Genomic DNA, 106871 nt, shown 5'->3' with positions numbered 1-106871 from the left:
CACAAAGTTTTTTCAGAATAGTGGCTGTTTTTCTGGAAGAACTTTGCTGTGTAAACACACCCTGGCCATGTCTACATTAGGGAGCTGTTTCGAAATCTTAATCGCAGGGAGAGCCCCTTTTGGAGGATCCCACAGAACATTCACCCACACAAAGCGCTCTTTCAAAAATAATTTCAAAAGATCGCAACGCGCCTTTCGAAATTGCTCGTCCCTTCCCATGTCAGGAAGAGCCCCTCCTTTTGATACCCTCTTTCAAAAGAGGGCAAGTGTAGATGACCTGCAGGCCCCTCTTTCGAAAGAGCGGTCCTCAACGGCGCCAGTCAGCTGGCATGCGGAGATGCTTCTGCCAGCACATGAGGAGCTCTGTGGCCAGCACATCCAGCTATGTTTAAAGATGCAGCGGCCCAGAAGCCCCAGGCAGGAAGCTGAGAGTGTGCTGGCTGGAGCAACTGCAGGAGTCTCCAGCAGCACGCCTTCCCGGTGACAACAGAGGCCAGCGAGGCACCCTACCAGCCCCATGGACAGCTCCCAAGACCCTCATGACCCACAGGCATACAAGGCACTTGAGCCAGCTACTGGGGCTGCGGGCTGCCGCCAAGCCACAGACTATTTTCAACATGGTGGTGTCGGAGGCAGAGGCCCAAATCGTGCTGGACAAGCAGGTGGGACCCTCAGGCAAAGCCCATGGCCAGGAGCAGGACTAGTCTTTAGACAGGGAGGGGACCTTGGTTATTGAAATCCCCTCCAGCTTCTCCAGCAGGGTCTCCTCCACCTGGTCATCTCGAAGTCCTCGAGGGACCATCAGGTAGGTGACTGGTGAATTGGACACCCTGGGCTGGGTGTGGGGGTCCACCCGGCACTGCTGGCAGGAGGCCGGCCACTTGGCTGCCAGCCCTGTCATGACACAATCTGGCCAGCTGCAGCCCACAAGCCACGGAATGACCTGTGCATGGCACTCAGCACCCCCAGCCGTGGACAGCACCACAACCCACAAGCCTGGGGAGGGGGCCCAGGAGGGGAATGGAGCCTGCCCAGTATGCAGCCCACCAATGCAGGGATCCCTGAGTGCCCAGGATCCCCCCAGGGCCCACTGGCAGCCAGAGGGGTGGCTGGCCACAGGAGGTGGGGGGCATGGCCCCCAGGGCTGGAGCACAGGGCTGATGGGTTGCCCCCTCCCCTTTTGTCTGCACAGCACCACTGTCTGAGGGCCAGGGAACCCTCCCCCCAAGTGCTGAGGAGGCCAGGCTGTCAGGCCACCCACCACCTGTACCGGCCCATGCCCACAGATTGCACCACCACCACCACTGGGAGGACGAGGAGGAATCTGCCGCCCAGATGGTGGCCATCCAGGAGCAGACCATCATGCTCCGGTAGTGGCTTGAACTTGAGGAGGAGGAGGACGTGGGATGACAGCATGCGGCCTGAGGCGAGATCACCGGGTCCCAATGGGCCCTCACCCGAGCTGTCACCTGGTGCCCACCCCTGCCACCCGCTTCCTCCCGTGCCACCTCCCCCGCTGCCTCCTGTGCTAGCGCCCTCCTCCCACCCAATGTCCCCCCACCTGTGCTGCTGGAGCTGACACAGCTGCCCCTGGCCAGGGTGGGCCATGTCATGCCAGCCCCCTTACCCCTCCTGCCCCCACTGCCCAGGCTGCAGCTGCTGCACCCCCACCACTCCCCTACCTCCCCGTGGTCCCACCCCCATCCCAGCCCCACCAGGGCCCCCAGACCCAGGGCAGTAGGGCGCCCAGTGGTCATTGTGGGTCACAGCCCCCTACCCCTGTGGAGGGCTAAGACCCACCCCCTCCAGGTTTTGATGCCCCCACCCTCTCAGACTTTCTGTACGTAGATCCTTCCATTCACCCTTTGTATAGCCCCCGCTTGTATTATTGTTTAAAGAGAGAGTGGTTTCAGTGTTAACAAGTGTATTAGCAAAACCCCTGTGTCCCATGTGATAAGTGGGTGAGAGGGGATGTGTGCATGTGGGGGCCAGTGGTGAGGGGCGCAGGTATGGGGGGCAGTGGTGGGGCATCTGTGGGGGGCTGTGGTGGAGGCTGCCTTGGGGGAAGGTCATTGGGGCCCCTCGGCAAAGGCCACTCTGAGGGCTTCCCTCAACCGCACCCTGTCCCGTTTTGCCTGATGGCATGGGGAGGCTGCTCATATGTGAGCACTGCCTCGGTGGCCCACCCCTGAGCAGAGCACTTCTGCTTTCTCTCCACATTATTGTGGAGAGTGCAGCAGTCACCCACCATTGGGGGCACGTTCTGCAGGCTGACTTCCAACCTTGCCAGGGTGCAGCAGAAACACCCCTTCAGCCAGCTGAAGGCCCTTTCCACTATGCCCCAGGCCTGGTTCAGATGCTTATTGAAGCACTCCTGGGTGGGGTCAGTTTGTCCCATGTAGGGACGCATGAGCCATGGGTGGAGGGGGTAAGCGGTATTGGCCAGTATGCATGGGCGCGTGGTGGTGTCCCCAGCGGGGAGATCCTGTGGGGTCACATAACTCCCCTCCTGCAGTCTGTGGCCCAGCCAGGAGTTATGGAAGATTTGGGCATCGTGGGCCCGCCTGGACCATCCGATACGGATGTCTAGGAAGCAGCCCTGGGCACCCTCAAGGGCCTGGAGGACCACTGAGTGGTACCCCTTTCTATTGATGTAGCACCTGCACTGGGGTCTGCAGCCCAGATGGGGATATGGGTCCCATCCAGGGTCCTGTATCAGTTGGGAAAGCCCAGCCTGGTGAAGCCCTCTATGGTGGCGTCGAGGTCCCCGATGTGGATGACCCTCCACAGGAAGACAGCATTGATTGGTCAGACAACCTGCATGGGGTGTGCACACTGTGAGTGCGTGTCAGGGTGTCCCAGGGCCCCTAGTTTGCTGTCCTGTCCCCAGGCTCCTCCCTGGGCCCCCTGTCCCCTCCCCAAACTCCTCCCCAGGGCTTTCCCCATCTCTGATGGTCTCCCTTGCCCAGGAGACCCTGCACCCTCCCCCCAGATGGGTTTGTGACCCCAGCATCACTCACCTCAAGTAGGATGGCCCAGACGGTGGCCTGGCCCACCCCAAACTGGTGGCCAACCAAGCCATGTCCGGGATGGCCAGCTTCCAGATTGCAATCACCACATATTTCTCCAGTGGGAGCACGAGCCTCATCTGCATGTCCTGGTGCTGAAGGAAGGGGGCCAGCAAGTGGCATAGCTTGAAGAAGGTCTCCTTCCCCATGTGGAGGTTCTGGAGCCATTGTGCATCGTCCCACTCCTTCATGACCACACGGTCCCACCACTCAGCGCTGGTGGGGTGGCGCCACAAGCACTGGATGGCACGAGGAGGGGGCGTGGGTGGTGCCCTGTGGCGAGGACCTGCAGGACCACAGCAGGGGGGTCGACCTCTGGAGGAGGTGGAGGGCTGCGAGGGCGATCATGGCCAGCAGCCTGATCCCATCACTGATGGTGTCCCCGTTGGGGAGCTGGCTGGGATCCATGGGTGCCCATGGGATCCTGATGTAGCTCTGGGCACAGAGTCTGTGCTGCTGTGCCTGTCAAAGTGACCCTCAGCATGTGCAGGCCAGGGCTGTTGCGGAGGGGCCCTTTAAGGGACCAGCTGCCTGCAGGGCCAGGAAGGGCTTGTCCACCCTGCGACCCCGTCTGCAGCATCTCCTGGCTTGTTCTTTGAAAGGGCTTCCAGGGCTGCATGGATGCTCCCTTTTGAAAGAACGGCTCGGTGGAGCAATCTGCTTTTGGGTGTGTCTGCGCTCTTTTGAAACCGGGTCTTTCCAAAGGTGCCTTCCAGAAGCTTTCCTTTGAAAGTGCCCTGTAGTGTAGACATGGCCCCTGTTGTTGTTGGGGTTCGTTTTTGTTTTGTGGGTTGTTTGTTTGTTTGTTTTGCTTCTTAGTTGTGTGTCACCTTCAATTGATTATTCTGTGGTCTGGGGTCCCCAACCCCAAAAGAGGTTCTCCACTCATGAGCTACGTCTACACGTGTATGCTATATTGAAATGCAGCGACATCGAAATAAGCTATTTCGATGAATAGCGTCTACACGTCCTCCAGGGCTGGTGCCGTCGATGTTCAACGTTGACGTTGGGCAGCACCATATCAAAGTAGGTGCTGCAGGGGAGCGTCTACGCGCCAAAGTGGCCCACATCGAAATAAGGGTGCCAGGAACAGCTGCAGACAGGGTCACAGGGAGGATTAGCACTTCCGGGGCAACAGCTAGCCGCTCCCTTAAAGGGCCCCTCCCAGATGCACTCAGCCTGCACAGCACGCGGTCTGCAGAGCCACAGGCACGCACACCTGTCGAAGCCGTATGGACCCCCAGCAGCAGCAGCAGCAGCCAGAGGTCCACACAGCTGCCCCTGCAGGAGCAGTGCTTGCCCTTTTAGTCACAGAAGAAGAGAAGCTGCCCCCAGGGGAGGAGGAAGCAGCCCCAGACCCTGCTGTCCCGCCCCCCCGCCGCACAAGCCGCCGGCTGTGGAGCTACCCCATGAGCACCAACTGGTGGGAGCAACTGGTGCTCGGCGAGTGGGACAACAAGCGCTGGCTCCAGAACTTTCGCATGAGCTGGCAGACATTCCTGGAGCTCTGCCAGTGGCTCACCCCCACACTGAGGCACCAGGACACCACCATGCGATGCGCCCTCAGTGTGGAGAAACGGGTCGGCATCGCTGTCTGGAAGCTGGCCACTCCAGACAGCTACCGATCCATGGGGCAGCAGTTTGGCGTCAGCAAGGCCACCATCGGGGCTGTCCTCATGGAGGTGAGAGGACCCACGGGGAGGGAGAGGGAGCCCTGGGGGGGTAGGGCAGCCCTGTGGGGGGAGGGCCAGACACACCCTGCACACCCCTCACTGGTGCTCTCCCATGTCCTTCCCCTGCAGGTCGTCTGCGCCATCAACGCCCTGCTCCTCCATAGGCTCGTGCGGCTTGGGGACCCGGATGCCGCCATCGCGGGGTTTGCCAGCCTGGGCTTCCCAAATTGCTTTGGGGCTCTGGATGGGACCCATATCCCCATCCGAGCTCCGGAGCACAGCGGAGGATGCTTCCTGAACAGGAAGGGCTACCATTCGGTGGTCCTCCAGGCCTTGGTGGACAGCCGGGGCCGCTTCCTGGACATTTATGTGGGCTGGCCTGGCAGCACCCAGGACGCCCGGGTGTTCAGGAATTCGGGCCTGTGCCGCCGGCTGGAGGCGGGGACCTACATCCCCCAGCGGGAGATCCCTGTGGGGGACACCACCATGCCCCTCTGCGTTGTCGCAGACGTGGCGTACCCCCTCCGGCCCTGGCTCATGCACCCTTACACGGGCCATCTGTCAGCCAGCCAGGAGCGCTTCAACCAGCACCTGAACCATGCGCGCCAGGTGGTTGAGCGCACTTTTGGCCGCCTCAAAGGGCGCTGGAGGTGTCTTCTCACCCGATTGGATGCAGGCCCCACCAACATCCCCCAGATTGTGGGCATGTGCATTGCCCTCCACAACCTGGTCGAGAGCAAGGGGGTGGCATTCTTTCAGGGCTGGGCTGTGGAGGCTGGCAGGGCTGACATGCAGCCACCCGCTGCCCCCAGTCGCCAGGTGGACCCTGAGGGGATCCGGGTCTGGGAGGCCCTGCGGGCCCATTTCGACCAGGCCGCGGGGTGAACACTGGCAGGCCCCCCACTGTACCCCCCTATCCTCCACAACACTCCCTGCCCCCATGCCCACATCACAAAGCACCCAAGAGCACACCCCCCGCCACTTTTCTTGCAAATAAAAATAGACCTATTGTTTTTGAAACCAAAACAAAACAGTGCATTCTCTTATATTAAAATACTAACTATATATATATATATAGTAAGAACAAAAGGGGGGAACTGTTTACATGGTGGGGGTCAGGTACCATAAAAGAACAGGGGTCTAACACAAACTATATACACAAATATTATATGATGGGGGATATGTACAAAGGGGTAGGGGTGGTGGGGGGCCATGTCCTGGGCCCTGCACCCCCTACTGTCCGGCGCCCGGGGTTGGCGGGCGCGACCCTCGCCTCGGCCTCAGCCCTGGCTGAGGCTGGCTGGGGGCCGGGCGAAGCGGCAGGTATGGCCGGCGGATGTCAGCAGACTCCAGGTCCCCCTCGGCAGGAGGCCCCGGGGTGGTGGATGGTGGTGGGACGGCGGTCGGAGCAGTGGGTGGAGCAGCGGGTGGAGCGGCGGGCAGGGCGGGCAGAGCGGTGGGCGGCACGGCAATGGGGGGGCCAGGTAGTTCTCTATGCACTCAAAATTGAGCATAAAGGCCCCCCATGCCTCCTGGCACCAGGCTAGCGCCCGCTTCTGCAATTCCAGCCACCGCTCGTCCACCCACAGGGACCGCTCCGACACCTCCAGCTGCCGCCGGAGGGTTGCGAGCAGCTGGGGGTCCGTCGCCATCCGAGGATGGTGGTGGCTCTGCCGTCGGCCCCGCTCTGGGGCTGGTTGGTGCTCCGCCGAGGGGCTGGCCTGCTGGGATGGCCCTGGTGGGCTCTCTGGGACCATGGACACCTTGCCGGCGCTCTCCGGGCCCTCCGATGGAGCAGCTGCGCAACACAGGGGGGGAACAAGAGTGGAGACAGCCGTTAGTGTGGCCACCAAGCCGTGGCCCTTTTCCCCCCACCCCTCTGCTGCCGGTTCCCCAACCCCGTCCCCGGGAGATGCTGCTGCTGCTGATGGGTGTCCCACCCCCTCCCCCCCAGGGGACCCTAGGTTCCGCTCCCCCCATCCCCAGGGATGGGGCATGGCACTGTCATGCTGCGGGGGCAGGGGCTGATGCACTCCTCTGAGGGACATGCCACTGCGGTCCTTGGGGCCATGGTCATCTGGGCATGTGGAGGGCCCTGGTCATGTCTTTTGTCCCCGCCCCTCAACCCCGGGGGGTGTGCACCGGGGGGGTACATACCTGACGGTCTGCTCCTATGGTTGGGGGACACCTTCTGGGCAGACGCCCTGCTGGAGCTCCGGGACGGCAGGATTATGTGGAGCCCCCCGTCGCTGGAGGAGGATTCCCCCTCCTCCTCCTCCGGTGTCCCAGGGGTGGGCTCCTGGGGGGGCCCCTGGGGTGAAGGGCTTGCCTCCAGGGCGGACTCCGCCTCCGGGGCCTGCTGGGGCTCATCGGCCAAGGTGTCAAGAGTGGCCGGAGGGGAGGAGGTGTGCCGGGGGCCCAGGATTTCCCTGAGCTTCCTGTAAAAGGGGCAAGTGGTGGGGACAGCCCCAGATCGGCTGGCCGCATCCCGGGCCCGGGCGTAACCCTGACGCAGCTCCTTAACCTTACTCCTGACGTGGTCAGGAGTGCGGGCAGGGTGACCCCGGGCGGCCAGGCCCTCGGCCAGCCAAGCGAACGCATCCGCGTTCCGCCTCTTGCTCCCCATTACCTGGAGCACCTCCTCCCCGCTCCGGAGTCCCAGCAGGTCCCGGATCTCGGCCTCCATCCAGAAGGGGCTCCGCTGCCTTTTCCCAGGCTGGCTGCCATGCTGGGAGCCCTGGCTCCCCTTGGGGGGAGTGCCCTGGGGGGTGCTTGGGGGGCTGGCGGGCGGCCATCGCAGCGGGGGGGCGTGTCTTGGGGCTGCAGGGAGGCGTGCAGGCTAGCTGAGTGTTAGTGCTGCTGCCTGCACACGCTCTCAGTTTCCTGCACAGGAAGGCAGGGGGCGGGGAGCTTTAAGGGGCTGCTGCACACGGTGACCATAGAGCTCAGGGGCTGGAGAGAGCGTCTCTCAACCCCTCAGCTGATGGCTGCCATGGCAGACCCTGCTCTTTCGATGTTGCGGGACGCGGATCGGCTACACGTGCCCTACTTCGACGTTCAAAGTCGAAGTAGGGCACTATTCCCATCCCCTGATGGGGACAGCGACTTCGACGTCTCACCGCCTTACGTAGATGTCAACTTCGAAATAGCACTCGCCCCGTGTAGACGTGGCAAGTGCTATTTCGAAGTTGGCGCGGCTACTTCGAAGTAGCCGGCACGTGTAGACGTGGCTATGGTGTAAGATCTCATGTGAGTTAAATGAAAGCAAAAATAGTTTTTTCCCCCCTTTTTCTAGAACGTTTCTTGTAAGTGTACTTTTATATTCACATACTTCAGATAGATGATGAACTTTGGATATCAACAAATTTACTGTAGCAAAACTTGGATGCATTATTATAGTTCCCTGTCATTAATCCTTAAGCAATTACACAATAATAGCTTTTAGAGTCAACTGTGAGGTTTTTAACTAACAGTCCAGTGCAAAGTGAAGTGGTGTTTGTAATCTAACAAACTCATTTTCCTAGAGGTAATGTCAGATTTACATGAGGGGATCACTGACACAAATATTCATCAGTGATTTATATAACCAATAGTGTATTTTTAGTGGTTAATAATCAGTCTATTTAACAAGAGCAAAATATCCATTCTATTAAATTAAAAGAGTAAGCCGTATAATATACCTGATGAATTATAATACAATATGTATGTATATTTCCCAGGTTAGTAAATGATTTTTGGCACAGACCCAAAAATGTCATTTCAACAGGCCTCCTAAAGTCAGAAACATATATTGGTCTGCTTCTTTATGTTCATGTCAGCTTTATGGAGAGTGCATGTGGGCAAAAGGATTATAAATGAAACAGGGTATTTATCCTGAATGCAGGCTCAATCCTAAAAAGAATAGTGCATGTTCTGAATTTTACATACCGTAATTTGACTGAAGCCACTGGGAGAACTTGAAGTGCAGAACAATGAAGTGTGTAAATAATTGTTTCTGGTATCTGGGCCTATATTTGTGGAACTCTAGGTTTTTCTTGATTGTTTTGTTTTATTTTTGGTCTCTCATGGGTAAATAATTAAAATTCCATTCAAGAGTGGATAATCAAGACTGTTTTCCACTTAATTTTTGAAATTATTAATACTATTTGATTTATTTAGATTTAAAATAATAAGATGGACACTTGTCTTAGGTTCTTAGGTGCCCTGTCACATTAATCAGGTATACACTACAGTGAAATACCAGCAACATTAAAATAATAATTCCAGGATCTCAGCCACCCATAAGCCTACAGAAGCTCTTTCCCACCCTTTCATCTGTTTGGGAAGTATACTCTCAGGTCTCTCCAGAAACCCTCTCCAACAAATGTATTATGCAACAGGCCAGGCTTCAGCCTCTCGTGCAGCATTGCCAAATTCAGGCTATTTCTGATCCAGGGGGCAGAACACCACCTTGCCAGCCATCCTCTCTCTTTTGTAGTGAGGGGATCCAGCTCAGGCACCCTTGCTGACTGCAGCTTTGGCAGTCCCTTAGGTAGGCCAGTTCCAGATTTTCTAGAGAGCCGGGGTGTCCAACAAGTGGTGTCCATTTGGCCAGTTGAGTGTGGCTAGTTGGCTTGAACAATAAAGATGTTTTCAGAATAATATGGCTGGTTTGCTAGGTGGCTACTGGTTCAGAACTGGTTGGACACCATGTGGTTGGAGCTTCATAGAGCCTAACACCTTAAACTCTACCCTGGGGGGCAGCTGGTGCAGATTCCAGAGCACTGGGATTACGTGCTCCCAGAAGATGTCCTGTTCACTGGGGTGGATTATCCAATCGGCTGGCTGGACAGATGCACAGGGACCCTACTCGGTGGGGTTGGGGCAGAAAAATGGGAGCCCCTCCCTCAGACACCTGACACGGGGAAGCAGAATATAGCTGTCAAGCATCCAGTTTTTTACCAGAACACACGGCTGAAAACGGACCCAGGCAGCTGCAGTCAGCACTGCTGAGCAAGCTGCTACAAGTCCAGCTGGTGGCACGGCAGGGCTAAGGCAGGCTGCCTGCCTGCCTTGGCTTCACACTGCTCCCAGAAGTGGCTGGCATGTCCAACTCCTAGGGGTGGGGGCAGCTCCTTTACAGAGCCTGCACCCCCAACGGCTGCCCAGCTCTGATCCCCACCATACCCAGACTCCCTCCCAGAGCCCACCCCTTCAAGCACCCCCGTTGGTCCAGCCCTGAGCCCTCTCCCATACTCCAAACCCCTTGGCTCCCAGCCTGGAGCCCCCTCCTACTTCGCAAACCCCTCATCCCCTGCCTCACCCCAAAGCCCACATCTGTACTCAGAAGCCTCACCCCCTCCTGCACCCTAACCCTCTACCTCAGCCTAGAGCCCCTCCCACACCTTAAACCACCCCTTGCTGGCCCCTCCCCAGAGCCTGCACCCCCATCCAGAGCCCTGACTCCCTCCCACACACCAACTCCTATGAATGAGGGTGAAGAAGCGGGGATAGCGTGAGTAGGGCTGGGGCCCTGCTGAAGCTGCAGAGCAAGGGTGTTCAGTTTGGGGCATATTAGAAAGCTGTCAGTGCTATGAGGCCCTGACCCCAGTGTCCAACAGATGCACGGGGTAGGGCAGGGGAAGCCCCTGTGAATCAAGCCCAGGCCCTGTAAGAAGGGCTGGGTGGTGTTCCGCACCAGCCTCAGACTCGGGAAGGGTGTAAGGCAGTGCTTCCCAAACTTACAACATTTGAGTGCCCCTTTTGGGACTTGGGCCTTATCCGTGTACCCCCTTCTCCCTGTGCTTCTCTCCTGATTTTCAGTAGCTTATTTTCTGCTGCATACCCTTGGAAATTCTTCTGCGTGCCTCCAGTGGTACGTGTGCCGCACTTGGGGAAACAGCAGTGTAGGGCCTAGCCCCACACAGAGCACACTGCAACGCTCTAATCCTGAGAGAGCAAAAGCCCGGAGCGTAGTGGCAAGGTCCACAGAGGAAGGTCTGCAGCTACCTAGCTAGATGCAAATGGTAAAAAGCTGACAGGGTCAAGGTAATATGGTTGTTGAACAGCATCTGGGAATCTACAATCACCTGTGAGTCATGAATCCAAGTAAGAAATGGTGGACGTACTCCCTCGATGAAAGGGACTGATGTGACCTCCACCAGCTCCTCTGCTTCCTTCCCCGATCTCACCATCACCAGTCTTGTCTTAACTAGACATTGGCTCAGGCGCTGAACTGTGGTGCGTGAGCTGAACAAGATGGAAACAGGGCAGTTGGCTGTCATCAACCTACCCAAAAACTGCACTACCCACCTCCTTACTAATCCTTATGACAACCCCATATGCACATTAAACAGGCAGGGTATAGAATGGCTGCGACTTCATTTGCGGTATAGAATTAGGGTTAAGCAATAAAAAACAAAACAAAAAAAAAGATGTTTCTGTCTATAAAGTCCACTGCTGTAGGCTGGAGATATGGGTAGATAATGTCTCCCCCCATAAATTAAGTAGAAAGTTTTAATGACATGTAGTATAGGAAGGTTGAAGGAGGGATAGCACAGTAGTTTGTGCCTTGGTGCCCTAGACCCAGGGTTGTGAGCTCAGTCCTTGTGGTGGGTCTAGAGCAAATAAATTTAAAAACAAAAGGAAACCTGTCAGAGACGATACTTGGTCCTGCCGCAAGGGTAGGGGACTGGACTTGATAACCTCTGCAGGTCCTTTCTAGCTCCATGAGCTAAATATAGCCCCACATATTCAGATAAGTATCTGTGGCATGAACATACATAGTAATTATTAATCACAGCCACTGACTTTTGGTTTTGCCTGTGTGTGTTCCTCTCTGCCCCAGTGCGTGGGGGCTTGGTGGGAAGAGGCTGAGAGGAATGGGGCCTTGGAGTGGAGCATCAAGCAGGGCCTGCAGAAGCATGGGAGGGGAGAGGCCAGGCAGGGGCAGGGCCTTGAGGCAAAGTGTGAGTGGAGTGGTGGGGAGGGACACAGTCCTGGCCCCAGGACCTGCAAAAGATTAATCCAGCCCTCTGGCTAATGAGGAATCCCTGGAGTTTTTTGTATTTTGTTTTTTCAGTGGTGCTTGAGCCCATGGAGTTGACACCTATGTTATGAATGATACTGAGCTGTTATATGATATAAAGGATGACTTGTTCTAGGTTTCATGAAATTGCGGCAGAAACCAAGAACGGAACCCATATCCTGTGCCAGATCTTCGGACTCAAGGGCCAGAATACAGAGTCACGCAGAAAAAACTATTGCAAACATACGTGCTTAAACTGTCTTGTAATGTGGCGTTATTTGTCTTTGCTCACTGACCTTTCTCAAATTCTTTTAGACCTATAGCTAAAATGATGTGGCAATGCTGAGTATTACTAATAGGCCCATTTTACAAAGTGGGAACCAGATGGAGAGGCTGTATATGCATTAGAGGTTTAAATCACTTGTAAGTGCACCAGTACAGTGCTTCCACGGCAATCAGCCTGTTTTAGTTATAGTTCTTCCCTGCATTCAGTCACAACAATGTAGTCCACCTTACCAGGGACAGCTCCGTGAAGCTATGGCTTGTGGGAAACGTCTGTATGAGTTCTATCAGGCACAGTTAGAAAGTTTAATGAAAAAATTTGCAATTTTTTAAAGAAACGTTCATGAAAATAATTCTTCTTTTTCAGTCAATGAATGGTTGAAATAGTTTGAAAATTAAAAATTTACATTACAATATGCATTTTTGCTATAGTTATTTGCATATTTCTCCCAGTTATTCATGCATCTATCCCAACTAGGGATAGAGGCGGGCCTCGGGGGGGCAGGGGCACATGGCATTTGTTAAACATGGCCAGCCATTAGATCTGCTCCTAACCTTCAAGTGGAAGACAAGTGTCAAAAATGTGTTCCTAATAACTCACAGATTCCAGGACCGAAAGTGACTACAGTGATCATCCAGTTAAGCCTCCAATAGCTCACAGGTCATAGAACTCCCCCAAAACAATTCCTAGAGCAGCACTTTTAGAACCATGGTGTCCAGCCAGTTCTGAAGCACTATTTATTGTTCAAGCCAACTAGCTACACTCAACCGGCCAAATAGCCACATGTGGCTAGCATGTTGGACACCACGGTTGTAGAAAAAACACCCCATCTTGATTTAAAAATGGCCAGTGTTTGAGAATCCCCCATGACTGTTGGTAAAGTGTTCCAAGAGTTAAATAGGGAAATGAGTCCAGAGATTCTAAGTCATTAAAACAAGGGGGTTAAAATGCAAGAACTTATATCATCTTAACCATTGGTGGCTGCTATTGCTCCAGCCTAAAATAAAACTTGATGACCGATCTTAATTTTCTGAGTCAGCAGATACTTTAATTCACTGACATTTCAGTACAGAAAATTACTGCAACTGAGTGAGGAAAGCCTAAAAATAAAACAAACCATAAAAACTTACTTATAATAATGATTATACAAATTAATAATATAATTAAACTACTGTGTGTTTTACATAAAGTGATTGCTAAATAACTCTTTTGTAACGCCATTCATAACTGTGATAAAACTGGCTGAAACAGGTGTGAATTAGCAGAATGAGAAAAAGAACTAGTAAACTCTTATGACCCAACATTTTCGTCCAGGTGAACTGATCAAAAAAATCCTGCAGATTATAGAGAAATTTCAGCTGTGCCTGTTCACCAACATTACAAACAGAAAGTACGTGCCCAGTCATGCAGTCCTTACTTGGGCAAGCCTCCCATTGTAGGGCTTCAAGAGTCACCCCTGTATGAATAAAACAAAAAAGCAGCCCTGTAGCACTTTCAAGACAAGCAAAATAAATTATTAAGTGATGAGCTTTTGTGGGGCAGACCCACTTCTTCAGATCTGGAGATTCCAGCACAGTAATATTTCCAGATCTGAAAAATTATTAATAAATTATTAATAAATCAATAAATTATTTTGTTAGCCTCCAAAGTGCCACATGACTGCTGCTTTGTTTTGTTAAGATACAGACTAACACAGCTACCTCTCTGTTATTATCCTGTTTGAATGACTTTGAAAATTTCAGTAAAATATATAACCAGTAGATGGCAGCACATAATTATTTGCTATAACAGGGATAGGCTTTTTTAATACAGATTGTTCTTCACACGCAGTGTTTAGATAAATTAGTAAATAGACCTCTTAAGGCCTAACTCCGAATTAAAATCAATGTGTTTGCACAGGGTATAAATCCCTATAGAAACTGGTTATTTTAATTGCTATTACCAATATTGTCTAAATCACAGTAACATCTAATATAACAGAAAGGAAATACATTTACTTTTAAAATTACTGTGGCACTCTGAAATTGTTGTCTACTATCCATATTGTAGCTTCATAGTTTTTGCTAATGGCAGACCCTTTGTATATTACCATTTTTACCATTTTGACTGGTAGCTGTTCTTTGCTTTTGAATGAGTTACATGTTGATTTAAATAGCTTATTAAATTACTTTACATGGTGCCGTGCCTAAACAGACATAAATATGTTTGTAATTGGAGATTAGCAATCAAAATTTCTTCCATTACAGAATAATTCTAGCCTCTTAAAATATGTACAAAGAAGCACCTGTATACAGTATTACAGTGATAAGGCTTTTTAAAGAACCCCAAGATACTCAGGTAAAAATAAGTTCAATAGGAATGCCTTTAATTCCTAATAAGAATCAGAGATGCTGTGTTCATAACCTTGCAAGACTGATCCTACCATGATGCTACATATTTAGCATGATAAGTAACATAAATTAAGAGGTAGATATTTTCCAGAAATAGTAAAACAGTTGGTGGACTCTTGGCACGTGACTAATAGGCTGTGGTTACACTGCAGAGCTATTTTGGTACATTGAGATATGCTGAAATAGTAACTCCATGTCTAGGAAACGCACCAGGTATTTTGAGCTATTTTTCGAAAAACTGGGCATGTTGTTTCAGCATACCTCTACCCCTGCCTTGTGGGAGGAGTAAGGGATGCCTCGAAATAATGCACTGTTTCGAAAATTGGTGCTGGGTAGACTGGTCAGTTTACCAGCTCCTGCAAGTCCCGCCTGGTCCCCTGCTACCCTGCACTCCCTGGGGCCAGGAAACTGGCTCCCCCGAGTTGCATGGGGAATTTGACTTACCTGGAGGTTGCATTCTCGCAACTCCCATGTAAGTTGGTGGTCTACTGTACTAATAATCTCTCCATATATTGTAACAGACCTCGGGTGGAAGGCAGCCTATAACCCAGCCTGAGCTAGGGAAAAGACAGCAGTTAATTAAGCTCCCAAGTGGAGGCAACAGCACATGATCCAGGTAATCAGTTAACAAGGTTCAGCTGAGCTAACTGCCCGGAGGCTTAAAAGCAGGGAGACAAACAGAGCAAGGGAAGGAGAAAGGGGAGAGGAGGCAGAGGGTGTGAGAGACACTGCATGAGCTGGACGTTCACCTAAAACAGCTCCTAATGAAATCCACTCTTCAGCCTCAGAAACAAGACCCAGCACTGAGTGCTTTGGTGCATAGCGCACCTCCTTTGATGCCAGCACCAAAGAAAGACTCATCCTGGCATCAGCACTCCCCAAAGGCCTCAGTATCCCAGCACTGGTCACACTCCCCATAGCAGTCTTCCAGGACAGCCAAATCTTCATCATTGGCACTGGTGGCATCCCCCATTTTGACCATGCTGTCCATGCCAGAGGGACTGTCCTGTTAAAAAATGGGATGGATGATCACAGTACCCAAGAGTCATGGGACAAGTTTGCTGCCTTGTTCCAGGATGGTAAAGTGGTGGCATGAACCTCTCTCCAGGCATTAAGGATGCAGTAGACTGAACAGTCACGTCATTTTGGGACAAGAAAGTTGCAGGAGTAAAAACTGGGGTTGCCATTCATAGGATAGCCTGGCTCCTGCCCTCGGGGATTCCTCCCGAGTTCCAACAGAAGACTCAGGACCTTCCCTTTGATGAGGTGGGGCTCTTCGCTGAGCAGACTAGTTCTTGGTTGCATAGCCTCAAGGACTCTTGGAACTCTATGAATTCCTTGAGCATGGACACTCTGTCAACACAGCCGAGGGCTTTAAGTGACAGTCTTACCAGAGGCCCTTCCCTTCTTGAGCTAGGACTGGCTTCTCCTGTGGCCACCCTCAGAACTTCCTCAGCAAATTGTCCCAAACCCAGTCAGGCAGCCACCAGGGTCAGGTGAAGCCCTCCTCAGGCTCCACACAGCCCCTTTGAAGGTGCATCTGAGGACAGAGTACCAACAGAACTGGATTCTCCCCTACCCTTCCTGAATCATCTGTCCAATTTCCACCGGCCCTGGGCTGGCATTATTTTGGACAGTTGGGCCCTCTGGACTATTCTATGGGATGTTCTGTGTGTTCTGCGCCCTCCTCTCCCTGCCCCCTCCTGTCCCTGTTCAGGGATCTGTCTCACAGGTAGCTTTTATTTCAAGAGGTGTGAATGCTCCTAGACCTTGGGGCAGTGGAGGAGGATTCTTAGGAATTCAGGAAAAGGGTTTTTACTCCTGCTACTTTCTTGTCCCAAAAGCAAAGGGAGGCCTGGTGGAATTTTTTTTTGCCACCAAAACAGAGCGTTTTTCCTGACCAAAATCACATTGCAGTGTGTACATTCTCACTGTTTTGTCACGAAAAGGCAGTTTTTGGCGACAAAACTTGGTAGTGTAGACAAGGCCTAACTTTCCTCTTAGGCCCCTTGTCCAAAACCTTCCCTTCTCGTCCCTTGTCTACCAGAAGAGGTAGAAAGGCTATTGTCACAGCTGTCAAGTAATCCAGAGGTCAGAGAATGGCAAATGTACATTCTGAAGTTGGAGGAAAGAAGGGCAGGGTCAATACAAAATTTAAAGGAGTCTAAATTTTGTTCACAAATGATTACGCAGCACCACTTACCTAACCTGCTTACTCTTATCCGTCAGAGGTGTAATCACATCTGAGAGTCCTAATTTATCCTGTTGATCGAAATGAAAAGAAAAGAAAATTTCATTACAGATCGGGGTGGAAGTGATACATAGCAGAAAGCAGAGAAAAGTATAACTAAAAACCTCTCGTGTTTTCAGTTGTATAGGTCTTATTTCTCAGAGCAAAACTAATGATAATAGTCTTTATAATAACGGGGAAAGTAGGGAGCACTGAAATGGACGGATTTGTGCTTGTGCTGGAAAACTGGTTTTAGGAGACTGGCTCTGTCACAGGCTTCCTATGCAACCTAGGCATGTAAAATCCCAGGTAATTGGTTAACCTACTGTTTAACCAGTTAAGGGGGGGCGCCGCTGGGGAGGCTGCTCCAGTCCAGCTAGAGCCAGCTGGAGCTGTGCCAGGGGCGAGGGGGCACACAGCCCAGCACGGTTGCAGCAGCCTCGGTTCCTGGCATGCAATGGGCAGGGGTGCTCCAGCCTGGCTGGAGCAGCCCTAGTCCGTGGCAGAATTGCCACTCCAGATGGGGGAGGTGCTCTGACCACACTGGAGTGCCCCCCAACCTCGCCACCTGTGACAGCCCTGCAGGGCCAGAGCAACTCCCTGCCTTCTCCTGGCAGTGGGGGGCCGCTTCGCTACCAGTCAACTGGAACTGGAAATGAGTGAGGCTTACTGGGTAACCATTTAACCATTAACATCCCGACTGTAGCATTAGGGCCATATTTTCAAACGTGCTGAACTGTTATGTAGATACCGAAATGTGTGGCTAGAATTTCCAGAGCACTCATTAGATTGACAAGTATCAGAGAGGCAGCCGTGTTAGTCTGTGTCTTCGAGAACAGCAGGAAGTCCTGTGGCGCCTTATAGACTAACATATTTTGGAGCATAAGCATTCGTGGGCAAAGACCCGCTTCATCAGATGCATGAGTGGGGGACCCCCCCCCCATGCATCCGACGAAGCTGGTCTTTTCCCAAAAAAGCTTATGCTCCAAAATATCTGCTAGTCTGTAAGGTGCCACAGGACTTCTTGTTGTTCTCATTAGATTGGGCACTGAGGTCTCTCAAAAATCTGACCATAAATACCCCGGTGGGCTTTGCTGGAGGTTGAGCACCTGGGCCCACCTTGCCTTTATTTATGTGCTTAAACCGGAGTGGAGCTGAGCTCTTCTGACCCTGTTTTGAGTTGTATATTCTTCTTTTAAAAAAAAATGTGATACCTCACAAGGCGTGGTTCTTGTGTGTACATGACCCACAGGAGGTGGCAGCTGACTGAGACACTGCCACTGGGGGAGTATTGCCCCCTTGGGCCAGAAGGAGGCACCATGGATCAGACCTCGTCACAGTGAAGTAACATCATTTTCCCTTACCCCTTCTTTTACCAAGTCCCATTCTTTGCCAATGATCTGTGCCAAGTTCACTTCAGGCAGAGCCACGGAAAGGGCCTGTTCTTCCAGTTTGATTGGGGAAAATGCCCTCACGATGCTTGCAAGCCACGCTCTTCTTCCCAGCATTGATTAGACATCATATGCTTTTTAGAGACAGCAGAACGAGTGCAGTTAGGAAGGCTGCATGAAATCGGTCACTGTTGAATTATTGATTGTGCATCTCTGTGCTCTAGTCAGGAAACAATTTCAAATCCTATCGTACCCTGCTACTTTTAACTGCTTCCTTTAAGGTGCTTTCTTTTGATTTCTTGTCAGCTGCTACTGTAAATATACACCTGTTCATAAACTATCTCACAAAAGGCCAGATGGTCTCAATTTTGACTAAAAATGCACAGAAGGAGGTGCAAAAATTCTGCACAAGAGAGGCATAGTAAATTGATACTCACTGAACCATCTGCTTCCGTGAGAAGCTGATGTTACAACAGACTGCAGGAAGCATGGCTAAAAAGCCATTTTAAAGGGCCAAACACCATTGTGCTGTTTGGAGACTTTTTGCCAATCTTCTGCACAATACCAATTATCTATTTTTTACGGCAATATACCAAGTAGGATGTATAGGCCAGCTTCTGGGGCTTTTAAGGCTAGATTTGTAACAACTACCACCTTTACTCTTTTATTACTATTTGTGACCATTCCGGTGTTTCACTCCAGGTGCTTTGCTTGATTTACAAATTATTCTTTTCAATTTTTTTTAAAAGGGTAGCCAGACTGAAGTTGAAATGCCCTTGACACCGTTCCTCTTGTAGAACGAATAAAACAACAAGAATTGCTGCAGAACTTGTTCTTATTAGCAAAAATATATCCTGTATTTGCCGAAAACTTGTAAGAGCTTGGCCTGAGCAGCTCTTTGATCGTACTTACGTTAGTTTTCGGGGGAGAAGAGAAATTATTAGATAACCATTTAATATCAGCTGCAAGCGCCTGTGTAATGCTGTTGGCTTATTCGGTAATAGGAACATTCCACATTACATATTTTGCTTGGGTTGCAGATATCTTACACTCAGCCTTTCTAAGGCACAAAGGAAATCAAGGGACAATCCCCTTTAAAAGCCCAGGTCTTTCGTGACAAAATCTACACTGGGAGTTAGACTGGCTTAACTACGTTGACTCAGGGTGTGGATTTTTCACATCCGTGCAAAGTAATTTACTCAACCTAACATTTCCATGACACCAGGCCTTGCTACTGATTTTGTGAGGAAGGTGCTCACATAGTACAGTGATAGGCAGAAGTATAAAACCGTAAGATGGATAGATAGCAGCTCTACTAAAAACAAAAATGCAACTCGTAGAAGGATCCATATTTTAATATGTTACTTTATGACCTACCTGAAATCTTTACTCTGCCTAATAACTAGGCTTATCTCTACTAGATCTGTCTTCTCTTTGGCCTACTTTTCTGCATCCTATGTGTTATTCAGCCAGAGCTCACTTGTAAACCTTCATTACTGGAAAAGAGTTTTTCTGTTTATCTTTAGAAGCTTACTGTGTGAAGTAACACGTAAGTGCCTAAAGTGTGCAGATATAAAGCGATACCTAAGTAGGAAACACTATTTGTGTGACCTCCTTTTACTGGCATCCGGTGCAGCATTACATTATCTAGCCTGGTGTATTTGACTGCAGTTCCCCCTGTGAATTTGTGTGGCTTGGCTTAGTGCAAAAATTCTGGCACCTATGACAAAAGCCCCAACACGTTGACATATTTGAATTGCCCTTTCATCTCAGGAAGGACAGTTAATTTGTGTCTGGTATTAGATGTACAACAAGCGTGGAAGAGAAAGTCACATGGAGGGTTTTGTTGTTATTTTTGCCTGACAGATCAAAGGGAAGGAAGAAGCAGAGACAACAAGAAGGGCACTTAGAAGCATGGGATATGCTCGAGATAATGCTGACTGAAGACCATAAAAACCTATGAGGCCTCATCTTGTAATTCTCATGCACTTCAGGGGGTGTTTTGAGTAACTGGGTGCAGCATATGTTACTATAGTCAAACCACCCCTTCACATGTCTAGCAATACTGATCTGGGGAACTTTATGATCAGTCATTTCCTGGTGTCTCTTCTGAACCTGCTGGAATGACTGCCAGCTATGGTGGAGTTTTCATATTGCTGACATGTCATATTAAATTAAGGTCACCAGCCTTTTTCACACCAGCCCCTAAATAGCCATCACTAACTACTTGTTACTACTTACCTGGGCTTGACTTATTTTATTTCCCCCACTCTGAACTTTGATAGTAAGTAGACATTAGCTACCCAGAACTACTGTGTAATTTTTTTGGTTGCTATAACCACAAAGCAGCACTGTTTTTTTCCTTACCTGTTTTCCATCCTAAAATACCCTTCCCCTTCACTGCTTTTTATGTCTCTGCTTGCTTCTGGATTCTCCATGTCTCTTGCAAAGACACCTTAGCTCATTTTTCTTGTCTTCCAAAGGCTTGCACCAGTGAGGTACAGATCTTCTAACAATGATAAAATAAGCAAGAGTCGAAAGAAGACAGTTACCTACTTCTGTAGCTGGTGTTCTTCAAGAAGTGCTGCTCATGTCCGTTCCAACGTGTCTGTGCACACACAAACATGCTCAGTTGCCAGAAGTCCTTTTTCCCTAGCTCGGAGCCATCGAATAAGTACGGCATCCCCTGGAGTGGCACTGAAATGGCGACCAATATAGGCACCGCCTGCCCCAACACTCCCCCCCAGCCACTACTCAGTTCCTTCTTGCAAGGTACTCCCACAGTGGGGAAAGGCAGGAGGATTTTGGAATGGACGTGTGCAACACATCTCGAGGAACACCACGTTTGGAGTTAAGTAACTGTCTTTTCCTCTTTGAGTGACTGCTCACGTGCATGCCAACGTGGGAGAATGCAAGCTGACATTAGGAGGTAGGGTTGGAGCCCCAGAATGATTGTAGTACAGCCCTGCCCACTGCAGCGCCCTAGCATGCTGTATGGTTGTGTAATGGGCCACAGAAGTATGTATGGGAGACCAGGTGGCTGCCCTACAGATTTCCTAATAGGGATATGGGCTAGGAATGCTGTGGAGGACACTTGTGCCCTAACAGAGAGTGCCCTGATCAGAGGAGGGGGACTCCCAGCTAACTTGTAGCACTCCCTAATACAAAGCCCTGGAAGTCCTCTGAGAGGAAACCAGGAGGCCCTTCATTCCATCTGCCACTGCAACAAAGAGCTGTTGTGACTTTCGAAAAAGATTTTGTCCTGTCTATATGGAAAGCTAAAGCTCTATGGATGTCTAATGCATGTAAACTCTGCTCTCTTGGGGGAGCATGAGGTTTAGGATAAAACACAGGTAATGAAATATCCTGATTGACATGGAAAGAGACCACCTTTGGCAGGAAACCCGGGTGGGGTCTCAATCTAACCTTGTCCTTATGGAACACCGCATAGAGTGGATCCACTGTGCGAGCCCTCAGTTCAGACATCCCTTCTGGCTGTTTTGTAACTTAGAAACAGCAGGGAACAAGAAGCAAGGGGTTCAAAAGGGGCTCCCATAAGCTTAGCCAATACCGAATTAAGGTCCCGTGAGGGTAAGTGGTCCAGTATGTGTGGTCTAATCCTTTCCAGACCTTTCACGAATTTCTTGACCACCGGGTCTGTGAACACCGACAAAAAGCCTGGGTCAGGATGAAAAGCTGAAATGGCCGCCAAGTGAACTTTAATGGAGGATAGGGACAGTCCCGCCTGACTCAGATGCCACAAATAATTCAAAATCGAGGGGATTGTGCCCTGCAAGGGAGATAACTCCTTCTGGGACATCCAAATGGCAAACCTTTTCCACTTTGCCAAGTAGGTGGCCCTCATGGAAGGTTTTCTACTGTTTAACAGTACTTCCCTCACGGGGTCTGAGCAAGAAAATTCCATGGCGCTCAGCCTTGAAGCTTCCATGCTGTGAGGTGAAGGGACAGGAGGTTGGGGTGCTGAACCCGCCCCTCCTCCTGTGTCAACAAGGCCGGGAATAATGGGAGCATGATTGGATTGTGCACCAACAGTTCCAACAAACCCAAGTACCAAGGTGCCTGGCCCACACCAGAGCCACCAGGATTACCAAGGCCCAGTCTGCTCAAATTTTGAGGAGGATCCTGTGGACGAGGGGAACCAGAGGGAATGCACATAGCAGGGGACCTACACAAGATATGCTGAACATGTCTGCCCAGGACCCTGGACTCCACTCCGGTAAGAGCAAATCATTTGACACTTCAGGTTGAGGTGCATGGCAAACAGGTCTATCTGGGGATAGCTCCAAACTCAAAACATTGATTGCAGAACATCGAGGTGGATGGGTCCTGAAGCACCTGCTGGGGAAGTCTACTATGGTATTGTGGACCCCAGGTAATTAGAGGGCCTGCAGGAGAATTTGGTGCCGAATGCAAAACTCCCACAGCCTGAGAGCCTCGTGACACAGGGGAGAGAAGGGTGTAACCCCTTCCCCGACTGTTGATATAATACATTGCTGGTCCATTGTCTGTACTCACTGACATGCAGTTATCAGGTAAGTTATCCCCGAACACTTTGCACACCAGCCTGATCACCTGAGCCCCCTCACATTGATGTGGAAGCTCGAGGTCTGATGTGCCCCATAAAGCCTGAGTCTGGCACTCCACCAGATGTGTCCCCCACACGCCCAAGTCTGATGCATTGGTTACCAGGGACTAGGAAGTTTGGGGAGGCTTGAAGGGTACCCCCACACAGATGGTCTGAGCATCTAGCCACCAATGCAGGGCCAGCAGTACCTGCCGTGGCAATGTCACTAATTTGTCTATGTCACCCCTGACAGGGTGGTATACCGAAGCGAGCCATAACTGGAAGGGACGCAGTTGAAGTCTGGTGTGTTGCACCAGAAACATACAAGCTGCCATATGTCCCAGAAGCTTCATTCAACACCTGGCCATCGTAGTGGGGATCTTGATGAAGTTGTTCATTATCCTGGCCATGGCCTGGAACTCACTCTGTGACTGGGAGGCCTTGGCAAACATTGAGTCCAGAGCAGCTCCCACAAACTCTATTCTTTGTGTGGGGACAAGTGTCGACTTTGCCTCGTTTACCAGAAGGCTGAGACTGTTGAAAGTTTGATGGGTAAACTTCACGTGTTGGTGAGCTTGGGCCTGTAAGCTCCCTTTGACCAGCCAGTCATCCAGGTATGGGAAACAACTGGACTCCATGCCTGCGGAGGAAGGCTGCAAACACTACCTTGCACTTGGTGAAGACCCTTGGAGCTGTCGACAAGCTGGATGGAAGGACTGTGAACTGAGAGTGTCCTCCATTCTCTACAAACCTGAGGAACCTCCTGTGAGGAGGAAAAATTGCAATATGAAAGTACACTTCCTTATGAGAGACAAGGCCACTCCAGTGGGACCCGATGAGGACAAAATATCCATCGCCAAGTTGGCCTTGTCTTACACCTCTGCCTGCACCCGCAAGCCCTGGACGACCCAGCAGAGCAGCTGTTGGGGTGCCCAACCATCCTCCAGAACTGGGGATGCAGAAGAGGCAGTGACTGCTTCATCTAGGGAGGAAGAGGAGAAGGTTCCTGCCTGCAATGGGCAACCTGCATTCATGGCCACTGATGGGTCTGATGTGCTGCCGCCTAGGTGTGGTGGCAACAGCTGTGATGCTTGCATTGTTGAGCCCACTGGGGGTAGTGGTTAGGACTGCACCGCTGAAAGAGGAGCCATACAAGCTGCCAATGCTGATGGCTCCTGGAGCCTGCCAGGCCCTGTAGGTGCCAGCATGGATAGCACTGCAAAGGATGGCACCAGAGGAGGAGGAGGTAAAACCACTGGAGCCAATGCCAGCTTCAGCCCCAAGGGGACTAGTGCCAAGGAGACTGATGGCACCAACAAGGACCACTCCGTGGAGAGTGACTGCTCCAGTGATGTATCTTGTGGTGGTGCTCCTAGTGAAGCTGATGGGGCTGAGAACAGTATTGGGGGAGCTCCCGACGCCACCAGCTGTGATGGGGCCTGGGACTGTGAGTGAATAAAATGCCCCAGGAACTCAAGAAATGCCCACAGGATCCAAAAGGGCCATTGTGGAGCCTTCTGCCAGTTCGGCAGCCACTGTCCTTCTGCCTAATGCCGACTCTGCTGGGAGGAAGATCGAGTACTCCTACTCCTGCCCAAGGTGGAGAAGTAGGAGTTGGACTTTGACTTGGACACCTCTGACACCAAAGACCAAGGTGGCGCCTGACCTAAAGGTACCCGCGTTGGCAGTGACTGAGGTGGCACCTGCACTGGCACTGAAGTCACTGCTGGGGCTGAGGGCGAAGGTGGTTGTGGCGTCATAGCCAGCTTGCCCCTCAACGGAGGATGACTCAGCACCTGCCTTGGGGGCGTAGATTTGGGCAGTGGCAAGAAGGGCACCATGATCCAGAGCAGGCTCTGTGCTGCTCTGAACGCCCCAGGCATCGATGGCATCTCCGGTAAACAGGGACTGGGTCTCTGGACTGGTGTCTACGCTTGGTCCTCTGAGGCAAGCCCACGGCATGGCTCAGCCAACGGTGCCTTGGGCACCTCCCTCTACTTTGATGCCATGGGGGAGCAGCCACTGTAGTGTCTCTCCTTTTTGGGAGGCACCAGGGGCTGAGACTTATATCTCCTAGAAGGGTGAGATGCTGGCCCTTCATCATGGCACCAGGCTCCCTTCTCCTTTGCCAGTGCTGCAGTTGAGCTCAGTGCTGGCACTCTCTGCACTGAAGATGCTGTGCTCAGCCTGACAGATGGGGACTTCTTCAGCTGGAGAGCTGTCTCCATCAGAAGGAACTTAAGGTGCTGCACCCTGTCCTTTAAGGTCCTGGGTTTAAACATCCTACAGATAGGACAGCAATCCCATTGCTGGCTCTTGCCTAAACGCTTTAATCAGGCAGAATGCAGGTCACTTTTTGGCATGTGCTTGCCGCAATCTTCACAGGTGAATTCGGCATGCCCCAGCGCTGAGGCTGCGAGAAGGGGGAACCAGCCTCCCTACTCCGGCCCCACAAACTACTCTAACAATTAGACTATTGAAGGGGAGAGGGATAGCTCAGTGGTTTGCATATTGGACTGCTAAACCCACGGCTGTGAGCTCAATCTTTGAGAGGGCCATTTGGGGCCAATAGATTTAAAAAAAAAAAAAGGGGCAGTGCTTAGTCCTGTCAAAAGGGCAAGAGACTGGACTCAATGACCTCTGGAGGTCTTGTCCAGCTCTATGAGATGTGTATCTCCACTTTAACTATTAACAGCTAATTAAACTATCTCCAGATAAGAACTAAAGCTACTAGCCTAGGATAAGAGTGCTCCCACCAGTGAAGGGGAGTTCCAGCAACTAGCGCAGCAGCAAGAAGGAACTGAGTGGGGGGCAGTGTGGGTGCTGCCTACATTGGGTGCCATTTTGGCACCACTCCAGGGGCACCGCTCTGACCCAAAGGCTGCTGGCTAGGGGAAAAAGACTTCCAGCACCTGGGCCTGCACATGTGCACACATCTGCATTAGAATGCACATGAGCAATCACTCTACGAATACTTTCTTCAAAATAATTCACCAAGGAAATCATGAGTCGGTCAGCTGCCTCATTTCAAACACATTAGGCCTGCTCCTCAGGTAACAGGAATAAAGTTATTCAACAGATCTATGCTTGTCTGAGGCACCATCTGAGGATCTGGCCCCTGGGCTTTTCCCTAGATCTGTGTTTCCCTTCTTGTATTTGAAAGTTTGCGGTGCTACCTAGTGCTTTCCCCTAATAATTTCAGGGCTTGGAGCTACACAAACCAGCACTAACACACATACACATGTCCTGCAAGGGGAATGCTAGTCCATAGAGGGCACTGCAGGGGCAGGGGACTACCAACTCTCCCAGACCGGATGCAGTTTTCTGCAGTGGCATCCGGTCCATCTGGTTCAGGAGAGTTTGCAACCCTGGAGCAGGCCAGGGAGGGATGCTAACCTGCAGTCTTAGGGCAGCAGAAAGCAGGCACAAGCACAGGCTGGAGGACGCCAGGGGAACAGAGGCAGCTACACTGCCGGACAGAGAGAGAAATGGCACTCTGAAAGGGAAACCAGCACTTCTCTCAGGCGGCCGGCTGTGTGGCTGCCCCCTCTGCCTCTGGCGTCCTCCGACCCATGCTCACAAGCCACCAGGTGAGCAGGGTCTGGGTGTAGCCAGCAGGGGGCCTTGCTGAGGCGTGGAGTGGGAGGCTACCAGAGGAATGGGGAGGAGGGTATCCCTAAACATCTTCAGCATGGTGCTCTCTGCAGCTGCATATGCCTGAGGATGGCTCTGGTGGCTGCTAACTGGTACTAGCATTTTAGTGCTGAGTCACTAGTTTATGTCTGGTGCATGTCAGTGAGGGCTGAAAGCTCTAACTAGCTGATGGCTGTTTCAGTGTCCTACTGGAAATAAGTTAGTTGCCTCAGGCCAAGCTGTTACTGGATCATTTTCCCACGCTTCAAATTATCCAGGACTCCAACCAGCCGCCTCATTAGCTACACGGTTAGTTCATGCGCCTTCAAAACACTACATGTTATATAAGCACGGGCTTAGCTAATGGGTTTACAGTTACAAGGCTAGATTCACAGAAAATGGTTTCTGCTGGACACAGACGGCCTCCAAGACAGGAAATTTGCTAGGTGGGATGTTTCAATGGCACAAAGCCACTAAAATCTTTGCATGCCCCACAAATCACAGTTCTGACCTGGAAGGGCAGCTGAGTTGTGCAGAGGCTCGGTATCTCTGTGCATGGACCTTTCATGGAGCTCAGAGGAGGGTCATAGCTTCTCATTGGGATCACCAAGGCAGGGTGGTGGCAGAGTCACTGTCTGGCCTTCCTCTGTGTGAATCCCTCAGTGCTTCAAGGCGTCTCCTTGGCACTGTGTGGTGTAATGTCAATTTCTCTGTGGCTGTTTCAGTGAATATTGTTGGATTGCGCTAACCACAGTGTATTCACAACGGTTGGTAAAGTATAAAGAAAAACATTATGGCCAAAGCTGTTTTCTAGTTCTGTTTGGAACAGTTTCATTTACTAGGTCTGAACTGTTTCATAAGACACCTATAGCCCTGTCCTGAGTTTGGCTGGTGTCCAAATTGCCCGAAGGGAAGTGCAGGTTATTTCTAACTGTGGTGGACAGGACTGAGTCTCTGTATCCCATACAGAGAGCACTGACCCAACACAAGGGTGTGTACATGTTTGAAGAGGTTTAATGTTTTGCATAGAACGATTAAAGAATCCACAGCAGCAAAGTCTTCCTGTTCTACATGTATCTAATGTTTGTCTGGTGCCTTTTGGTTCCAGACAACTAGTACTGTAATTTTGTTGCCCAGCTAGATTTGGCCATCCCTTTGGGACATCTCCGTAGTTGTGCAGAGTTGCTACTGGATAGTTGCTCAGTGTGGTGGAGGAGAGGTGAAACAGAGAGATGGTGTTGCTGTGACTTAGGCCTGAGCTACAACAGAAAATTAGGTCATCTTAACTATGTCTGTCAGAGGTGAGAAAAAGCCACACTTCCGAATGGCGTAGGTAAGCCAACCAAAATCCCCGGTCTACAATTTTCCCATCAGTTTAGCTACTTCCTCTTGGGGAGATGGATAATCTAAGCTGAGAGGAGAGCCCCTCCTGTCAGTCTTACTAGTGTCTACTCTGAAGTGCTACAACAGTGCAGCCGCCTGCTGTAGTATTGTAAGTGTAGATATACTCTTAGCATGGGCACCATTAAGCTGGGACACTGCACAATAGGAAGGTGGACTGGTGGTGTAGGTAACTCCACATCAGCTAGATGCTGTCCAACGATTCTTTCACACCAGGGCTATGCTTACATGTCCCTGTAAGGCAGCTTTTAACCTGTTTTGTGCTGTTTGACATTGAGGAGAATCAATGGATTGCCCTCTCTATAACAAACAGCTTTTAAAATGTTACTTTAGGTTTTTGGCTCCCACACAAATGTGGTAACTTTCTTCTCTGAGTAATAGCAATGCTGCAGTGAAACTAAAACCTCAAACAGCCTTAACTGCTAAGGTTTTTCCAGGAACAAAGTCTGATTGTCATTGTCGCCAGAAGGTTATGACAAATGATTGCTTCTCAGTGTCCATATTCCTGCGCCTTCTTGCATGAACTGTGATGATTGTGGATTCTAATTGAAATAATCTGCCTAGGTGAAGTGAAGAGCCCCAGTGACCCATTTCTGTTCATACCAGAAAGGTGCCACTTCTTTCGTTACAGTAGTCAAAATTTAACAAAAATGGGTTAGGCTTGAAGTTCCTGTGCTTGTTGATCAACAAGATTGTTTATCAATTTGCATCAGGGCCACGCTGCCTTTTGTAAGTGCTGCCAGCAAGCTGCCAGCAGTAACAAAAGGAAACGGCTCCCACTGCCTAAATGCCACTGAATACAAGAATGACAGACTGATGCTTGTTTTCCTTTCATGATGATCTAATTTTGAGACACACTGGTAATTCCTCATTATGCCTGTGAAGCTATTTCCTCAGCATTTAGAATTTTCTTCAAATTATCTATGTACAATAAGGGAGATTTAATAGGATCATCAACCTTAGTGCAAAATATTACTGGGAACCTTTGGGTATATGGACCTATAAAAACTCAGTGCTCTGCAAAAGCTGGTGAACATATAACTTTTTTACATCACAATAAATTACAAACTTTGATTACAGTTTCAAAAATATGTGTTCTTCCAAAGGGCTGACATCTGTATTCTGCTGCTTTTACTGTGGTCCAGGACCAATACTCTTTGCTTTTGACCTGGTTTGAAATCTGGGTAGGACAGAAATCTGTTCGTGCTGAGAAACGGAGATTTCCTACTGGTGGTCATTCTATTGGCTACTCATGGAAAATGGGGGCTACAGACAGTCAGTACATACGAAAGGCCTCAATCAAGTTACTCTGTGACATCAGTGTAACTGAGACCAGAATTTGCATCTGTTAGCAGCTGTTCTTGAGCTTTTCCTCGGCTACCATTGTATCAGACATAATCACAATGGTGAGAGTGTACGAAGGATCTCTTTAGATGCACATACACAAAACACACTTCTATTCGTTCACCATTACCACACTTGCATGTGCTCTTTAAATAGCGTCAGTTGCATGTGCGGAGCTGCCCAATGTGCTGTGTAGGAATAGTGCTATTAGTGGGCATTCTAATCTGCCCTCCTCTCCCCTTCTCAGGGACAGTACTCAACAAGGGTCATGAAACTAATTTTCATGCTCGATCACATTTGTATCTAGTACCTGTTCCTAACTCTGACCCTTATCAATTCCTTGAGCCATCCACTTCCTGACTGTCTAGTACCTCTGGCTGCAAGCCTTGAGTTCAGTGTGATTACTTGCATAGGCACTGTTCAACATCAGTAGGAGCTACTAGCACGTGATGTTTAACAGGGCGTAACAAACACATACCTGTCCACTTGAAAGAATGAATGAAACATTCACGTTATTTTAGATCACATTTTTAATGTTTAAAAACTATATTGGTAACAGATTATAGAACTTATTACTTTTTAAATTTATTAACACAACGACTGGGAAACAGTGTACTCTAGTTGCTTATGTTTAATATGAACAGCACAAAATATAGTGACGTTAGCAGGAGCAAAATATCACCCATGAGTCATTTGAACACCTCATTGGAAACTAACCGGCATCAGGTATACGTCACACTGTAGTGTTTGTGCTACAGCTGGATGAACCTTAACATACATAAGAACGCTAGAAAATGGATATAGTATAAACAATCTAAAGTTCAAGTCTCATGGAAAAATACCTTTTACAGTTTGTATTGTGTTGGTTGAAACACTGAAAACAAGATGTAAACACACAGTGGTTTGAAAGGCTCTGTAAAAGCAACGAATAAATTTTCTCTCAAATTTGTGCTCATGTTCAAAACAAACATTACTTCAAGTCTCATCTCTATCCAAGTCTACACAGCAAGTTTGGAAAATAAATATTTACTTTAGACCCGTTTCTCAACTTCTATTTTTATAAATAGTGAATACTACATTGTACAGTTTTAACATGGTATGAAATATGCTTGATCACATTTGTCTCTACTACTTGTTTCTAAAGCATGATTATTTAGTGGGTGAAAAAATTCACCTGGTGCAGCAACCTTAACAAGGCCTATTCATGACATTAGTTCCACTTGATCCTTACCAAGACAATAGGTGGAAACGAGACATTGTGTAGTTCCTTTCACCAGAGAAGAATTTCACCCATCGTGAGCAGTGTGTGAATAATTTGCTACTGAGAAAAATATGAATACAGACATTATAATTGAATTCTAGCAAATTAACGGGACTATACCGAACAAATGCAGCCGTTTTCTTGCTACATCCATCAATATAATTATAGTTTTAGGTTTAAAGTTTACTTGAGGCAACGATGATTAAGTATAGAAGAGAGAGGTTGTTCATTTTGTTAAGTTGGATGCTAAGATATTCATTTTCCTATTTCAATTTGGATACAAACAGCTATTTTTTTACTATGCAGAGACTAACACCGGTATTTCATAGGGGGGAAACAATTGCAAAAATATACAGCATCCTATTTATTTACAATACATATGTACATAAAATGAAATGTCATACAATACCACACAACTGCATAGATTCTTCTTCAGAAAGAAACGTGCACAGTATGTTAACGTTCAGACTTTTTCAGCTCTGTACTTACCAATTTGCTACCTTTTCCGCAGTTTGTAAAAGAAACACTTACTTTTTGATACAAATAAACATTCCTTTTGTATATATTACAGGAAAAAGTTTTTCCTGATACAAAATGCTCTTGGGAATTTTTGTGTGAACTTCCTGGTAGCACGAAGAAGAGCCACTTATGGGTATTGTTATGGAACAGAATACAAACTGTTGGGGCTTGGTCCTAAAGTGATGGGATTGTGGAACTGGATTGGGTAAATGTAAAACGAGAAGGCTTTTTGCCAAGATGCTCTTTAGTCTTATTATATGATTAAAACAATTAGTCTTTGCTGATGTAAGGATGGGCTAAAGCTACCATTATATATAATTAATTATTCATACAGTGCTATAAATATGTATAGTGCTTTGTGCCATGTGGCAGAAGTACAGCTGAAACTCAGGGGCTGTGGCCACACTAGCTCCTCCTTTTGGAAGGGGTATGGGAATAATCCCCTTCAGTAGATGCTAATGAGGCGCTGCCCTGAATATGCAGCACCTCATTAGCATAATGGCAGTGGCATGCGCTTCGAAAGTGTTGCTTTCGAAACACACGATGCCCATGTTGCCAGGGGCCTTTCAAAACGACCCCAATTTCAAAATCCCCTTCCTTCCATTTGGTTTTGGGAAGAAAGGACTTTCGAAATCAGGGGGTCGTTTCAAAAGGCCCCCAGCTACATGGGCGGTGTGCGTTTTGAAAGTGGCATTTTCGAAGCGCGTGCTGCTGCCATTATGCTAATGAGGCACTGCATATTCATGGCAGCGCCTCATTAGCATCTACCGAAGGGGCTCATTACCATGCCCCTTCTGAAAGAAGGGGGCTAGCGTGGCCATACCCACGGTATCTCCAAATAGCTTTTCAAGGTTTTATTTAGGTGTGTGACCAGTCAAAATAGAACACACACATATTCTTATTAAGCTCAGAGAATCAGCCTTCTGGAACAGACAGAAATCCTGAATTCAAAGGGTAGAAATTACCCTTCTGCCAAGGGACAGTACAAGGGCTGTGAACTGTGAGATCCCTCAAATTAGGGTATATATGGCACAAAGATCTTGCACAGGCCCATATGTACACATCAGCCCATGACAATTTTACCTCCACAAGTCTAGTTCCAAAATGGTAACGTATTATACTTATGTTTATAAATAGACAAGGGGAGAGAAAGGAGGGAGACAGCTTCTTGGTTTCTCTCTACACAAATCACTTTACATTAAATGCTAGTCAAGATCAAAAGCTAAAAGCAGAGAATTTTATGGGCCAGATCTGCAGCTGGCATCAGCCAACAAAACACTATCTAAGGATCTAGTCCTAAAACTTTATAGGAATTCTTGCTTGAAACCTCTCTCTTCTTTCCCCGCCACTTTCCAAAGACAGTAAGAGAAGAGTTTAACTTATTTCACATACAGCCTATGAATTTGCAGTGTCCACGATAGTGACAAACTCTCTAGAAAAGAAAAGCATGCTGCCACCTACTAAGTAGATACACTACCCTGAATTAACTTAACAGAGGAACTCCTACAGCATTTTACAGTTTTCTTAAAATCCTAGCTAAAACGTGGCTCATATTTTGTTGGCTACAAGTTCACTATTCCAAACAAACTGAATAATTGCAGTACGGTACAGGTAACCACATACAGATCATGTATCAGTGTTGCTGACAGTTACAGCAGGGTCTATTGCATTCTGTTAAGAATGTATAAAGCTGATGATCAAAAAGCATGTTATTTCACAGTCTGTAACAGACATCAACATACATATTATTCCTTTCCATAAATAGCTATATATACGAGTAAATCCATCTGACTGAAATTCCCTCCGGGGACAGGGCCAGCACACATCCTGTTAAAGGACTGAGTGCCATTTATGCCCTTTCAGAAAAGATATGGTCATGGTTCTATGCCTAGGGGAAATTGCACTCAGTGTATAAATACAATAAGTATGCAAACTGAGGAAGGGCACGAAGGCTATGCCTACACTTGCCCCCTTGGTAATCAGCCTGATTGGAGAATACTAATGAAGCGCTGCAATGAATATGCAGCACTTCATTAGACTAATTCTCCCCGCAGCAACTTTGAAGTATCAAATTTCCAAGTGCTGGCATGCTGTGTAGCTGCGGGCACTCTGAAGTGCCCACAGCTACATGCATGCCGGCACTTGGAAAGCTGACACTTTGAAGTTGCTGTAGGGAGAATTAGCATAATGAAGTGCTGCATATTCATTGCAGCGCTTCATTAGTATTCTCTGATCATGCTGATTACCGTGCCCCTTTCAAAGAAGGGAGCCAGTGTAGACATAGCCAAAGAGAGTAAGGAAGGAGAGGGAAAGTGCCCAAATCACATGGGAAATCAATGAGAACTGGACACCCAACTCCTCTGTGCCTTTGAAAATCCCCCTTAATAGCTCCTCTGCCCAGGTCCCATCAACTAAGGAACTGGTACGGTTAGCTGCAGAAGAGTAAAGGAATCGGAAAGAAAAGGACATAACATAGTCTCCTGTGAATTTTTCACAGGTTAGTCTACACTACAAACCTAAGTCAACCTACACTAGGTCAACTTCTAGCCACTGCAGCAATTAATGCGGTGGTGCATGTCCACACTCCCCTCCATGTTTTGGTGGTGTGCATGCTCACCAGAAGCATTTCTGCCAACCTAGGAGGGACAGTGTGTGAAGGTGAGAGCCCTTTCTCTCAGCTCTGCTGGTAGCTCCCTGCCTATAGCCCAGCTGCTCCACAGGCTCCTGGGCTCTCAGAGAACTTCTGTTCCCTCTTGCTCCCCCCGTTCCTTGCAGAGAGCAGGATGAAGCCATTTGGACCTTCTAACCCCACATTCCTCAAAGAGAGCCAAAGGAAGTCACCTGGGGCTTCTCTGCCCCAGATTCTTTCCCCTGCAGCTGTTCCCCACTGGCAGCTCACATGGGGCTGCTTAGGCTTCTCACCCTGACTCCCAGCTGGGAGAAGGATCCAGCAATCTAGATCTTCAGGGGGAGCTAGGGTTCCTGCCCTGTAACTGACAAGAAAACTGACGTAAGAGATGCAATATCTATGTGGACACTACACTGCACTATCTACACCAACATAAGCCTATTGCCCTGTATGTAGGTGGAGTTATTATATTGGTGTGGTAGTGCACTTAGTGGGACAAGGTGGTAGCATCTACACTAACATAATTAGGTCAACAGAAGCTGCCTTATGTCAAGCTAATTACATAGTGTAGACCAGCCCATAGGGCCAAAACCTTTCAGGTCCTGAGCACCTCCTGCAAGTTGTTAAGTTGCCTCAACTCCCAGTGACTTCAAATGATGGAAGGACAAAGCAACAGGAGTAAAGGCAATTCAGCAGCTCATAGGAAATTCAGTATCTTAAGTAACAGATCTGTACAAAGAAAAAGCTGCAGTGACCCATAATATCCACAGATACTATTGCTAATCCTGGTCTATTTTCTTAGTTATGTGAGTGTAAAAGGAATCAGCCACTGAAAATAAGAGTCATCACAAATTGTTAAACATGAACTTATGAAGACCATCATTCAACCCCTGACTTTGCACCCAGATGCCCATTAGGCATTAGTTGCATCACTAGGAACCTTACATGTCTGACAGCAGAATTCAGACTCTCATTCACACATTGATAAAGACTGTGTGCTTAGTGTCTGAATTGCTAACCTCAGACACTCTCCATATTAGCAATATGCCACAAATGCCAGTTTGTGGATAGAGCCATAGAATACTACGACCGGAAGGGACCTTGAGAGCAACCCCCTGCTCTCATGGCAGGACCACGAACTGTCTCGACCACCCCTGAGAGGCATTTATCTAACCTGTTCTTAAATATCTCCAGAGATGGAGATTCCACAACCTCCCTGGGCAATTTATTCCAGTGTTTGACCACCCTGACAGTTAGGAACTTCTTCCTAATGTCCAACCTAAACCTCTCTTGCTGCAGTTTAAGCCCATTGCTGCTTGTTCTGTCCTCAGAGGCCAAGAAGAACAAGTTTTCTCCCTCTTCCTTATGATGCCCTTTTAGATACTTGAAAACTGTTATCATGTACCCCCTCAATCTTTCTTTTTCCCAAACTAAACAAGCCCAATTCCATCAGCCTTTCTTCATAGGTCAGGATCTCATAGAGCTGGAAGAGACCTTCATAGGTCATTGAGTACAGTCCCCTGTACTCCCAACAGGACCTATTATCCCCCCTGTCAGATTTTCCTTTTCTTTTTTTAATCTGTTTACCCTACACCCCTAAATGGGCCACTTGAGGGCTGAGCTCATAACCCTAGCGTTAAGGGGCCAATGCTCAAACCACTGCGCTATCCCTCCCCCAAGGAGGATAACAAATGTAAAGTTAAATCTGCAAATAATAATTTATAGCTATTTTTGTTTGGTACTGAAGAAACAGAAATTGAGGTTTTTAAATATAAAAAGTGTTCAATTTAAAGAGATGTTACCAAAAAACAAAACAAAACAAAACAAAAAGATCTGTCTTGGTTCTGACTGAGAATCCAATTTGCATAAAGGCCTGAGCCTGTTCTCATTGGATTCAAAACTCACATTGACTTCAGTTGGAGAAGGGTGGACACTGAGAGAGTAGTTAATTTTTCACAAGGTCAGCCTTAGGGATATGCAAGATTATTTTAATATGGAAAAAGGAATTACATATGGCTAAAGATGGTAGTTTTTGATATAACTGGATTTTTTCATTTTTTTCCTGAAAACTGCCCGACTGGGTCTACATGAGCCCCTTCCTTTCAGAAGGGGCATGTTAATGAGTGGGTTCGAAAGATGCTAACGAGGCACTGCCATGAATATGCAGCCCCTCATTTGCATAATGGCAGCCTTGGCGATTTGAAAGTTCAGCTTTCAACTCGCGTGCCGCCCGTGGAGACAGGGACCTTCTGAAGAGACCCCTCCCCCAGTTTTCGAAAGCCCCTTCTTCCTATCTGGTGTTAGGAAGAAGGGCTTTAGAAAACTGCAGGGTCCTTTAGGAAGGTCCCCGTCCCCATGGGCAGCGTGCAATTCAAAAACTGCACTTTCAAATCACCGTGGCCGCCATTATGCTAATGAGGTGCTGCATATTCATGGAAGTGCCTCATTAGCATCTTTCAAACCCACTCATTAACATGCCCCTTCTTAAAGGAAGGGGCTCTTGTAGACACAGGGCACATGTATTTAGAAAATGTTGGTTTACATGGAAGGAAATGCATACTTTTGACCATTTCTTTGATACAGAAATCAGCTCTGCCTTTTTGTGGTTGGTTTCAAATGCTCAGTGTTCCATACCAAAGGGTTAATAGCATGGTACTGACAGCTAGATATGTGTAGTTCAGGAAGGGTAGGAAAAAATTAAGAAAAAGAAAAAAGAAAAAAAATGGAAAAAGCTTGTAAATCTGGGATTTAAATTATTTCCTTGAAAATCCTCCTTTTTTAAGAGAAAATTTCCTATTCCTCTTGGTCTAAGGTCACTCATCCTGGAGTACGTGTCTCTGTACGGTAGTTCGATGTGCTGTGAGGTCAACCATTTGGGGTGGCTGCTACAATGACTTTTACAAAGAGCAGTACCAGGTATCAGACGTACTCTTATCTAACACCAGCTGATGTTTTCTTGGTGCCCTTCACACAAACACTGTACACTGGTACACATACTAAATGAGAGAAATGGTTTACAAACAGTAATGAAAAGACAGATGAAATGTATGCAATTTAACAATAAGTTTTGGTTAAAAAAGAGATGGTGAGAACCAAACATCAGTTGTGAGAACTATTCCAGGATCCATATTTGTCAACAAAACAAAACAAAACAAAAACAAAACAACATAAAACAAAAAGCATTGCTTGCTCCAGAAGACTGAATATTGTGGTTTGGAAGTTTTAATACTAGTACTAGAATAATCCAATTCATGGCCAGAAGAGTGAAAAATAATAATGACTGGAACCAAGTGGCAAAACCATATAAAGTCTTGCAGACAATCAACACAACCTTAAAACTGATTTGAAAACTCACTGGAATTGGAGAAACTAATATTGCTGTTAAGAAATTTTCTTGAAGAAAATATATATCAGTATTTCATTATTTGGAGTTGAGTGACCTTATAACGGATGGGATAGGTAAGAAAGCAGAACAGTGGTGACTCTGGTGCATAACAAACAGGATGCATCCATTTCAGCATGATGTTGACTTGTTAGTGACCTTCAGCATTGTCTCTTGAGTACACCCAGTCATAGACGACCAAAGGAATGCTCACTAGGGAAAACAATATTCCCAATGCCATGAAAAGAGAAGCCTGTAAGAAAAAAAGGGAAAACATCTTTCAGCTAAGGTAACTTTGTTCCTTACAGATTGACACTGGATTTCAAAATTACAAATTAAAACAAAGGTCTGAATCCCTTGGTGAGCACTGATAATGAAATTTTCCTCTATCTGTTCTCCACTTCCGCCTTAAGTGATGCATTTCAAGCGACTATCTGAAGAGTGCTGAGTAGGTTCTCCTTTGGTAGCCATCATCTCAGCCCTTTAACTAGCCAAAGGGCTCATTGCAAAATGAAGTAAAGAACATGCATTAGGTCATCCTGTGAGGGTCTACTTTCACCGCACTTCAGCCATTGCCATCTTTTGGAGACAGTGAATTAACCTACCTATGTAACCTAAGAGTCTTCCATGCCAGTGCAGCGCAATAGCTGTGGAATCACAAGCCTTGCCCAAAATAAGTTTTTAGTTATGGAGGAATCAAATAAAATTAATCCAGATCATGACTGTAATATGAACAAAACCCAGGGCATGATAATAGAAGTGCTGGTTCTAGTCATGCGCTGAGTGTACTCAGCAAAACAGAGGGACTATTCAGAATCATCCAGGACTCTAATCACAGCAGGGAAATTATAAGGATCTTTTACCTTAACCAGGGAGGTTTTCATAGGATTATGACATCTGGACTGCAAACCTCGCGTGACAGCCAGCAAAAACTTATAAGACCCTGCTGAGGTCAAGTTACCACAGTTCTGTATGTTCACAAACAGGGAAGAGCTAGCTCATTTTGCAGGGGGAATCCCAAATTTGACTATGATCCCTGAAACCACACATGAAGCACTGCAAACATGAAGCACTGTACGCTCTTTCAGGCAATGTGTTGCTGTGGAAAATACATTGTGGCTATTGCGGCAGTTCCTCTGCTGCCAAACTTTCACGGGCTCTGACCCTTCTTAGGGATTGCTATTGTTTAAACTGTGTTACTTCTGGGAAGCCCCCAAATAGATTTCATGCCCCAATCAGATCAAGGCCTCAGTGTGCTAGGTATTGTACAAACACAGAAAAAGGTAAGGTTCCTGCACCAACAGGCTTACAATCTAATTTAAGACAAGACAGTGCACAGGCATGTGACAGAGGGAAGGACAAAGATAGCATTAGTAAGGTCATGTATGTTCAATCAGATTAGATCAGTTCTCAGTCTAATGCATTTTAACAAAGTAACATGCAAAGCACTAAATTGATCCACAGAAAAAAACCATACCCAAAGCCTCTGAGTAAATTTTCCTGTATCCTGTTGTGTGATTTTTAAATACAGCGATGAAGGAAGAATGAAAATCAACATATTGGCAGAAGTTACTCCTGTAACATTCAAATAAATATGTTAATTATTGTGGAATTTAGCACCTGCTAACAGTTATTTATTATTAGAATAAATTGATAATACTGTACCTACAACTCCAAAAATATCCTTCATTGAGGGGATAAAAATTACTAATAGGTTGATGATAACCAGGAGGACAAGAGTAACAACAACATGACGGCATAAATCAAACTTTGTTTTTTTAGCCATCTCAAACAAAGAAGAACGCACCTGTAGGAAAAAAAAATCCTGTTAGGAACAGCATACACCATTCAAGCACGCATACTAATTTTATTGATTCTGTGCATGACAATGAGATTTGCATAGATGTCCCACTTATATGGGAGACCTCAGAGGTACTGTCTTTGGAACAAGCCTTATACTGAACTCAAAACAAAGAACTGGATTTTTGTGTGCCTACAGAAATGAATTTTCCCTCGGATTATATTTCTTTATGGAGGTGGTGGAGTACGTTAACCATTATGTTTTTGTCCAAAATTCATGGCTATTTTGCTAGTATGAAAGCTCCTGTAATCGGCTTTGTATGTGGAATTAAACAGCGATGAGAAGGAAGGGAGTTCACCCACACTCAGCTCTGCAACACAGCCGCTCTATGGCTGCCATTTCAGTCTACACTGTAGGTTCCAATAATGTCATTTATGTGGCTGGGGGAGAGTTGAATCCACTGGATCTGCGTAACTGTGTACTCGGTGATATGCCTCCAACCTGCCCACAATGCCCCTTTCTGTTGCAGGCTCTTCAGATGTTGTACAGACCTCCTTGGTCCCTGAAACATACAGGGGAAGTGAAGGCTGCCCTCGTGGTCAGTTCCTGCCTCCCTCTCATTAAGAGCTCTACTACAACAGCATTACTGAAAAGGATTTCTGTGTTTCCGCTGTTCCTGGATGAATTTCATCCTTGATTTTGTCCCTAAAGAGATCAATAGGGTAGGAAAAGACCATTATGTGTTTTTATTTAAAACTGGCTCAACGCCTTCCAGTTCCAAGAGTGATTAATTTATTTTAATCATAGGCTATTTTCTTATTCTCTTATCCAGAACTCCCCCTAACGCGAATGGGAATTTAGTATCTGGGAAGACTGACAGCAGGCTCAAGTCCTTTCTGTAGTCTGTCACTGGTTCAGAAACCAGGCTGCACACACGAGCTTGCTTTGGGAGCGTGCACCTACTACAGATCTCACTTGTTCCCAAAAGTGCACAGAACCTTATACTTACAGTAAAAAACAATACTGGCACTGTGAGTATGACTGCACAAATGACAGCCACACGCACTGTCAGGATGAGGATGTCATCTCTACTCTGGTAGTTGTGAAGCAGATCTGAGTGCACACTGTCTGCAAGGAAGACAAGAATGTAAGTGTTACAGCAAACAGGCAATTAATATACAGAAACCATCACTCAACAACAGCCTTCTTGAACAATAAGTGATTTATCGGCAAGCAAAAGGGCAGAGAATGACATATTCGTGTTAAAAGTGCTTTAACCAGTGCCTTTTTTGTAAAAAAAACCCGAGGTCCCAGTACTCAGTCAGCTCTCTCTCTCCCCAGCTACCCCTCATCCAGTCCCATGGGTGGGGCTGCTGAGGTGTCAGTACTCAGTATTGGCAAGTACCGGCACAAAAAAAGCACTGTTTTTTACCCACATTCTAGGGCTTATATTATTCAGATTAACTCTTTTGGCCTCGTTTTAAGAAAGCACCCTTAGACAAGAAACTAAAAGGGCAACACAAAGCTAAAGTCCATTGCAGGAAGACAACAGGGAGGCATAGCATAGCTATTGGAGATTTTCTGGAAGCTTCAATTTATACAAAAATAACAACACAAACTGTCCCTGCAGAATTTACACTAAATCACTAGGTTGCACTAAATAAATAAGTTCAAGCAGCAAACAGAGTGCTAGGAGAAAACAGAACATCTTGTCTTGAAGAACAATCCCCTTTTTAAGTCAACCCCTTCCCAGTGCAGCATGAGGTTTCTCTGACCACAGACACTGCCATCCAGCTGCCTCTCACAGCTGCCCCCACACCCTTATTTTTTTCCATTGGACGTACCCTCCTCCATCAGCAGTGCTCACAGCATCTGCACTTCAATGACCACTGCTTGGATGACCACCTCTTAACCAGTGAGACATGCTGTGGTCCAGGTGTGCACAGATTAGCAGAGAGGAAAGAACATGGAATTCATTCGTTTCTGGACTTTTAAAAATTCTCATAACTGGAGCTAAGGGAAGGAAATGCACTGGGCACAAAAAAAGAATATGAATCTGCCCTTTTTGGGAAGACTTCTGACTTTGTTTCTAAAAGGTAACCGGAGAAAACTGAAAGCACAGCACCGCAATCAGCCTATGGAACATAAAGTGGGGAAGCAGACGGGTAAAGATTTTGCAGGGGGCTCAATGGAGATATGTAGTTTTAAAATACCTGCCACTTGGTGCAATCTGGTCAATACATGTACAGGCGAAAATATTGCTCATCACAAAGATTTGACCCTCAAGGATAAACTCTCTCTGGTAAGAAACACTTATCAATGTGCAGAAAGAGCCCCAAATTATCACAAACGTCCCTTCAGTTTGAGAGTGGAATGTTAAACATGGGTTGGCAGAGCCCCTCCTCATACCTGGCTTGCACCACATGTGGCCCATTCTCCTGTTATAAGCCCAGGTTGCTGCCTCTATATCCATGGTCTGCCACCCAGCATGACAGCAAAATACCATGCAGGCCCAACAAGTGACCTTTAGCAACGCTTAATTTTTTTGTAACCACACTCCTGTAGTTTAAATATGGCAATAACTGCAACACCCTGAGCAAACAGACAAGTGCTATTGGTTTGAAAAGGGGAAGGCAAAATAAAAATGCTATTCTGGTCTGTGAGAGGTTGGTGGGAAAGACTACAGGAAAAAAGTGCATATAAAAAAATCTATATTCCTGTCAGTCTGCAAAAATGATCCCTGGGGAAGGAGGAAATTCATGCTGCCCTTCCAGATCCTGATTCTGCAACTGATAACGTGCGGACAAACGTCAGGGTGTGCGGCTCTTATAGGTGCCGCATTATCCACACACTGTCAGTACCGAGGCACACAGTAAAGTAGGAAAGAATTGGGTTTCTTTTCCTCACAGATCCACACAACTTGTAGCACTAGATTTGATTCCTAAGTGGACTTTGCCTCCTCTGTGGATTTGTCTCCAGGGCTCCTGCTCTGGGTCACCCCCGGGACCAGGCCCCAGCACACTTCCAGATATCTGTTCTGCAGTCTCTGGGAGTTTCAGCACGTCAGCTTTGTCTTAAGAGACTTGGACCCTTCTGCTGAGCCCCAGATAGTCCAACCCTTCCAGGGTTTATCAATAGATACAAAGGAAGTAACTGCAAATAAAACATCTCATAGGTGGGGTAAGAGTCCTCTTGCCTCTCTGGCTTCCGCAAAGCAGCAGGCTCCAAACAGGCTTACAGGTTAGCGTCAAAGATCAGTCCCATCATAAGTGGATCCACAGCAGGCCCTTCCTTCCTTCGAGGAGGGGTTGCCAGGCAGCAATCAGCTAAGGAGTTCTAGCCTTTAGCCAGGGCTTAGTCCAGTAGCTCAACTGGAGATTTGATCTCCTGATTGGTCTGCCCCACAACTCAGCAGGGATTTTCCCTTTTAAGCTCCTCACTCCAAGTCTGATATTGCTTATGGGTACAGCAAGGCAGAGCCAACTGAGTTGCAGTAGTTCATTGATCCTGTACTATTTGTTATACGGGGGCAAGAAGGTCTAGCCCCTCCCATAACTAAAATGTCCCCCTCCTCAATTAAGCAGAGTTTACTACCAAGCCCAGACTACAACTGATTTCTGGGGAACAATAAATGAAAAGAGCAGGGGTGAGATCAAAGGTTTAAAATGAGGGATTTGGAGAATGGCATTGAACAGAGAACCCCAGCTAGCAACCACTGCCCCAAAAGGTATTTAGGGACTCAGTGGACTCTGCACAGAGGAGGTTTGCCTAGAGGCATGATCATATAAGGCACTGGAAAAAGGCCCCAGAGTTGCAGAGTATGGCCCTATCCAGCTTCTTCCTCCTGGTATAATGGATGGAAATCTAGGCCAGTACCAGGAGGAGATTAACATGGAGGTCTCGTGATTGTGTGAGACCAAGGATGAGGTGTGCCATGACCAGGAGGTACAGGGAAAGTGCAGCCAGAATCTCAGTAAGGGGTTGCAACCTGATGCTCTTTACACATTTGTATGTGAGGTTCAGTAACTCATGCTGTGCTGGCAAGAGTCGGATTTGTAAACTCCATCACAGGAATTGCAAGGAAATTCCAGGAAAAGAATCAGGGGGTTTCTTAGCCTCCTCTAACTTCTTGGAGAATCAGATCCTTAGGTGGTGTAAATCTGTCTAGCTCTGTGAACATCAGTATGACATACTGATTTACACCACCTGAGAGGTTGACCCAGTGTGGTTATATCTTCAGAACAGCACAACTGGATTATTAATTTTAATATTTTGTTCATAATTTTCTATGACAACTTACTGACTAGCAACTGCCTAACTCTTGGATGAGAATCAGTGTTGGCGCCTGCAGCCTTCAAGAGTTTTCTTGGCAAAACCCATTAAATGGAACTGGTGACGTCAAATTATCTTAATTTCTGCAAACTGGAGGCCTCATATCTACCAAGACAGCTTCATGGTAGAAAACAGTATTCTTTTTATAACTTGTCAGACAGATGAACTTTTAGTGACCTATGTCAGAAATGTCAAATTTCAAGTGGCATATTAATGAGCTTCCCAACTTTCCAGATTACTGCTCCCCTTTCAAGATTTTGATTTGTCTTTCATGCCTCTAAGTTTTACATGAATTAAAAAATATTTGCTTACAAAATCAGACAGAAAAAACCAAAATGTCACAGCACACTATTAATGGAAAAAGTACTTATTTTCTCATCGTTACCATATACTTTAAAATAGATTGATTAAAATATTGTACTTACATTTCCATGTACCCAAAGCCTGAGCCCCACTGTTCAAGGCTAATGCTAGCTCTGCACTTGTGACCACCCTAAACTCCCATCCCATGAACTCCTTGGGGGTTGTGACTGCTAGGTAAAGAGACACTGAACTACGCAAATATCTAGAGGAGTTGATGTACCCCCGGGAAGACCTCTGTGTACCCCAGGGATACATGTAGACCTGGCTGAAAACCACTGCCATAATGAATGGCCGTAACCAATATGAAGGCTGTAGCTCAAAAGAGCACTTGACATTTAACAGAAAAGGCTGATGACCTGTTGATGTCCCCAACCAAAAACTCAGAAGGTCAAATCTGGGATTTCCCCCCAATGGATTTAGTGGCCTGTAGCGCACAAATGTACCAAATGTCAAGATTCAAACTGCTTTAGAACATGGGAGCTGTTAGTCTTCCAGCCAGTGTAAGGGTCTGTGTCTTTCTGACCCTGAAAATTTACATCAGCAAAAGCTGCTTACTTACCATAGAAAGTTAAATAGCCAAAAATGGCAGTCATGAAGTACATAACGAACATGGCAAAAAATGAGATATTTGAAACCATTTGCATTCTCTTTTGTGAGCGACTGGAAAAAGAAGAAAACACAATAAATGGGCGCACTTTGTTTGAAAAACTTCTCTAAAAATATCTAAACCTTTGCACAAACAAATAAACTAACATTGCAGAAATTCCAGAGTGTGTCTTTTCTTCATTTAAACCAATGATCCCCAATAGCTGTACGGAAGCAGAAGATAGATTGGGAGACTACGTCTCCCAGAAGCCATTGCTAGCCTCCCAGTCTGGCTAGGGTTTTAAGTCAAGAGCACATAATTACCATGCTGTGAATGTTTCCCTCCCCAAATCCCAAAGGATGTCTATGGCCCTTAGCAGTGCCCTCTGCAGCAGAGAACGGGTCAGCAGGTAACTGCTTGTGTGCAAATTAAAGGACCAGTAAAACAACATAATATTAACGTTCTATATGTTTGTCAGAAATGGTCTGTGTCCCTGGGTAAGGAGAATAGCTGTAGGGTTTTTTATTTTTTAATAGGTTAAATATAAAAAAATCATTTTTAACACTTAATTTGAAATGCTTAAACTCGGGTGCCTAAAGCTGGACTCTTAAACCATATTTTGATACCAAAATAGAAGCACCCAGACCCAACAGCTTCCAGTTAGACACCTTATTGAGAGGCCATACTTTCAACAAATTGCAGATCCTTTGATACTTATGGGAATTGCAAGAGTCTGAACACTGTTGAAACTCTGGGAATCTCTCTTAGGTACTTAAAGCGGAGCTGAAATGTATTGGAAGTCTGGCTTTTTGGCCTTGAAGCACTAATGCAAAAATATTAATGCAGTACAGAGAGAATATAGCGCACACAGAATTATGAGCAGTTTTTGCTTCAGGACAAAAAATGCTTGCATGTAAGGTATAAAAATAACAGTGCTGGTTCTCTGCTGGTTCTGAACTGTGCTGGAGGGAGCTGCTGCAAGGAGCCAGTGGCAGCTAGTCACTGATCCTTGCTGCTCAGCCTTGACCCAATTTCTGTAACTTGCACAAGTGCAAATCAGCTCACCACATCTACTGCCTGCTCTTGTCCCTTTGGTCTCCTTATTCCAGGGACAGGGGGTACAGTGCTCCTTCATCTTCTTCATCTTTCTTATAAAAAGAAAAGTTATTGGTCCCAGTCACATCATTTAACTATACATATTGGGAGTGACAGCATAACTTGTCACCGTGACAGGCTTTTTGCTACATTGGAATCAGTGGCATTAGCTAAACTACAAGACTCTGTGTTGTAAGATGTAATATTCTGCATGGTTTGGCTCTTCAAAATTGCTGTGTCATTCTAAAGAAAACCTCAGGGATACCATGTTATCCCGTAGGAAATCCAGATTTCCCTAGCTTCCAGCAGTGCTCCTTTGTTTTCTGATTTTACAAAACAAGCTTTCCTTTGAATTACGAGGCTGATGCAGAGCAACTCTGCACTAACGTTTTAAACTCTAAACAGTCCGTATTAAACATCAAACAATAAGAAACATCTTACTCTTTAAGTTCGCTGTAGATGGGAAGGACCGATGGGTGGCACACAAATGCAAATGCAAGGGTGGGCAAAGCATAAACAGTCTGTTTGAACACAATTGAAGAAAAGCCAGTTAGGAAACATACTGAGAAATCACCAGTGTTTCAGCTACCTCATTGCCTAATTCCTCAACAGGGGGAGGGATAGCACAGCAGTTAGAGCACTGGCTTATAAATCTGGGGTTGTGATCTCAATTCTTGAGGGAGCCTTTCAAGGGTGTGAGGCAAGTTGGATTTAAATATATATATTATACGTATATAGCAGGACCTATTATTATCCCTGATATGAATGCAGAGGACTGGACTTGAAGACCTCTCAAGGTCACTTCCCAACTCCATGACATACATATCTCCATATCTCAACTCTTCAGCTGAACACCAACACTGTGGCTACACTAGCCCCTGCCTTTCGGAAGGGGCATGCTAATGAGCCACTTCAGCAGAAGCTAACGAGGTACTGCCAGCAGTATCCAGCCTCTCATTAGCATAATGATGGCCAAACACAGTTTGAAAGTGCTCCTTTTGAAACACACGCTGCTCGTGTAGACAAGGGCCTTTTGAAAGGACACCCTGGATTTCAAAAGCCACTTCTTCCCATTCAGTTTTCAAAAGGCCCCTGTCTACACGAGCAGCATGTGTTTTGAGAGTGGCACTTTCGAAACACGCGTGGCTGCCATTATGCTAATGAGGAGCTGCATCCTCCTGGAAGAACCCTATTAGCATCTGCCAAAGTGGCTCATTTAGTATGCAACTTCCAAAAGGCAGGGGCTAGTGTAGCCATGGCCAAGAGTCCTTGCAGGGAATGCGGAGTGCCTGTCAAATACCAAGTATGTGACAAAACATCAGAAACAATAACTTTTCAACGTCAGGATACAGTCTATGCTTTCTTCTGACTCAGTTCAGAGACAGCAGTCATGTAGCTGCTACCACCAGGTTTGTTCCCTTGAATAAGACACTCTTCACATTCTCTCTACAATTGTTGCCAAACACACTCTTGCATGAGAGGGATAAATGTTTGATCTTTACCTGTCATGAGGAAGAAAATTATTTCAGTGCCACAGAAGACAAAACTGGTGGTGCAGAATATAACTGTTTGTATAAGCCCAGGGTAGATGGGTGCAGATACATCAGTGTAGCTCCACTAAGATAAGCCACTCCTTCACATACCCTGCACTGCTGTAAAACAGGACTCACACGAGAGTTAACCAGGGCAAGCTGCACTGGCTGTGGAGAGCTAAAGGTGGCTCACACGTCTCTATTGTAAGATAACAGAAAATGGGATTTAGAATTTGAAAATAGAGGGACAGTAGTCAGCATACATGGTCAGGCAGGGGATCCAGCTTTCGGTGTCATGCTCAGTCGCTAGTGTCCCAGGATACTGAGACTAGGGAGCAGCATATTCTTGGGGAGAGAGGGCCCCTTTTGTCACTATAAAGCAACAACTTATGGCTGACACAGTAGCACTGAAGGACTCCAAAGGGAAACACTCGCAGCCCTCTCTGGCCAAAGAAATGAATCACTTCAACTAGTATTCACCCAGTGGCTGAGCTACATCACTTTGTCATCACCCAAACGATTTCTGACTTTGGAACAATTCATACCTTCAAGTCAGTGGCACTGTTATGGGCACGCACATGGTCCCACAACAGGCCAACATTTTTATGGCTGATCTAGAACAAAGTTTCCTCAGCTCCCACCCCCTAGCACCCCTTCTCTACTTATGACTCCACCGATGACAAGAGATCCACTTTCTAGACACTACAGTACTAATGAATGATAGTCAGACAAACACCACCTTATACTGGAAACCTACTGACCCCTCTTTTTACCTACATGCCTCTAGCTTCCATCCAGGACACATTACACAATCCACTATCTACAGCCAAGATCTAAGATACAAGTGGATCTGCTCCAATCCCTCCAACGGAGACAAACACCTACCAGATCTTTATCAAGCATTCTTAAAACTTAAATACCCACCTGGGGACGTAAGGAAACAGACTATCAGAGCCAGATGAGTATCTAGAAGTCATCTACTTAAAGACAGGCCCAACTAGGAAAATAACAGAACACCACTAGCCACCATCTACAGCTCCCTGCTTAAACCCCTCCAGCGCATCACGGACGATTTACAACCCATCCAAGAAAATGATCCCTCTCCCTCACAGACCTTGGGAGACAAGCCAGTCCTTTCCTACAGACGGTGCCCCAGCCTGAAGCAAATACTTACTAGCAGCCACACACCACACCACAGATATACTCACCTAGGAACCTACCCCAGCAACAAACCCCATTGCCAACTCTGTGCACATATCTACACAAACGACACCATCACAGGACCTAACCACATCAGCCACTACATCGGGGCTCATACACCTGTACATCTGCTAATGTGAAATATGCCACCAAGTGCCAGCAATACCCTTCTGCCATGTATACTGGCCAACTGAGATACCGCTGTGCCAAAGGAAAAATGGACATAAATCTGACATCAGGAAAAGCAACCTCATAAACCTGTAGGGGAACATTTTAAACTTCCTGGACATTCAATAATGGATTCTAAAGTAGCCATTCCTCCACAAAAGGATTTTATCATTTGACTATGGATGAATTGGAGTTCATTTACAAACTTAACAGTATCAACTTAGGCTTGAATAAGATCTTAACCGGTGAATGCATTACAAAAGGCAATTTCCCTGCCATTGATATCAGAATGTCTATATCAGAGGCTATAAATGAGACACTCCGAGGCTGACTTAATTTGCTTCATTAACACTGGTCCTACAATTGACAATATACAATTGCTGCATATATATCCCAGATTCTGAAATTTCCGCTCCAAGTCATCTGATGAAGTGGGTTTTACCGTCAAAAACTCATGACCTAATACATTTGTTAGTTTCTAAGATGCCACAGGAGTGCTTGTTGTTTTTAAAGTTACAGCCTAACATGGCTACCTCTCTGCGACCTTCATCTTTTAGAATTAAGGACAAATTTTCAAAAGTACCCAATGCCAAGAAGCATCCATTCTTCTCAGTGTTGGGTGCTGAGTCCATTTGAAAAGCTAGCCCTTGGAGAGAATAAAATAGGGGAATGCTGACAGATATTTCTTCCCCAAAACAAAACGGACAAGTGTATCCTTGCTTTGGCCATAGTCAACATGTCTGCACAGGAAAAATAGTCCAGAGTTTGCTTCCTTGTGGAAACCTAACTTCAGACAAGATTACAAAAGTGTAAGATGCTCTTTTTTTGTTCTATCCTCATGCATACAAGTGCTACCTCTTCTTCCTCTCTCATTTTGGCTTATGGACTTCTATGAGCCGATCATCCCATCTTATACCAAAGATGCCACACACAATGAGCAAACTGCACGAGCCTCTAAGTTTTGTTTATTTTTGCCTCAGTAGGCAAAAGCAACATTTGGGCTTGTTCAGGTATAAAAAGGATTCCTCCATGTAATTTATATCTCTAATTGCAAAATATTAGTATAGATTTTTTTATTTTACTGGATGCTCAGATGATTCTGATAGGGATAGATAAGAACTTGATTGTGATATTTAGGCTCAGTTCATAGTAAAGAGAAGACCAGAGGGATACTGTCCCAGGTACATTGGGACACATTCTGTTTCAGGGAGGCAAAATGCCTGTTTCAGGGAGGCAAAATGCCTGTTTCAGGGAGGCAAAATAATCCCAGATTATTACGTTCTTGGTGCATCGACCGATAGGGGAGTTCATTCCCCCTGCAAAGCTGGACAAATCTACAGTCTGTTGCACAGAGAGGCAAAGCCACAACTTCTCAAAGTCCAGCAGAACCTGCCCCTTACACAAGCTGATGGAGAAGATTCATTATGCCCTCCCTGTGGCTGCGTCTCTGTCACAGAGAAGCTGGACCTAAATTATGTTCTAACTGACTAAGAATATGGAATGTAATATAAATTATCTTAATTAAAAATAAATATAATGGAAAGAAACATACCTTGGAATTAAAGGTAACATACTGTTCTTTACACAATGTTACGCTAACATTTGAGATGATAGGTGATGTTGCATTTGGCTCCAGTAAGGGGCAGAGAAGTTGAAATTTCTTGTAGATAACCTAGAATAAAGTGGCACATGGTAAACTGTAAAAACTGTTATTAAAATAAAAATAAATACTGAGGACACTTTGGGGCAACTCAAACCCAACCAAAACAGTAAGCAGAACTTACCACTATTAGAAAAAATACCATGCAACCAAGGGAAAATCCACTAGTATATCCAAGATACCCTAAAAGAAATTCAGAAGAATGCTAATCAATACCTCATTTAATGAACACTTTTGTTTGTGGTTTTGGTCTTATTTTCTAGCTTGTTACTTTACCACACAGTTAAAGTTATTAGGTATTATGCACACACTATGGACCATAAACTTCAGGATACTATAAATCTGTCAGTTCACAAGGCTGCTACATTTTAGACAAACCAGAGCTGTGTTCTAGAACATTTGACTCATGTTTAATATTACATTCCTGCTTCCTTGAGGATATTCTATGTGGAAGTTTGACTAACTGTACTCTTGAGAATGACTTTCATAATGGATGTGAACATGGTAATAGGAAAATAACATCATAATCGTGAAGTGTTTAAATATTAAAGAATTTACTATGGATTAGATTTTTCCACAGGATTACAATTTTTACTTTAGGCCGTGTCTACACTAGCACAAATCTTTGAAATGGCCATGCAAATGGCCATTTTGAAGATTACTAATGAAGCGCTGAAATGCATATTCAGCGCCTCATTAGCATGCTGCCAGCTGCAGCTCTTTGAAATTGCTGCTTTTTGCTCCTGTGTGGCTCATCCAGATGGGGGTCCTTTTCGAAAGGACCCTGGGAACTTCGAAATCCCCTTATTCCTATCTGCTGTTGGCAGGGTGCTTTCGAAAAGGACCCCTGCCTGGACGAGCTTCGTGGCAGCAAAACGCAGCAATTTCGAAGAGCCATGGCCTGCGGCATACTAGTGAGGTACTGAATATGCATTTCAGTGCCTCATTAGTAATTTCTGAAATGGCCATTTGCTGGCCATTTCGAAGATTTGTGCTAGTGTAGACGTAGTCTTAATGGCAGTTAGCTGCCTAATTTCCTTAGGTGCTATTGGAAGTTCAACTAGATGCCTGTCAGCAACTTTAGGTACCTAAATGACTTGAAAATCTGGCTATATAAGATGAGAGGCAGCTAGCGGAATATAAATTATGTCCATGTTCATATACATATTACCTAGGCAGAACTAGTCAAAAAGTTTCAGTTGAGAATTGTTACTGAAATTTTGAATTTTGAGGATAAAAGCATTTTTACAAGCTCTATGTAATATCAATTTACCTAAAAAAATAAACACTCAGCCTGAAGCATAGAGACTGTTGCTACAAGCAAATGGAAGAGACAACAAACATACTATTTTGAATCAAGTTATTCATACTGTGATCATTTGTCATGTTACTTGTTTTTAATTTATCCTGTCTTATTCCAGAATGCCAAATACACAGCTTATTTCTGTGCTGAAGAGGTCACTTTTTCATGACTGAGCACTGTCCTCTCTATGATATCCAAGTGGCCAATCCCAGGGGAACAAAATATACCACTTTGTTCTCATGATACTTGCACTCTTACCTAAGTTCTTAAGGAGACACAAGGGAAGGATTACAGCAAATGTCACAGCTACAACAAGAATTCGCCCATCCACATACCATGCCCTGTAAAACATTTCAAAGATGCATTTAAACCTATTCTTATGCACTATCACTGTTTTTTTAATTAAATTTATTTTATTTTTTTAATTGGATCAGTCATCCATAATTGCAGCATTTCCCCTGGCTTTCTTACATTGTAAGCTCCAGTACACTCAAAGACCGGGACAATCTGAATTTCCTAAGGCACTAGATACATGCACTAGTAAATCTAACATTTTATCACTAATGGCTTAAAAAGTGGCAGTCTTTGGAATCTAAGCCACAACACATTTTCACAGCAGTGGAGAGCAAAACGTTGCCTTTACTGATAAGAGTCATGGGTGGAGAGATGGAGTGACTGCAGTTGGCATTAGACTGAAGCCATTGCGCCAGCAAAGGAAAAGGCAGATCAACTGGGCAGACACATAATGCAGTGCAGCATATGCTGCAGACAGCAGTACATCCACTTAACCTACTAAGGACCTGGCCACATGCCCTAACTCATACGCCAATGCTACTGAGGGCTAGGATGCACTCACTAGCCCAGTCACTTGATCATGTCCCTTAGGCTATGGTTAGAGCTCACTCTTGGTGGTCTTCAGGGAAAGGAAAGAAATGCAGGACTGTTTTTGGCACCATATTTTAAAGTGCTCTGTTCAATCACGTATGGAACATCTCCAGGATGGTGTTTCCACCTTTTAGATAAGTTACAGATGTATCAAACAAGACGTACCAATATAAAGCAATAACCCTCTTTTTTTTTAAAGATGATAGTAGATGCCATCAAGTAGGGACAACTGGTAGAAATCTATCTTAGGTATTCCCCTCCTGTCATGTTTTAGTACTGGGGCACTTTGCACTATAAATGTAGTTCTTTACATACTGAATCCTACAAGGTGCCCAGAACTCCTGGAAGTGCTGATGTCTTCAGTGACCACTGAATAGGTGCTGAAGGTGCCCAAAGGCATTGCTCAGCACGTTATGAGATTAGAACATAACACGAGAATGTTGTTGAAATCATTATTCTGCAGGAAATTCTAGACAATAATCACTACAGGTTCATTATTTTTCTTTTCACTTCCCATTATGCATGTTAAAATTCCCTTACGGATTCTCCTATGAAGATCTGGCACGAGCATAAGGAATAGCCAATAATTAGTGTGTTTATAAATTCATGCTAGTTCATCCACATGAAGTTTAGACTCTGAAGTCAAGTGAGCAAAACAGAATTATACTTACGAAAATGCTTCTTCTTTTCCCATAAGAAACTTTATGGCAGAAGGCAACTCATTTTTCACTATGAAGAGATAGCTCAGCATTGCTGGGGAAAAATGAGACCATTTTAGAAAGTGGACGTGATATCTTATGGAATAAGCATATAGAAACTGGATGTATTCTCATGCAAATCCTCTGTATGAAAAGCTGTTCTAAGGCACAGAAGTTTAACGGATTTGACTTATGCCACCTGGGTTTCCTCATATGTCTATTCAGCAGACCAAAAGGATAATACTAGTTTGTGCTCAACAACAGAACATGGCTCCAACACCCCCCGCCCCCCCCCAAACCACCGCTGGGACAATAAGAAATCTGAGGAACTGACAGGCATAAATGTATGTGAAATCCTTTGTTTGTTCTTGTCTTTTGTATTCCCTTTACCTCCAATATTCTGGAGAGAAGTGGATCCAAACACAATCATTTTTCCCAGAGTTCCAAAGACCTGCTCCCCCAGCTTTTCATACACCATGCAGCCTGTGTAAACCAATTAGAGAAGAAATCAGAAATTGGGGTTGACAAGCAACTGTCAAGTCAAAACATGTAAGATTCCCCTTCATTCAGCCAATTTTCCCCATCTGTGATGCTATTTCTTCCCTTTTCACAAAAATATTGTACTCATAGGAGTCGAGCAAGCTTATCTGAAAATGTTTTTAAATGTCAGGAATGACTACTTTTTGAAAGTTGGAACTCATAATGAGATTGTTATGTCCCTTTAATGTAAGTGTGCACCTACAGCTATGACATTTACAAAACTGGTATCCTGACATCTTAAGTCTGCTCCCTGAGTAAGAATCATACAAGATTTTACTGAAGGTAATATTCAGCATAGGAGGGCTCCACCCAAGGCTCCATTGGACAAACTAGAGACACAACACAGCAATGCTATAATTATATATGCTTTCACTAACTGACACAGATTAATGCAGAGAGGCCATACTGTTCGTTTATGCTATTATTTATATATCCTTATGATAATATATTAATTTATGAATTCTCATTCTCCTGTACTTCCTACGAAAGAAAGAAAGAATGAGAATTATAATTAAATATTCTTTGTTTGAAGTCTGACAAACTCAACTAGTGGCAAGACTCTCTATTAATTACAGGATGTTCCAGTCAAATTTAGCAATTTTTTCCCCATTGTAGCTTGGGTTGGTAGAAAAGGCAAAGCATTAAAGTACAGGAGGGTATACAATAAGAATGGAGGTGTTACACTGCCAGATTGTCATCGTTTGGGTTTCCCACATTTTCTCCTATTGACATTTTCTATTTAAAACACATGAACAAGAAGCAAAATGCACTTTGACTTTTAATGCAGTGTCATCCCTAACAGTGTAAAAGACCAGGGCTCAAACTGCTAGTATTTCAAGCACAGATGTGTGTGCATCTGTATATCTAATTTGAAAATGCACTTGCTGTCACTATACAAACAGTCATGATAATTGTGTTCACAAATTAGGCGCTGAAATGTGGAAACATTGTTATGGATGGGTAATTTTGAAAATACGGACCAAAAAATTATAAACTCAGGATACTATTCTTAGCCTATGGAACAGTGAAGGGATAAACAATATGGTGGCACTCTCTTATTTACGTATTTAGAGTTATATACTGCGAGAGCCTGAGGGCAGAGCGTGGTTTCTTCCCTTTATGGAAAGTTGCTGTTCTTATACCATGGGCACCACTGGGAACAACATGAACTCCATTTTATTGATGTGATCTTATTCCCAGATAAGCTTCACTCTACAGCATTTCACAATGGAATTGCAATTTGAACAATATAATGCAATGAAACAGTTAAGAGTCTTTCCTTCTGTTTCCCTAAATGGAGTTTCATGGTATCACCGTGAATTAGTTTGACTATATCCTTTCTTAATAGCAATGGGCCTTGTTTTGGTCTTACTTATATCAGTATAAATCTAGAGTAACTCTGATGGGTTCTGGTCCAGTTTCTCTTTTCTTTTTCAAAGTGATGAGAAAAAAAAATCCAGGCTTCTTGCTTTATTCTGAACATCTTTCATTCACCTCTGGTCCTTTTCCCTTCTCCTAAACTAAAACATTATCCTCTCAAATTACCTGTTTCCCTTGAACATTCCAACAGAAGATTTATTGAATAAATAGACAGAAATGTCACCGAAGTCAGTAGAAACCTAAAAGAGAGTGAATAATAAAATGCATTATAATAAAACAATTCCTTAGTGTTGCAATTTTGTACATACTGTGAGAGATTCTCATTTACACTAAAACAACTTCATAATTTTCTGGCTGTGCAAAGGAGCCCTAAAGTGACTGTAAATATAACTGACACATGCTTTATGGTTTCTTTATATTGCTGTAATATAAAAAAGAGGACCTAGTATAAATGAAAGCCTGGCCCATAGGCCCAATAAGTCTTACATAGAAGACCTGCAGTAATCAATTTATGGTGCTCAAAGCTTACAGTTTATTAATCAGTAATCTCCTCCTCCCACTTTCAATCTCAACTTAAATAAAAATGTCCTACCATCTAAGCAAGAAAATCTAGTTAGCACAGCTATGACCCACATGCTCTCAAATATTTATTCTAGTGATGTTTCTAAATCTGAGTAGAGTCAGGGATATAGCATTCATCTAAGGACAAGAGGGCTACATCCTGATGTTCTTTCTCAAGAGAAGTTCTAGTGGATATTAATAGTATCTCCTTATACTGTTGTGCTTGACTGCCCCAGTTGACTCTGTCAGCCTATGGTAAAGAATGCAGAGTGGGCTCTTCCAATTTATGCACTATTCCAGCTCTGCTCTGGAGTGGAAATTGTTTTTTTTGTTTTTTTTTGTTTTGCTTTCAGATGAGCATCCCTATTGGAACTAGCCTCACATTGCATGCTCCAGACTAGGGGCCCCTGAGCCACATATGCTGAGCAGGGTAGAGAGTAGAGCTACTTCTGAGGTACTGCATGACATCGGCAACTCCAACCCCTGTCCTTGCACTAAGAGGAGTAGGTGCATTCTGAATGATGGTTGATATTTCCAGTAATCACTGATTTGCAGAAAAAGTTCAGAAATTAAAATGATAACAAATGCTCCATAGATTATCTGCAAGGGGCTGACACACAGGATGATTTGCAACACATCCTCATAATATGTGTCAGGAGTATTAAAGAGCATTAAATCAATCTGCTGGCACGTCTTTCATGACAATTTCATGTAAGACAAGACGTCATGTAAACAAATTTAAAATTAAACAGAAGATGAGCTGCTACGTTAGATGGGCTGTTAAAAATGACATAAACAAGTCTTTTCACTAAAAGGAGCATGCAGGGATGACTGGGAGAATGTTTTCTGCCTCAGACTGGAGGTATTTTGGGGTCAAATTATGGCTGCTCTTGCCACAAGTGCATGGCCAGCGGGGAGGAGGTTAAGCAAAAAGGACAGAAGAGGTCCCATTCTTTTCAGTGTAACGCACAGGACACGCCACCATGATGCAGACAGCATTCTGTGATCCTAGGGGGGCTGACAATGGCATGGTGCTTCCCCGCTGCCTGCACTGCACATTGTAATGCCAGGAAAGCAGTGCTGGAGGCAGGCCTGTCAACAGGGGTGGGCAAAGGGGACAGTTGCACAGAGGCCACCATTTCAAAGGGGCCAACAACTCCAGCTGACCATGTTGCTCCTTTGGTGGCAGCTGGAGCTCTGGGCCCCTTTGAAACGCTGCGGCAGTGCTGCTCTGCTGCTGCGTATGGAGCTAAGGGGGAGAGAGGAGGGCCAGCACCATGGTCTGAGCGGGGCTAAGTGCTGACTGCCCGAGGCCCTGCCCCTTCTGCACTTGCCCCCCTCCCCCATGTTGCCCCGGGGCCCCGACTGGCTGGGGGAGCCCCCACTGTATCTTTTCACAAAGCGGAGTAAGTGCTACCATTGAGCATGTTCCCATCAGACATGTCATGTATAATGCTGCCAGCCATTATCGCTTGGTTCTTGAAACAAACTGTAACTGAGCCTGAACAGTAAACTCTTGATTTGCAGACACCAAGCAAAGGGTGTCTTCACTGAGGTAAAAATAACAGTGGCAAGCCAGCCAGCTTATATTTTAGTGTGTTTCCTTAACCCCCCTTGGGAGTCTCACAGGTTGTTATGAGAAACTTGCTCTTTTTCATTAATGACTTGAAAAGCCTGTTTGTGAGAGGTCTGGAGCGTAAAATGAAAATGTGAGTGCCCCTAGCTCTTTGCAAACTCAAAACACAAGCAGCGAAGCTTAGGCAACTCTAGTATCTAAATTGTTCTCATGCTTCAATCACACTTTGTCCACTTCAGAAAAGCGCTGGCAACCCTATAAGAAATCTGGATAAAATTCTGATCGCCAGTCAAAGCCAAGTGTATAGCTATGTGCAGAGGACCAATATAGGGTAAGGGGGAACAGAATCTTGCCCCCCTACCCACATCCAAGGCTGCTATGCTTGTCTGTCCACAGCTGTTTCCTTTGCTCACTAGCTGTAGCAACTACTGTGGCCCGTTGCACTGCAGAAGTCTGGGCTTTATGACCGGCAGGTTTGCAAAGTTGGTGAATTAACAGACCGTACATCTACCATTCCCCAGCTCCACTGTGCACACGCTCTTCGCCTTCCCCTGGACATCAGGACACGGCCCATATCAACCACTGCCAGAGGCTGCAGAATACTCCTCCTAAAGTCTCTCTGTGGCCTGGCTCATATGCAGCCTTCCAAACATTCTGCAACCTTGAGGATTTCTCCCCCATTGCTGGTATGAAAGGCTCACAGTTATTTGTTATATTAAACTGTAAGTTCCTGTGGGATCTTGTCTTATGTTACATCTTATTTTATACAGTAACGAATTAGTAATTAAAATATAAATCTTCTCGTCTATTCTCATTTATAAATTAACATTTCTTGTACCATGTTTTGCCCACAGAATGTTCTAATATTTGTGCAGCTTGGAGTCTCCAAGTGAAATCGTGGCCTCATTGAAACCGATGGCTAAACTTGTATTGAATTCAGTGGGCCCAGGATTATACCTCATGTCTTATTTTACCAATCATTGTGGTACATTCACATCTCAAACCCCTGGCAAAATGGTCAAACTTGGATATTTAAGTCCATATTTAGTTATCTAAATCAGTGGTCTGGGTATTAGCTGTTGCTACTGAAGCCAGCATCTCTGAAATCCAAGCGACTTATGCTGGCAGTGTACTTCATTTAGTAAAACTGCCAAGTGTAGTTTGAATGGTCTGTAAACACCCACATTCTCTCCAAATGCAATCATTCTTAAATCAATATGAAAGTGTGCACCTTCCTGCTGTTCATTGTGTGGATACTTACATAAAGAGAACGATTCCTGTGTTGGCTAATGCAAAGGCAAGGCCTAAAATTCCACTGCCCATAATGGCATTACTAAGATTAAAGACAGACATTCCCAATGAGGTTGTTCCTGGAATCTGGACAGAGGAAAAATGGACATATAATTAGTTTAGACTTCATCATACAGTCCATCTATAATATGAATTCCAAGTTTCCCATTATAAGAAAAAAAGACTAATTACTGCTACAGTGATGCTACAGTAGAGAAATTCAAAGCAAAATTTGAAAGACAATAAATCCCAGTGAACCTTTTCACATGGACGTTCCAATTACAGTCTTATTGAAGGAGTAAATGCACTTATAGAACAGAAATTGTGTAGGCAATATATATTACCTTATATAGGTTCAGTATTTTAAAAACACCTTCCATTAACGATGGGATGTTTTTCAGAGGTGCTGAGCACATGCTGAACACGCTTCCCCATGCCCCCCAGCTCACCTAGGCTACGTCTACACGTGAAGCCAACATCGAAATAGCTTATTTCGATGAATAACGTCTACACGTCCTCCAGGGCTGGCAACGTCGATGTTCAACTTCGACGTTGCGCGGCACCACATCGAAATAGGTGCTGCGAGGGTACGTCTACACGCCAAAGTAGCACACGTCGAAATAAGGGTGCCAGGCACAGCTGCAGACAGGGTCACAGGGAGGACTCAACAGCAAGCCACTCCCTTAAAGGGCCCCTCCCAGACACAGTTGCACTAAACAACACAAGATACACAGAGCTGACAACTGGTTGCAGACCCTGTGCCTGCAGCATGGATCCCCAGCTGCCGCAGAAGCAGCCAGAAGCCCTGGGCTAAGGGCTGCTGCCCACGGTGACCATAGAGCCCCGCAGGGGCTGGAGAGAGAGCATCTCTCAACCCCCCAGCTGATGGCCGCCATGGAGGACCCAGCAATTTCGACGTTGCGGGACGTGGATCATCTACACGGTCCCTACTTCGACGTTGAACATCGAAGTAGGGCGCTATTCCGATCCCCTCATGAGGTTAGTGACTTCGACGTCTCGCCGCCTAACGTCGAAGTTAACTTCGAAATAGCGCCCAACGCGTGTAGCCGCGACGGGCGCTATTTCGAAGTTAGTGCCGCTACTTCGAAGTAGCGTGCACGTGTAGACACAGCTGTAGAGTTATAGGTATGCAGCACCTCTGAAGAGCAGATCTAAGGTTTGAATCATTCACAGTGGACAGTACATATATATATATATATATATATATATATATATACACACACACAAAGAGAGAGAGACACACAGACTTACATAATCATCACATTTCTTTTTTTCCAAGTGACTGTTTGTGAGACTTCTTCGGCTCTCCCGATCCGAAATAAACTTACTGTAAAGAAGTTAGAGAATATATTTTCTATCATGAAGACTTACTGAATATAAATATAAACTTTAATGCTATAAAAACAATGTGATTTGATACCTGCAAAAGAGGATCAAACCCAGCTATTAAAAGGGTTATAGTGAGGTTGATTATGCATCATTTACACTTGTGTAAATCAGTGGAGTTACACTCAAGTGAGAAAAGAATCAGACCTAACAAATACAGAAAGCTGTTCTTGGATCTTTAGTAAAAGAAATACTGCTTCTGCAGACAGGATGGTAATTTGCATGCATATTAACAGAACTTATTAGTCCACATCCCATGGCATCATGTGCCTAGTGGTAGATATTAGCCATAAAGACAACAATGGGAAGCTCATCCCTCTATATGCGATCTTCGAGTATTGTACAGCTACCCAATTTCTCTGCTCCTGGAGTAAGGGGTACAACTGAGGGAAATGAGCATCACGGGGGTGTCTCTATGCCCTATAGAACCTAGGCTGCCATACTGGAGGAGCCAATGGCAGCTGAAATTAAATAGGGGAATTGGCCTTGAATTCAGCCAGAGCCTGAGGCGGGGGAGAGCACTCCCCGCCCAATTGCACTGGGTGCTCCTTAGGGCTGAGTCTACACTCACCACAGAAGATTGAACACTTAGGTTCTATCTTCCAGGGTGCTGTTTTGTGGTTGCATGATATGGCGTATTCCAGGGTCAATGTCCACCCCAAAACTCCTTGCAAGCTGCAAGGATTAAGGAACATTATCAGGAGAAGCGCTCTCACCGGCATTCTGCAGTGAGGACTGGGACGAATACCGACGGCAAAATTATGCAATTGGTGTACCTAAAATTGTGCAGCAGCTGTCGATATTCCAGGTAAGCGTAGACCCAGCCTAAGAGAAGAGTTGCTCTTTGGGCTTAGACTGATATAGCCCCGTCTCCTGGCCTTCACAAACAGACGCAAATGCTTTGTTCTCATGATGTCCACATGCTGCTGTTTTTAAAATCATTGTTCTGTCCCTTGCCTTTGTGCTGCACTTTCCTTCACACCCATTTCTTGCATTTATTTTCTCTCACTTCTTCTGCTGGAATTTTTTAGAATGAGGAAACTTCACCCTGTGTGTTTAGGGTCCCCAGTCTTTTTGTTAATTTTCACATAGATTTCTGGGCCCTGGTTATTGTACCAGACATCATGCAGTTTCACTCCTAACCATGTTTTGCCACTTCTTTTCAAAGATCCCTTTTGTTTTGGATAATTTGAGGTGATTCTTTTAACAAACCAAACAAAAACACTCTAAGTGGCTTTAAAAAACATCATTGCTGACACTCCCTTAGAGTTTTAAGGCATTCAATGAGCTAACATCTGCAGGTCAGGGACATACCATTCCAATTTAACAGTAATTAGGTAATAAAGTCTGAATCAAATAATTTATTATTTTAATACACCAAGTGGTATTGTGGGCTATCTTTAGGGCTTAATTCTTTGGGAGATCATTTGAGGGAGAAGTGGTTATTTCTAAAAATTTTGAATTCTATGCAGATGTCAAAAAATCCAGTTTATTTTGCCTCTCTCTGATATTATTACCTATTTTTATTTTTATTATACATATAAAAGTGACTTACATGTTTGATTAACATGACATGGATTTGTCACAAACAAATTGTATCAGACCATCCTGATAGCTTCTTTTTAACAGGATAACGAGCCAGATGGATAGGGGAGAAGCACTAGGGCTGCATCTACATTAGCAAGTACATTCGAAATCCAGATTGGAAGACCAAGCTCTTTCAAAAGAACTCGCACAGCATCCACACGCACACCGTGCTCTTTCAAATGAACTCGCAGAGCGTCCACATGCACACCGTGCTCTTTCGAAAGTAACTTTGAAAGAACTCCTGCGCTCTTTCGAAGTCGGTCCTCTGTTCCTGGGATGGGAACAGCGCCATCCTTTGAAAGCTAATTTCGAAAGAGAGCAAGTGTAGATGCTCCACGGCCCGCTCAGTCGAAAGAAGGAATCCTCCATGGCGGTGATCAGCTGGCAGGTGGCGGCGCTGCTCACCGCACAGATGAAGCTCTATGGCCCCAGCGTCCGGCCGTGCTTAAGGACGCAGGCTCCCAGAAATCCTCAGGCAGGAAGCTGAGAGCGTGCAGGCAGCAGTGAGGTCACGCTGCTCTCCAGTTCACCAGCCACCGCGACGGCCAGCCAGTCCCCCACACCACCCAGACTCATGGGCAGCCACCTGGACCCCCGCCAACCCCAGGGGCACTCCAAAGACAGCGGGGAGTCATCCCAGGAGAAGGGCCAGGCCCCAGATGTCAAGCCCCCTCCTGGACAGAGGCCGAGATCCAGGACCTCCTCTCCCTATGGCAGGATGAGGAGGTCCTCCAACAAATGGGGGTCCATCGCTGCAATGCTGTAGCCTTTGAGCGGCTAGCAAAGGGGCTGCTCGGCTGTGGCTACCCCACCCGCACACCAGCCCAGGCCCGGTCAAAGGTGAAAGAATTGCGGCAGGGATATTGCAGGGCTCAGGATGGAGCCCAACTGCTGCCCCTACTACAAAGAACTCCACCACCTCCTGGGGCTGAAAGAGGCCAGACCCACCCCCCTCATCCTCCTCGACACCTCCGTGGCTGACACTGAGCCAAAGACGGCGACAGAGGGCTAGGAGCACCCAGGACCGTCAGCCAGCTCCAGCCAATCGCAGACAGCACGGTGACTTGACCCCACCAGCGATGACGAGAGCTCAAGTGAGGGGGTATTCGTCATCGACATCCCATCCTGGCCATCCAGCCAGGCCCTGTCTGACTGTGCCTCGCCTGCCTTCCCGGAGGGACTCATAGGTAGGCGGCGTGCACACCAGCCTCCCTAGTGCCCAGGGAGAGAATGTCAGGTCCCACCCAGGGTGGCCACAGGCATCCCACATGGCCACCAGCCCAGGTGCATGTGGACCCTGGATGGCTATGCTCCTGGGATTGGGGATGATGCGCAGCACTCAGCACCACATGGATGGGACAGCACCATGGGCTGGTCAGCCTTGGAGGGACCAGGGAACAGTGGGCGGGGGAGGCCATCCTCGGTACCCCTGCGGGGCACCCAGGGACATGGACGTGGGGGGGGTGGGCAGGACACGGGGACCTGCACCTGGGACTAATGGCCCATTTTCCTCTCCCCTTCTGTTTCCACAGCTCCTGCAACCAGTGGCCGGACCAGACCCACCACAGAGGGCGAGGGGGAGCAGCCTGGATCCCAAGCAGGGATTGTGCAGGGCCGCCACCAGGCCATCCGCCGGTGCTACCAGGGCGGTGATGAGGAGGTGGGGGACACTGCCCATACCACAGCTCTGTGGGAACTTACTGGTGTGCTGCGGCAGTGGCTTGCCATGGAGCGGCAGGCCTGGGACGGGGTTGCGGCGAACATGGACGCCCTGACCCAGGCCATGGTGGGCCACCTAGACCCAGCCGCCGCCCCTTCGCAAGCCACTCCCACACTTGCCCCCTCTGCCCCCACCCCACCATCCCTCATCCCCCATCACCCCCTCACCTCTGAACTCCCCTACCTCCCCGGTCCCCCAGTCAGGCTCCCCACCCCCGACGTCCCCCGCCCCCTGGTCTCCCCTCCACCCCACCTCCTGCAGTGAACCTCCACCCCACGAGCCTGACCTCTCTGCCCTTGTCCCAACCCACCTGCCCCCGGCTGCCCTGATACAGCTGGCCCATATGTTGCTAGCCAGGGTGAGGCCATCCCCCCCACTTCGCCCATGTTGACCCCAGGGAGCCCGCAGGGGCCCCACCTCAGCAGTGCCCCTACCTCATCGTGCCACCCACCCTAGCCCAGCCGCAATGGACCACCTGGACTGCGGGGTGGGGGGGGGCGGGAACAGACATGGGCAACGGGGATCCTGTCCCTTGACTCCCCTGTAAATGATTAGGGCCATCCGCCCTTACCCTCAGCCCTCCCAGGGCCCAGAGGGTGACCACCTGGGGCCGTAACGCCCCTGTATATAGTTCCCCCCAGGGCTCCTTTTTGTGATACCACCTGCATATAGTTCCCTCCAGCCCACTTTCTGTGATACCGCTCCCTGTACGTAGGCAAAGCAGTAATAGCGATTAAGTAAAGTGTTTATTTCATGGTTCCATCTGGGTCCCCTGCGCATGTGTGGGGGTGGTGGGATGTGAGTGGGGGTGGGGTGGTTACTGCAGTCCCTGCTCAAAGGCCTGACGCAGGGCCTCCCATCCTGTCGGGCCTGGTGGCATGGGGCTTCTCATACCCGCGCCAGGCCTCAACAGCCCACTCATGCACAAATGGTTTGTGCTTTGCCTCCACGAGGTTGTGCAGGGCACAGCAGGCCCCAAACACTGCTGGAACACTGGGGAGGCCCACCTCCAGCCTCGTGAGGAGGCATCTGAAGCACTCTTTGAAGCGGCCAAATGCCCACTCCACTGTGTTGCAGGCCTGGTTCAGCCACTCATTAAAAACATCCTGGCTGGGCTGCGTGTGTTCCGTGTACAGCCTCATGAGCCAGGCCTGCAGGGGGTAGGCTGCATCTGCCACGATGCAGGGTGGCATTGTGGTGTCCCCAAGGGGGAGCTCCCGCCGGGGGATGGAGGTCCCCTCGGCCATGTGGCAGCCCAGCTCTTGAGTTCCACAACACCGTGGAGTCATGGGCACGGCTGGACCAGCCCACACAGATGTCCTGGAGCTGACCGTTGGTGTCGATGAGTGCCTGCAGGACTACTGTGTGGCAGCCCTTACGGTTTGTGAAAGCCTCGCCGCTGTGCTCTGGGGTGCGGGTGGCGATGTGTGTGCCATCTAGGGCCCCGAAGCAGTTTGGGAAGCCCAACTCATCAAAGCCCCGGATGGCATCGTCCAGGTCCCTGCCACAGACCAGCTGCCACAGGAGGACCCTGTTGATGGCCTGGACGACCTGCAGGGAGCGGGAGGAGGATGCATTCATGAGCATGGGGTGGGGAGTAGCATGCCCGACCATCCCTGTCCCCTGCAGAGCAGGCCTCCTTGGGGCCCCTGTCCCGTCCCCGGTGAGGGCTGCCCTGTGGTCCTCGGTGGTGCCCCATGCTGGAGTGCCCCCATCCCCTGCATGCGCATGGCTTACTTCATTGAGGATGGCCCCAATGGTGGCCCTTCCCACCCCGAACTGGTGGCTGACGGATCGGTGACTGGCCAGGGTGGCCAGTTTCCATAGGGCGATATCCACCCTTTTCTGCAGGGGGAGTGCTGGCCTCATGCGGGTGTCCTAGTGCTGGAGCAAGCCAGTGGCACAGCTCTAGGAATGCCCCCTTTGTCATCCGGAAGTTCTGTAGCCACCGGTCATTGTCCCAGTCCTTCAGCACCAGCAGGTTCCACCAGTCACTGCTTGCGGGCAAGCTCCACAGGCGGCGGATGCCCCGGGGGACCAGCTGGGGATGTTGCGCCTCAGGATGACTTCCAGGAGGGTGGCTAGTAGGCTGGCTGCCTGTAGCCGCTGCTGCATGGCGGCCAGAACCATGGCCAGTGCGCTGGCCATGGCCTCGATGGGGACTGGGGGCTGCTCGGGTTCCATGGGGGCCCAGGATGCCTCCTCTGATCTCCTTGGTGTGTGAGCCTGTGGGCTCTTGACGTGTGCAGGCCGCGGTATGGCATGGGGGGCCCTTTAAGGCGACAGTCCACCATGCGACCCTGCCCGTGAGACTTGCTGTGCCTGTACTTTCAAAAGAGCGCCCTGCATAGGGTGGATGCTCATTTTCAAAACTGCACTCGGGGACTTTCGAAAAAGCGAATTGCACCTTCGGTCTCTGTTTGTCTGTGTGAACGTTCCCTTTCGAAAGAACGGCTTTCGACGGTCTGTTTCGAAAGCCAACCTTTCAAAAGGGGGCTGTAGTGTAGACACGGCCTAGATGTGTTACATCCAGACTTTAGTATAGCTTTTGATGCTCTCTCTCATGGTATTATAATTAACAAAATAGGGAAATACAACCTAGATGGGGATATTATAAGGTGAGTGCATAATTTGTAGAATAGCTATTTCCACAGAGTAGTTTTCAATGATTCACAGTCATGCTGAAAGGGCATGAGTGAGGGGTAATGGGGGTGATTGCAAGTTCACTGGAGGATAGGTTTGTAATTAAAAATGATCTGAACAAACTGGAGAAATAGTCTGGGTGAGGTCCACAGAATGAAATTCAACAAGGCCAAATGCAAAGTACTCTACATAGGAAGGAACAATCAGCTGCACACAAACAAAATAGGAAATGATAGTCTAGGAAAGAATACCACGGAAAGGAGCTTAGGGGGTCACAAGCTAAATATATGTCAACAATGTGATGCTGTTGCAAAAAAAGCAAATCTTTTTCAGAAATGTATTAACAGGAGAGTTATAAGCAAGATGCAAGAAGTAATTCTTACACTCTATTCCACACTGATAAGACCTCAACTGGAGTGCTGCGTCCAGTTCTGGGCGCCACATGAAAATAGGAAAAAGTCCAGAGAAGAGCAACAAAAATGATTATGGTCTAGACCAGCAGTTCCCAGCCTTTCCAGACAGGGACCCATTTTGACAATTCAGGAAGACTTGGTGACCCAAGCAATTCCAAAACAGAGGGGAGAGGGAGGAGAGCAGAGCTAGCTAATTTTGCACCTGAGGCAAGAATATAAAACTGTACCCTTTCATGTTTCTATTCATAATAGTTATTTCATAGAAAAGGGGAAATATATTAATAAAATAATAACACAACATTTACTATAGCTAGTCAGAGCTGTGCTGGTGGACAGACACTCATCCCCAAGCTGCTCCCCCCAGCTTAAACCCCACACTCAGGGGCTTGGGGAGTCACACTCAGGGGCTAGAGGAGTCACTCAGGGGCTGGGGGGGTGATAAGGGAGTCACACTCAGGGGCTGGAGGGGGCCAGAGGAGGCTGGGGAGTTACGCTTGGGCTAGGAGTCACTCAGGCTCCAGAGGACTAGGGGAGTCAAACTCAGGGCCGAGGAGTCATTCAGAGGCTGCAGGGAGCTAAGGGTATCTCATTCATCTCATCCGGACATTTGTTGGGAGACCAATACATTAGCACACAGACAATCCAGGAAGTTTTTGGAGAATGTTGGGGATAACTTCTTGGTACAAGTGCTGAAGAAACTGACCAGGGGCTGTGTGCAACTTGACCTGCTGCTCACAAACAGGGAATAACTAGTAGAAGAAATGGAAGTGGGAGGAAATCTGGGCTGCAGAGACCATGAGATCGTAGATTTCAGGATCCGGACAAAAGGAAGAAAGGTGAGCAGTAACATACGACCCTTGATTTCAGGAGAGCAGACTTCGACTCCCTGAGAGAATGGATGAGCAGGATCCCTTGGGAAATGAAGACGAAGGGGAAAAGAGTTGAAGACAACTGGCAGTATTTTAAAGAAGTCTTATTGAAGGCACAGGAACAAACCATCCCGCTGCATAGTAAGAAATGCAAACATGGTAGGCAACCAGCTTGGCTTAACGGGGAAATCCTTAGTCAGCTTAAATACAAAAAGGATGCATACAAGAAATGGAAACGTGGACAGTTGACTAAGGAGGGGTATAAACATATGGCTGGAGAGTGCTGGGCAGTAATCAGGGAAGCGAAAGCACAATTGGAACTGCAGCTGGCAAGGGGTGTGAAGAGTAACAAGAAGGGTTTCTACAGGCATGTTAACAATAAACGGGTTAGCAAAGAAGGTGTGGGGCTGTTACTGGATGAGGGAGGTAACCTAGTGACAGACGATGCAGGAAAAGCTGAAGTACTCAATGCTTTTTTTGCCTCAGTCTTCACGGACAAAGTCAACTTTCACATGACGCTCCTAGACACTGAAGTATGGGAAGGTGGAGGGCAGCCATCTGCAGGGAAGGAACAAGTTCTGAGCTACCTACAAAAACTAGATGTTCACAAGTCCATGAGTCTGGATTTAATGCACCCGAGGGTACTAAGGGCATTGGCAGCGGTCATTGCTGAACCTTTGGACATTACCCTTGAAGACTCTTGGCGATCAGCAGAGATCCCGGATGACTAGAAAAAGGCAAACGTAATGCCCATCTTTAAAAAAGGAAAGAAGGACAATCCAGGGAACTATAGACCTGTCAGCCTAACCTCAATCGCTGTGAAAATAATGGAGGGGATCCTCAAGGAATCCATTTTGGAGCACTTGGTAGAGGGGAAGGTGATCAAAAGTAGCCAACATGGATTCACCAGGGGCAAGTCCTGCCTGACCAATCTGATTAGTTTCTATGACGAGGTAACAAGCTCTGTGGACATGGGGAAGCCAGTGGATGTGATATACCTTGACTTCAACAAAGCTTTTGATACGGTCTCCCAGAACATTCTTGTCCATAAGTTAAGAAAATATGGATTGGATCTTCGGACTATAAGATGGATAGAAGGCTGGCGTGAGGGTTGGGCCCAATGGGTAGTGGTCAATGGCTCAATATCTGGATGGTGGCCAATTTCAAGCGGAGTGCCGCAAGGCTCGGTTCTGGGGCCAGTGTTGTTCAACATCTTTATTAATGACCTGGATGAGGGACTGGATTGCACCCTCAGCAAGTTTGTGGATGACACAAAACAAGGGGGGAGAGGTAGATACGTTGGAGGGTAGAGAGAGAATCCAGAGGGACCTGGATAAACTGGAGGACTGGGCCAAAAGAAATCTGATGCAGTTCAACACAGCAAAGTGTAGAGTCCTGCACCTGGGGCGGAAGAATCCCAAACTTTGTTACAGGCTGGGGACTGATTGGCTCAGCAGCAGTACGATGGAAAGGGACCTAGGGGTTATGGTGGATGAAAGGCTGGATATGAGTAAACAGTGTGGCCTTGTAGGCAAGAAGGCTAACGGCATACTAGGGTGCATTAGGAGGTGCATTTCGAGCAGATCTAGAGAAATAGTTATTCCCCTCTATTTGGCACTGGTGAGGCCACATCTGGAATATTGTGTCCAGTTTTGGTCCCCCCAGTATAAAAAGGATGTGGATTTGTTGGAGCAGGTTCAGTGGAGGGCAACAAAAATGATTAAGGGGCTGAAGCACAAGACCTATGAGGATAGGCTGAGGGATTTGGGCTTGTATAGTTTACAAAAGAGAAGACTTGGGGGTGATTTAATAGCAGCCTTCAACTTCCTGAAGGGGCGCTCCAAAGGGGAGGGTGAGAAACTGTTCTCAGTGGTGTCAGATGGCAGAACAAGGAGTAATGGTATGAAGTTGAAGAGGGAGAGGTGTAGTTTAGATATTAGGAAAAACTACTTCACCAGGAGGGTGGTGAAGCATTGGAATGCGTTGCCTAGAGAGGTGGTGGATTCTCCAACCCTTGAGGTTCTTAAGTCCCAGCTGGACGAGGTCCTGGCTGTGATGACTTAGTGGGGGTTGATCCTGCTTGAAGCAGGGGGCTGGACTAGATGACCTCCTGAGGTCCCTTCTAGCCCTATGATTCTATGATTCAGGGACTGGGGGAGTCACTCAGGGGCTGCAAGGGGTTAAGAGAGTCACACTCAGGGGTTAGGAGTCACTCAGGCTGAAGGGGGCTACGGGTGTCTCACTCAGCGGCTAGGGGAGTCACACTCAGAAGCTAGGAGTCACTCCCAGGCTGGAGGGAGCTAGGGAAGGCACAGGGAACCCTGCAGCTGGAAGCTGGCTGGGGCACAGAGCCCTGGCTGGCAGCACCAGCTGCAGGAACTCTGCTGGGGTCTGCAGGGACTCCATCTCCTGCAGAGGCTGAAAACCAGGGAGCTGATCAGCCCTGCCCCACCCCTCAGACTCAGGACCCCACCTTTCCTGAGCTGGGCACTGCTTCTTCTGTATGCAGTCCTCTGCCCTACAGCTGAAATGATTCTCAATGTAACTGTCTGGCTTAACTGCCTGACAGCTGTTAATCCAATTAAGAAGTTGAGAACCACTTCAGGAGTGTGAATGGCTTCTTAATAGCCATCTGTGGAGCTGCCCAGCCCAGCCAGTGACCCTGTTGAAATGTAATCTCGACACACAGGTTGGGAAACCCTGTTCCAGAAAAAGAATGTCCACACATGGTGTTAATGAGAACAACTCAATTTGTAGACAAGCCTTTAGTGTTAAAACACAGGTTGTTAGTTTCAAAATTCTAACACAGAATAAATGCATCCAAGCTTTATATGAGATTTTATTTTTAGGCCTACATATCTCTAGTTGAAACCCAAAGCAAAGTGCGTCTGTGTCTGAAGAATTTTTCAAGTGGAATTTTGTGATTTTGTTTGCATTTAAAAACAGACACTCCTGTCAGTTGCTTCTTAGGCAGACCTATCCAGGCAGATCTTTCTTCCTCAAAATCATTGCAAACCTTGCTGTGTTGAATCCCTGTGAAAACACAGGTCTTGCAAAGAGCTGTAAGTAAAGTGAAGTGTCACATGCAAAACCAACAAACCAAAACAACAGTTAAAAATAACTGTGGAAAAACAATGGGCTTGGTCTGAACTCTGATGTAACTAGAAAAACACCCATGGACTTTAGAGGTGCAGATTCTAGGTCACATGTGAGATGGCATGAGATGCGGCACCAGATAGAGTCACCAACCTGCCAGTATACAGGAGAAGTGCATGAGTCATCGTGGTCTCAGTAAGGGGCAAAGAGAAGAGGGATTACTCTCATCTGTCATGAAGCATGAAAACAGCATTGCTGAGTGGATCGCTATCTGCTTGAATGCATGTCATTTGTATCCATATAAACTAATAAGCCATCGTTTTGGGTTGGGGCCCCCAACTGCTTCCACCGAAGTCTAAAGGGAGTTTTGCCACTGACTGCATCAGGAGCAGACCCGGGTTGTAGCGCAAACGTGGGAGGTTGGCATTCATTAAGAGCAGAGCTCTTAAAACTCCTGCTCTTAGATGAGGTGAGGGCTGCAAGCATCACAGACATTGGTTTTCTGGTAGGGGCCTCCCTGGATAGCTCCCCCTTAATGAACACCATGACTGAGCTAACAGCTGTGGATCAATGATTTTTCATTTTGGAACCTACCCCCATCCCCAGGGAGCTCGTTTCTGGAACACTTAAATCGACTACTGGAGGCAGAAGGCTGAGAAAAGTAGGGGAAACCTCTTCTGTTTTTAATTCTATTCTTTTTTTGGTTTAATTTGTCCCCAACTCCCACCCAAATCATCTCTTTTCCCTCTGGCACCCTGCACCATTTGAACCGACTCTGTCCATCCTGAGCTTTGCTGCTCTTCCAGCTGCAGCATGTGCTTTGATGGTCAATGTCAGATCTCACTACTCACTGCTTAAAACATGCACACGATTCTCTTCACAGGGGTTTCCTCCATCATTGACAAAGCAGTTTGCACCCCACTTATGGAACAGCTGTGGTCCTTCACTGGGTGGCTAGGGACACCTGTGTGGAAACTCTGGATCTCACATTACTGCACCTGCAAAGTCACGCTGACAGAGCTCTCATAGCTGTCAGCTGCCCCAGGGACTTCCCCTTAAAGGGACCTCTCTACTGTGGTGGTGGTGGGTGACACAGAAACATAACACAACCAAGACTGCATTTGGGTGTTTGTGTGCTTCCCCCACTAGCCTTCCCACTATTCCCCCAACCTGATCCTTTCTCCTGCATTGATCTCAGCATTAGGGAGGCTTTTGTCAAGGTACAGGTAGAGAAAAATACTCTTCTGTGGAGATGGCTGACATCCTTTTCCCACTGGGGTTAGTCTCCTCTCTATGCTCATCTAGGTAGTACAATCAGCCAATAAGTACCCATGCCTGAAACCATCTGCTACTCATAGCCATCAGCAGAGTGGGAGAATAAGCAGTTTTTGGTCGAGCGCCTGTAAGAAGAGCTATGGAAGTGGACACCTGTACTCCAACAGAGTCCCATTCCAGCCAACAGAACAGTGTATGGGCACAGAAGTGCAAGCAAAGGTAATTCCCTGGTAGTTTTGGGTACTTTAAACAGTGTCTTTTCTTTCTCTCACTCCTCATTTGTTCTGAAAAATTTGAATGCAGTTTCAGAAAAAGAGAGTGGCTTATGGTTTCCAGCTCAAAAAAAAAAACAAAAAAAAACCACAGAAACAGCCATTCTAGTGCAACAGTAGATCCTGATTTTAAATAAGAAGATTTTTCAAAAGCTGAAAATATAATCCTTTACCTTGCAATAAGGCTTTGAAACTTTTATTATGATTGAACCAATGTTGTTCTATTTGATTAAATAAACAATAATCTTATACAAAATTTAATAAATGCTGTAATTTTTTAGTGATCATGTAACAATTGTAATTTAGTTTAATTGCCGGGCAGAGAATATATTTATATTTACATTTAAATTTGAACCATAGTTATAAATCTCTTACTTTTTCTGGACGTGCAGTTACCATTAGGTTTTTTTGATTGCAAAACTTAGGAGCAAAGGTTTGCTATACATTCTAATTTGCAGAGTTTTAAACACAGACAGGAAGATATGATCTTTATTTCTTGTTAACATCATGACTTATAAATTCACAGAAGCCAAAGAACATTTTCGTGACCAATGCGGTTGCATACGTCAGACCATGGAATAAACATAACTGAAAAACCTGTATCTTGACTCCAAATGTTTCTGTCAGCCTAATGTTATTAATGTTATTATTTTACATTTTGTGCTGCATATGCAGGTATTTTGAAACGTTAGCATTTTGCTACTGTATATGTTTGTGCATTTTATTAGATTCATTTGGAAAATCCAAAATGATGAAAAAATTCCCCATCTGCTTTATCTGCTGTTGCAGCCTATGCCCAACAGATGTCACATATGAAATTCAAATTACATCTTCAAATGGAGCATGACTTGATAATGAATAATTCAAGAGAGATACTGAAAATTAGAAGCTGTTTTTAAACAGTGTGTTTCACAGGATAGACAGCATCAGTGGAAAAGTACTCACCTATTTATCTGGCCATTTTCTACCTCCGTGAAATCATTTGAATCATTGCTGATGTTATCATCCTCAGGAACAGTCATATTCTGCAACTCTGTTAATTCTAATCCAGTTTTGAAAGGCATCCTGATCTAGGGAGTGTAAGTATCCAAATGTTTATCCAAGTAATAGTGTATATTTTGTAAGTAGACAGCAGCCACAATGTGAGCTTGACAAACCTAAAATGCAGTAAGAAAAACAAGATGTATGTAGTATTCTAATACAAAAGACAACCTTTAATCAAGCAATCTTATGTCCGAAGGGGCCAACCCAGACTATAACCCAAAGGTATTGTACAGGTGAAGTAAAGGGCTGCTCTAGCTTAATTAGAGCCATGTCTACACGTGCACGCTACTTTGAAGTAGCGGCACTAACTTCGAAATAGCGCCCGTCACGGCTACACGCGCCGGGCGCTATTTCGAAGTTAACTTCGACGTTAGGCGGCGAGACATCGAAGTCGCTAACCCCATGAGGGGATCGGAATAGCGCCCTACTTCGACGTTCAACGTCGAAGTAGGGACCGTGTAGTCGTTGCGCGTCCCGCAACTTCGAAATAGCGGGGTCCGCCATGGCGGCCATCAGCTGAGGGGTTGAGAGATGCTCTCTCTCCAACCCCTGCGGGGCTCTATGGTCACCGTGGGCAGCAGCCCTTAGCCCAGGGCTTCTGGCTGCTGCTGCGGCAGCTGGGGATCCATGCTGCAGGCACAGGGTCTGCAACCAGTTGTAGGCTCTGTGTATCTTGTGTTGTTTAGTGCAACTGTGTCTGGGAGGGGCCCTTTAAGGGAGCGGCTTGCTGTTGAGTCCGCCCTGTGACCCTGTCTGCAGCTGTGCCTGGCACCCTTATTTCGATGTGTGCTACTTTGGCGTGTAGACGTTCCCTCGCAGCGCCTATTTCGATGTGGTGCCGCGCAACATCGAAGTTGAACATCAACGTTGCCAGCCCTGGAGGACGTGTAGACGTTATTCATCGAAATAGCCTATTTCGATGTTGCTACATCAAAATAAGCTATTTCGATGTTGGCTTCACGTGTAGACGTAGCCTAGAAGAACACCTCCACCAGTGCTTAATTTGTGTTAGGGCTTAGCCCCGGGGGGGCACTTCTACACTTGGCAGTTCACCATTCTGGCACCTCAGTTATAGAAGTAAAAAATTTTCCTTCAGCCCGAGTACCTAATTGCTTGAGACATGTTATTACATTTACATTCTTTCATTACAAATTAAGCACTGTACACTTCTATTTAAATAACCATATTTTGTCAGTCCCTTGAGTGGCTGCTTATGATGGGTTTGGCTGTGTTTACATTTACAAAATAGTGACAAAATTAGTAACACACAGCTTCAAAAATAGATTTAAAGTCTAGCAGTCAAGGAAAAAATTCCTAGTATGTTAGTTCAAGCCCCAACAAGTTGTCATGCCTTTCTGTTTTGTATGTTTCTCATGTGGTCTCTCTCCTGCTTTTAATATACATACAAAACGTTCCATTTCATATTATTTTCACTGCTAGTATCTACGTTAATGCCAAATGGAGACAATGAAGAGATATCATCATTGCAATTTGTCTTTCATGAAGTAGCTAAATTTCAGTTATTTGAGTATACTACTACCCTGGAGATAAAAATTCAGATCACACACACTCTGATTGAGAAATTGAATCCCTATATTCATGGTCAATCTAAAAACAATGTATGTCATGTATCCAGCAATTGCTAAGCTATCAAGCGTGAGAAATTAATCAGTCTCTCCACTGGGAGAAGATGCAGCACTTGTGACAACTAAAAATAACACCTTACCGGAAATGTGGACCATTTAAAAAGATACATGTTAGCTTTTATGTTTACAATTCATTACCTCAGGACCACACATTTTTGAGAATCAAGGCACCCTGGAACTCAACTAGCCATAACCTCGACAATGCTGGATCTACACTTACCCCCAACTTCAAAGGGGGCATGTTAATCAGGGCAATGGGATACTACTAATGAAATGTTGTGGTGAATACACTGCGCTCCATTAGGCTAATTCTCCCCCCGCAGCAACTTTGAAGTGTCGGCATGCGTATAGCTGTGGGGAACTGCCTGAGCTACTTCGAAGTGCTGAAGTGCCCGCAGCTACATGAATGCCAACACTTCGAAGTTGCTGTGGGGAAAAATTAGCCTAATAGAGTGCTGTGTATTCACCACAGCACTTCATCAGTAAATCTCCCATCACCCTGATTAACGTGCCCCTTAGAAGTTGGGGGCTCAGTGTTGGAAAAGGAAGTTATTAGCACTAAAAGTCCCTTTAAATGTCTGGTGCATGGTGAAACTTCTTTAAAACTGGCTCTGCAAAGAATATTTTTGTAACAAAAGGTTTCCAGAACTTTAGGGGAGAGTTTAGGGCTACTGACCATCTCAGAATAATGTGGGATCTCCCAAAGCCTTAGAGCTGCCTCAAACAAAAACAAACAAACAAAAAAACCAACACAACAACAATGCAGAATATTTAGTTACAGCCAAGGAAGCAAGGCTGTCTCCAGTTTCCAGCCAAAGGGAGCTGCTTGTGCCTTGCTTATGGTGTAGGCAGTGTGCTACACCTGCCCTCATGCTCTGGGTTCACAAGGCTCAGAGTACACATGCATCCCTACAGCCAGGCAGTTTGAACAGCACCAGAGGGCATGAAAGGCAGGGAGTCTGCCCGAGGGTCCTGATGGGCTACTGGCCTGGAGCTGCCTTGGAAAGAACATCTAGGCCAGAACTGCATCTGTCACTCTGGCCTCTCCCTCCCCCCGCAATTATCTGCTGCCCCTCTTGCACCCATACCCCCCCTCCCAGACCCTGCATCCCAACCTCTGCTCCAGGTCACAACCCAAACCCCTGCCCCAAGTTACAACCTCCTCCCAGTCCCTGCACCCCTTCCCCCACTCCTCCAGGTCAGAATCATTTCCTACAGCCTTAGCTATATACCATCCTGGTCCTGGCACTCCAGCCCCCTTCATCCAAGCTTATCCCAGACCCCACACTTCCTCCATTAATATCATGGAAGAGTGTGGCCCCCGACCACTTACCAAATTCTTGGAGTGGGCCCTGTCAGAAATTATTGGCCACCCTTATCTACACACAAAACTTGCTCTGCTTTAATCATTCCAGTTTACTGACACTATAAAGCAGTACACCACCCTGCACCCCATTCCCCCCATCCCAATGAGGACCTAAAGTTATATCAGTACAAGCCACTTTAATAGTGATGCTTATTCCTCTTCATGTATGAGAATAGCAGTTATACCAACACAAAAAGCTTTTAATGAGTATAACTGCCTCCATGTTCAGGGCTGTATTAGAATAAATATCTCAGTTTAAAAAAAATTGCAACCTTAAAAATATTGTCAGAAAGAAAGTACCTGAACTCCAGATGAGCTGGGTTTTTTAGGCCTGTCTACATAGGGAAATATACTAACGTTCAGTATCACTCTGTAGTTACACAGACGTAGCTCATCCTGGCTACGTCTATACTAGAGAATTCTGTCAACAAAACACGTGGACTGTCTACACGCAAAATGCGTTTTGTTGACAGTCTGTTGAGAAAACTCAGCACTTCTGCCGACAGTGTTCTCACTCTCCACGATGTGGAATAACACCTCTGTCAACAATTTCTGTTGACAAAAAAGCTATGTGGACGCTCTCGGGGGGCCTCTGTTGACAAACAGGGCTTCCGGTTCACCGGGCAGCCCTGTTTGCTGAGCTTCTGGTTGGCTGTTCTGTCAAGAGAATGGCTGGGCAATCTGGCTGCTCTCTGTTGACAGAGTGGATTGCTCTTTCGATCTGTTTTTGTGGGTGGATGTGATCTGTTGGCAAAAGTTTTGCTGGAAGTTCTCTTCTAACAGTAACTTCTGTCAGCAGATTACTGTCATATAGACATAACCCGTGTGGGCATTCTTATACTTTTATCTTTCGTAAGTACTTACAAGGCTCCTGCCACTACTCTGTCTGAACACTTCACACTCCTTAATGGATTTAGCCTCAAAATATCTCTGGGTGCAGTACTATTATTCCCATTTTATGGATAAGGAACTGAGATACAGAAAGATTAAGTGACTTGACTTTGCTCATCCAGGGTGTCAGTGGTGTAACTTGTAACTGAACCAGGATCTTGCAAATCTGAAGTTGGTGCTCTCACCACTGAACCATCCTCCCTCTTGTAGAAACATGCCAATAAATTTACATGGGTGTGATAAAGTTGCACCAGTCACAGCCTCATCTGAATATTAATTGATTTAGTTAAACCTGTACAACTTTGTGTGGACACTTTAATTTTGGTTTAAACCAGGCTCTCTTTTTTTTTTCAGTTTCACTGAAGTAAATTGGGAAGAGGCTTACGCTTAAATGAAATTAATCACTCTTAAAAGATACTACTATTACTCATTGTTTGCATTAACATATTACTTAGACGCCCCAGCTGAAGAAACACTGAACAAACAAGAACGTCCCTGCCTTAAAGAATTTGCAAATCTGAGGATCAGAAGCAAGAAACAGAGGCAGACAGGGAAGTACAAGGGAACAAAGAGACTACATTGGTTAGCATGATAGACATTGGGCTCAGCACAACAGTAGTCTAACCATTGTCAGTTTTTGGTTGACAGCATGGCAAAGAAGAATGCTTAAGCAGGAATTTGAAGGACAAGAGTGAAGTGCTTTTGTAGATGTTTACAGGGAGCTGTGTGTGGTGCAGCATAGAAGAAAGCACAAAGATTCTTGTTTAAGAAGTGGACCATTGAAGGTGACATCATTATTCCATGGGCGTAACCAGAAGGAGTTGACCTACTGATACCGAATGAAATGACAGGTAGGGTGGGTAAAGGCCATGAAGGGCCTTGACAGCAAAGAGACTCCCCACAAAAGTTTGTACCAGTTTAACCAAATCAGTTTAAAAACTGATTTAAGTTAAATTGGCACAAATATTTATTATCCAGCACAGCCACAGTATCCTGAGCGGTCTCACTGAAATGTGTAGAATTGTCTTTCCATGGCTTGTGCTTAGTAATACTAACAATTTTATTACGGAATAAGACTTCAGGAGTTGCAACTCACTTGACCAGCTGCATGAAGTGAAAGAAAACTTTTTCCTCCTCTTCATGCACCTGATGGGGTGAAATGCAACTCATGAAATCCTATGCCAGAATAAATTGTTATAGGCTATGTCTACACAAGAAGCTATGTCTACACAGAAGTCACTGTCGGAAGGGTTTTCCCTGCAAAACATCTGTTGACAGATTGTGTCTACACATAAAAGCAGACTGAAAGAGCAATCTGCTCAGTGAAAGAGCAGCCAGACTGCCTGGCCCTCTCTCGACAGAATGGCTGACCAGAAGGTCTGCAAACAGGGCTTCTTGGTGAACCAGAAGCCCTGTCAGTCAAAAGAAGGGCCTCAGAGTGTCTACACGGTTGTTTTGTCAACAGAACACTGTCGAGAGTGGCATTATACCTGAAGGGGGAGAGGTATAACGCTGTTGACAGATCCTCTGGGTTTTGGTTTTGCATGTAGATGCTTCGGGGCTTTTCATGACAAAAGCCCAGTTTTGTTGGGAAAAGCCTCTTGTGTAGACGTAGCCATAGTCTTTAGGGTGCTACAGGACTGATGCTGGTTTTTTTTTTTTTTTGGTATGCAGCTACAGACTAACAACTAACTACTGAACTCCTTGTGTTTCCTGAAACAGACTAACATGGCTACCTCTGAAACCTGTGCTTAATAAGGTCAGCCTTCAATAATCTCAGAGGTGTTGAAATTAACACCTCACTGAGGGGAACAGCATGCTGGGGAGCAGAATTCACAGGTCTCTGAGGTAAAGCTCACACCCTTTGCTTCTTGTACTGCTGAGCTAATGAGTTGCAAGGCTGGACTAACAGCACAGGAGTACGTTGATTGATTTGTGAAGGTTCTCTTGGTAACGGAAAAGCCTAAAACTTTTTAAAAATGAAGATTTAGATTATATGGAAAATTGCTTTAACAATCTAGGGCACAACCCTGGCCCCAATGAAATCAGTTGACTCCAGACAAATAGAAGTGTACCCGTGCTAATCTATACCTGCAAAAACAATGTGGAGTCCTGTGGCATCTTAAAGGTACAATCACATGTATATTTATCAAAACAAAAAAAGCAGTCAAGTAGCATTTTAAAGACTAACAAAATAATTTATTAGGTGAGCTTTCATGGGACAGACCCACTTCTACAGACCATAGCCATACCAGAACAGACCGTCCTACGAAAGCCCACCTAATAAATTATTTTGTTGGTCTTTAAAGTGCTACTTGACTGCTTTTTTGTTTTGATAGTATGTAGACTAGCATGGCTTTCTCTCTGTATGTATATTTATGGCTGCCTTTGTAATTTCCATCCCATACAGCTGATGAAGTGGGTTTTTTCCCCACAAAAACTTAAATAAATCTGATAGGTTTTAATGTGCCCCAGGACTCCTTGGTATAATTGACTTCAGAGAAGCAAGAATTTCACCCAGAGGCCCTAATCCTCCAATTGTATGTACACAGGCATACAGAATCATAGAACACTAGACTGGAAGGGACCTCGAGACCATGGCAAGACCAAACACCATCTAGACCATCCTTGAAAGATGTCTATCTAACCTACTGTTAAATATCTCCAGTGATGGAAATTCCAAAACTTCACTAGGCAATTTATTCCAGTGTTTAATCACCCTGACAGTGAGGAAATTTTTCTTAATGTCCAACCTAAACACCACTTGCTGCAGTTTAAGCTCATTGCTCCTTGCCCTGTCCTCAGCGGCCAAGGAGAACAATTTTTCTCCCTCCTCTGTATAACCCTCTTTTAGGTTCCTGAACACCACTATCATGTCCCATCTAAGTCTTCTCTTTTCTAAACTGAACAAGCCTAGTTCTTTCAGTGATCCCTCATAGCTCATGTTCTCAAGAACTTTAATCATTCTTGTTGCTCTTCTCTGGACCTTCTCCAATTCCTCCGCCTCTTTCTTGAAAAGTGGTGCCCAGAACTGGACACAATACTCCAAATGAGCAGTGAATAGAACAGAAGAATTACTTCCCATGTCTTGCTCTCAACACACCTGTTAATCCCAGAATGATATCAGCTTTTTTTGCAACAGCACCACACTGCTGACTCATATTTAGCTTGTGGTCCACTATGACCCCTAAATCTCTCTCCGCAGTACTCGTTCCTAGACAGTTGCTTCCCATTTTGTATGTATGAACCTGATTGTTCCTTCCTAAGTGGAGTACTTTGCATTTATCCTTATTAATCATCATCTTGTTTACCTCAGGCCATTTTTCCAAGTTGTCCAGGTCATTTTGAATTATGACCCTATCCTTCAAAGCATGTATAACCCCTCCCAGCTTGGTATCATCTGCAAACTTCATAAGCATAGTCTCTATGCCAATAGCTAACTTGCTGATGAAGATATTGAATAGAACCACACCCAAAACAGACCCCTGCAGAACCCCACTTGTTATGCCCTTCCAGCATGACTGCGAACAATTAATAACTACTCTGAGAACAGTTATCCTGCCAGTTACGCACCCATCTTATTGTAGCCCCATCTAAGTTGTATTTGTCTAGTTTATTGATAAGAAGGTATGTCAGATCATATCAAATGCCTTACTAAAGTGTAGGTATACCACATCCACCTCTTCTCCCTTATGTACTCACACTCTGCATGAGTACAGGATCTACCCCATGCTGTATCCTGCAACATTGGGTTCATAATGCTTATTAGATCATATTATCTCATCAAAAAGTTCATTCGGACGTATACAAAAATTCAGCATTCACAAAAAATAACTCAACAGAAATAAGTTATTCATTCCAATGCAGACAAGTGACTTTTTTTTTCATTAGAACAAACAGATGCATGAATTTTCAAACATGAGTTATGAGGCATTTTTGATGCTAATGAACAGAGACAAGAACTCACTGTGAGTCTTTGGGCAACTATCTAATCCTGAGTACCCCACCTGTGAGATGAAGATAATACTAACACTTACTCAGCTTTGTAAAGGGCTTCGGAATTCACAGTTGAAAGATGCTACGTAAGAGCAATGTATTGTTCTCCCCAGCAAACTCCAGAACTCCCATTTTTTAATAGTCAAGGACACTGAGGACTAATCTACACTTAAAAACTGTGCTAGTGTTATAGCAATACCAACACACTTATACCAGCAAAACCTTCCTAGGACAGGCATGGCTTATATCATCAAAAAATATTTTTGCTGGGGTATCTTCTGGTTTGGAGAGTCAAATACTGGCAAAAATACTTTTATGTTGGTATAAATACATCCACACTAGGCCTTTTGCTAGAACACAAATATCCCCAAACATCACATAGCTAATCAACTTTGCTAAACTGGCAAAAAAAAAAATTCTAGGGTAGACCTGTCCTTTTTCTTAACTCTCAAAGTTTCAAGGAAGCAAAATAGATATTAACAATAATCCAATTAGCAATTCAGCAATTCCACTTCCCAATTCCAGCTGTTACCTATGATCCCACTCCCTGCCTAACCTACAAAAAAAAAAAAAGGGAAATGATGTTCTAACTAGTATTGATGAAAACCACCTATAAAAAGAAAATTAGCCCAAGAAATAAGATTTCCTCCCTTCACATGACCCTTTTCCATGCTACTGGAGAAAACAGCCCCTAAGAGGAAGGGCAGGTCTGCACAGCAAAGTCATTTTGAAATAACAGCAGTTATTTCAAAATAACTAACCTAGCATATACACAACACAAATTCTATTTCCAAATAATTTCGATATAGTGGGTGGCTTATTTCAAAATTGGCAAGCCTCATTCTACACAGAATAACACCTGTTTCAAAACAGCTATTTCAAAACAGGCACTGTTAAGAAAGGCTACGTCTACAAGAGAGAGTTTTGTTGACAAAACTAGCATTGTGTCACGAAAACTCATGGGGCATCCACATTACAAATGTGTTATGTCAACAGTAAATCAACAGAATGCAACACTTCCATTGACAGAATTCTGCCGTCCTCCCAGGAGGCAGAACGCCTTTCTTGACAGAATCTTTTGACAGAAACCCAGTGTGATGCTCTGTGGCGCCCTCTATCGACAGACGGGGCATCCTGGACACTGCGCAGCTCTGTTCGCGGTGCTTCTTGTTGGCCATTGTGTTGAGAAAGCGACAGGGCAGTCTGGCCGCTTTCTGTCAACAGAGCGGATCAACTAAGCAATCTGCTTTTGTGTCTGGATGCAATTTGTCAACTGAAGTTTTCTCAGAAGATCAGAATAGCTCTTCCAGAATAGCTTATTTTGAAATCAGGCTGCTGAGTAGACATACCCGAAATAGGAAAGGCCTGGGTCCATTGGAGAAGGAAAGAGAAGTTACTCACTTGTGTAGTAATGATGGTTCTTCGAGATGTGTCCCCGTGAGTGCTCCATAGTAAGTGTCGGGCGCGCCCTGGCGCCGCAGATCAGAAATTTCCAAGCTGTATTTCGTCGGATTGCACACGTGTAGAAACATGCTAGCCCTTCGTGCGCTTTTGGTCACGTGGGTGATCTGGTCTGCGCCAGTTCCTCAAAATGACCATCCTGGGTGCCTCTGAAAAACATAAAGCAGAACTCCAAAGCAGTGAGGAATGGGTGGGTAGTGGAGCACCCACGGGACACATCTCAAAGAACCATCGTTACCACACAAGTGAGTAACTTCTCTTTCTTCTTTGAGTGGTCCCCATGGGTGCTCCACAGTAGGTGACTACCTAGCAGTGACCCAAAAACATGGAGGTGGGTACTGGATTACATATGGCTTGCTCCTGAAAGGACTGCTGTTGGTAGGCATACATCCTCCTCCAGTAGCCGATGAAGCGCGTAGTGCTTGGCGAACATGTCATAGGACGACCGCGTTGCTGCTCTGCAAATGTCCTTCAAGGGGACTCCTCTGAAGAAGGCTGTTGAAGCCGCCATTGCTCTAGTGGAGTAGCCTTGGGAAGAACTGGTAAAGGGGTCTTAAGTAATGAGTAGCACATCTTTATGCAGGATGTGATAATATTTGAAATTCTTTGCAAGGATAATCCTTCTCCTTTTGATCTGCATGCAAGTGACACCAGCAGTCTATCCATCTTTCGGAAGGGTTTGGTTCTGTCTATATAGAAGGCCAGTGCCCTTCTCACATCAAGTGCATGAAGCCACACCTTCCTATTCGAGGTATGTGGCTTAGGATAGAAGGATGGTAGAATTATCGCCTCATTAATATAGAACTCTTTGGAGGAGATCTTTGGAAGGAATGCAGGACGTAAACATAGCATTATTGCATCTTTGGAGAAAGTTGTATAGGGCGGGGTCGTCATTACCGCAGCCAGATCGCTTACTCTACTGGCAGATGCGATAGCAAGAAGAAACGTCGTTTTTAAGGCAAGTAGGCAAAGCAAAAAACAGTAGCTAGCGGTTCAAAGGGTGGCCTAGACAGCATGCCCAGAACCAGATCTAAGCTCCATGAGGATGCTATTGGCTTGCGAGGAGGGTATAAATTTGTGAGGCCCTTCAGGAATCGTGCTGTAATAGGATGGGCGAAGATAGTTGATTCGTCTACTGTGTGCCAGAAGGCCAAAATAGCTACCAGGCGGACCTTTAGTGATGGCAGGGAGAGCCCCCCCTTGTTTTAGATGCAGTAGATAATCCAACGTCATGGGAACTGGGACCTCTAGGGGGTTCAATGGCTTGGATAAGCATCAGGAAGTAAAGTGCTTCCACTTGTACACATAAGTCTTCCAGGTGGAGGCCCATTGGCTACATTCTAGGACCTCTTTAACCCTTTCTGAACATAAAGTCTCTAAGGCGCTGAGCGAAGGATTAGCCATGCTTTGTGGCGTAATGTTTGAGGTTGAGGGTGCCTCAGGGCTTCCCTGTTCTGTGTGAGGAGATCCAGAACAATCGGGAGGGGGAGTGGTTGGCAGCACGACATACATTGTAGCAGTGTTGACGGTCCCATGCTGCAGCTATAATTATCACGTGTGCCCTCTCCATCCTTGCCTTTTTCAGGACCTTGTGGATGAGTACTGGAGGAGGAAATGCATAAAGTAAGGGGCTCTTCCATGACAGAAGGAAAGCATCCCCTAATGAGCCTGGACCTATGCCCGTTCTGGAACAAAATCAAGGGCATTTCTTGTTGTTGGAGGTCGCAAACAGGTCTATTTGCGGAAACCCCCATGTGTTGCAGATACATGGAAGCAGATCGGGACGGATCTCCCATTCATGATTGAGAGCAAGGTGCCCGCTCAGCCAGTTGGCCTGCATGTTGCTGGTGCCTGGTAAGTATGAGACTCTCAGGATTATGTCGTTTGCAATGCACCAGTTCTACAGGTGGACAGCCTCTGCACACAATGTGCGAGATTTGGCTCCACCCTGTCGATTGATATAATAGATCGTGGAAATGTTAGTATTGACACCGACTACTTTGTGTCATAGGTATTGTAGAAAGTGCTTGCATGCATTGAACATTGCCCTTAGTTCCTGCATATTTATGTGCATTGCCCTCTCTTTGTGGGACCATCGCCCTTGCACTGATCTGTTTCCCATTTGTGCTCCCCATCCTATGGTGGAGGAAGCTGTTGTAAGAAAAAACCATGGTTTGCGGTGGGTGAAAGAGGACCGTGATAGCAGATTGTTGGGGTCCACCCACCATCTCAGTGACTTTTGCACCGCTGTTGTGGGTGACACCTTCTTGTGAGTGGTATGTTTCATTGGTACATGCACGGTCGCCAGCCAGCACTGGAGGCAATGAAAGTGCAGCCTGGAATTCTGTACCACAAATGTGGTGGCGGTCATGTGTCCCCGAAGCTGCAGGCAAGTTAATACTTGTACTGTAGGGCTGCCTACCAGCACCTGAATCAGAGACGTGATAGCATGATACAGTCTCACCGTGATGGAATCGAGGCGCGCTCCTATGAACTCTACGTCCTGCGTAGGTTCCATCGTCAACTTCTGGAAGTTGATAATGAGGCCCAAGGAGTGGAACGTCTTTACAATAATGTCTATCATGCATAAGACATCTACTTGCAAGGCGCCTTTTAGAAGGCAGTCGTCCAGGTATGGGAAGATGAAGATATCTTGACGACGCAGGTAAGCTGACACTACTGAGAGTGACTTTGTAAAGACTCCGGGCACTGAAGACAGGCCGAAGGGCAGAACTTTGTATTGGAAATGTTCTGTGCCCCCAGTGAAATGGAGGAAATGCCTGTGTGCAGGATGAATGGTTAAGTGGAAGCACACATCTTGTAAGTTGAGGGCTGCGAACCAATCCCCATCGCCCAGTGCTGTGACTATGGAAGTAATAGTAACCATCTTGAAACGCTGCTTGCAGAGGTAATGATTGAGAACCTGTAAGTCTAGTATTGGTCTCCAGCCCCCTGTCTTCTTGTCCATGAGGAAGTAATGTGAATAGAAACTCTTCCTCTGGTACTTGTCTGGGACTCTCTCCACCGCTCCTATGGAGATGAGGTGTTGACCTCTTGTTTTAACAGGTCTCGTGACAGGGGTCCCTGAAGAGGGACTGGGTGGGGGGTTTTGTTGTTGGAAGTACGTGGAATGGGATGGTGTATCCTGCAGCAATGATTTCCTGTACCCATTAGTCTGTGGTGATATTTTCCCACTGATGGTATAATGGTCTGAGGCAGTGGTGACATAGGGGATGAGGTGACTGTTGTCACTGAGTGATGGGTGTGGTGTCGCAGTCCTCGACGTAGTAGTCAAACTTGCTGCCTGGCTGCCTGTGGTGCAGGGTTACAGCCTTGCTGGGTACGTTGACTATGCGGTCTTTGATGTTGTTGGCACCCCGGGTCATAACCCTGCTGGTACTGTGGGCGCTAAGGTTGGAAGGCATAGTGTCGCTGGTACGGGTAATACCTCTTCCTCCTGTAAGGAGGAGTGTACATACCCAGTGTTCTTAATGTGGTTCTCAAGTCCTTGCTGGAGTGGAGGACCGCGTCTGTGAGTTTTAATCTATCAAAAGGAAGGTCCTCAACTTTTGTTTGTAATTCCTTAGGGACACCGGATGTCTGCAGCCAGGATACTCGTTGCGTCACCATTGCAGTGGCAGTGGAATGTGCTGCTGTGTCTGCCACGTCCAGTGCAATTTGGACTCCTGTACGTCAGGCCACGTAACCTTCCTGGACGATAGCCTTTAGGATTGGCTTCTTTTCATCTGGGAGATAGTTCATGAGTGATATCAGTTTTGTATAATTATCACAATTATGGTTGGAGCAGTGTGCAGCATAGTTAGCCATAGGCAGCAGCAGGGTGGAGGATGAATATACCTCCCTCCCAAATAAATCCAGTCTCTTTGCATCCTTATATCACTGTAGATTTGTATTGTGGTGCCCTTGACCTCTGCTGGGAGGATTCCACGACAAGGGAATTTGGTTGGGGGTGGTTAAATAAAAACTCCTTTCCTTTTGACAGCACAAAGTACTTTTTGTCTGCCCTCTGATTGGTTGGCGGAATAGAAGCTGGAGTTTGCCAGATGTTTGTAGCAGCCTCTGTGATGCCCTCATCCAGTGGGATGGCTATCTTTGATGACAAAAGTCGTCTCAGATTTTTGAGGAGTTTGCGCTGTCTCTCTTGTACCTCTGCCACCAGTATATCCTGAGACTACGCAACCCTTCTGAACAGTTCCTGAAGCTTGGACTGATCGCTTTGCCAGATAACTGAACCAACAACTGTTGGCCACGTGTGCTACGTTCACAAGCGAGTGAACTGTAGGCACGCCCCAATCGGGGTTGAATATATTTATTATATTATATAATAATAAATATACAACGTTATATATTAAATATATAATATAAAATATATTATATATTATATATATATATATATTTAATATCTCTATAATTATAAATATAATTTTTATAAATATATTCATCTCCGATTGGGGCGTGCTTACAGTTCACTCGCTCGTGAATGTAGCGCACATAGACAACAGTTGTTGGTCCAGTTATCTGGGAAAGCGATCAATCCAACTGATCTACATATATTCCTTTCCCACAACCAATGTGAACCTGTGGAGATACGGTATTGTCCTTGACTATGATGAAGGCGTCCCAGGTTCAAATCACGTTACAGACAGCAGTTTACACATGTCTGACAAGTCCTAATAAGAATGAAACCGGTCACATGCTAACGTGGTTTCACTGGAACCTTATTCTAATAGTTCCTGAAACTGTCTAAGGTCATCCGGAGGGGATATATCTCGTGGGACGACCACCTCCTCTAGAGAGGATGAAGAAGTATCTGTCTGATATGCCTCTCTCTGTTCCTCAGATACTTCCTGCATTAGCTCCCCTAGGTGCCCCAATGGGGGATCGGCAATGGTTCTGGATCCTCTCTTGGAGAGGACAGATGATGCCTCCTTGGAGGAGGAGATGAGGATTGTCTATATGAGGGGCATGGATGCGGGGATCTATCCCTGGACCCTGAGTAATGTCGGTGCTGGTGATAGTCCTCCTGATAGTGATGAGCCTGATGATGAGGATCTGGAACATGAGTGTTGCCTGTATCTATGATGGTGGAAGGAATGAGAGCGTCTAGATGATATAGACGGGGGTGGGGATACCCTGTAGGGGCATCCTTGTAGCTGATGCGAATGTCAGGTGAAAGGTGCCTGAGCCAGGGAGAGGGGGGCTGCAGAAATGGAGACGGTGGCCTAAGGAAAGGCAATGGTAGTGTCAAGGGTCTTTCCGGGATGTATGATTCTGGAGGAGAGCTCGGAGACAGAGGGGATGGTATAATGAAGAGGTCTGGGGAGGGATTTCGGTGCCATGTCTTAGAACATGCTTTTCCCAGTGCCGATACAGATGGTGCCATGCTCGGTGCCGAAGGTTTCGGCGTGGGTATCGGTGCCACTGGTTCCACAGCCTGCGGTTCTGCACAACCAGAGGTGTTCGGCACTGCAAGTCCCTGTTCCGGGGCCTCCAGTTCCGATGCTCTCGGTGCCGTAGTCTCCAGCACCTGCCACTTACAAGCCTGCAGAATCTTCAGTGCTGCGTCTTTGGAACTCTGAGACCCTGGGCAACGTTCCCTGGGCCTAGCATCTCCTTTAGATATAGATGTGTCCCGGCTCTGTGCCTCACTCGTACTGCTTGTGGATAGTACAGGCAAGGATTGAGTAGGAGACAATTTCTTTCTCTTATGACCCATGGAGGTCAGAGAAGTCGCCTTCTGCTTTTGAGGTGCTGATGGGCCTTCTGAGGGAGTCAGCTCGGTTGTTTCAGGCTGAAGAGCCTTATCATCTTTAGCCTCATTTCTCTGTCCTTCCTCGCCCTTGCAGTGAGTTTAGAGCAATGAGGACACTTTTGAGGCACATGGGCCTCGCCCAGACAGCAAATATATTTGCTGTGACCATCAGAGGCTGGCATAGCCTCACAGCCTGACTCGCACTACTAGAAGCCTGACAGAGACATTTCTTTTATTTATTTATTTATTTATTTATTTAGACTGATTTAATGTAGCTTAACTTTAACGAGGTACTTAACAGGTACTGAGAACAACAAAACAGTCTGTAGATAAGTGTTAACAGGACTATGCCAAAGATAAGAAAACAAAGATAAGAGCTTTCTCTGCTGCTCTCTTCTTACTTCTTTTTTTTTTTTTAAGTAAAAACTCTATATCGTAAAAGATTTTAAGGAGCAGTTCTTAAAAACTAGCAGCCAGTAAAACAAATAAAGGGTTTTATCTTTTCAGATGTTGGAGACAAAGCAAAGTCGGTCTGCAGCCGCTGGCAGTTGAGAGGGACTGGCGCCGACCGGATCGAGCACATGACCAAAATTGTGCGAAGGGCCAGTGCGTTACTACACATGCACGATGCAACGAGATACAGCTTGGAAATCTCCGATCTGCAGCGCTGGGGCGAGCCTGACACCTACTGTGGAGCACCCATGGGGACCACTCGAAGAACTTCAAAAGTATGTACAGTAAACCTTCGAAATGCATGATTTTGAATCGTGCTTAACTTGCAGTAACGTGAGTTAAGGGCAACTCAAAATCCCCTCCCCACCCCCCAGCCCCAGTTCAAACCTCCTCCCTCAGCCCCACTCACCACCCATGCACAGCTCCAGCTCACCACCCCTCACATGCAGCTCCAGCTCAGTCTCCCTTCCCAGTTCAACCCCCCCCACAGCTCAGCTCACCACCCTGCATGTGGCTGTAGTTCAGCCCCATTCCCACCCTGGTTCAAACGCCTCCACCCCGCACTCCCATGTGCAGCTCCAGCTCATCTCTACCCCTGCACTCTTGCAGCACTAATCCACCCATGGCTTAACCCTCCCCAACTGCCCCTCCCCAACCCCAATACTTACCTTTCTAAAGGAGCTCCAAGTGCACCTGCTGCTTCCCCAGCTGCAGAATGTGCGTTCCACCAGGGGAAAAAGCCACCCCAACTTACAAAAAAACGTCCAGTTACGTGACAGTGCGTGCGAATGGAACCCTCACGTAAATCAAGACGCTATAGTATTTTGTAGTTAGCCTAGATCCTTGGTTCAGTAAAACGAGCAGAATTGAAGTATGGGGCAGTCCTTAGGTGACTGGACTGAAAGCTTGCCTTTGTCTTTACACATAGCATGGCATATCTCAAAAAACTTATTACAAATAATTTGTTTACGCAGTGCTGCTCACAGAAGAACACCATTGCCTTGAAAATTATAGAAAAGGATTATAATTTGTCACAGATTTTAAAAGCAAGATTGACAGATAATACATGGATATAATGTCTTTCCTTTTCTCAAGGATATTGAGAACCTCACAGACTGTCAAAATCTGTCAGACAAAGACTCCAAGACATTTTTGTTACTGTCTTCTGAAAGGGCAATAATTCTAACAGAATCCCTGAAACTGCAGTTGTCTGGATTGTTTAAATGTCATAACACTAGAGAAGGGTTTAATTCATCTGAAAAGTTTGTGTATTTGGAAAAACAAAACCCAACATAAACAGCTCTACTGTATTGAAAGCATGAACCAGCTCTAGTGCTATTTTTAATTTATGCATTTCAAAAAGTACCTCTCTTGAAAGTGGCACTTCTGGCATTAATATCACCACAGCAAGAAGCAAAAAGTATTTGATGGTGTGGCATCATTCACTGAAATATTTTAGAACTGCCAGTTCTTTCTCAAATAACACCATTCAAAATGGTGATCTCAGAACCTTCCTCCTCAGAAGCAGGTGAGTTATTTGAGAGGAAACTGGAAGCAGCTGTGTGGCTTGTGTGCTTTCAGCTACGGACAGGATTTCTTCACAGTGACATAGCCTTGCCTAGATTTCCAATACAGTACGTTGTGGTAGGATGTCAAACCACCAAGATACAAGTAATACTTTAAAATACAGAACTAAAGATAATTTGCTTGCAAGCTGAAATTCGATTCAGTTTTCTGTTTATAGATATGGTTGCTACTCTTGCAAAAATTTCCTCTGTGAAGTTTACTAAAGCCATCAGAATTCCGAGCTTGAGTTTCACATCAATTGTCTCCTATACAAAAAGATGAGATGTGCTACATGTTTCTCCTTTGCCCATAGCTTTTGATGTTCTCTAAAAGAAAGAGTAATGTAACCAGTAAGAATCCAAGGATATACATAATAAAACAATGATTTTGAAATTGCATGTATGAAATATTCACTTGAAAGGCATAGTCTTCTGAAAAAGAATAACTGAGGGAGAACACAATAATGAAATTTGGAAAGCGATGCTATAATGTGGGACAGCAGGGTAGACTACTATTTGCCTGTGGCACATAATCTAGTATCCCAAGGACTGTACTATCTTGGACTCATTTCAGTTGTAGGGTTGAGTGTGCGGGTCCTGGGTGGTACAGGTAGCTTGTGATATACAGGTCAGAACAAGTGATCTGGTAGTCCTTTCTGGCTATAAGCTCTATGGTTACGGTATTGGTTCTCAGCCTTTGCCAGATTGTGACCTCGTGTTACAACAGGAAAAAAATTCAGGATTCTTTGCTCCATAATTTTTGGGATACCACCTCTTATCCAGCAATAAAGAAAGAGAGGATGGTTATGACCCCCTCAAGTTTGGTTGCAACCCTCCACCAAATTACGAAACTATGGTCTGCAGATGTAAACAAAAAGACTTTAACTAAAGAATCATCAAGTTCTATTTCTGACTCTCTCACTGACTTACGACTTACCTTCAGGCAACTCACTTAAAAATACAGCAAAAAAGAAAGACAGGTTTTAATACAGATTAATTCTGAGCCCTCAGCAATCTATCTATAAGGAACATTCAGCACAGAAAGACATTTTCACTTTTTCTCATTATTGTTTTCTATGAAATCCTCTTAATATTTCCTGTTTTCCTGAAGAGATCCCAGAATGCACTGTTATAAATCTCTGAAATCTCATTTCAAACCATAGATTCCATAATAAGTATAAAATTACAGAATAATAAATTGTAGAATACCACCAATAAACCAGGAACCAAATACCAAAATGATTCACAAACAGGAACAAAGAACTTTTAACTCTTAATTTGGTGCTACATGTGCTGACAGACTCTTTAGTGAGGCTCTGACTGCACAGAAATCTGTTCTTAATTCAAGTTTATTGTCTTTTTGTAGTGCAGCTGTAACTTTTTTCTATCAGTTTCCTCATATGTAACATAGGAAAAATAATGTTTACATGTTGCTCTCAGAGATAGTGTGAGAGTTAATCGGAAAATCTTGTAAAACATTTTGAAAATGAAAAGATAATTACAAAGCTGTTCAAATGCCTTGTATTGGATTTAGATAACAGCAGTAGCTCTCAACCTTTTCACAAGTGCAGACCCCCAATCACACTCCAAACCATTTGAGGATCACCATCAAAACCAATTCTATTTTTATGATCATTTTCATTAATCTTTTTTTTTTTCCCACAGATCCCCTGCAATAACCTCACAGACCTCCAGGGGTCCGCAGCCCCCAGATTGGGAACTACTGGATTACAGCAATACAAGATGTTCAAGAAAATGTCGCTGTAGCACGTCCCGCGGCGCCCAGCCCCTTGGTCTAGGGCGGGCGGCAACAAAAGAGGGGGCAGTCAGCGGCTCACCACTACCACCGTACAGGCCCCAGCCCTCAGTCCAGGGCGGGGCGGCAGTTCACAAGAGTTGTATAGTTCTGGGCCCAGCCCTCAGTCCAGGGCGGGGCAGCAGTTCACAAGAGTTGTATAGTTCTGGGCCCAGCCCTCAGTCCAGGGCGGGGCAGCAGTTCACAAGGGTTGTATAGTTCTGGGCCCAGCCCTCAGTCCAGGGCGGGCAGCAGTTCACAAGAGTTAAGCACCGGCCCAGCCCTCAGTTTGGGGCGGGGCAGCAACACAAGGGTTTACAGACAGGCTCAGCGGGGGCTGGCCCTGTCAGGGAGGGGGGTAGGGGGTCGCAGGCCCTCCCACTCCACTGCGACCCGGCCCGGGGCCCTGGGGGTCGCTCACATGCAACCCCGGCAGTGGGGATCCAGACCGCAACACACTGCCATTGGTTCGTGAGCGACGTTCCCCGGGCCACTTCCTACCTCACCCTCTGTTGGCGGCAGGTTCCAGCCCATCTGGTCGAGGGGTCCTCCTAGGTCGGTCTCCTCTGGGTCATCCACCTTTGGGGGCTCCGGCCAATCGTCCATAACAACGTCGTTAGGGTAGTCGGGCGGCGGTAATACCGGAGACCCTAGGCGGTCCTGGGTCTGAGTGCTGTAAGGATCCGCCGGGACTCTGGGGCAACCCGCTCCCGGGGCCTCTTCCAAGGCGGGGGGTCTCCGCCGGCAGGAAGGCCCTGGTAGGTCCGGGAAGTCCGGGTAGTCTCCTTGGGGCATACGGACCCGGGATTGCGTGGAGCCTCTGGGGGCCTGCTCCTCCGGCCTGGCCGGGCGGCCGCAGGCCCTCTCCCTTCGGCCCCGAGGAGCTCGTGCAGGCACGTCCTCCCTGCCCGGAGGCCCAGCCCCGAATGGTTCCTGGGTCCCGCCTTTGGCTCTTCTAGCCCCTGGCCCCGCCCTCTGAGGGGCAGGCCTCTGGTCTCCTGACTCTGGCCCCGCCCACCAGGGCCTCTGCATAACTTCCCCTGCCTCCGGGTCTGCAGGAGGCCATACTGACTCACTACAGTCGCTTTAGCTTTTCATTTAGATTTAGAATATTTAAATCTTTCCACACCACAGGTGGTTGGACTAGATGACCCAACAGTAGGGTTGACAACTTTCTAATTGTACAATACGGAGCCCTGTGCCATGACCCTTCTCTGGGGTCCCACACATCATTCCATGCCCTCCTCTCTCTGTGGCTCTCTCTTGCCTCGGCCCCTCCCCACACATACATACTCAATTTCACCAGGATGGGGCAGGGTTTTCCTCTTATGAGAAGAAAGGGAACTGGCAAGGATCTAAAATGGAAGTCTAGAATCAGGGAGCCACCTCTTTATATGGCCTGCTCCTCCTCCTTTGTGCATTAATGTAGAAAATAGGATTAGGTAATAAGGCACAAATCATCCTCCATGTTCAATGACATCCAGCAGAAGGATTCTGAGAAGCATGTGGGATGGCAAGTCTTCTGCACTTCTGCTCAGGGGCTCATGGGGTCTGGCCCTTGGCTACCCACAGATTCCAGGATGCCATTCAATCTTCAGAATCTTCCTTATCCCATCCACATCAAAAGTGGTTTGCAATCCTGGTGAGAAAACATACTGGTTCCAACCACCCTGTGATATGTAATGGTTCAGGTGAGTGTTCCTTTCACATGCTTTTGCACGGGAAGTGTTTGAGTAAAATCAAAACTGCTTAGTAGACCTGCATCACTTTACATCCATGGTCCATGGCTCCCAATGAAGTGATTGCTGGGATGCAGTGAAGTTCTCTCATTCAAGTTTAGTGAGAAAATCAGGCCCTAAGTCTGAATCAGTCCTTTTTTGGTTATTACTTACTTTTGTCTTACAATTGGTAAAAGTTTGCGCGTATGGCACAAATGACCTTTTTGCAAAAATAAATAAATAACTTTTTAAAAACTGAATCACAAAGGTTAATTGAGGGCATGTCTCATTTTGACCATGGTTTTAACTTTATAACAATGATAGGTTCACTTATGTAGTCTTTCAACCACTACAACAGACCCACAAAAAAATGAATGAAGCATCATAAAGCAGCAATCACTATCATTTGAAATATACGTTAGTAGAAATGCCTAAAAGCAATCTGAGCACAATTAGAAATTGAGTAATCTCATGGTATCCGGCAGGTTCATACTATAATATGACAATGAGGCCAACAGCTGTCAAGTATGGGTTTTATTTCAGTTATCCTAATGTCAGATAAAGCAAGGACAGGTTTTTACACATACTACTGTTCCTCTTTTATGAAGGTGAAAAATTATACTTACCACTTGCATTAATTTACATCTTCAATTTAAAAAAACTAACCGAACCAAAATCTCTGGTCTAGCCAGAGGAAAGCAGTTAGATGATAAGACAAAGCAGACCAACAAAACACCCCAAAACACTACCAACTAAGCTTTTCCCTCTTCATGGTGAAGAAGATAAAACAAAGATGCTTGACTTACATATTGTGGGCCCTGCCTATGTTTCTTACCTACACAAAACTCTCACTACTGGGCATTAAAGAGCCAGTAATTGTGGGTTTTGATTTATGCATGAGAGCGTCTTTGTAATGCACCGGAGACTCATATGCCAGACAGACACAGACACAGACACCGCCCCCCCCCCCATATTTTTAGTTCCTTCCCCAGATGATACTCATTTTTTCCCTACGACTTAATTTTAAAATGTTACTGCTGCAATCTACCAGCAGGATTATTAATCAATGCTGCATTTAAAAATAAATACTGAGCCTGGTTTATTAATAACCAGCATTCCTGCCAGGGAATTACAGGGGACTGCAACCCTTGTAACCAAAAGATAAAATCAGCCTCTTAACCTTTCATTCAAAATGAACACCTCCCAAAATTAAAATGCAAATACGCACATTCCAACTGTCCCTGCCCATACAGGGAAGTCTCTGCATTTAGGGGAATATTCGGCTTATGTTTCTTCTCCAAAATCTCCCCTCGCCCAGTGAATATCCATGGTGATTTTACGCAATGCTCCTTTTCACAGCTTTCAGCCATAGGTGCTGCAACTAGGGGAGCCGCAGCACCCCCCGGCTTGAAGTGGTTCCCATTGGATAAAGGGTTTGCACCGGTTCTCGGCACCCCCGCTACAAAAGCGGTCCCAGCGCCCCTGCTTTCCTACATGGGCGGGAGGACCATACGCTGAAAGCCATTTTGGGGGCCGCCTTTGTGCAGTGACTGTGAGGGGGAGGGGGGAAGAATGTCATCCCCCCACCTATCCCCCCGCCCCATTGTTCTGTTCCTCCCCGAGCGGCAGCCCGGCGCGCGGGCGGGAAGCGGGGTGACTGCGAAATGCGCGCGCGCCGCCTTCCCGCCCAGTGCGCGGCGAGCAGGGAAACGTGCCGCTGCCTGCCGCCCCCAGCACCACGCGGCGCGGCCGCTCCATCCCCGGGCTGGCCCGCGCCCCCCAGAAAGAGCCGGGCACCTCACGCGGCGGGAGGGGGCCTCCCCGCTCCGCCGTGCCGCCGCCAACCTCACCTCCCCGGCCGGCCTGGCTTCTCCGGCCAGGTGTCCCCGCCGCTCCGCCGGCGTCCTTGCTGGAAGGCGCTGGCCCCCTCGCGCAGGCGGAGAAGGCCCCGCGGTTGTGTCCCGGTGGGGGACAGAGCCGGGCGGAGCGGGAGATGCTCAGATGCGACCTTCAGCGTGCACTAGAGCAAGCGCTGCTGCGGCTCCTCCTCCTCCTTCTCCCTGGGCTCGCAGGAAGGGCTGGCCGGCTCGCATCTGCGCCGTGAGCTGCGCGCTACTTGATCCCTCCCACGCGCCCTGCCCGCGCCTGGTGCCCGCTGCAGGGGCTCAGCGGCGGGCCCGAGGCCAGAGCATCTCCCGGCCCGGGGGGCGCCACGCGGAGAGGTGCGGACGGGCGCGGGGAGGGGTGCCGCTCTCGTGTCGGGGCGCTCCCAGAGGACCAGCAGGTCTTGGATGCAGAGCGAGGCGACCCCCGGCGCCGGGCGGGGGCAGGGCGGCACGGGTGGATTGAACTACATTGTAGGATGGCGGTGGTGAAGGAGCAGCAGCCAGACCTCGGCGCGAAAACCGGCAGCCTTCGACTGTAGCTGTAAGGAGGGAGTAAAGGGGCTGGATCTGGGCTTGCCGGGTCCCCCGGCGGCCTCCGTGGCTGAGGCCAGCAGAGCTAAAGGAAATCTCCATGCTTCCATCAGGGCTTGTGTCTGTTTCTAGAAAATGCAAGAGGGCGGTTAATAATAACCTGTAATACTGCTCATATCTAAATGTGCCTCATAATTTCTAATACAGGTAAGAGGGAGAGCATGTAATCTGTGTCTGTCAGCTGGTTTCATTCTCAGATCTTCAGTAGGTACTTTTTGCAAATGTCTTGACAGAAAATAATTCTTCCCTGTGGTTGTGTCTGCATTACATCCCTGTGTTGAAAGAAATAAAAATAGGAAAAAGGGTCCTTTTGGGAGAAAAAAAACCATTTTTTCGAAAGTAGCACATCTACACTGCTTTTTCTTTTTAGCTGCGTATACACGTGCAAAAACCTTCAAAAACAGAGGCCCTTTTTTGAAAAAGCAGGCAGAGCGTCTACACGTACAAACCCGTCTTTTGAAAGAAAATTGAAAGAACGGGGCTCCGAAATTGAAATCCGAACCGCGATCCTGTATCAGGAAGATCGCTCCCTTTTGAAATAATAAATCCAAAGAGTACACGTGTAGATGCTCCACAGCCCACTCTTTCGAAAGATAGGTCCGCCATGGCGCCGATCAGCTGGAGCGCGAGGCCGCTCCAGCCAGCAGCAGCAGGACTCTGTGGTACCTGCTTTCGGCTGCCTTAAAGCCCCACGCACACAGGAAATCCGTGGCAGGAAGCTGAGAGCGTGCTCGGAGCAGGCTGTACACGTACTCCAGCCACACGCTTGAGCACCATCATGGCCAGCAGCCAGCCCCCCTGCGAGCCCCACGGCCTCCCCACTGAGCCCTCCACAGCCTCCCGGGGGAGAGAAAAAAATGAGCCCCCTCCTGGATGGAGCGGGAGCTGCGGGACCTCCTCGGCCTCTGGCAGGACAAGGAGGTCCTCCGGCACATGGGGGGGGGAGCGGCAGAATGCTGCGGCCTTTGCCCTCCTGGCCACAGGCCTCCAGGCCCGGGGCCACCTGGAGCATACCTCGGAGCAGGTACGCTCCAAAGTTAAGGAGCTCCGTCAGGGGTATGCCCAGGCCACGGACCAGGCCGGACGCTCCAGAGCAGGTCCAGCGACCTGCCTCTTCTACTGGGAGCTCCATAGTATCGTGGGGCCCCAGGAGAGTTCCCCCCAACCGCCTTCCTGGACACCTCCGGGGAGGAGCTGCAGCCGCCCGAGGTGGAGGAGCAGCCCGGATCGGGGACCACAGACTGGTCGAGTGAGGAAGGGGAGCTGATGATTCTGATCACCTCTCGCTCCTCCAGCCGGGCAACAGAGGCCAGGGCATCTCCGGACGTCGCTGGGGGACCCTCTGGTACGTACAGGGAGGGGCGCACACCTACTGCAAGGGAGGGGGGTTGACACAATGGCTAGGCGTCCACACATGGGACCATTGGTCCCGGGGCATACACAGGCCAGCCCCCACATGGGATGCGGCACCCTGTGGTGGCACATCAGTTATGCCCAGCACCCGCCCTCAGTGGACAGCGCTGTAAGCCGCGCAGGGGTGGTGGCTGGTTGGTGCCCGACAGCGCCCGGGGCCTGCATACCACAGCCTGGGAAGGGCCTCCTGCAGGAGAGACCCCTGGAATCACACCCAGGCTGGGAGGTCTGGTCTTGGGGGAGGGTGGGGGGCGGGTCGGTGCTCCCTGAGGGGTCAGTGTTCCTTATGGGGGTGGGGGGCCTCATGGGGTCGGTTTGGGCAGGTACACCACAGTCAAATCCTGTCTGTTTGGGGCACACTACTGACATGCTCCCCTCCTCTCCACACAGCCACGCCATCTGGGGGCCAGGACAGCCCTGCACCGTCCCTCGTGCCGGAGAGCCCGCCCACAGCTCCCGTCCAGACACCACCCCAGGCAGGGTGTTGTCGGGGCCGTGGCCGGTGGGCCCCCCCGGAAACCTGAGGAGGACCCAGCTGCCCAGCGGCAGGCCAAGGTGGCCAAGGAGCGCCTGCACCTAGCCTGGGCCGACATGGAGTGGCGGAGGGCTGCCTGGGATAGGAGGCTGGACACGCCCCAGGGCATCGGGCAGGCCGTCCAGGACCACACTGCCACCATGGCCCAGCTCCTGGCCCCCCAGATGACTCCCACCCCTGAGCCTGCCCCCGCTGCTGCCACCAGGCTCACCCGCCGCGGGTACCTGCCGGTGGTACCCGCACTTTCCCCACCCACCAGGGACCCCGCATCCGGGGGAGCAGAGGCTCCAGGGGCCGACAGGGTTCATGGCCCAGCACACCTGCCCCAGAATGAGTGCCCCCCTCCGCCCTCCAAGTTACATGGCCCCCTCCCCCCTCTAAGTTAGGTTCCCCCATATGTAAATAGCCACAAAACACTTTTTTTTATAAAGTTTATTTATTGTTCACCACCCCATGCTGTGCTCCTCGGTGGGTGGTGGATGTACGGGTGCGGTGCTGGCGGGGGTAGGGGTGGCAGGGAGGGTGGGTGACGGATGTGCGTGAGATGTGGGCGTGCGTGTGGGTCAGAGGAGGCCTTTGGCAAAAGCCTGCCTGAGGGCCTCCCAGATACGGTGGCCGTCCTGGTGGGCCTGGCGAATGGGGGCAGTGCTCGGCTGCTCGTAGAGAGTGCCGTCCGGAGGGCCTCCCCCAGGGACATAGGCATCCCCCTTTCCCTCCACAATGTTGTGGAGGACGCAACAGGCACCCACCACCTGGGGCATGTTGGGGACCCTGACCTTGAGGCGTGTGAGGAGACACCTCCATCGCCCCTTTAGGCGCCCGAAGGCCTGCTCCACCACATTACGGACATGGTTGAGGCACTCATTGAATGCCTCCCGGGTGGGGTCGAGGTGTCCTGTGTAGGGCCTCATGAGCCACGGCTGCAGGGGGTACGCCGCATCTGCCACCATGCAGAGTGGCATGGTGACATCCCCCGCCAGTGGGATCTCCCTCTGTGGGACAAATGTGCCAGGCCCCATGCAGCGGCCGAGGCTGGAATTTTGGAACACCCAGGCATCGTGGGTGCAGCCGGCCCAGCCAACTAGAGGTCCATGAACCATCCCCTCGCATCCACCGAATGGTAGCCCTTCCTGTTCACATACTGGCTGGCGCTGTGTGGCGGAGCGCGGATGGGGATGTGCGTGCCATCCAAAGCGCTGACGCAGTTTGGGAATCCCAGGTCCTGAAAGCCAGCAACGGTGTTGTCCACATCCCCCAGGCAGACGACCCTATGGAGCAGCATGGCGTTGATGGCCTGGATGACCTGCAGAGGGGGAAGGGGGGCACATGCTCTAGTGCGGGTGTGGCGGCCGTCGCCCCCCACCTTGGGCCCATCCTGCCCCCCTCCCATCCAGCCCCTGGCACGTGCAGTCCCTCCTGCCCTCCCATCTGGCCCCTTGCAGGGGAGGGTTCCCCTTGCCCCAGACCCCCCCGGCCCCACCTTACCTCCATAAGGACAGCCCTGACGGTGGCCTTGCCCACCCCGAACTGCTGTCCCACAGAGCGGTAGGACTCCGGGGTGGCCAGCTTCCAGATGGCGATAGCGACCCATTTCTGCAGGGTGAGGGCTGGACGCATGGAGGTGTCCTGGTGTCGGAGTGCAGGGGCGAGCCAGTGGCAGATCTCGTCGAAGGTCTGCCTTGATATGCGGAAATTCTGCAGCCACCTTTCCTCGCCCCACTCCCCTAGCACCACGCGCTCCCACCAGTTGGTGCTGCTAGGGTGGGTCCAGAGGCGTCAGGGCACCCAGGGGAGCGGCCGGTGGTGGCCTGGGGGGGAAGCCCCATTTCCCTGGGGGGACCTTGCAGCCACCCGATGAGCTCGGGTGCAGCTGCGGTGAGCATGCACAGCACTGCCAGCAGGGCATCCATAATGACGCCGTCCGCCAGCAGGAGCTGTTGCTGGGCTTCCATGAGCGCGAGTGAGTGGGCTCTGCCGGGCAGGAACAGGCTGGGCAGCACTCAGCTCATGTGGAGAGGAGGGCAGAGGGAGGGGCCCTTTAAAGGAGGCGGCTGGCTGCTGCCCCGGAAGGGCTTGTCGGCCATGGGACCCCGTCCGCGGCATTTCCTGCCTCCCTTCTTTCGAAAGAGAGTTTGGAGCTGTGTAGATGCTCTTTCGAAAGACCAGGACGGCACTTCGAAAGAGCGGATCAGAACGCCGATCTGAAAAATGGCAGCGGCTGCTCTCTTTCGATCGCCTCTTTGTCAAAAAATGAACTTCTATTTTTGCCCATTCGAATGGGCGCTTACGTGTAGACGCAGCTTTTTTGAAAAAAATTTCTTCCGAAAACACAATCAGAAGAGATTATGCAAATGAAGCAAAAGGTTTGTAAATCAGTGCTTCATTTGCATTTTTGATTTCCCTCATTTGCATTTCTCTTTCAAAAGAGGCGTGTAGTGTAGACACAGCCTGTACAGGGAATAGAGCCTATTTCGAAATAAGCCATAGTGGGCTTGTTTACGCTAGCCCCCCTCCTTCAAAGGGAGCATGCTAATCAGCCCAATTAGAGGAGGCTAATGAGCTGCTGCAATGCATATGCAGCACCTCATTAGCACAATGGCCACCATGGGAACTTTGAAGTTGCTAACGTTGGAGCACTGACAGGCAGAAAGCCTCGGGCACTTTGAAGTACCTGCTAAACTTCAAAGTTCCCTTACTCTCAAAACCTTTTTAGAATAAAGCTGCTGTGTAGACATACACTATGGCTACATCTACACCACTCCTCCCATTTGAAAGGGGCATGTAAATACAGCTGATCAAAATGCAAATGCTATGTTAATTTGCACATTACCATTTCATTTGCATAATGGTGACCACTTGCCATTATGGAAAAGCTGCTTTTGAAATGCAAAATGGCCATGCAGACGGGGTTCCTTCGAAAGAAAGCCCCGCTTTCGAAAGCACCCTTCCTAATTTTTTCAGGAGCAAGGGTGCTTTTGAAAGTGGGGCTTCTTTCAAAGGAAGCCCATCTACACAGCTGTTTTGCATTTTGAAAGCAGCTCTTCAAGAACGGAAGTGGCCATCATTATGCCAATGAGGAATTGAATATGAACGTGAAAATGAGGTGCAATCAGCTACATTTACATGCCCCTTCCAAAAGGGAGGGGTAGTGTAGGCACAGCCTATGTGTTTTATGCTTCTTTGCTGTTCTTGAATTTTTGTTCCTCTGATAGACACTTTTTTAATCGGGGGAACCCCTTGCTGCAAGGATACACTAATTTATAGAAATATAAATTTTTAGTCCCTAAAATAGTTACAGAAAAGCCAACATATGTGCTGAAACCAATTCCCCAACTCACTATAGAAAACTACACACTAAGAGCTTCTGTTTCCTTAAAATACTGGTACATTCAGGAGAAATAAGCTGTATATTAAATATACAATTGGCAGGACATAGTTTGATATTGCACAGATGTTCTTTTCACACTACTGTACCAGCTCATTTCAATAGATTCTGTGCCTGAAAAATGCTTAAAAAATAAAGCAGAAGTAAAATTGCATCACCATTAACAAATTTAGAATCAGATCCTATAATCACTATATGCATAATTTTAAGCCAGTACAGTAAAACCCTGAGTTACACAGGGGTTGCGTTCCTGCAGCCCCTGTGTAACTCATATTTTTGCATAAGTCAGGGTAGGCAGCCAGGAAGCTGGCTGTTGCTTGGTTCCCAGCTCCCTGCACTTGCAGGACCCAGGAAACCAACCAGCCCATGAGTGCTGGTCAGTTTCCTGGCTGCTTCTCCCTAGCTGACAGCTGCGTGGTTTGGGGAAGGCAGAGAGAAGAGGTTCTTAGCCTGCCTAGTTGCCTGCAGCTGAGGGCAGCTAGGAAGGCTGACAGCCACAGAGCAGCTTCAAGTTGTCCTTAACCCGCTTTAAAATGGCAGAGCCTCTGCCTGGCTGGCTTCTCTACACACTTAGTGGTGTGCCTTGGGAACCTCCAGGAACACCTATGCCAATTATAATTTTATTCCAACCTTCCAAACAGCAATTATAAATAGTATATATCTAATGGATCAAATCAGAATTAACACACATCTTTACTTAACAACTTAAAGAAATAGGGTTACAGACTAAACTTGAATAAAATCAATTAACAATGTACACAGAAATAAATGACACTTATCTAACTGACATGTAAACTGCCATCACTTATCCCACGACAGGGTATACACTCCTCAGGCATCAGAGCTGCAGATGCTTATATTCGTACACTTACACGTATCCCCTGGATTGCAGAAGGCTTGGTGGAGGTTCTGTGTGTTGGTCCATGCGAGGCAACAAGCTGACCAGCCCCTCTAACATGGGAGCTGGCCCCTGCAGCCCTTTAACAGGCACAGACCATTACAGTCCCCTCTCTGCTGGGCCTCTCATCAGCAGGCTCTAGCTTCCCAAAGCAGTTCCTGGACTGGGGAAAAACGCTGTATGCCTGCCCTGAAGTGGTCTGTTCTATCACAGGTCGCAGTGTGCTCATCACAGCATCATTAGCCCCTCAAATCGGTGTATCTGATGAAGTGAGTCTTCGCCCATGAAAGCTTATGCTCCAATTAATCTGTTAGTCTATAAGGTGCCACAGGACTTCTCATTAGACACAAGCTAACACAGCTACCCCTCTAATGCTTATCTGTTTGAGCATTGGCCTGCTAAACCCTGGGTTGTGAGCTCAATCCTTGATGGGGCCATTTAGGGATCTGTGGCCAATAGATTAAATAAAGGAAGGTGCTTGGTCCTGCCACGAGGGCAAGGGACTGGACTTGATGACCTCCTGAGGTCCCTTTCAGTTCTATGGGATGTGTAGCTTGTAACGCTTTCCTTATTATTCTTCCCAAGGCATCATGGGAGTTGTAGTCTCTAGAGCCAAGAGAGGTAGCCATGTTAGTCTGTATTCTAACAAAGCAGCAGTCATGTAGCACTTTAAATACTTATAAATCATTTTGTTAGTCTTTAAGCCAGACTGCAGCACAAAGGATCCTCCCAGTAAAAGACATATTCTCTTTTTGATTTTTCTTCAGGTCAGACACACTCGAAAACTTTCGCAGATATGTTCTTAATAAGGGCAACAGAATGGAGAGTGCATATTCAGAGGTTACAGGATATTTGCTTTCTGTCTTTAAGCAGAAATTCTAATGAGGAGCCATCAAACTATTATTAAAGGGTGATTCATTCTTTATTGGCAAGCTGACCATGAACCCTTATTATTAACATTCTTGCAAAGGAACTCCAAGGATCTGGAACCTGTCAGACCCTTCTGTATTAACTGAAGGTAAATAATAAAGGAATTTTTCTTTCAGGTTTTCCAGATGCTTAGAAACAGCCTTTACCAAAGTCCTTCCAGCAGAATCTGCTGTATTTGCCAAGAAGAATATTTCTGTTGTTCCTTTTGCTACTTTGTCAGGACAGAGAGCTTAGTATTAACCCCATGCAGTATATCTGTACTGGATAGAAGATGTTCGTTTTCACTCTGCAGAATATAGCAATAAGGTGGGCAGTCTCTGCACACATCAGTATCCAGGTCACATACACTGATTTCTCCAAAGTTAGGAACATTTTGATCACCTCTCTCAGCTCATACAAGCAATGAGAGAACTTTTTCACAAGAAAGCCATCATACTTTAGTTTGCAAAAGTAAGCTCTGGAACTCTACTCCCTTTTCATTGCAAAGCAAAAAAAGCAAAAAAAGCAAAAAAGAGAAGTCACAATTTTAAGGGTGAAAGTTTTATAAAGTTCACTGCTCCGTCTAACACTAAAGACAGTTCTGGAAGTGTTTGGCAGTGACAGCTTCGCTGTTCAGGAAACAGTGAGTCACCAACAAGTTTTGGTTTATTCATTTGCTTAGAAATCCCCCTTCACTTTACCAGTCACAGAGGCTGCCATATTAGTACAAATACTGATACAGTTTTTCCAATGAAGTTCTTCAGTATACACTGTTTTCAAACTTAATATATTTTTCCAGTCATGATCTGGCAGTCTTTGCAAAACAAGCAATTTTCTTTGGCACTAACCCCATCAATATACTTCACATTAGCCAAGAGTTGAGCATGGCCACTGATGTCTGTCAATAAGTTAAGCTGCATTGCATATTTTCTGCTTGGTTTTGATGTTTCTCAGTATCGCCTGATGTGTCATCCATGCAGCTACTTACCATGTTACCTAAAAGGAGAAGTTTTTCAGTTTCCTTTACTTGCTGTGCACCTAATGTTACTCTCAAGACTTCTTTGTACGAAAATTAAAAATTTTAAAATAAAAACCAATAAAAATAAAACTAGTATCTTTAAGATTGTATGGGGCTATTATGCTTTTGCTACAAGCTCAGAAACCACATAGCTTGCTTCCAGTGCTTAGTCAGAAACAGCTGTACAGTCTATTGTGAATCGTACTTGCTTTTTATTCTGATCTCTCAAACAGTTCAAAAATCTCTTTAAAATTGCACTCTGCTTGTCAAGGGATGAATGTTTGCTTGTAAGGTGTTGTTTTAACTTACTTGGCCCTGTGGGTTGAGAGCTTCTCCCATGAGATGAGCCATTGTAGAAGACAGAAAAAGGGCTCCTTTATCCAGGAGATGAAAATCTACATTGCAGAAGATAGCTCTCACAGAAATGTTGATTCACTACTTTGACTTTCTTTTAATTATATGTTCAACTTCACCATTGCAAGTAAATGTGGAACTGCAAATTTTTCAGATTTGTAAGATTTGAAAGACGCCCAGACTCCCATGAAATCAAGTTTATTGGAATGTAGTATAATGTTGCATCATTCACATGCCTCTTTTAATTTTTCTCATGAATGTTTATGAGCCAGTTCAGAAGGAAACTAGTAGAGTTCAAATCAAAACAACCGTGGTGGCTAACACTAGCTTATGATCTATATTTTGTGCTAGAATTAACATTTTTAACAGTGGAAACTAATTTTAAAGCTAAATATAAGAACTCTGGACAAAAGCGTGCTCAGTGGAGAAAGTGACACTTGAGACTAGTATTTTAGTAAAACAAACAGTAGCACTTTAAAGATTAATAAAATGATTTATCGGGTGATGAGCTTTTGTAGGACAGAGCCACTTCTTCGGCTCTAATAATAAATCATTTTTTCAGTCTTTAAAGTACCACATGACTGCTGTTTTGTTTTGTTAGACAGACGAACATGGCTATCTTTCTGTTACTATTTAATAGTATTTTAGGATGACAATCAATAATTAGTTTCTTTTCATTCCCTAGGTAGTCTTCTGAAGTGTGTGTAACTTTTTTGCTGCTTTTAAATGGAGTATAATTAATTATAATCCCATTCCATGTCCAGCTCGTTGCTTTTTTCTAAAATCATATGTAAACATCAAGTTTAAATTCTATGTCTCTTTTATATGCATATCATCAAAGACTCATTACAGCACATTGCATTTATCAGGGCACATCGTCTTTGTTTACTTTTTATCCCTCTTAGCCTCACTTTGTGGAACGGAATGTGAGACATGCATAATATTTGTGTAACCCCTTTTCTCTCCTCCCTGGGTTACTCAGAAGCAGGCAGAACTCAGTTGTGTGTCTATGCGCCTGATGGGTTCAATATTAAAGAAGATCCTGAGGGTCCTAGTGATGATGTTGGGTAGTTGGGAATCCTTTTTCCACCCCTGATTTCTAAAGCCCTGTAAAATGGTGGTGCCTCCATCTGGTTGGCCCTGTACACACATAGGCTACGTCTACACGTGAAGCCAACATCGAAATAGCTTATTTCGATGTAGCAACATCGAAATAGGCTATTTCGATGAATAACGTCTACACGTCCTCCAGAGCTGGCAACGTCGATGTTCAACTTCGACGTTGCGCGGCACCACATCGAAATAGGCGCTGCGAGGGAACGTCTACACGCCAAAGTAGCACACATCGAAATAAGGGTGCCAGGCACAGCTGCAGACAGGGTCACAGGGCGGACTCAACAGCAAGCCGCTCCCTTAAAGGGCCCCTCTCAGACACAGTTGCACTAAACAACACAAGATACACAGAGCCGACAACTGGTTGCAGACCCTGTGCCTGCAGCATGGATCCCCAGCTGCCGCAGCAGCAGCCAGAAGCCCTGGGCTAAGGGCTGCTGCCCACGGTGACCATAGAGCCCCGCAGGGGCTGAAGAGAGAGCATCTCTCAACCCCCCAGCTGATGGCTGCCATGGAGGACCCAGCAATTTCGACGTTGCGGGACGCGGATCGTCTACACGGTCCCTACTTCGACGTTGAACGTCGAAGTAGGGTGCTATTCCGATCCCCTCATGAGGTTAGCGACTTCGACGTCTCGCCGCCTAACGTCGAAGTTAACTTCGAAATAGCACGCGACGGGCGCTATTTCGAAGTTAGTGCCGCTACTTCAAAGTAGCGTGCACGTGTAGACACAGCTATAATGATGTGCCTTTGGAAACCTCCAGGAAATTTATTTCAGTTATAATCTGGATTTAAATCCCAAACAGCAATTATAAATATTCCATACCTAACAGATCACATTAGAACCAACGCACATCTTTACTCAACAACTTAAAGAGAAGGGTTACAGGCTAAACATGAATGAAATCATTTAACAGTATCACGTACACTGCCCTCAGTTATCCTACCCCAGAGAGTACATTCCTTAGTTATCAAAGTTCCAGTTACTTTCTTGCATTGCCACATGGCTGCTGTTTACTGGATTTCAGACAGCTTGGTGAGGTTCTGTGTGTCACTCCAGGTAAGGCAACAAGCTGACCAGGGCCTCTGACACTGGAGCTGGCCTCTGCAGCACTTAACAGATTAAGTTCCTTCCCTGCAGGGTCTCTCACTAGTAGGCTGTAACTCCCCAAAGTAGTTCCGGTCTGGGAGAAAACACCACACCTGCCCTGCCCCAAGTGGTCTGCTCATTGGCCTTAACTCTCCAACAACAGGAGACCACTATCTTCTTTTTTCAGCCTAGCCAAAAAGCCCCCCACCCCTTTTCCAAAGCCTCATGGGACTTGTAGTCTGGAGCCAGATTGCAGCACGCTGTAACATTCAGAGGCTCCATATACAGAGGGGCCTACATTTGAAATGGGTCTGGGCACAGAGAACAAAAGTACAGAACACAGCCTGATTCTAACACTAATTAAAATACAAGGGACATGTTAGTTCTCACACGTATTTTTAAAAACATTTTGCTACACACCTGTTGCCTAAATGACACCTTTCAGATGCAGGTTATTGCAACAGTGTATTAGGTGTAGTGAATATGTCAGGCCTGGCAAGTTATTCAAACAGATTAGTGAACCTCCATTAGACTTCTTTGTCATAGCTACTCCCATGGACAATGCATGTAGCCCTGTTGAAATCTCATGACTACAGGTTGAGGGGCCAAGTTCCAAGTCGTGGAGAACTTCTGACTTGGTCCTGTGCTAAAAGTAACAGATTGTGGTCACTCCCAAAGGAAGACAAGGAAACATTTTATTTTACTCTTTATTTAACTAGACGTTAATCCATATTTCTTTTAAAACTTGAATTCAAAAGAATGTCAAGGAAGTAAGAAATCTACTCAACAAAAAAAAACAGATTACAGTGCACAGGATCAGGTCCAAATGTGAAGAATAAGAATGTTTTACTCCATTTCAATAAATGAAAGCTCATACTTATCAGGTTACATATCACTTTACTGTTTTATATGATTATACTGTCA

At 46.8% G+C, this 106871-nt stretch overlaps 1 protein-coding gene across 1 annotated transcript; it reads right to left on the bottom strand.

The window, feature by feature from the left end:
- Positions 1 to 35968: 35968 nt before the first annotated feature.
- On the bottom strand, positions 35969 to 94702 carry SLC38A1 (solute carrier family 38 member 1). The gene is made up of 16 exons (XM_074984067.1): positions 94606 to 94702; positions 71993 to 72204; positions 59038 to 59113; positions 57737 to 57852; positions 54504 to 54577; positions 52809 to 52901; positions 52392 to 52473; positions 51094 to 51176; positions 49657 to 49715; positions 49425 to 49544; positions 45414 to 45493; positions 43851 to 43951; positions 39606 to 39724; positions 38461 to 38602; positions 38273 to 38370; positions 35969 to 37048 (listed from the first exon to the last, which is right to left on the bottom strand). The coding sequence occupies exons 2-16, from the start codon at positions 72109 to 72111 to the stop codon at positions 36947 to 36949; spliced, it is 1464 nt and encodes a 487-aa protein (XP_074840168.1). The 5' UTR covers positions 72112 to 72204; positions 94606 to 94702; the 3' UTR covers positions 35969 to 36946.
- Between the last annotated feature and the right edge of the window lie 12169 nt (positions 94703 to 106871).

This window comes from Carettochelys insculpta, chromosome 1 (assembly GCF_033958435.1).
Source record: "Carettochelys insculpta isolate YL-2023 chromosome 1, ASM3395843v1, whole genome shotgun sequence".
NCBI lineage: Eukaryota > Metazoa > Chordata > Testudines > Carettochelyidae > Carettochelys > Carettochelys insculpta.
The sequence above is the reverse complement of the archived record's forward strand: the minus strand, read 5'-3'. Positions and strand labels throughout refer to the sequence as shown.

Excerpts from the sequence above, each read along its gene's own strand:
- SLC38A1 (XM_074984067.1), bottom strand. The coding sequence starts at position 72,111 with ATGCCTTTCAAAACTGGATTAGAATTAACAGAGTTGCAGAATATGACT. Across the intron at positions 39,725-43,850 it reads TGGCTATTTAACTTTCTATG|ACAGTGTGCACTCAGATCTG; the intron begins GTAAGTAAGCAG and ends TCTTCCTTGCAG. Across the intron at positions 38,371-38,460 it reads GGATATTTTTGGAGTTGTAG|GAGTAACTTCTGCCAATATG; the intron begins GTACAGTATTAT and ends TGAATGTTACAG.